Source organism: Triticum aestivum, chromosome 3D (genome assembly GCF_018294505.1).
Source record: "Triticum aestivum cultivar Chinese Spring chromosome 3D, IWGSC CS RefSeq v2.1, whole genome shotgun sequence".
NCBI classification, from domain to species: domain Eukaryota; kingdom Viridiplantae; phylum Streptophyta; class Magnoliopsida; order Poales; family Poaceae; genus Triticum; species Triticum aestivum.
In genome coordinates this window covers 183,680,142-183,824,320 of record NC_057802.1, presented here as the reverse complement: position 1 = coordinate 183,824,320, position 144,179 = coordinate 183,680,142, and the positions used below count along the sequence as shown (strand labels likewise).

The window sequence follows — 144,179 nt, the reverse complement described above, 5'->3', positions numbered from 1 at the left end:
CTTGATGCCCAAATCTATGGTGCAAGAGTGCTAATTGCTGTTGCCTGCTGTTACTTATCAGAACATGAGGATTTGTTATTTTTGTTGCATTTGATGTGTGCATCTTATGGGCATGAGCTCTACATGTGTTTTGATGCATGCCGTGCCATCTTTATAGAGGTGTATGCCATGTATTTTTGTGATCTCTGTGGTGACTAGCACAAGCATGCAAACTAGGCTTCGTGATGTTTCTGATCTCAGGGACTTGGTAATTTTGCTGTCTGTGACTGCTGTTATTTAGTTGCTATGTATCCATGTGGCTACAGAGAGATCCATGCTCCTTTTGGTGATGTTCAGTAAGGATGTTTGGTAGATATAGTTGTGCTCTATCCATCCGTGCCTCTGTTTGCAATTATGGAGTGCCCTAGTATGTCTTAAAGTTGCTCTACTTTTGCTATAAAATATTTCTGGCAGCTTGTTAACATGATATTCAATTTTGCCAAGGTTGTTGTAGTTGTTTCATACATGCTATGAACTTGCTATTGCCATGGATAACTTCATAAACATGCCATCTTGCTGTAGGTATGCTTTTTTTGTCATGCATTTCTTTGTGGTGCGTGAATCAAGCTCACCAAGATGCCCTCATAATACTGTTTCTGCCATGCTCTGTTTTCTGCTAAGTCTGAAACCTGTTAACGGAACTTGCTATGTTTACATGGGTGCCATCATATCTTCTGGTCCTTTCTGGCTTATGGTCAGTAAGGGACTTCTGTTCTATTCATTTAGTAGATTCATGTCATTCCTTGTTTTGTTATGTTAAGTTCCTGTAGCATGTGTTTTACTTGCTCTGAACATTGCTACCTGATGCTGTTTCAGCCATGTTCAGTAATTTCACCAAGTCTGTGAACCTGATATTTTTTTTGCACTTTTGCCATGCTTGTTTGAACCTGTTATGTTGTGATCTAGCTGTAGCTCAGTGTTCATCTTTTGCCAAGCATCTTCTGTAGATTACTGCCCTATGCTTTGTTGCTATGTTGGAGTGCTGTAGCATAGTCTCTTGATGTATTCTAAGTGCTATCATGCTGTTAATCGCAGAATAGTGTCATTCTTGTTTTGCTTGCCATTTGCAAACCGTGCATCCGTTTCCGGTGATCTTTATATCGATTTCGACCGAAATCATCTCATCTTTCCAGTGGCATGCTTGGTTTGCCAAGTTACTGCCTTTTTCATCATTTTTCCTCCGGAGCACGCATATGCATCGCATATCACATCTCGCATATCATACATGTTTTGCATCATGTTGCTTGTGCATTTCCCGTGATTGATTGTGGTTCCGTTGCTTGTGTTCTTGTTGTGGGTAGAGCCGGGAGACGAGTTCATGAACGAGGAACCTGTTGAGTACGCTTACGAGGATCAAGCTTTCGACAACTCTGAGAACCTTGCAGGCAAGATGACCATACCCTCGAAATCACTTCTATCTTTGCTTTGCTAGTTGTTCGTCCTATTGCCATGCTGCGCTACCTACCACTTGCTATATCATGCCTCCCATATTGCCATGTCAAGCCTCTAACCATCCTTTCCTAGCAAACCGTTGTTTGGCTAAGTTACCGCTTTTGCTCAGCCCTTCTTATAGCGTTGCTAGTTGCAGGTGAAGTTGAAGTTTGTTCCATGTTGGAATATGGATATTTTGGATATCACAATATCTCTTATTTAATTAATGCATCTATATATTTGGTAAAGGGTGGAAGGCTCGGTCTTATGCCTGGTGTTTTGTTTCACTCTTGCCGCCCTAGTTTCCGTCATACCGGTATTATGTTCCTTGAGTTTGCGTTCCTTACGCGGTTGGGTGATTTATGGGACCCCCTTGACAGTTCGCCTTGAATAAAACTCCTCCAACAAGGCCCAACCTTGGTTTTACCATTTGCCACCTAAGCCTTTTTCCCTTGGGTTTTCGCGAGCCCGAGGGTCATCTTTATTTAAACCACCGGGCCAGTGTTCCTCTGAGTGCTGGTCCAAACTAGAGCCCTTTGCAGCGCCACCTCAGGGAAACTTGAGGCCTGGTTTTAGTTGTACGGACTACTCATCCGGTGTGCCCTGAGAACGAGATATGTGCAGCTCCTATCGGGATTTGTCGGCACATTCGGGCAGCTTTGCTGGTCTTGTTTTACCATTGACGAAATGTCTTGTAGACCGGGATTCCGAGACTGATCGGGTCTTCCTGGGAGAAGGTTTATCCTTCGTTGACCGTGAGAGCTTATAATGGGCTAAGTTGGGACACCCCTACAGGGTATTATCTTTTGAAAGTCGTGCCCGCGGTTATGAGGCAGATGGGAATTTGTTAATGTCCGGTTGTAGAGAACTTGTCACTTGACTTAACATCAACTGTGTGTGTAGCCGTGATGGTCTCTTCTCGGCGGAGTCCGGGAAGTGAACACGGTTTGAGTTATGCATGAATGTAAGTAGTTTCAGGATCACTTCTTGATCATTTCTAGCTTCGCGACCGTTGCGTTGCTTCTCTTCTCGCTCTCTTTTGCGTATGTTATCCACCATATATGCTTAGTGCCTGCTGCAGCTCCACCTCATTACACCATCCTTTCCTATAAGCTTAAATAGTCTTGATCTCGCGGGTGTGAGATTGCTGAGTCCTCGTGACTCACAGATTCTACCAAAACAGTTGCAGGTGCCGATGATGCTAGTGCAGATGACGCAACCGAGCTCAAGTGGGAGTTCGATGAGGAACGTGGTCGTTACTATGTGTCTTTTCCTGATGATCAGTAGTGGAGCCCAGTTGGGACGATCGGGGATCTAGCATTTGGGGTTATCTTATTTTCATTTGGATTTGACCGTAGTCGGTCTATGTGTGGATTTTGGATGATGTATGAAATATTTATGTATTGTGTGAAGTGGCGATTGTAAGCCAACTCTCGTTATCCCATTCTTGTTCATTACATGGGATTGTGTGAAGATGACCCTTCTTGCGACAAAACCACAATGCGGTTATGCCTCTAAGTCGTGCCTCAACACGTGGGAGATATAGCCGCATCGTGGGCGTTACACAACAGTACCAAAAGTGGTGATTTTATTTCCTTATACTAACGGAGCTTACGAGTTTTTTTGTTGAGTTTTGTGTTGTGAAGTTTTCAAGTTTTGGGTAAAGATTCGATGGACTATGTAATAAGGAGTGGCAAGAGCCTAAGATTGGGGATGCCCAAGGCACCCCAAGGTAATATGCAAGGACAACCAAGAGCCTAAGCTTGGGGATTCCCCGGAAGGCATCCCCTCTTTCGTCTTCGTTCATCGGTAACCTTACTTGGAGCTATATTTTTATTCACCACATGATATGTGTTTTGCTTGGAGCGTCATTTTATTTTATTTTGTTTTGATTGTTGTTTGAATAATATTCCAAGATCTGAAATTCTTAAATGTTAGAGAGTCTTCACATAGTTGCATAATTATTCGACTACTCATTGATCTTCACTTATATCTTTCGGAGTAGTTTGTCATTTGCTCTAGTGCTTCACTTACATCTTTTTAGAACAGCATGGTAATTTGCTTTGGCTATAAAACTAGTCCTAGTATGATAGGCATCCAAGAGGGATATAATAAAAACTTTCATATAAAGTGCATTGAATACTATGAGAAGTTTGATTCTTTATGATTGTTTTGAGATATGAAGATGGTGATATTAGAGTCATGCTAATAGAGTAGTTGTGAATTTGAGAGATACTTGTGTTAAAGTTTGTGACTCCCGTATCATGCACGTATGGTGAACCGTTATGTGACGAAGTCGGAACATGATTTATTTTTTGATTGTCTTCCTTATGCGTGGCGGTCGGGGACGAGCGATGGTCTTTTCCTACCAATCTATCCCCCAAGGAGCATGCACGTAGTACTTTGTTTCGATGACTAATAGATTTTTGCAATAAGTATGCGAGTTCTTTATGACTAATGTTGAGTCCATGGATTACACGCACTCTCACCCTTCCAACATTGCTAGCCTCTCTAGTACCGCGCAACTTTCGCCGGTACCATAAACCCACTATTTAGGTTCCTCAAAACAGCCACCATACCTACCTATTATGGCATTTCCATAGCCATTCCGAGATATATTTCCATGCAACTTTCCACCATCCCATTTATTATGACACGCTCCATCATTGTCATATTGCCTTGCATGATCATGTAGTTGACATTGTATTTGTGGCAAAGCCACCATCCATAATTCTTTCATACATGTTACTCTTGATTCATTGCATATCCCAGTACACCGCTAGAGGCATTCACATAGAGTCATATTTTGTTCTAAGTATCGAGTTGTAATTCTTGAGTTGTAAGTAAATAAAAGTGTGATGATCATCATTATTAGAGCATTGTCCCAGTGAGGAAAGGATGTTGGAGACTATGATTCCACCACAAGTCGGGATGAGACTCCAGACGCAAAATAAAAAAATAAAAAAAGAGGCCATAAAAAAAGAGAAAAGGCCAAAATAAAAAAAAATAAAAATAAAAATGAGAGAAAAAGAGAGAACGGGCAATGCTACTATCCTTTTACCACACTTGTGCTTCAAAGTAGCACCATGATCTTCATGATAGAGAGTCTCCTATGTTGTCACTTTCATATACTAGTGGGAATTTTTCATTATAGAACTTGGCTTGTATATTCCAATGATGGGCTTCCTCAAATTGCCCTAGGTCTTCGTGAGCAAGCGAGTTAGATGCACACCCACTTAGTTTCTTTTTGAGCTTTCATACACTTATAGCTCTAGTGCATCCGTTGCATGGCTATCCCTACTCACTCACATTGATATCTATTGATGAGCATCTCCATAGCCCATTGATATGCCTAGTTGATGTGAGACTATGTTCTCTATTTTGTCTTCTCCACAACCACCCCTCTATTCCACCTATAGTGCTATATCCATGGCTCACGCTCATGTATTGCGTGAAGATTGAAAAAGTTTGAGAACATCAAAAGTATGAAACAATTGCTTGGCTTGTCATCGGGGTTGTGCATGATTAAATACTTTGTGTGATGAAGATAGAGCATAGCCAGACTATATGATTTCGTAGGGATAGCTTTCTTTGGGCATGTTATTTTGAGAAGACATGATTGCTTTGTTAGTATGCTTGAAGTAATACTGTTTTTATGTCAATATTAAACTTTTGTCTTGAATCTTATGGATCTGAATATTCTTGCCACAATAAAGAAGATTACATTGATAAATATGTTAGGTAGCATTCCACATCAAAAATTCTATTTTTATCATTTACCTACTCGAGGATGAGCAGGAATTAAGCTTGGGGATGCTTGATACATCTCCAAGGTATCTATAATTTTTGATTATTCCATGCTATTATATTATCCATCTAGGATTTTTTATATGCATTTATATGCTATTTTATATGATTTCTGGGACTAACCTGTTAACCTAGAGCCCAGTGCCAGTTTTTGTTTTTTCCTTGTTTTTGACTTATACAGAAAAGGAATACCAAACAGTGTCCAATTGATGTGCCAATTTTTGATGATTTTTTATGGACCAAAAGAAGCCCCCGGAGTAAAAGAGTTGGGCCAGAAGAGTCCTGAGCCATCCACGAGGGTGGAGGGCGCGCCCCCCTGCCTCATGGATGACTCAGAGACCTAGTTCCGCCGCCGCAAGCCTCTGTAGCCACCCAAAACCAATTGGGACCCTGTTCCGGCACCCTACCGGAGGGGGGAATCGTCACCGGTGGCCATCTTCATCATCCCGGCGCTCTCCATGACGAGGAGGGAGTAGTTCACCCTCGGGGCTGAGGGTATGTACCAGTAGCTATGTGTTTGATCTCTCTCTCTCTCTCGTGTTCTTGATATGGCACGATCTTGATGTATCGCGAGCTTTGCTATTATAGTTGGATCTTATGATGTTTCTCCCCCTCTATCTTCTTGTAATGGATTGAGTTTTCCCTTTGAAGTTATCTTATCGGATTGAGTCTTTAAGGATTTGAGAACACTTGATGTATGTCTTGCGTGGGATACCCGTGGTGACAATGGGGTATTCTATTGATTCACTTGATGTATGTTTTGGTGATCAACTTGCGGGTTCCGTGACCTTGGGGATCTATGCATAGGGCACTACAAAAAAAATACACTTCCGTGATGATACGTGTTTGTCACAGTAGGTCGCGTTTTTTGTCATGCATGTACATCCATGACAAATTTATGACAGAATTAACATAGTCATACCTGTGCTGTCGTAGAAGTGTTCCACGACATTACCAAAATTATCATCAAGGAAGTGTCCACTTCCATGACGATAAATCGCGTGTCACAGAAGTGCTTTCGCCAAGGGTGACCGACACATGGCATCCACCGTAACGGAACGCTGTTAAGCTATCGGGTCGGGTTTTGGAACCGATAACCCGTTAACAGTCCCGACCAATGGGGATTTTCCATGTGTAAAATCATCATTGGCTGGAGGAAACACGTGTTGGCTCACCGTTGGGACAGATGTCATCTGCTCATTGGACCGAAGGCGCCTATGATACGGCGACACATGGCACGGCCCAACAGAGGCCCATTCCTGTGAAAAGGCCGGCCCGTTTGACTTGGTCAAAAGGTGGCGGGCCGGCCCACGGAAAGCCTGTTAACGGCCTGTTCGCATATAGCCCATTTACAGCTCGCTAACCCAGGGCCCGTTACGCCCTATCCGAATTAGGCCCAGTAGCGTCATCTGGGCCGTCCAATATGATTCAACCCATTTTAACTTCCGGCCCATGTGTGGCCCATGACTTCTTTCGGCCCATATGAGGACCTTTGTAACTCTTGGCCCATTAACGGCCCGTTATTCCATTGGGCCGTTTCCAGCCCAAGTTATCTTTCGGCCTTCTCAGGGCCCATTGATTCTTGGGCTCATTTGCAGCATTCGGTTACATACGGCCCGTTACTGTCATTTTCTGTTTGTGGGCCAAATTCAGCCCGTCGTTACAGTCGGCCCGTTTGCGGACCGTTAATACGTTGGGCCGTTTTCATGTCAAAAAAACCCGTTGGGCTGTTTTCATAGAGTTATCAAATATGGCCTATTAACGGCCCATTATGGTCCACGAATAGTATGGCCCATGATTGGCGAAATGATGATACGCCCCGTAGAAGGCCCATGGATCCTACGGCCCGTATGAGGCCCATGGATAGTACGGCCCGTAGAAGGCCCATGGATCGTACGGCCCGTAGAAGGCCCATGGACCCTAAGGCCCGTATAGAAGGCCGATGGATCCTACGGCCGGACGAAGGCCCATGGATCATACGGCCTGCAGGAGGCCCATGGTTACAACAGTCCGTGTGTTGCCACGATTATTTTGGTCTAGTTACCAAAAATAGGCTATTGTGGCCACTAGAAAAAAACAGAAAAAGAACTGCAGTGACTACAAGCAAACAACTAAACAATACAATAAGGAAATAAATAAGCAAGCAATTAACGCTAGCCTATTACCGCTATTACACATATTACATCCACTGGGCATCAAAGTTCGCCACCAGTGCAAATATAGGGAACAAAGCAGCACATTACATACACTGGCCGTCAAAATTGGCCACCAGTGCAAATAAACGCGGCAGCAAAACAAGAGCATAACTGAAACAACTTCAGAAGAGCTCAAGAAACGTTATCCTGGGTATCCACCATGCTGGCAATAAGCTTAGCAAGCTGATTAGCTTTGTCCTATTTGGCGCTAAAATCCTCCAACGCTTGCTGTTGCACCAGAAAGTATGCATCTGAATGCTCCAGGGACTTCCGCAGTCCTTCCGCTTCTTGTCGCAGCACCGCTGATCAATGTCTTTCAGCTTGTAGTTGAGACTCAAGAAACCGAACTGATTCAGACAGTGAGTTTGAATAGCTTGTGCAAGCGGTAGTGGCCAGTAACTCGAACACTAAACCAAGACAGGACTTTGGGGTTGTATCGCTGTCTTCAAGATAGTCTTCCTTAGCTGTTTTATCAGCTTTGTTGGAGACCAACAAGGATGTGTCACTATCCGGAACCTTATCTGCATTACTTCTTTTACCATTTCTTAATAAGGCACTCTTCCCCAATATTCTGTCAGCATTCTAAAAGAAGAAACAAGGAGACACATAACAATTTTAGCATGTACTAGTATATGAAACTCATTTCGGTGAACCAGTTCATTAGTAAGGTGGACAGGATTAAACTACCAAGTCTTCTATTGCCAAGTACTAGTACATAATAAAAGCATCAAACAAACATATATCTATGTCCTATGGTCACTGCATTGTCCTGCCAAATCAAAATAGAGACACGGTTCAAATCATATCAGTTCAAGACAAAGCAGCAGTGAAAGAATACAAAGCGTGGGAAACTACACGGCACAACAAGATTTCAGATGGGTACCACGGGTCTACATGTACAACAACACTATTGGCTCTGTTGTGATGCTAGTAATGTGCATGATATGAAAGTCAACTATATACACAATTGAAATTGAAACCAACAGAGTTATTGGTAAGAGCAAACCTGTTAAAGAAACATGCATGAACATACCTGCTGTGCCATTGGAGTTTCGATTGGATCCTTCAATTTAAAAATAAGTTTGTATGAGTAAATACAGTGATACAAGAGCAAAGCAATCATAGTTAAAAAAGGCGCGCCTAAGCGAGCGCTTAAGTGCGCCTAGGCTCTAGCCGTTGGCAAAACGCATTGCGCATAACTACGCATAATCTGTGCATAACTGCGCATAAGCATGCGCTTTGGTCAGTAAAGCGCAAGGCGGTGGCAAAACGCACAATTAATGCCTAGCGCTTTTTTTGAACTATGATAGCAATGGAATCTTAAATTAGAACAGTTGTTCTTCAGGTTTAGGCACTTGTTCTACATGAATAGAGTACAGTAAGACGCAAGAATATAATACTTAAAAATAGAAAATGAGCTCATAGACCTTACCACATTCTTGGTTCGGGACCAGTACAGAACAAGGCGTTCCCAGTCATCGTCCAGTATATGTGTCTCAGGAGAACGTAAGGGAATTTGATGAGTTTCTTTGCCGGTGAAGTACGTTTTCTTCACGTAATTCCGATACTGCCACCAAGCATTCTTGAAGATAGCAGAGGTATTAGCACAGGTTACCTCATCCTGAGTTTCCAAATCGGTCCTTCTCTATAGAGAAAAATGGGAAAATTTGCTGTATTATAACCATCATGGGGGTAGGATGTATGGGACGAAGCAAAGTAATTGCCATGAATAACATTACTTACACATAACTCCTGGACAAACACCTGCAACTGTCATTTTCCTTCATCTTCAGTATAATATTTCCAAGATGGGAAGATACGCACATACGATTTAACAACATCAAATGCGATAGATGCTAAACTACGACTAGCTGGTTGTGCTTCCTCCAAAGGAATAGGCGTACTAACTGGTGGAGTTGGGGTTCGCCATGATAGTACTGGCCCTTTGGGCACTGGAGTTGCCTTACTAAGTGCTCTTGTTTGGGAGCTCTGTGGTGGAGATGGTGCTGTGTCAACAGGAACTGGGTTACTATCGGCTGGGGTTGGGGTTAGATTGGGTGAAGCTGGTTCTCTGTCCATCGCAGTAGGGGTACAATCTGCGAGAGTTTGGGTTATGTGTGGTAGGGCTGGTTCTTGTGCATGTACAACCGGGGTGCTATCTCCACCAAGAGGTAGCACTGTTTTATTTGAAGAGCGTGTTTTTAGTCCGCTAGATACTTGCATCACCCGCTCCAATTCAAATGGCTGATAAACAGGAAACATAGTTGAATGTACAGACATTGTATGAGAGACAGATGCAATAGATAGTGTGGAAAAAACAGGGCATGAAATAGTTGACATGTATATTGTTTAACTAAAACGGATAGCATGACATAATTTCACATATATGATGTCTATCTAAACTGGATAGCATAGCATAACATAATTCAAAGATATGATGAATAACTAAACAGGATCGCATGACATAATTCACCTACATGTTATCTAAGTAATCAGGATCGCATCATTTAATTCACATATGTGATTTATATGCTAAACAGAGGGCATTCGATATGATGTCTGAACTAAGAACATGGTGTTGAATATTGTGTATATGATGTCTAAACTATGCAATGCAAGACACCGTATGCATGATATGAGCAGTATAACCGTGCCAAGTTAGAGCATACACCTCAGTGGGGGAATAGGACTGTTCATCTGTCTCTGAATCCATCTGTGAGGAGCTATCGGGACACAACAAGAGATCTGTTTCGACAGGTAGCACTGTCTGCTCTGAAGGCCTTGTTTTCACTCCAGATTTTTCCATCTCCCACCCAAATGGCTGATTCACAGGAAGAGTAGTTTAATGTACAAACATTGTCGACAAATGGAAATGTAATGAAGAAAAGGATAGGCAAGATATCATTCAAATATATGATGCCTGGTTAAACAGGATGGCATTGCACATTTCACATATATTATGGCTGGCTAAAAGACATGAGACTGCATAATTCCCATATATGATATAGAAACTAAACAGGTGGCATTACAGAACATGTCTAAACTAAGCAGATGACATATATGATGTCAAAAGTAGGCACTGCAAGGCAACATATGCATGATATGACTAACATCATCATGCCAAGGTAGAGCAAACACCTTGGGGGTAAATAGGAGTGGTCAGCGGCGTCTGAATCCGCCTCAGAACAGATATCTTCCTCTGGATTACAATCTAGAGAGGGGTGGGGAGGGTTTGCCATTGAACCCACCATGGAGCGATGTCTGCATGACATTGTATTGCCGCGCAAAACTCTTCTCTTTTTCTCTACATGCTCAGCATGACTGTGTACAATATCTGACATGCATACGAAAAAAATATGGTGAGATTATGTAAGGAGAGCATGCAGATATTTAGAGTGATGGTAACAACCAGTGGATCGACGTTTTTCCATTGAACCAAAATAGCCCCAATGGATCGACGTGAATGTATAGTAATAAGTGATGCAACAAGTGTACAACCTCTTTGCCGTAGCCGTGTCACCCTCAGCATCATTGGGTTGGTCGCTGAAGCAGTTGAGGCAGAGGTGGCTGTCGGAGGTGTAGAGGAAGATCTGAGGAATCTGTAGACGGCATCCAAGGCACTGCTCCGTTGTGATGGATCGTTCTATCGTTGGAGCAGCTCCCGTGAGCCATAAGACATCAAGGCTGAAGTAGCACAAGACAGACATCATCAATCTCAAGTGGGATTCTAATAGCATCTCCAATAGATGATGTAAAATGGATGTAAAATTAACATCACCAAAAACCACCTGACTACAACAGATGAGGTAAAAACTGTTGACTCTGAACTTAACTGTCGAAACTGAAATTTACTGTGGAATCTGAATGCTACTATCGAAACTGAATGCAATGGTAGCAGAGAGGCACTTGACATGTAGTTTAGGGAGGGCCTGCAGTTCATCTTCAACCTGCACCCCCCTGAGCCGCCAGCCACCACCGGCCGAACCGCCGTCCCCAGCTGCCTCGCCGCCCCGAAACAACTCGCCACCGCCGCCCCGGCCAGCCCTCTAGGTCCCCCGCCCCCCACCCTGAACCCTAAGATAGATAGTGGGGTACCTCTCCGGCGAGCACCCGTCCCCGCTGCGGGTGGTTCTTCCTTAACTCCGGTGAGCCCCCCAACCCCTGAAAATTGACTGACCCAAAAGTCGATTTAGTCAAGTCGACTGAAGTGTGGCTTAATCGGAGCAGAGCAGCAGCATGAGCGAGGGGGAGAGCAGCAGCAGCAGCTGGGCGAGCGAGCGATCGAGCAAGAGCCGGAGCAGCAGCAGCAGCGCGAGCGAGTGAGAGCCGGAGCAGCAGCAGCAGATCCGGCTGGTATGGACGCCGCCGCCGAAGGGGCCTCGCACTGGGGGAGAGCCGCCGTGGAGATGTCGCCCGTGGTGCCGGCTTCAAGGTAGCCGCTCCATGGGGGTGCGGGATGGAGCACCGTCGGCGCCGGGAGGTCGAGTTAAGGAGAAGGTGCGATACGATGAGTGTACAACCTCTATGGTGGCGCCGAGTAGGCCTCGGCTTCGTCCGAGGAGTCGGTGAGGATGCTGCAGTTTCGGTGGAGCAGGTTAAGGCGGCGCTATGGTGATGGAGCAGCTGCGATAGACGAGGCGATCGTCGGAGCAGCTCCTTGGAGGTGGAGGACGGGGCGGTTGAACCGGCGGGATGGCGAGATGGACGACGGATCCTCATCCGGGGAGGTGGACGAGGGACGTCGAGCTGTTGCGGTGGACGACATCGTCAGGGAAGAGGCTCCGGCTGGGCAGCGGTGACGTGGCGGACGAAGGAGGGTGGGGTTTCGCGGCTGGAGCAGAGAGGTTATGGCGGCCTGGGATTTCGAATGGCGAAAAGGGGGCGATGGGAGGGGGTGAAGCATGACTTAGGGACGCGCTTGTCCAAATTGTAGGGTGTGTTACAAAAGTACCCCCCACCAATTTGAACTAGCGGCCCTTTCGGCTCAGCGTTAGAAGGGGGATTTCGCGTGTCGGGATTTGGCAGCTGGAGGGAGTTTTCGTGCGCGTTGTAATTTCGGGATAGTAAGGCGCGGGTTCTAAAGGCGCCAGTTTTGGGAGCACGATATCTGAATTTTCGGGATATACCAAGACGCGGTTGAATTTTAGGGACAAGCCTAACGTGTAGTAATATTGTACTTGTATGTACCAAATCAATTCGCACTTCCCTCAACCAAAAAGAAAGCAAAAAAAATAAAACTATTCACACCACACAAAGAGAGAGTCTTGCCCCGTTTTACTATACAAATGCTATTCAAAGCTACTCCCTCCTTCCATCTATATAGGGCCTAATGCGTTTTTCGATGCTAACTTTGACCAAATATTAGAGCAATTATATATGACATGCAACTTACACAAAGCACACCGTTAAATTCGTCTGTGAAAGGTTCTTTCAATGATATAATTTTCACATTGTGCATGTCATGTACTATTAATCTTGTCAATAGTCAAAGGCGGTCTTAAAAATCTCATTACGCCCTATATAGATGGAAGGAGGGAGTATGAATCCATGTTATGTCCCATTAAAAATTTTCGCTTGCTGTATAATGCATGTAACCTACTCATACCAACATTTTAGTGCATTCCAAATGTCTATACTACCGCTGCAATTCGAACTAAATTTGAATTCGTTTCTCTATTTCAATAAGAATCTACAATCATGATTGTTGCCAACTTCAACCATCATAGTTTCCTTGCTATCCGCCAGATATAAATCGGACGGCCCATAATGCAGGATGGCAGACACACCATCATCAACAACTCCGTTTTTTATAAGAGTAGAGATAAAATATATTAAATGTAGTATAACATGTTCATAACCACACCATGTGTATCACCGTTATATATATTCACACATGCGTCGGTTTGAAACACTATGATAAATTCTTCAAATATCCGAATTCGCTTTTTATAATGAAGTATATATGATCTCTATTCGTCTTTTACACCCACACAACCTTCTTACCTTTGTAGCTAGCGCTAACTTTCTCTTGTGCATGCACACGCCCGCATCCCTCTCACCCTCCCTCAGCATTCTCTAGCTCCACCGCGCAAATTCGTCTTTTCACTTTAGGTCGTTCACCCACGGTGTGTGTAGGCCCCCAGCTCCTTCTTTACGGCACACATCGATCGATATGCCTCTCTAGTCAGGTGTGCCTAGCACAAACACAAGCTTCCCCTCTTCTCTTGTCACCGTCCATGCCTCACTCCCACCACTCTTTTCATCGTTCTCGTACTCGCACACTCCTCCCCCCTCGATATAGTATGCCTCTCGTACCACCTCCTACATGCATCCCTCTCTCTATCCTTCTCCTCGTGCCGCATTTGCTTCTAACACACACATGCAGGTATACCGATCGATCTCCCAACATATACCTAGATCGACTTTAACTACCCCCCCCATCGATCGACGTACCTCACAAGTTATGTCTCTCCTTTCTCTAACAAAGGGCGATTGATCTTCCTATGTAGTTACGGCTGCTTACCACATCCACATCGTCCCCCCTCATCATTCGTGCATGCCTCCTGACCCGTCTCTCACACGCACGTGCACAGACAACAAGCAGCCATCTCCTCTCTTATTGATATGGCGGGCGTGCCCTCCGTTTGTCTAGCAAGCCTATCCCACCATTTGTTAGAAGCAACTCCACTACCACCCCCTTCAACACTCTAGCTCTGTCTCTCTCCCAACCTTATTCCTCTCCTGCACATATGCATGGATGCCGATCGATCTCCCTTAATACATGAGGCAGATCGATCTACTTAATACATGAGGTAGGCCTCTCTCCTCCTCCACATATACCAGCCATTGTACCTCTATAGTTAATTGGGCCTCCCTCTTGCCACACCACACACCGATAGTCGAGCGCTGCAGGTAGGTATCCATGCCAGAGAGACAAACTGCACATGTCCCATCTCACGTTCCAGTAGGCCAGCCACTCTATATCTTTGACGTGGGCACACACAAATTCGATGGCACTCTTTATCGATCGCACGCGCACACACACATCATCATCATCCCTCTCTTCGATTCTATGGACACCTCAAGCCGATGATACCTCCACTCTCTTCTCGTGGATCGCCCCCTCTATATATATGTTATATCCAGGACTCTATTTCACACACATTGCATATGTTACATTTTTTGATTGACCCCCCCCCCCAAAAAAACTCTCAAGAACCCACACACTATACCTCTCTAGGTTTGTATCTCTCTCACACAACCCCACGTAGGTGGTGTACGTATACAAGAAGAGAATAGGTGCACCGTGCACGTACTCACGCTTCGTGCCCAGCCACACCCGCGCGGGTACACGGTGGAGCTCATTTCTTCACGAAATGGCAGCCCACGTGCTAATTTGAACACCTGTAGCGGTTGTTTACCTAGGGAGGTCGTTTACCACGCGTGCACGAAACAAAGTTTGACTTGACGCGTTGCCGCGTTATTATTAAATAAAGTTATAGCGCTCAATGGCACGTACACAGAATATAAAACGATTTTTATGGAGAAAAAGGTAGTCCGCTCACTATATACAATGGAGCCTGCCTGCCTGGTTTGTTGCTCTTCAGAGTATCTCACACAAGGCTACGGTGGCCTCTCTCTCTCTCTCACCATTGGTCACTGATCCGGCCGCATCCCATCCACCGGGGGAAAGGGAGTGCGGTGGCCTCTCTCTATCTCTCTCACCGTTGGTCACTGATCCGGCTGCATCCCGTCCGCCGGGGGAAAGGGAGTGCGGTGGCCTCTCTCTCTCTCTCACCGTTGGTCACTGATCCGGACGCATCCCGTCCGCCGGGGGAAAGGGAGGAAGTGCATCATTTCTCCGTTTGACGGCGCCGAGGCAGCACGTCCCGATCTGCGGTACACGCCGTTCTCTCTGACCAAGCTCCGGCGCGGCAGGGCCTACGCCACCTGCTCGCAGATTCCGCCCGCCGCCGCTCACCTAGTTACATCCCAACGACCTCCAGGTATCCCCTCCGGCCTTGCTCCATTGCCCGTCTTCCCACGTCGCTGCATGTGGATCTTCCATAGTTCTTTGCCCAAAACGTAGCTCGTCCGGCGTACTTTCCATATTGCATTCTCGTCCTCACACCGTTTTAGACAAACACAACCGTGTTGTTATCTTCCCTTAGGACAAGGAATATGCTTCTTTTTTGTCGTCGCATGTGTCATCAACTGTTATTGGCCAGTAATTGTTTCCTTTCTACTCGTTGCTATTGCGACCTTTTGGTGAACTGCACAAATCACTTTTTTCTTAAGAGTGTTTTGTGCAGTTGTACTAAAATGTCACACGGGCAACGTCTCTACATTTCAGTGCGACTGCACAAAGGGAGATTGGTTTTGCTCTATCCTCCTCATCCAACTTCGAGCCTAATCTTCTCCAACTAGTTAGTCTTAAGAGAGACTGCAAAGGTGACCGGCTTCTATTTGTGTGTTTATTGTTTCATCAGCAGTCCTCTATTATCGTCATCACACTTAATATCTCTGGAACAGGGACGCTCAGCTCTATCTTAGTGGAACTGCACAAAATGATCGGAATGTTGCATGCTCTAGACAGCTACTTTTTTTCCCAACAAGCCTTGTTGATTTAGACAGAGCTGGGGGGACGTTGCTGCCAATGAAAGCATGGATCAATTTTAATTTAACACCTTCTCACAACTCTGTCTTCAGTTGTGATGTAATTATTAGCTCTGATCTGCTAATAATTGACATGCATTAGCAAGGAAGTTAGTTTTTTATTGTTTCCGAAAGAGCATCGATGGCAAGACACGCGAAACAAAAGCTGAAAGCTCACACCATTGTACAATTTCATGTCGCTGGAAAATTATTTGTATAGTACATCAATTATGTAAACAAATGATGGAAGCTTGATAGCATTGCCAGAAGCCTCTTCATGATCCGGGTCCATGTGCCATGCACAAAAATATACTCCTTCGTTCCTAAATATTTGTCTTTTTACAAATTTCAAACGGGCATATTTTAGAGTGTAGATTCACTCATTTTGCTTCGTATGTGTACTCCCTCCGTTCCTAAATATTCTATTCGTCTTTCTAGAGATTTCAACAAGTGACTACATACGGAGCAAAATGAGTGAATCTACACTCTAAAATATGTCTATATACATCCGTATGTGCCAGTCCATTTGAAATCTCTAAAAAGACAAATATTTGAGTAGTCACTCGTTGAAATCTCTAGAAAGACAAATACTCCGGAGTATATTTAGGAACCGAGGGGGTAGTGCACAACCGCATGGGAGACTCATCCCGGTCGTTGCGCCGCATTAATAGTGAGTAATGGGCAGTCAAATCATAAGCCCCACCTTTCCCACTATAAGTTGCTCTGAAGAAGCAACCATCAATACGCTCTTCTTTGAATCCGCTCATACTACTCCATCCGTCACTGTTTATACAGCGCGCTTCAGAAAAAAGAAAAAAAAATCTGTGGGACCAAGGCGACTAGCGGTCGGCCTGAAAAATAGCATTGGTAGTTATAGCATGACGTCTATTACTAGAAGGAATAATGCGTACACACATGCATGCAGTGCTTCCACCCCGGGTACACACATGCATGCACTTACTCCACTCCGTAGTAGTACAGTACATGGAGAGAAAATTGTGGACTTGATTGCGGTTACCACGCCCTAATTAATTGAGCATTAAACCAAACGCGTCTAAAGTCTCTCTGGTGGTGGAAATGCATTGAGAGAAATGCATCATAATGAAGCGTGCCCTGTAAACTGTAACGGAGGGAGGAGTAGTATGAAGGTGCAAAACCAAGTACGCATATGGCCAGTTGGTCAACGCACCTCCTCTTGGCATATCACTGACATGTGGGACATGAGTGTGAGGAAACCGATCTCAATTGACGGCAAAGAGCCAACCCGTCGTTCCTTGAGAGAGACGAGGAGCGAGAACACACAGACGGGCTCGCACGGAGGCCAAGATATATTCGACCATGGTTGGTTGATCGATATCATTCATTACATGTTGGGCTGCCGTTTTCCGCCCTTCTCCGGAATAAACGTGTACTTTATCAGAGATAAAAAATAAGAGTACAGACGCTCCACCATGCGGTTCTAGTAGTAGTACTACTTGTACTACTGCGCTTGGCTCTTCGCCTCTTCGTGAAGTCGAACAATGATGGTACTCCGCATGTTGGGTACTACAGTGTATGCCTCTGACAATCTGACACCGAATGGACTGATGCATGTCCACCGAGGGTAGGTTGCATTAGTCAAAAGGCGTAAGCGAGCTTCACCTTGTCCTGCAAGCTTCTCCTCATTCTGCGAGTTGACGGGACACACCAAAAAGTAGTGCTAGTCCAGACTCCCTCCTTTCCGGTTAATATGGCTTAATCTTTTTTGCGGGTAAATGAGAGAGCTTTATTCATATATAAGCATACTTAGGACGATCAGCCAAGACACTGGTCACTAGGAAGCGTGGTACGCCGCAAAAAAAGAAGTAGGAAGCGAGGTGTTTCATCAAGCCAGCTCTCGGCCACATTCAAAGTGCAGCAAGCACGGTTCGCACGAAGATGCGCCGCAAGGTTTGCTGACCTGTTTACATGCTGAATAACAAAAAAAGAGGAAATATTACCGAGCGCTACTATTTGTAACAGGATATGAGCCAGAATTAAGCGAGAATTGTGGCGAGTGTTCCATGCAATCAACTTCCATTATCACATGCGAGAACCCTCTAAGAGAACCAAATGTGTTGAAGATTGCTTTATCACATTTTAAAATTATAATAAGAGTGCAGACGCTCCTCCATCCGGTTCCTAGTACTAGTATAGTACGTACCTTTATATACTATAGTAGTAGTACTAGTAAACTTTGCGCTTGGCTGTTCGCCTATTCGGGAAGTCGAACAATAATAGCACTAGTAGTATAGTGTATGCTTTTGGCAATCTGACACCGAATTAACTGTTGCACGTCCACCGCCTGAGCGAGGGAGAGCTTGCATTAGTCAAAAATTTCTCCTTGTCCTGCGAGCCACTGCGCGCAAGCTTCTCCCGTCCTGCAACCTTCTCCTCGTTCGGCAAGTTGACGGGACACAGCAAAGTAATGCTAGTCCATACTGCCTCCTCTCCGGTTAATATGGCTTAATTTCAAACGAGATAAATACACTGTCTGTCACTGTATATTTGTAAAAATACGGTCAGTGGACTTCATAATACACTCATTGCGCTCAATATATATATTTTCCGGTGTTTATACGGTCACTAGCTCACCCTGACTGAGTATGTATGTGCATGCACGTGTAGGTTGAGCACTTGAGCGTGATCGTGTGTGTTCCGTCGTGTGCTCAGACATGCATGCATTAGGGCGTCGCGCGCGTTTTTGCGTCCATGTGTACGTGTGACTGTTGCATACACGTAGGGGGACTACGTGTAGGGGCCACTAAGGAGCAGTCAAATCACACAGTAAGTTAGTCGGAAGAAGCAACCATCATTTCACTCTTGAATGACATGTACGCAATATAAAATGGTTGATATGGAGAGAAAAAGAAAACCACTATATATACACTAGCAGGAGCCTAAGCTACAATCCTGCTTGCTTAGGTTGCTCTCTTCATAAGCATAGAACGACGGGCCTGATCCCGCAGCTGGGGGAAGGGAACAATGTTCTGCATAGACGCGGTCGACATCGGCGAGGGAGAAAACCCACAGTCGGTGCGTCCCAATCGGGGGTCACCGCGGTATGGGCCGATGCCGCGTCCCAACCGCCCTTCTAGCTACAGCCCGACGTCCCAGGTAGTCCATCTTCCTTTTGGAGCCGGCTTGATCCACTGCCGTAGCTCCATCTCCATGTCGATCTTTCTCTACTTCTACCGGCTTCTAATTGTGATGAGTTTATGTCTCATGAACTAGTGTCAGTACTATTATTCTAATCACACTTCTTCAATATCTTTGCCATCAGGGATGCTCAGGTCGATTTTAGTGGAACTGCACAAAAGCATCGTATGATCCGAGGGTGCCAGCCGTCTTTCCTTCGACAGGTTCTACCCGGCCAGGAAATTAAATCATGTTTAGGGTTTAGGGTTTAAGTCGTAGTGACCCCATCAGTAGTTTTTCTTTCGTACACGCTCTCACAACTTTTTTCTTTATTTGTGAAGTAAATATTGGCTATGATCTGTGAATCATTGAGATGCATCAGCATGCGTGTTAGTTTTCCTTTGTATTTGATGGAATGTTGTAACGGGGCAACCTTGGAATAGGAATGAAAATGGAGTGGAAAGTTTCGGTTTTTCCGGAGAAAAAAATGGAAACGGAGAGAAACCAACGTTTCGTTTCGTTGGATCGCGCCATCGAGCAAAACCAACGTTTAAATCACGTCTGTCGTGTTCGTGTCTCACCCTCCTCCACGGCTCGACCCCACACGGTCGCTCGGCATGCCACTCACCGCAAACCGAGTATACGATAACTTTCCCGCCTGCTTGTCGATGGATCGCGCCATGGAGTACTAGCACTACTGGAAGAGATTGACGAGTTGGTGGAGGACAGCTAGCTATAGCACGGACTCCCAAGAACTTTTTACATGCATGTTCTAGCCAGCTATTGCGACCTTTGAACGCGGAGCAGCCGCGTGCACCCGGAAGCGGCGCAGGCGACGCTCTCTCGGCCGGCGCGCCGCTTCAATGCCGGCGCCAGTGAGAGGTCGCGTCCGCTCTGGCCGGGCATGAATGCGGCACTGACCGTTTCGGGCGGGAAGCACGCGCGGGTGATGAAGAGGGTTCGGGTTGGTCAGGACCGGCCGTGGCAGCGGTCCGGACGTGCGCAAACAAGAGATGTTGTACGTTAATATTGCTGCGTATATAATTAACAACGTAAATAATGTGCCAGTTGGACAAATATGATTGGAGATGGAGATGGAAATGGAATTTTACGTAAACACGGATATGCATGTCTATGTCTATGTGTGTGTGCGCGACGACTCTCGCGACCTGGAATCGGGGGCGTGTTTTTGGTCGAGTTTTCTTTCTTGGTACGTAGAAAAATTGTCCGCCAGTTTTCGTTTCTTTTTTCCGGGAACGCGCGTATTCTATTTAAAACCACTGTTATGGAGAGATTTTTTTACTCCATTATAGCCTCTTGTTTGATAGAGTTTCTCGCGTCTCGCTCTCTCACCCTCTCCATATCAAAACAAGATGACAGTGTCCACTCTATCTCTCTCCTCACCGGTGGTCACAGATCTGGCCGAATCACGTCCGCCGCGGGAGGTGAGGAGGTGCAGCGTTGATGTTGTCGCCGTCGGCGACGAAGGAAGCCGATGCGCACCGTCCTCTCGGGGCCGGCGCTAGCGCGGACGAAGATCCTCCGCGCTCTTGTTCGCTGCCGTCGTGTGGGCAGATCCCGCTCGCCTAAACGACATCTCGCCCACCTGAGGTATAACTTCTTGTACTGGTCCAGCTCCCCAGGTCGCTGCGTGCGGGTTTTCTTCTATGCGACTACTCCCCAGCTCCCCATGCATAGTAGCTAGGGTTCGTCGGCTGGTCCAACATCACCTACTAGTACTATTATAGAGGAAATGCCACTTGAAAAGTTGTCCTGATTTATGCCTCGGTGGAGGTATACATGTTGTTTCGACAAAAAATACATGGTGGTTGTGCGGTCATTGTCCATATGGTGGTAGTACTATCATTGGTTAAATGAAGAAATGCTTTTTTTCTCGGGTATCCTGGTTTAGTTCCCATCAAGATAATTATGATGAAACTGTTTGTTGGTGTACTTTTCATTAATTCTTATTGACAATTGAGATGTCGTTGCTAACCCTTTTTTATATTTTTGGAAACAGCGATGTGTGTCTCCATACCCGGGCATGTCTTCCTCAATTTTAGTGGAACTGCACAAAATTGGATAGCCATTGTTGTTCCGCTTCACTGTCCTCTGCCACGTGGTTCTTCCTTCCTCGAGCTTGATTACTGAGAAGAAACAGACCACAGTGAGGATTTGTCGAACTTCATAGGTGCCTCACCCAAACTTGATGCCAAATGGATGATGCATCACCACGATGACCTATCGATGCTCATGGTTGCGCCTCATGGTTGCGTCGGCTGGTGAAGCTGATCGATTTTCAATGAAAAACAACCTGTCTTCCATCAGTGCTCTTTGCTTGTTACGCACAAGATGATATCCTTCGTCAGTTCATCTTGGTTGCGTTGGAGACGCAGTCGTCTTTCACGTTGGTGCAATTTTATCACACAATTGGCTATGAACCAAATGTTTCCTCAAAGAAGGATCGACGTTGGTACTAAGAGCATAAGTTTTGTATTGATTTCTAAGCCTTCTCACAACTTTGTATCCAGCTCCCCTGTAATTTTATTTGTCCAGCTATTAACTTTGATTTAAAAAATGGTGTGGACTAAAAACCCGGATGGACGTAGTAGCCCTCCATTTTTATTTACTCTGCATATTAGATTTGACTAAAGTCAAACTTTGTAATACTCTCAAACCTTTCCGATAATTGAAATTAAAATTCTTTACTTGTACACTCTCACACGTTTCCGATAATTTGGCGCATGTGTGGTTGTTCACTTAAGGGAGGGTAGTGTACCACACGTGAAGGACAGGAAGTGCGACCAGGACGCGTGGGCGTGGATCGTTAGTTCATCGGAAGTAGTACTAGTTTTCTTCACTGTACATTAAATAAAGAGTTTTGTTTCGTACTTACACAATTTAAAACGATTATTATGGAGAGAATAAGAAAACCACTCCACTATATATTAGTCGTATACACGAGAGTACTATATGGACGCAACTTCATTGACTTAGTGCACCTGCCTTTGGATTTATGACAGGTGGGCCCAAAATGTGGCTGGCTCACCTGTCATATAGCCAAAAGCAGGTGTAGTGAAGGCACCGGAGCTCAGTCCGTTCTACAGTAGTATATATATAAGCGGGAGCATCAGCGCTTGTTCGCTATGGTTTGCACTCTCCACACGCTCGCCGCACTACATATATGTTACACGCTGGAGGCTCAGCGTTCACTTGCTAGGGTTTGCTATATTCACAGTCTCTCACCCTCTCTTCACCAGATCTAAACAAGACTGCATTGGCCTCTTGTCTCTCTCTCCCCCCTCACAGCTGGTGAAGGAGGCGTCCGTATCCCTTCGCACCGGGAAGGGGAGGAGGTGCAGCGTTCACTCTATCGCCTTCGGCGAGGGAGGCAATCCACCGCCGGCTGCGCTGTTCTCTTTCACCCAACGCATGTGCGGGAGGGCCACCGACCCCTTCTTCCTCGCTGCCGTACGTAGTGTGGGCAGATCCGGCCTCCCGCCACACGCCTTGCCACATCCCGACGACCCTAAGGTATAAGTTTCTTTGAAACCGTCGTTGCTCTAGCTGCATGTGGATCTTTTTCGATCTGTAGTCGAATCTAGGTCTTGGTTCAAAGAGGAAAGAAGGGTGCCGTGGGCTGGAGCAAGAATCTAGGACGTGGTTCAATGAGGAAAGGAGGGGCGGAAAGTAGTATAGACTGGCTATCCAGCCGCTTTGTAGGTCGAAAAGGGAAAAAGGGGGTAACCCAGTACACACATCTGTAAGGAACCAATCTCTTTGTTGAAAAGGGAAAGAAACTGGGGTGTCGGGTAGTTTGTGCAGCACTAGATTTGCTGCCCTCACATAGGAAGAAGGTTCAAAGAGAACAAATATGGGACCAGCGCATATATGCTGCTTGGCTACATACTCTGCATCACCCATTTATACGTGTGGACGCACATGGTGCTGGCATGTCCCATACAGCTATTTTGCTGTTGTTAATCTAAGAATGCCGCCGAAAAATTAAAGCAATGCCACTGTTAAAAGTAAATTACATTTTTTAACGATTGTTGTTTCAAGAGAATGTCTCTGTTAATATGAATCAATGCAACCGTTTTAGAAATGCTACTGTCCTACTTTGTTTTCCATCCAAGATAAGTTAGATACTTCTTTCTGTCACCATTTGTTTCATCCTCCTTTATCGGCAAGTAATTGTTTCCTTTTTGCCTCTGTTAAAACAGGGCTATCGATTCAACTTGTTGCTATTGCGACATTTTGCTTCGCTGCTCGAAACACTTATGTTTTAAGAGTGTTTTGTGTAGTTCAACTTGAATGTCACACCGGTGACTTTGCTTAATTTTGGTGGAACTGCACAAAAGGAGATCGAGATCGTATTTTATCGTTGTCGTCTCATGAAAGGTCAGTACAGGCCTTCATCCACATGATTGTGCAGTGTGCTTTGAGATGTTGTGCTACTTGTATTGGTACTGTTTTAAATAAATGTTGAATTGAAGCTATTGTATTGCTGTCTTTTCCCATTAAGTAGTGAACAAAAATGGGACCAACCCATACATGATGCTTGTTGCTTTGTTACAACAAACTCTGTGTCACCCCTTTATAAGTAGATGGAAGCACATACTGTTGTTGCACCCACTCTCCCCTGGAACTGTTTATGCTTTTCGTTAATCTAATGCCGCTGGTAAAATTAAGCAATGCCACTCTCAGAATTAATTAACTACTAAATCTTAGTTCAAAACTGCAACACTTGTTAGGAATGGTACTATCCTACTTTGTAGTTCTTTCTACATGTTTAACCAAGGTATTGTTAAGATAATGTCTCTGTTAAAATGAATCAGCCGCATTATTTTAGGAATGGTACTTTTCTGCTTTGTCGTTCTTTATAGATGTTGAAACAAGGCATTGTTAAGATAATGTCTCAGTCAATATGAATGAATCACACTGATGGAGAATTGCTACTCTCCCGCTTTGTTTCCCATTAAGATAAAGTAGATCAGTAGATGCTTTTCTTCTGCGAGTACAAGTCATCAACCGTTATTTCTCAGTAATTGTTTCCCTTATACCTATTGTTGCTTACAGGGATATCAAAATTAAAGCTCGGTTTTATTCCGACTTCGATTTTAGTTGAACTGCACAAAAGGAGCCAATGTGTCCAAGGAAAACTGCTGCATTACTGGGTCCAGTTGGTCCTTCCACTTTGCAGAAAGAAGTAGTCACTGTTTGCGCTACATTATAGAAGGAATGACCGAGAAGCTTTACAGAGTATTATTAGACACCGGTGATATGACTAGTCTGCAGAGACCATTGGCAATTTAACAACACGTGGAGTGCCCTGGGCAAAAAGTGCCCAAACAAGTACAAGAAGCTACGACAGGACTCCACGATCATAGGCATTACATATTTTGAATGGGAAAAGCTTGTCAAAGTTTAATCATTGATGTTAGCAAGAAGACATTAGTTTAATATATTGGAATTGGAAAACCTTGTCAAAATTTGCTCATTGATGTTAGCCAGAAGACATGCATTTGATATTTTTGAGTGGGACGCCCTTGCTGTGAGCAGCGTCGAGTGTTTTTTCCTATTCTTGTGTTCAGTTTAGAAGTAAATAGTTACTCTGCTGAGATATTCCTGTGTTAACAGTTTGTTATGAATATTGTCTATGTAATGCCAGGCCTTGTGTTTGATTGCAAAGTTGAGCTTGGAATGTTGTGGCATGCGGCATCACGAGCTGTTCACCGTGCCTCCTGAGAATAATGCTTCGTATTGTTTTGCATGTCGATCTAATGCCAGTGATTTGCTTGTTAAGAAGATCATCCTCTTCTGTTGTTTCCGTGCTTAAGAAGTTCATCGTCTGATGTTTCATTCATAGCCTATACGACAAGTCGGGTAGGTTAGACGTGAAACCATATGATCTTCCGACCAACTCATGATATTAGGCCGTGATTGGATCGTCGTTTTCCAACCAAAACCGGTTGTAAAACTGACGCTTGTAAATTAAAGCAGATGGTCTCAGGCGAAGGCGCTTGGTTGGTCGATTTCGACTAGTAAAATATCGGAAGTACTTCACACACGATAAAAATGTTGAACGACACTCGAACGATTGCTAATCCAGCCATTAGCTGTTGTTTCAGCCTTGCCCATGGATGGCATGATACACACGTCATGGATGTATCGTCTGGTAATGTCGTCCATATAGCAGTGCTCGTAAAATATACACTAGTCTCTCAAATTACACGCGTAACCCGCCGGTTTTACTTACAGACCTCGGGCCCTCAGTTTCATTATGCCTGTATTTTACGCGTTGTTTCCGATGACGAGTAAATTACACTTGTATGTTAATACAGGTTTGAAATAAACCAGAGCTCCCAAGCGCGGCCTTACCGTTTCATGCCGTCTCAGTTTCTCGAAGGTGCTCATAGGTGTCCGATGATCCTGGCTTCCTGAATGAGCAGCGGGCGCTGTATCAGACCATCCGTCGGGCCCGCGAGGCCCTCTCCGTTGTCCTTCGAGTTGTTGTGCTCGCCGTGGCGCCGAGCATTGTTAACATCGTCAACGAACATGAGGATTCAGGAGATGACTTTATTTTGACTGGATGTCACTAGGGACCAACTAGGGCCATAGTCGTACGTGCGCAAGTGCCTCCTTATTATGTACAACTATATTTTTTTTGCTTTCTCCTGGTTTCCTGACATCACGGTCCCACACCATTGTCAACCTATGTAGTCAATATAAACGAGAGAATTGCACAAGGTGCGGCCGACAGCTGGGACCAAGCAGCTCGAGCAGTATTTGTGTTTTTGAGGCGTGAGCACTGCAGAGTTTTTCTTGCTGATGATTTCGTTGTTGTTCAGAGGAGAGCAGGGTATTAACTGGGCGGGCTGTGGCCCGTCTAGCCCAGGCCAGATATCCAGCCCAGACACTAATTTTTTCAAGATGAAAATGGCTAGCCCAGCTATACGTCTTTTTGAGGAATACCCAGGCAAGGTCAACTTGTTATTCTCCGCCCTGCTGGGCTGCAAATCTTTCCTAGGAGGGATGCATTAGGCTTAACAGGAAAATGGGCTTTAAAAAATAATAAATGGGATGTAATTATAAAAACTGGTCAGTAACTACAAAAATGCACCAAACACGAAATTAGTTTATCAAGTATTATTTATGGATTTTGAAAATCTTAAATTTTCATTGTTGCGCGCGCAATGTTTTGTTGAATTTTTACGTAATACAAATTCATATTTAATATAACTAGAAATTTTGGGATAAAAATATTTCGGATCCCATCAAAATGTGGGAAATTTTATTGAATTCTGTCTTCAATGGTTGGTTGAAATTATTAATCGTTGTCCTAGCTAGAAAAGGGGCTGTACTTTGAACAAACTGTAAATTGGCTATTGTAAATTCCATTAGAATTCAAAAATGGGCAGTACATTCTTACAAAACGCAAATGGGCAATATGTTCTCTGCCACACACTTGTGGGCCTACTAAGTGATGCGTCCCCTAAAAAAAATAAGTTGACGCGTATGCAAGGCTTTGTCAACTTATTATAGTCAACACACGGTTCTAGCAGCAGTGGCCGTTGGATGTCTATCCAACGGATGTCGTGCTTCTTCTTCAATCTCGGATATTCTTAGCTTCGGCCGCCCAAAAAATGATTCCTCCCCCTGACATCTGGGGCGCACCGTTTCGGAAGCTGACCTGTGGGCCTACTAAGTTGGAGCGTACCAAGGGCTTTGTAAACTTAGTCAATATAAACGATTCTAGCTTCAGTGACCGTACGATGTCCATCCAACGGCCGTAGTGCTTCTTCAACCTCTGGTCTTCTTGGTCTAGCCGCCGAAAGCAGCGCCAGTCGTGCCGCCTGCTCCTGCCTCCCGTGGCCGGCTGTGCTGCCGCGGAGGCCTCACTACCCCCATACTACTCCCACCGCTGGCCAGGCCATCCCTCCACTCACCCACACCCCCTATTATTCTGCGGCGACGGCAGCCTCACACCGCAGCCGAACCACTGAACCCTCGTACTCCTCTCCGCGCGGGCTTCCACTGCTGCGTCTTCCCCGGCTCCGCGTCGTCCCCTTCCTAGGCCTCACCGTCGTCCACCGCCCTGGTGCTCTCAGCGCGGCGTGGTCAACGTGGTCAATGACCGACTTCCATCGGAAGAGTACTGTACGTGGAGAGGCTGACAGCTAGGTCCACGGCGGCCGCAAGGAAGTGCCTCCGTATTACGCGCAAAATAATTATTCCTCCACCTGACAGCGGGGACCCACCGGACGGGCCACCAGTATTTTGCGAAAAAATCGTTTCCCCCTGACTGCTGGGACCCACCGGACGGGCCACCATATTTCGTGAAAAAACGTTCCCCCCGCTATCAGCTTGGACCCACCGGAAGTGCCTCCTTATTACGCACAAAAAAATGAATACTCCCCCGGCTAGCTGGGACCCACCTTGGTGGGAGGCTGACTTGTGGGCCTACTAAGTTGACGGGGACGAAGGGCTTTGTCAACTTAGTCAATGTGAACGATTCTAGCTCCAGTGACCGTACGATGTTCATCCAACGGCCGTAGTGCTTCTTCAACCTCTGGTCTTCTTGCTCCAGCCGCCCAAAGCAGTGCCGGTCGTGCCGCATGCTCCTGCCTCCCGAGGCCGGCTGTGCTACCGCAGAGCCTCACCGCCCCTACTATTCCCACCGCTGGCCAGGCCCTGCGGCGATGGCAGACTCACATCGCAGCCGAACCAGTGAACCCTCGTACTCCTCTCCACGCGGGCTTCCACGGCCGCGTCTTCCCTGGCTCCACGTCGTCCCCTTCCTAGGCCTCGCCGTCGTCCACCGCCGTGGTGCTCTCCGCGCGGCGTGGTCAACGTGGTCAAGGAAAGACTTCCATCGGAAGAGTACTGTACGTGGAGAGGCTGACAGCTGGGTCCACGGCCACAGCCCAGTTTTTTTGTGATTTGCCAAGTAAGTCGCTTTGTCAGGCCTGTTGGGCTGCAAATCTTTCAAGACGAGGAGAGCTTTCATTCGGCTGGGCGAGAAAATGGCCCATCAGTAATGAGAAATGGGTTGTACATTTTTAAAACACATCAAACCGGAAATTAGTTTCAAATATCTTTTTTTCATTTCGAGATTTTAAATTACATTAATTTTTATGCGTGGAGAATTTGTTGAATTTTATATTGATATACATTTATTTTTAAAATCAGTTTGAATGTGAGTCGAAATTTTGGGATTAAAAACAGTTCGGACCGCACCGAAATATGCAAAATTTCGTATAATTTTTTAACCATGGCCACAATATGGGCTGTAATGCTAACAAAAAGAATATGGGCTCCAAAAAAACCTTAATAATTAGCAAATGGGCTGTAAATTATTAGAAATAATGGCAAATGGGCTGTACGCTGCTTTCCACAGATTTGAGGCTTTCCTAAAAAAAGGTTGACGCACAAGCAGTGACTGTTGGATGGCCATCCAACGGCCGTCGTGCTTCTTCAATCTCTACTCTTCCTACTCCAGCCACTCAAACAAGCGCCGGCGGGACTGCCTGCTCCCTCCTCCCCGCGGCCGGATCTGCTGCCGCGCAGGCCTCACCGCCCCACCGTACTCCCATCGCTGGCCTAGCCATCCCTCTACTCACCCACACCTGCTGTTATTCTCCGGCGACGGCAGACGAACCAGTAAACCCTCGTACAGTGGTACTCCCCTATGCGTGGGAAACAACTGCCGAGTCTTCCCTGCCTCCGTGTCGCTCCCTTCCTAGGCCTCGCCGTCGTCCACCGCCCTGGTGCTCTCGGCGCGGCCTGGTCAACGTGGTCAACGACCGACATGCATCTGAAGTGGACTATACGTGGAGAGGCCGACAGCTGGGTCCACGGCCGCACGCAAGGAAATGCCTCCTTATTACGCGCAAAATAATGATTCCTCCACCTGACATCAGGGACCCATCGAAAGGGCCTCTGTATTTCACGAAAAAAACATTACCGCCGTTGACAGCTCGGACCCACCAGCTATATCTTTGCACGCAAGGAAGTGCCTCCTTATTACGCACAAAAAAAATGAATACTCCCCCTGCTAGCTGGGACCCACCATGGTGGGAGGCTGACTTGTGGGCCTACTAAGTTGACTGGGACGGGGGCCTTTGTCAACTTTAGTCAATATGAACGATTCTAGCTCCAGTGATCGTACGATGTCCATCCAACGGCCGTAGTGCTTCTTCAACCTCTGCTCTTCTTGCTCCAGCCGCCCAAAGCAGCGCCGGTCGTGCCGCATGCTCCTGCCTCCCGTGGCCGGCTGTGCTGCCGCGGAGGCCTCACCGCCCCCTACTATTCCCACCGCTGGCCAGGCCCTGCGGTGACGGCAGCCTCACACCGCAGCCGAACCAGTGAACCCTTGTACTCCTCTCCGCGCGGGCTTCCACTTCCGCGTCTTCCCCGGCTCCCCGTCGTCCCCTTCCTAGGCCTCGCCGCCGTCCACCGCCCTGGTGCTCTCGGCGCGGCGTGGTCAACGTGGTCAAGGAACGACTTCCATCGGACGTGGACTATACGTGGAGAGGCTGACAGCTAGGTCCAAGGCCGCAGCAAGGAAGTGCCTCCTTATTACGCGGAAAATAATGATTCCTCCACCTGACAGCTGGGACCCACCGGACGGGCCACTGTATTTCGCGAAAAAAACATTTCCCCCTCACTGTTGGGACCCACCAGCTACATCTTCGCACGCAAGGAAGTGCGTCCGGGCAAAAAAAAAACGATTCGCCTCCTGACTGCTGGGACCCACCAGCTACATCTTCGCAGACAAGGAAGTGCCTGACAGTCGGGACCCACCTAGTCGAAGCGTACGTAGCATGGTCATTCTGGTCGCGAACGTGTAGGTACATACTAGTCGATGTGGAGGCGTGCACGTGTCATAGTAGAGGTGCGCACGTAGCATGTACACGTACGTACAGCGGCCAGTGTGCAAGAAAGAAAATATGGTCACGTACGTACATACGAGCAGGGTCTCGAACGCCTACTCGCGCATACGTACGGCCAGGGCTCGTGTACATGGCTGGGTCGGAATGGAGAAACAGCGTCGTCGTCGTGTTCATGGGGAGCCAACCGGCAGGGTCGGAACGGAATGCGTCATCGTGTTCATCGGGAGGGCTTGGACGGAACAGCTAATGGAAACGAGGCCTGGCGTACTGCAGAACAGAGGAAACAGCCTTGTGTTCGACCGGCCACGTTTGAAACGGGATCCTGTTCATCGGGAGGGGTCTGGCGTACCGCAAAACGGAGGAAACGGACCTCCTACGATCGAAACGGGGGTCCTGTTTATCGGGAGGGGTGTGGCGTACCGCAAAACGGAGGAAACGGACTTGTGTTGGAGCGCTACGGTCGAAACGGGGGTCCTGTTCATCGGGAGGGGTGTGGCGTACCGCAAAACGGGACTCCACGGGACACTGTTCATCTCCACCGTCGACCCCCTCCCGCCTCCACGGGGTACTGTTCATCCACCGTCGACCTCCTCCAGCCTCCACCTGCGACTGTTCATCCACAGGCTCCTGTTCATCCAGCCTCCACCACGCGCTACTCCACCGGCTACTGTTCAACCAGCCCTCTCCACGGGCTCCTGTTCAACCACCCCTCCACGGGCTACTGTTCATCTAGCCCTCCACGGGGTGGTCCTGTTCATCCTGCCCTCCACGAGGTGGTCCTGTTCATCCTGCCCTCCACGGGGTCCTGTTCATCCAGCCCCAACCGGCTCGATCGATCGGGGTCCTGTTCATCCAGAGGCAACACCACGGGGTCCTGTTCATCCACCCCCACCGGGAACTGTTCATCCAAACCCCCTAGCAACGCTCACTGTTCATCCAGAGGCAGCATCGATCGGCTTCAGTTAGCAGCAGTAGCAAAGGAATCGCTCGATCGGGTTCAGTTAACAGCCATCGATCGATCGCTCGGGTTCAGTAACGCATAGCCTGCAGTGCAATCGCTCGGGTTCAGTTAGCGCCCAACGCCTCGCTCGGGTTCAGTTAGAGCCAACGCCTCGCACACACGCGCGTACGTGTACGAGAGAAACGTGCATCGCTCGGCCCCCGACCTCCCACCGTAACCGGGAACTCCCCGAAATTTTCCTCGCCCTCGCTTCTACCATGGTTTTTTCCGTCATGGACGGCCCAAAGAATGTCATGGAGCTGCGTCTCCGGCCCGCCCAGGACGAAAAGCCCATTTTCTGTCATGATTTTTTGTCATAGAAGTAGGAGCCCAGCACATCTATGATGATACCGGGTATTGTCACAATTATCGTCATAGAAGTGTCATATGTATGACAGAAAAAAAATTCGTTCGGCCCAAAATGTCACGGATGTGTCTTTTTTTTGTAGTGGGGGTTGGCACACGTTTTCGTCTTGACTCTCCGGTAGAAACTTTGGGGCACTCTTTGGAGTGACTCTTTGTTGCATGTTGAGGGATTTTTATATGATCTAATTATGGTATCCTTGTTGAGAGAACTTGCACTAGTGAAAGTATGAACCCTAGGCCTTGTTTCGAAGCATTGCAATACCGTTTACGCTCACTTTTGTTACAAGTTACCTTGCTGTTTTTATATTTTCAGATTACAAAAACCTTTATCTACCATCCATATTGCACTCGTATCACCATCTCTTTGCCGAACTAGTGCACCTATACAATTTACCATTGTATTGGGTGTGTTGGGGACACAAGAGACTCTTTGTTATTTGGTTGCAGGGTTGTTTGAGAGAGACCATCTTCATCCTACGCCTCCCACGGATTGATAAACCTTAGGTTGTCCACTTGAGGGAAATTTGCTACTGTCCTACAAACCTCTGCACTTGGAGGCCCAACAACGTCTACAAGAAGAAGGTTGTGTAGTAGACATCATCATGCCATCTTTTAACTTTTTCTTTAAATAACTTTGCATTTTCATATGCTTGGGTTCTCCATTCATCTAATGAGCTTATATCAAATACCCTCTTTTTACCAGCAAGTTTGAAATCATAGTTGAGTTCTTTAACTACCCAATATGCTTTATGTTCTAACTCAAGAGGCAAATGACAAGCTTTTCCATAAACCATTTTATAAGGAGACATACCCATGGGATTTTTATATGCTGTTCTATAAGCCCAAAGTGCATCGTCTAATTTCTTAGAACAATTCTTCCTAGACCTATTGACAGTCTTTTGCAAAATTAATTTTATTTCTCTATTGCTAAGTTCAACTTGATCACTCGACTGAGGATGACAGGGAGATGCAATTCTACGGTTAACATCATACTTAGCAAGCATTTTACGGAAAGCACCATGAATAAAGTGTGAACCACCATCAGTCATTAAATATCTAGGGACTCCAAACCTTGGGAAAATAACTTCCTTAAGCATTTTAATAGAGGTGTTGTGATCAGCACTACTAGTTGGAATAGCTTCTACCCATTTAGTAACATAATCAATAGAAACCAAAATATGTGTATACCCATTAGAGGAAGGAAAAGGTCCCATGTAATCAAATTCCAAACATCAAATGGTTCAACAGCAAGAGAATAGTTCGTAGGCATTTCTTGAAGCTTACCAATATTACCTATTCTTTGGCATTCATCACAAGATGAGACAAACTTACGAGCATCCTTGAAGAGAGTAGGCCAATAAAATCCAGATTGCAATACCTTGTGAGCAGTTCTATCTCCAGTATGATGCCCTCCATATGGTTCGGAGTGACATTTACCTAGGCTTTGTCCCTGTTCATGCTTAGGTACACAACATCTAATAATACCATCTACTCCTTCTTTATAAAGATGTGGGTCATCCCAAAAGTAATGTCTTAAATCATAGAAGAAATTTTTCTTTTGCTGGTATGTAAAGCTAGGTGGTAAATATTTAGCAACAATGTAATTAGCATAGTCAGCATACCAAGGAGTACCATTAGCAACATTTATTGCAGCTAACTGCTCATCAGGAAAACTATCATCAATAGGAAGTGGGTCATCAAGCATATTTTCAAGGCTAGACAAATTATCAGCAAAAGGGTTCTCATCTCCTTTTCTATCAATAATATGCAAATCAAATTCTTGTAACAAGAGAACCCAACGAATAAGTCTAGGTTTAGCATCTTTCTTTTCCATAAGATATTTAATAGCAGCATGATCTGTGTGAACAGTTACTTTGGAATAACAAATATAAGGTCTAAACATATCACAAGCAAACACTATTGCTAAGAATTCTTTTTCAGTAGTAGCATAATTTCTCTAAGCATTGTCTAGAGTTTTACTAGCATAATGAATAACATTCAATTTCTTATCAATTCTTTGTCCTAGAATAGCACCAATAGCATAATCACTAGCATCACACATAATTTCAAAAGGCAAATTCCAATCAGGTGGTTGAACTATAGGTGCAGTAATTAAATCTTTCTTGAGTGTTTCAAAGGCTTCAAGATAATCATCATCAAAGACAAAAGGAATATCCTTTTGCGAAAGATTAGTAAGAGGCCTAGAAATTTTAGAAAAGTCTTTGATAAATCTCCTATAGAAACCAGCATGACCTAGGAAACTACGTATACCTAAGATGTCCTTGGGACACGACATTTTCTCAATAGCATCAACCTTAGCTTGGTCCACTTCAATACCTCTTTCAGAAATTTTATGACCCAAGACAATGCCTTCATTAACCATAAAGTGGCACTTCTCCCAATTCAAAACAAGATTTGTTTGTTCACATCTCTGCAAAACTCGATCAAGATTGCTTAAACAATCATCAAAAGACTTCCCATAAATAGAGAAGTCATCCATGAAAACCTCAACAATCTTTTCACAAAAGTCAGAGAATATAGCCATCGTGCATCTTTGAAAGGTAGCAGGTGCATTACATAAACTGAAAGGCATACATCTATAAGCATAAGTTCCAAAGGCACAAGTAAAAGTGGTCTTCCTCGGCATGGCGCTCGAAACCATAAACCCTAAACCCTAAACCGTATGTGGGAGTTCAACCCAGAAGGACCGCGAGCTATTCAGCACTTCCTCGGCATGACGCTCGAAGAGATGTACAGATTGTTCTTCGGATCACAAATAAAGTGTCAGGACACCACCGAGGATGCGGGTCTGAGTTGCAATCGTCCACATACCCAAGTAAGTAGTCCTTCGGCCGAACACGTTGTCTCTTTATTTATCCCAACATCATTTTGAAAAGTCGCTATGTGACCAGGACTGGGTAAAAAAGGCGAAGATGATCAGGTGTTAGGCCCTCCTTCCTGAAGGCTCAGCAGATCCGGTACTGGCCAGAATGCTTGAGCTTGCGCCTTTTCAAGCTCCCTCAGGGGAAGATAAAGGGGGGAATAAAGAGGCTGAACGCAGGACTCACTCATTGTTCATCCAAACCGGGGAATTAGCGCCTCCTCGAAGGAGGATAACCGGGGAGAAGAATCTGAAATTCCCTCTCCTCAGGGAAGGAAGAGGATCGCCTCTGAAGACTTGGAAACAATGGTTTCCAAACAAGGGAAGAAATCTTTGCCGGAGGGTCCTCCCCCGGAGGGTATCCTTACCGCACAGTGCCCGCAAGGGGATCAGCCCTCCACCGAGCTGTAAGTAGAAAAAAGTACTTCATAGTAAAAATATCCTGCTTTATTTCTGAGGACAATAACCGAAGCATATGTCTTGTAGTACGGATCGTAGCCCTTCTCGACGGAGTTTGTCTTCGGGGGATCTTCTTCCGGAGATGATGGAGAGCGAAACACCTCCCCATGCCTCCCCGCCTCATGAGGCGGGCGACCCTGAGGTGTCGTCATGGAGGGTTTCTCCTGATCCGCCAAGGCCAGAGGGTAACCCTTCGGCCACCCGAAGTCTGGAGTATTCGGCTCCTAAGGAGAGCAACAGAAAGAAGCCGGGACTGTCCGGTGCGTGACCCGACGCACTGATGAATCTTCTGGAGCAAGCGGCTATCTCAGAAGCGCATCGTACGCTAATGGGTATGGTGGTTGAGAGGATTTCATCCGCCGAAAGCGGGTTGCATGAAGCTTTTATGAGCGTGCTGAGAGGCTTTGAGGTACACAAAGTAGTATATATTTTTGACGGTACCGCACACGCTAGGTGTGCCGTATGCAGATAGTAGCCCCTGAGACTCTGGTTGCTGTCGAAAATGGCGGCAAACAAAGGATCATAGTCCCAGGTAATAATCATGCCACCTTTATGTGCAGGTGGCTGAAGGTCCGGTGGCTAGCCAGACTGGTGAGTTTGCTGAGCTGAAGTGGCAACTTGATGCGGCAGATGCCGACATCGTGCTTGTAAACAAGCGGCTTGACGAGGCACAGGTTATGTGTTTTCTCCGGTGATCAACACATATTAAGAGGAGCATGATGCTAGTGTCTTTAATATGTTTGTGACTGCAGATGGAGCTGCCGCCGTGGATCTTGGTGATGCGTAGGAAATTTTAAAATTCTGCTACGATCCCCAACATCCTCCTCCAAGTACTCCAAAGCAGTTGAGCAAAAGAACTATATCCAGATCCGCATAACAGTTACAACCTTGAACCACAAGGGTAAAATATTTAAACAAAATAAGTCATGTCCACTGACAGCTTTTTTGGCGAGACGCCACGGCTATCCTTATTATTATCTTGTTGCCTCCCGCCTCACGCTTCGAGGCGTGGCCTCTATTGACACGTCTTGTCAAAGCAGAGATCGTGTCCCCTTATTGCGGGATTCTCATCAATACGGGTTTGGGTAATCTAACCGCGTTGTTCGCATGACCCCTTGGGAATAAGCAAGTTTTAAGGCTTGTGAGGGAGCGCTTGATATTCACTGCCTTTATAAGAGGATAAGGACCCATCTTTTTACCCCCACGCCTTCTTCTTCCTCAGCCTTCCCATCCTTCGAGCTCCAGCGCCCAAGCTTCAGTCTTTTCCCTCACCACCAAACATTCTAGCCATGTCCGGATCCGGCTCTCAAGGCAAGTGGCTGGCCTCCTCCGTGACAGATAAGGACATCAAGGAGCTCCGGGAGGCGAGGTACTTGACAGCGGAAATCAAACAAAGGATCCCTGCCAAAGAGCAAGTTATCCCCACTCCAGAGCCCGGTGAGAGGGTTGTGTCCATCCCTCACTTCCTCCGCAGACTAGGGTTTCCCCTCCACCCCTTTGTTCGAGGTCTCATGTTCTATTACAGGCTAGATTTTCACGATCTAGCCCCAAACTCCTTCCTCCACATCTCGGCATTCATCGTCGTGTGTGAGGCATTCCTCCGCATCCCCCCACACTTCGGCTTGTGGCTCAAGGCTTTCAACGTGAAGCCGAAGGTGGTCGACGGAGAGCACGCGGATTGCAGCGGCGCCATGGTGAGCAAACTCTCCAACGTTACCAGGCCCAGAGGGGCCTTCGTGGAGACCGTCAAGACATGGCAGCGGGAGTGGTTCTACATCACTGAACCTCGCGGCACCAAGTGGGCGGCCGCTCCTGCTTTTAGATCCGGACACCCGCTGCAGCTTGCGTCGTGGACCAACAAGGGTCTAGACTAGGGATCATCCGACGAGGTGTCGAAGCTGCAAAAGTGCATCAAAAGTATTATATAGAAGGACACCAGCCTCACTGACGTGATCCAGGTGATGCTCATCCGCCGAACCCTTCCCTGCAAACGCCGGCCTCTCCGCAAGTGGGAGTTCAATCCGGAAGGGCCGCGGACCCTGCAGCGATTCTTCGGTATGATGCACGAAGCAATCTGGAAGCTGCTCTTCAAGACTCAAAAGTCGTGGCCACAGACGTCCGAGGACATCGGCCTCGACTGCAATCATCTGGCTTCCCCGGTAAGTGCTACATTTCCGAACATAACTTAGTTCATCAATCAAAAGGGGTGTACTGAGAATTCCGTCCTATAATAGGGCTGGACAAAGAAGGCGGAGTGGATCATGTGTCCGGCTCCACTCCCCGAAAACCCAGCTGATCCTCTGTTAATGAGGATGCTGGTCCCGACACCCTATGAGGCGCAAGATAAAAAGGCCAAGAAGAAGAGCAAGGAGGCCAAAGGTGGTTTCCACCGTAAAGGTACTTCGGACGCAGTGTATGGAGAAACCGAAAGTCATTCCTCCCACGAGGAAGATGAAGAGAAGGAGGAGGCAGAAAGCAATTCTCCCCCGAAGGGGAGGAAGAAGAAAAGGTCATCCCCCGAAGACCCAGAGGCGGAGGCGCCCAAAAGGGGGGAAATATCCCTCCCAGACGGCTCGGACTCGGACGCCGAAGCCATACCCGAGTGGCGTCCCAGGTCGAAGCCCCTCGCCGCATCGTAAGTATCCGAGGACACCTTACATAAGTCCGGTCTTTATGATTCTGATCTAACGCATTGCATGATGTAGTTCGGCCCGCGATCTCCCCCAACAATTGTCCGAGGGGAATTCTTTGGATCCAGGGATGATGGAGAGCGAGTCGTCTCTCATGACCCACAAGTATAGGGGATCAATTGTATCTCTTTTCGATAAGTAAGAGTGACGAACCCAATGAGGAGCAGAAAGAAATGACAAGTAGTTTTCAGTAAGGTAATGTCTGCAAGTGCTGAAAATGTAAGTAACAGAGTAGTTTGATAGCAAGATAATTTGTAACGAGCAAGTAACGATAGTAGTAACAAAAGTGCAGCAAGGTAGCCCAATCCTTTTGAGGCAAAGGACAAGCCAAAATGGTCTCTTATGATAAGCAAAGCGTTCTTGAGGGTACACGGGAATTTCATCTAGTCACTTTCATCATGTTGGTTCGATTTGTGTTCGCTACTTTGATAATTTGATATGTGGGTGGACCGGTGCTTAGGTGCTGTTCTTACTTGAACAAACCTCCTACTTATGATTAACCCTCCCGCAAGCATCCGCAACTACGAGAAAAGTATTAAGAATAAATTCTAACCATAACATTAAACTTTGGGGTCCAATTGGTCCCTTACGGGATAGCGCACAAACTGGGGTTTAAGTTTCTGTCACTCTCGCTACCCACCATCTAATTGCTACTCCACAATGCATTCCCTTAGGCCCAAATATGGTGAAGTGTCATGTAGTCGACGTTCACATGACACCACTAAAGGAATCACAACATACATACTATCAAAATATCAAACAGATATCAAGTTCACATGATTACTTGCAACATGATTTCTCCCGTGACCTCAAGAACAAAAGTAACTACTCACAAATGATAAACATGCTCATGATCACAGGAGTATTAAATAGCATATTGGATCTGAACATATAATCTTCCACCAAATAAACCATATAGTAATCAACTACAAGATATAATCAACACTACTAGCCACCCACAAGCACCAATCTATAGTTCCGGTAACAAGATTGAACACAAGGGATGAACTAGGGTTTGAGATGAGATGGTGCTGTTGAAGATGTTGACGGAGATTGCCCTCCCCAAGATGGGAGAGTTGTTGGTGATGATGATGACGATGATTTCCCCCTCTGGGAGGGAAGTTCCCCCGGCGGAATCGCTCCACCGGAGGGCAAAAGTGCTCCCAAGTTCCGCCTCGAGGCGGCGGCGCTTCGTACCAAAAGTCCTCCTCTTAATTTTTCTAGGTCAAAACGACCTATATACCAGAAGATGCGCACCGGAGGTGGGCCGATGAGGCCACAACCCCCAGGGCGCGCCAGGGGGCCTGGCGCGCCCAGGTGGGTTGTGCCCCCCTGGTGGCCCCCCTCTGGTAGTTATTTGTTCCAGTATTTCTTATTTATTCCATAAAAAATCCCCGTGAAGTTTCAACTTGTTTGGAGTTGTGCAGAATAGGTAGCCTGACGTAGCTTTTTCAGGTCCAAATTTCCAGTTGCCGGAATTCTCCCTCTTGTTGTGTACCTTGCAAATTATGAGAGAAAAGGCATTAGTCTTACTCCAAAAAGCATTATTATGGATAAAAACATTATAAATAACAGTAACATGACATGATGCAAAATGCACATATCAACTCCCCCAAGCTTAGACTCGCTTGTCCTTAAGCAAAAACCGAAATCGAAAAACATGTCCACATGCTTTGAGAGAGAGGTGTCGATAAAAACAAAATACGGACATAGAAGCATCATGTTGATTATTATAACAGCAACAATGTTAAACATAGGACTATTATCATAGAACTTTTATCATATACTTCTCATGAATAAGTAATAGTTCATCCCACAATCGAAGTATAAAGCAAAAACTCTATTAGAAACCAACAAACTATGTTCTCAGTCAACTTTGCAACTGCAATTCATCATCTTTTCAGGAAGGGTCACGTATCGGAGCCTTTAGGCAAGTCCACATACTCAACCATCATATAGTCTTCTATGATTGCTAACACTCACCTCGTACCCATGAGCAAAACGTTTCAACCGGACACATAGAAAGATAGGGGCTTATAGTTTCGCCTCCTAACATACTGACCTCAAGGGTGATGTCAACAATAATAACTCATGCTATGTATATTCAACTGGACATGTGTGCCTAGATCTTTCCTCACCACATGATGCTTGCCAAAGGAGAAAAATAAAAGGGATAGAACGAAAACTTTGACTCTTTGCATAAAAGTAAATACATAAAAGTAAAAGATAGGCCCTTCGCAGAGGGAAGCAGAGGTTGCCATGCCCTTATTTGTTTGTATGCTCAACCCCTTAGTGCAAAAGAACGTCACATTAAATTGCCCCTTGTGATAGCGACCTTCATTATGCAGTCTATCGCTTTTATTCTTCACCATCACAAGTTCATGCAACGCTCAATTTTCTCTTACACTAAATGATCTGACACTTTTAGAAGCAATTTTTATTGCCGTTTTGCACCAATGACAACTTACTTGAGGGATCTTGCTCAATACCTAGGTAGGTATGGTGGACACTTGAAAGTAAGATTTGGGTTTAAGGGTTTTTGGATGCACAAGTAGTATCTCTACTTAGTGCGGAATTTTTGGCTAGCAAAGATAGGGGGCAAGCACCACATGTTGAAGGATCTATGACAATATGACTTCTATGTGAATATGAACAAAATAAACCATTAAGTTGTCTTCCTTGTCCAACGTCAACAATTTTGGCATATAATATTTTGATGAGGGCTCACAATCACAAAAGATTTCTAGGATAATATATTCATATGTGAATCTTCTATTCCCTTATTAATTCTTTCATGAGTTGCATCATTGACTAATGCTATGTTTGTCAACCTCAAATAAAATTTTCTACTTATACTTTTCCTTTTGCGGTGGCATCACCTACCATAGGACCAGTATATAACCTTTTCTTCATCTATTTCTTTCCTTTATTTGTTTCCTTTCTCTTTTTCTTTCTTTATTTCTTTTCTTTTATTTGCAACATGAAAGTAAAGAAAGCAAAAACTCAAACTAAACTTTATTATATAACTTGCACACGATTACAAGGATAGATCACTAAGCAAACTCTCAAAGAAGAAAGGATCGAACTAAACTTTTATTCATCTAATGCAAAAGATCGAACTAAAATAAGTAAAAGCAATAAAATAGTGGGATGATACGATACCGGGGCACCTCCCCCAAGCTTGGCGGAAGCCAAGGGGAGTTCCCATACCCGATACTCAGTTCTCCTTTGGTGGTGAAGAAGATGATGGTGATGAAGGAGAGATCTTGTCCTCGGATTTCCATGGCAGTGGTCCACCATCATAAGAGGAGGAGTGAGTCTCACGTGTCATGCGACTAGCAGCCAAACTCATACCTTTGAACCTTGCCTCATATTCAAAGACTTGGTTTTGGAGGTCATAGATCTGGCTTTGGAGGAAGTTGATTTGATCGTTGAGGGTGAAGATGATGTCCTTCATGGGCTTGCCATCCACCTTGAGATCACGGGAAAGGTCCGCGATCATAAGGTGATTAACATTGAGCCCACGCTCCACCATCCCCTTGCACCGGAAGACTTCCCGCTCCATGGCTTCAAGCCTGGCCTCCACGATTCCCGGTCCCTTGGGACCTTGCTCATCGCGGATGTACAGTACCCCCTCATGCATCTGGATGGTTTGAGGGTGCTGCACCACCTCCCGCAGATAAGGGTTGATGACGTTCTTAAGGAACTTGTCCTTGGAGGAGCTTGAAGAGGCCATGGTAGATGGGATCTGACAGAAAACGGCAAGGAAAAAGAGAACAGAGGATTTCTCCGCAATACGGTGATTAACAGGTTCGAGAAGTATATATAATTTTTTGTATCTTGGAGGACAAGTATAAGGTAGAAAAACGGAGTACGGAAGGTGTCCCAGGTGGGCACAACCCACCTGGGCGCGCCAGGCTGCCTGGCGCACCCTGATGTATTGTGCCCACCAAGTTACGCTTCCTGGAAGTTTCTTTATTCCTAAAATTCATAAATATTCCAAAACTGATAAAAAATATTTTTGCGGATTTTTCGGAGCCCGTTTACTTACCGTATCACGTACCTCCTTATTTTCACGATTCTCGAGTGTTCCGGAAGGACTCTTTTATGTGCTCTTCCGGTGTCAAAGTTTGGATAATATTACTTTCAACATTAACAGGTGTACCTGAGATATAATGCTTTATTCGTTGCCCATTGACAACCTTCGGGTTAGTACCTTCGGAATTATTTATTTTGATGGCTCCAGATAGGTAAACTTCCTCGATGACATATGGGCCTTCCCATTTTGAGAGGAGTTTTCCTGCAAAGAATCTAAAACAAGAGTTGTACAAAAGAACATATTCTCCAACTTTAAACTCACGCTTTTGAATTCTTTTGTCATGCCACCTCTTAACTTTTTCTTTAACTAATTTTGCATTTTCATAAGCATGGGTTCTCCATTCATCTAGAGAGCTAATATCAAATAACCTCGTTTCACCAGCAAGTTTGAAATCATAGTTGAGCTCTTTAACTGCCCAATATGCTTTATGTTCTAACCCAAGAGGCAAATGAAAAGATTTTTCATTAACCATTTTATATGGAGACATACCCATAGGATTTTTATATGCTGTTCTATAAGCCCAAAGTGCATCATCTAATTTCTTAGACCAATTCTTCCTAGACCTATTGACAGTCTTTTGCAAAATTAATTTTATTTCTCTATTGACCACTAGACTGAGGATGATAGGGTGATGCAATTCTATGGTTAACATCATACTTAGCAAGCATCTTACGGAAACCACCATGAATAAAGTGTGAACCACCATCAGTCATTAAATATCTAGGGACTCCAAACCTTGAGAAAATAACTTCCTTAAGCATTTTAATAGAGGTGTTGTGATCAACACTACTAGTTGGAATAGCTTCTACCCACCTAGTAACATAATCAGCAATAACCAAAATATGTGTATACCCATTAGACGAAGGGAAAGGTCCCATGTAATCAAATCCCCAAACATCAAATGGGTCAACAACAAGTGAATAATTCATAGGCATTTCTTGACGCTTACCGATATTACCTATTCTTTGACATTCATCACAAGATGAGACAAACTTACATGCATCCTTGAAGAGAGTAGGCCAATAAAATCCAGACTGCAATACCTTGTGAGCAGTTCTATCTCCAGCATGATGCCCTCCATAAGCCTCGGAGTGACATTTCCATAGGATTTGTCCCTGTTCATGCTCAGGTACACAACGTCTAATAATACCATCTACTCCTTCTTTATAAAGATGTGGGTCATCCCAAAAGTAATGTCTTAAATCATAGAAGAATTTTTTTCTTTTGTTGGTATGTAAAGCTAGATGGTAAATATTTGGCAACAATGTAATTAGCATAATCAGCATACCAAGGAGTACTATGAGAAACATTTTTGAAGCTAACTGCTCATCAGTAAAACTATCATCAATAGGTAGTGGGTCATCAAGCACATTTTCAAGCCTAGACAAGTTACCAGCTACTGGGTTCTCAGCTCCTTTTCTATCAATGATATGTAAATCAAATTCTTGCAACAAGAGAACCCATCAAATAAGTCTAGGTTTAGCATCTTTCTTTTCCACAAGATATTTAATAGCAGTATGGTCTGTGTGAACAGTTACTTTTGAATCAACAATATAAGGTCTAAATTTATCACAAGCAAATGCCACTGCTAGGAATTCTTTTTCAGTTGTAGCATAATTTCTTTGGGCACTGTCTAGAGTTTTACTAGCATAATGAATAACATTCAATTTCTTATCAACTCTTTGTCCTAGAACAACACCAACAACATAATCACTAGCATCACACATAATTTCAAAAGGCAAGTTCCAATCAGGTGGTTGAACAATAGGTGCATAAATTAAGGCTTTCTTGAGTGTTTCAAAGGCTTCTAAACAATGATCATAAAAAAGGAACATCCTTCTGCAAGAGACTAGTAAGAGGCCTAGAAATTTTAGAAAAGTCTTTGATAAATCTCCTATAGAAACCAGCATCACCTAGGAAACTACGAATACCTTTTATATCTTTAGGACATGGCATTTTCTCAATTGCATCAACCTTAGCTTGGTCCACTTCAATACCTCTTTCAGAAATTTTATGACCCAAGACAATGCCTTCATTAACCATAAAGTGGCACTTCTCCCAATTCAAAACAAGATTTGTTTGTTCACATCTCTGCAAAACTCGATCAAGATTTCTTAAACAATCATCAAAAGACTTCCCATAAACAGAGAAGTCATCCATGAAAACCTCAACAATCTTTTCACAAAAGTCAGAGAATATAGCCATCGTGCATCTTTGAAAGGTAGCAGGTGCATTACATAAACTGAAAGGCATACGTCTATAAGCATAAGTTCCAAAGGGACAAGTAAAAGTGGTCTTCCTCGGCATGGCGCTCGAAACCATAAACCCTAAACCCTAAACCGTATGTGGGAGTTCAACCCAGAAGGACCGCGAGCTATTCAGCACTTCCTCGGCATGACGCTCGAAGAGATGTACAGATTGTTCTTCGGATCACAAATAAAGTGTCAGGACACCACCGAGGATGCGGGTCTGAGTTGCAATCGTCCACATACCCAAGTAAGTAGTCCTTCGGCCGAACACGTTGTCTCTTTATTTATCCCAACATCATTTTGAAAAGTCGCTCTGTGACCAGGACTGGGTAAAAAAAGCGAAGATGATCAGGTGTTAGGCCCCCCTCCTGAAGGCTCAGCAGATCCGGTACTGGCCAGAATGCTTGAGCTTGCGCCTTTTCAAGCTCCCTCAGGGGAAGATAAAGGGGGGAATAAAGAGGCTGAACGCAGGCCTCACTCATTGTTCATCCAAACCGGGGAATTAGCGCCTCCTCGAAGGAGGATAACCGGGGAGAAGAATCTGAAATTCCCTCTCCTCAGGGAAGGAAGAGGATCGCCTCTGAAGACTTGGAAACAATGGTTTCCAAACGAGGGAAGAAATCTTCGCCAGAGGGTCCTCCCCCGGAGGGTATCCTTACCGCACAGTGCCCGCAAGGGGATCAGCCCTCCACCGAGCTGTATGTAGAAAAAAGTACTTCATAGTAAAAATATCCTGCTTTATTTCTGAGGACAATAACCGAAGCATATGTCTTGTAGTACGGATCGTAGCCCTTCTCGATGGAGTTCGTCTTCGGGGGATCTTCTTCCGGAGATGATGGAGAGCGAAACACATCCCCATGCCTCCCCGCCTCATGAGGCGGGCGACCCTGAGGTGTCGTCATGGAGGGTTTCTCCTAATCCGCCAAGGCCAGAGGGTAACCCTTCGGCCACCCGAAGTCCGGAGTATTCGGCTCCTAAGGAGAGCAACAGAAAGAAGCCGGGACTGTCCGGTGCGTGACCCGACGCACTGATGAATCTTCTGGAGCAAGCGGCTATCTCAGAAGCGCATCGTACGCTAATGGGTACGGTGGTTGAGAGGATTTCATTCGCTGAAAGCGGGTTGCATGAAGCTTTTATGAGCGTGCTGAGAGGCTTTGAGGTACGCAAAGTAGTATATATTTTTGACGGTACCGCACACGCTAGGTGTGCCATATGCAGATAGTAGCCCCTGAGACTCTGGTTGCTGTCGAAAATGGCGGCAAACAGAGGATCATAGTCCCAGGTAATAATCATGCCACCTTTATGTGCAGGTGGCTGAAGGTCCGGTGGCTAGCCAGACTGGTGAGTTTGCCGAGCTGAAGCGGCAACTTGATGCGGCAGATGCCGACATCGTGCTTGTAAACAAACGGCTTGACGAGGCACAGGGTATGTGTTTTCTCCGGTGATCAACACATATTAAGAGGAGCATGATGCTAGTGTCTTTAATATGTTTGTGACTGCAGATGGAGCTGCCGCCATGGAGACCCTTCGGGCAGAACTTGCCCGAGCCAAGGAACAAGGCAGGAAGAGTGATGTGGCCGCTCTAAAGGCGGTCGAAGAGCTGAGAGCAGAATAGGCTGCGCATTGCCAAAGCAAGGATAAAATAGCCAAGATGGCCGTTGAGTTGAAAGATGTCGCCGACCATTACGAGCTTCTTGAAAACGAAAGCCGAACGAAGACGACAGACCTGGGAAGCCCTTTTTGTAACCAAGGAAGCCCGCTCTAAAATCAGAGCGGCGAAGGAGGAGCTACGTCAAGCCGGAGATACCGCGGCTGGGAAGCCCTTTTTGTTGCGGATGAAGTTCGGAGATCCTAAGTATGACCCTCTTGAGCAATTATGGAGTTCTGCAGACGCATACGTGGATTTGGCAGCAAGTGTTGCTGATGCGGCCGAGTTTTTCAAAGATCAAAAAGATCGTGAAGTGGAAAAGCTATTCTGGTCACAGTTCAATGTTTCGGTGCGGCCGCTGCTGTTAAATGAGTGAATGACCGAGTGGGCCGAGCTCCATAGGTTGTCCGGGCTTGCCATGAGGTCCGTTGTGGATCATCTTTGGCCGGAAGGACCAAGGCCAAATAGTTATTTTGGCTTAGTGCAACGATTCCTTGGTGTTGTGCCGCATATCGACACTATGAAGAGGTCGGCGTGCATAGAGGGTGCGCGGATGGCTCTTGCCCGTGTCAAGACATACTGGGCAGAGATGGAGGCCACCGCTATTGCAACCCAGAGTTCGGCCATAGGCCGAGTATCGGCCGAGCACTACTTTGAGGAAGTTCTTGAAGGCGCTCGTTTAATAGAGGCTCAGTGCTCGAAGAACATTATGTTCTAGTGACATGTATCCCCATTGTAAGAACAATGTTATTTGAATTATAAAGGCTGTGTTTATACTTTTGCCTGAAAGTATTATGCCTCCTTTGCGGTCGTTTATGTATATGTATATATATATATATATATATTCTGAAAGTTTGCAGTCGTCGGCTTCAGCCCCACGCATATAATGCAGGAGTGTTCGCAAAAGCGCGTCTTCACACTTGATCCAACGTCTTGGTCCATTAAGGAGGTGGTAGCACGGTGAACGAGGCAATCGGACTATATTGCTTTAACACTTTCACTTAACCATAGGAGTTTGACAGTGGGGCTACTATATAGCCCCTGGTATTTCCACGCTCATTCGATTTCGGGGCGCGTACGTACATGACCGGGAAAACCGGTCCTTCGTTAATGCGGAGGAATCCCGAAGATTCCGATGAGTCTTCGAGTGGTTGACCAGTCTCACGCTTTATCATGACAGTCAGTTTTCGGCTTTCTCTACTGAGGTGCTCATCCGGATGAACCAGGCCACAATCGCAGTAGTTCTCCCGGAGCCACCTTAGCCTATAGAGCGGAACGTAAGGTAGCAAAACAAGGGAGCCAGGCAAACCCAACATTTGACCAAAGACATGATTCGGAGCTGATGCATATAAGGCCAAAGTCGCGACGCGGAACACTCCCTAAGGTATTCGGTCTTTATAACATATACCGGGCTGAGCAATGCCCTTGATAATGAACCCCGAGTGTCCAGGTACGTGCAATATTCTGACTTGGCGAAATGCCAATAACGTCAGCATCCTTCTCGGTTATACTGAGTATCCGGAGGATGTGAAGCAACAAAAGATAGTAAAAATGTTTACACAGGGTCTTAATCTAAAAAGAAACCTTTGAGCGGGTCCCTGCTGCACGTCTGCGCCTGTGTCTCCATTGTGCCGTATCCTGGAAGGGTGTAGCACGATTGTCAACTGTAAAAGAGGAGAACTTAGGTGAAAGTTGTCGTGCGAAAAATTGGTTATTCGCAATAAACCATTAAAATTCAAGATAAGTAAAGTTGAGCTGAACTAGTCCTTTTTACACGCGGGAAGCCCCTGGTACCGCCTATGCGGGTATAATCATCAAACCAATCTCAGGTTTATCTAAGCTATTACAGCTAGTAATGCGCCGGACTCGTCTAGCCGTGTCCGCGGTCTTGACGACCGATCATTTATTCTGGTTGGAGAGGTCGTTTAGTGTTCGGCTGTTAAAGCCGCCGCACGTTCTTCCACGCGTAAGGAACGCTCAATATTTCCACTAACTGTGATGATGCCATGTGGACCGGGCATCTTAAGCTTAAGAGAAGCATAATGCGGTACTGCATTAAAACGAGCGAAAGTTGTTCTTCCGAGTAGTGCTTGATAGCCGCTTAGGAATGGAGTGATGTCGAAGGTTAACTTTTCACTTCGGAAGTTGTCGGGAGAACCGAATACAACCTCTAGTACTAGAGAGCCCGTACAGCGGGCCTCTGGGCCTGGTATTACCCCTTTAAAGGTAGTAGTACTTTGGCAGATTCTTGTCGAGTCTATCCCCATTTTGCGGACTGTGTCCTGATATATCAGATTAAGACTACTGTCGTCGTCCATGAGGACTTGGGTGAGATGGTATCCGTCGATAATTAGGTCGAGCACCAAGGCAGCCAATCCTCCGTGCCGGATACTTGTCAGGTGATCCCTGTGATCAAAGGTGATTGGCCGGGCCGACCAAGGGTTGAACTTGGGGGTGACGGGCTCTACGGCGCATGTGTCTTGGAGTGCATGTTTGCCCTTTTTTTGTTACGTGAATCATGTTCACTGTTTTGACCTCTGGTGGGAATTTTTTCTGTCCCCCAGTGCTTTGCTGACGAGGCTCATCCTCGTCTTCACTTGGTGTCTCCCTTCCCTTGTGTTCGGCGTTTAGCTTGCCGGCCTGCTTGAAGACCCAGCATTCTCTATGGGTGTGATTCGCAGGTTTGTCGGAGGTGCCGTGAATCTGACATAATTTGTCTAGAATCTTGTTGAGGCTGGACGGTCCATCTCTGTTGCCTTTGAAAGGCTTCTTCCGCTGACCGGGTCGAGAGCCCCTGAATCCGGCGTTTACCGCCGTGTTGGCTGGGCTGTCTTCGTTATTTTGACGCTTGCTTTTACTGCATCATGGTTTTCCATTACCATCCCTGATTTCAGATGTGCATGGGTCGCTGGTGCTACTACGAGCCAGCCACCTATCTTCGCCCGCGCAAAAGCGGGTCATGAGGCTTGTTAGGGCTGCCATTGTCCTTGGTTTTTCTTGGCCGAGGTGTCTGGCGAGCCATTCGTCGCGAACGCTGTGTTTGAAAGCTGCTAAGGCTTCGGCGTCCGGGCAGTCGATAATTTGGTTCATCTTAGTGAGAAATCTGTTCCAAAGCTTTCGGGCTGACTCTCCGGGCTGTTGAATTATATGACTTAAATCGTCTACGTCCGGAGGCCGGACATAAGTCCCTTGAAAATTGGCCCTAAAAGCATCCTCAAGCTCCTCCCAACTTCCTATTGAATTTTCAGGGAGGCTCTTGAGCCAGTGCCGAGCTGGTCCTTTCAGCTTGAGGGGCAGGTATTTAATGGCATGGAGATCGTCTCCGCGAGCCATATGGATATGGAGGATGAAGTCCTCAATCCAGACCCCAGGGTCTGCCGTTCCGTCGTACGCCTCTATGTTCACGGGCTTGAATCCCTCTGGAAATTCATGATCCAGTACCTCATCGGTGAAGCATAGGGGGTGTGCGGCACCCCTGTATTTAGATGTATCGTGGCGTTCGGACGGTTGTAGTATTCGGTTTTGATTTTGTGCCGGAGCACGCTTCCTAGATCCATAGATGGACCTGGCCGTACTGGATTTTTGGCGCAAGTCCTCACGTAAATCGTGTGTCGACTTATGTGCGGCCCCGTTAGCCGCCCTATCGCGGCCACAAGCTGGTCGATCCGGCTGATCGGTCGTTTTATTCTTCGGCTGTGTGGGCTCTACGGCCTCATCATCAAACTCAGGCAATAGCTTGCGCTTTGCATAGCTCTTTGTGTGGCAACTACCACCATACTTTTCTTCAGTGTCAAGCACTTTGTTCCATCTACTTTTGAGCATATTTTGCGCGACCTTAAGCCTTTGCTTCTGCTTCTTCAGACTCCTCGCGGTGGCAATAAGCCTTCTACGGAGGTTCTCTTGTTCCAAGTGCCTTTCCGGGATGACGTGTGCGTTGTCGTCCGGACTGTTTTCCTCTCCGGAGAGAAGTTGATGAGCTTTATCCTCGGCGTCGACGTGTTCGGACAACTGCTCTATACTATGTTCGCCATTCGCTGGTTCGTCCTGCTCTATCGTTGGGTCAATGTTGTCGTCTCCTCTGGAGTTGACCGGGGTGTTATTTTCTCTTGCGCTGTTATCACTATTTTTGCCGAGGCGGGATTTGGAGCGGCGCCTACGCCGTCGCTTTGGTTGCTTCTCAAGGGAGCTATCCTTCGCTGTATCCTTCCGTTCCTCGTCATTGTTTTCTTTGGGTGTATCCACCATGTATATATCGTGTGATGAGGTGGCTGTCCAGCGCCCTGTAGGCGGTGGTTCCTGCTCGTCTCCTGCATCGTCGTCCATACCGTCGATGTCTTCGGAGTTGAAATCAAGCATGTCGGTTAAATCGTGGACAGTGGCTACTAAGTGGGTGGTGGGTGGGGAGCGAATTTCTTCGTCGTCCGCCTCCCATTCTAGCCGGACATAGTTCGGCCAAGGTTCTCCTGACAAGGAGAGAGACCTTAATGAATTTAGCACATCGCCGAAAGGCGAGTGCTGAAAGATATCCACGAAGGTAAACTCCATGATCGGTGCCCGATCGGATTCGATAGGCACGGACGTAAGCGGCTCGGAGCCCGTGGCCGGAGACGAACCCAACGGTTTGGCAACACGGCTCTCGTGGGAGGTGAATTCAGTATTCGGCTCTATCGCCACTAAGAGTGCGGCCTCCGTGGCGGGGTCTATCCACCCGTCCTCAGATGGCGCAATTTGTTCCGGATTGAGGGCAGGAGTAGTTGCAGGTGTGATCTCCTGAACACTGTCCAACGACAGAGTTAATTCATGCTCGTCGTGATTGTGCGGCGCACCTGACATGGGCTCGAATCCGTCGAAGATCAAGTCTCCGCGGATGTCGGCAGTATAGTTCAAGTTTCCGAACCTGACCTGATGGCCAGGGGCGTAGCTCTCGATCTGCTCCAGATTGCCAAGCGAGTTGGCCCGCAGTACGAAGATCTGTCCGGGGAGGAAAACCTCACCCTGGATCGCATCGTTGCCGATGATCGAAGGAGCCATCAAGCCTTACGGTGATGGCACAGTGGAACTCTCAATGAAAGCACCAATGTCGGTGTCAAAACCGGCGGATCTCGGGTAGGAGGTCCCGAACGGTGCGTCTAAGGCGGATGGTAACAGGAGGCGGGGGACACGATGTTTACCCAGGTTCGGGCCCTCTCGATGGAGGTAATACCCTACTTCCTGCTTGATTGATCTTGATGATATGAGTATTACAAGAGTTGATCTACCACGAGATCGTAGAGGCTAAACCCTAGAAGCTAGCCTATGGTATTATTGTTGTTGTCCTACGGACTAAACCCTCCGGTTTATATAGACACCGGAGGGGGCTAGGACTACGTAGAGTCGGTTACAAGGGAGGAGATCTACATATCCGTATTGCCAAGCTTGCCTTCCACGCCAAGGAGAGTCCCCTCCGGACACGGGATGAAGTCTTCAATCTTGTATCTTCATAGTCCAACAGTGCGGCTAAAGTATATAGTCTGTCCGTCCGAGGATCCCCTAATCCGGGACGCCCTCAGTTCACATTTTATTCATGGTGCTTTCCGTAAAATGCTTGCCAAGTATGATGTTAATCATAGAATTGCATCTCCATATCACCCACAGTCTAGTGGTCAAGTAGAATTGAGTAATAGAGAGCTCAAATTAATTTTGCAAAAGACTGTTAATAGATCTAGAAAGAATTGGTCCAAGAAACTTGATGATGCCTTATGGGCCTATAGAACTGCATATAAAAATCCTATGGGTATGTCTCCGTATAAAATGGTTTATGGAAAAGCATGTCACTTACCTCTCGAACTAGAACATAAGGCATATTGGGCAATTAAAGAACTCAATTATGATTTCAAACTTGCCGGTGAGAAGAGGTTATTTGACATTAGCTCACTTGATGAATGGAGAACCCAAGCCTATGAGAATGCCAAGTTGTTTAAAGAAAAAGCTAAAAGATGGCATGACAAAAGAATACAAAAGCATGAGTTTAATGTAGGTGATTATGTATTGCTATACAACTCTCGTTTAAGATTTTTTGCAGGAAAACTTCTCTCTAAATGGGAAGGTCCTTACGTTATCGAGGAGGTCTACCGTTCCGGTGCCATAAAAATCAACAACTTCAAAGGCACAAATCCGAAGGTGGTGAACGGTCAAAGAATCAAACATTATATTCCAGGTAATCCTATAAATGTTGAAACCAATGTTATTGAAACCGTAACCCCGGAGGAATACATAAGGGACACTTTCCGGAACGTTTCAGACTCCAAAAAGGAATAGGTATGTGGTACAGTAAGTAAACCGACTCCAAAACAGTTCTAATGGCAATTTTTCTTCGTTTTGGAATATTTAGAAAAATAGAAAGATAAGAAGCAGTCCGGGAAGGACACGAGGCCTCCATGAGGGTGGAGGGCGCGCCCTACCCCCCTGGGCGTGCCCCCTGCCTCGTGGGCACCTCGTGCGCTCTCCGGACTCTGTTTTCTTGCACGACACATATTTTGGTTGGTAAAAATTCATTATATAATCTCCCGAAGGTTTTAACTCCTGTATCACGCAATTGTCCTCTGTTCTTGTTTCGAGTTGTTTTTCTGACAGATCTAGATCATCATGACATCTCCAAGTGCCCCCAAGGAAAAGTTCTTCGAGAAGGTCATCAACCCCTACCTCGCGGAGGTGCTGCAACACCCTCAAACCATTGAGATGCATGAGGGGGTGCTGCACATCCGCGACGTTGAGGGAGCAAGGAGGACCGGGAGCGTGGAGACAAGGCTCGAGGCAATGGAGCAACAAGTTTTCAAATGCCAGGAGATGGTGGAGCGTGGACTTGACTCCAATCACATGATGATCGCGGAATTCACCAACAACCACAAGCTGGAGGCCAAGGACATTGGGGAGGCCATCTTCAAGCTCCATGAGAAAATCGAGCACCTCCAAGCCCAAATCTATGACCTACAAAACCAAAACTGTGAGTATTAATATAGATTCAAGAGAATGAGTTTGGCTGCAGATTTGAGGATCCCGGAGACTTGATCATGCTTCTATGATGGTGAGCCCATGCCTTGGAAGATGGACGACAAGCCTACTTCATCAACAACCCCATCATCACCACTTCTGAGAAAGGAGATATAATCATATGGGTATGGGCACTCCCCTTGGCAACTGCCAAGCTTGGGGGAGGTGCCCCGGTATCGTATCACCAACACACTCCTATCTTTACCGTTTTTCTTAGTTCGGTCCTTTAAGTAATATCTCGATCTAGTAGAATAAAAGTTTTAGTATGATCTAGTTTTGAGTTTTGCTTTATGATCAGTTTATGTAATCGAGTCCGTGAGCTATATAATAAAGATTAGTGTTGAGTCAAGGGCTTGATTATTTTGCTATGATCTTGAGTGAATAAAAGAAAAGAGAAAAGAATAAATAGAAACAAAGAGATCATATTGATCTTATGGAGAGTAATGACTTCACATAGAAAGAGTATGATGATTAAAAATTGTTGAGAGTTGACAAACATAGCTTTGGTCATCGTTGCAATTAATAGGAAGTAATAAAGAAAGAGAGGTTTAACATATAAATATACTATCTTGGACATCTTTTATGATTGTGAGCACTCATTAAAATATGACATGCTAAAGAGTTGATGTTGGACAAGGAAGACAACGTAATGAGTTATGTTTACTTATATCTAAAATAAAGTATATTGACATGGATCATCCAACATGTTGAGCTTGCCTTTCCCCCTCATGCTAGCCAAATTCTTTGCACCAAGTAGAGATACTACTTGTGCCTCCAAATACCCTTAAACCCAGTTTTGCCATGAGAGTCCACCATATCTACCTATGGATTGAGTAAGATCCTTCAAGTAAGTTGTCATCGGTGCAAGCAATAAAAATTGCTCTCTAAATATGTATGATTGATTGGTGTGGAGGAAATAAGCTTTATACGATCTTGTGATGTGGAAGAAAGAAAAGCAACGGACTGCATAATAAAGGTCTATATCACAAGTGGCAATATAAAGTGACATTCTTTCGCATTAAGATTTTGTGCATCCAACCCTAAAAGCGCATGACAACCTCTGCTTCCCTCTGCGAAGGGCCTATCTTTTAATTTTATCTCCTACCTTATGCAAGAGTCATGGTGATCTTCACCTTTCCTTTTTACATTTTATCCTTTGGCAAGCTCAGTGTGTTGGAAAGATCCTGATATATAGATATATAATTGGATGTAAGTTAGCATGAGCTATTATTGTTGACATTACCCTAGAGGTAAAAGGTTGGGGGGCGAAACTATAAGCCCTATCTTTCTCTGTGTCCGATTACAACTCCGTAACCACAAGTATTGCGTGAGTGTTAGCAATTGTGAAAGACTAAATGATAGTTGAGTATGTGGACTTGCTGAAAAGCTCTGACATAGACTCTTTCTAGTGTTATGATAAATTGCAATTGCTTCAATGACTGAGATTATAGTTTGTTAGTTCTCAACAAAGTTTCTGATTCATACTTTGCATTGTGAATAGATTATTACTTGAGCATAAGAATTCATATGACAGTATCCATATATGTTGCTATTTTAAGAATGATCATGATGCCCTCATGTCCGTATTTTATTTTATCAACACCTCTACCGCTAAACATGTGGACATATTTATCGTTATCAGCTTCCGCTTGAGGACAAGCGAGGTCTAAGCTTGGGGAGTTGATACGTCCATTTTGCATCATGCTTTTATATCGATATTTATTGCATTATGGGCTGTTATTACACATTATGTCACAATACTTATGCCTATTCTCTCTTATTTTACAAGGTTTACATAAGCAGGGAGAATGCCGGCAACTGGAATTCTGGGCTGGAAAAGGAGCAAATATTAGAGACCTATTCTGCACAACTCCAAAAGTCCTGAAACTCCACGGAAGTTATTTTTGGGAATAATAAAAAATATTGAGCAGAAGAAATACCAGAGGGGGCCCACACCCTGGCCACGAGGGTGGGGGCGCGCCCTACCCCTGGGCGCGCCCCCTGCCTCATGGGCCCCCTGTTGGTCCTCCGGTGCCCATCTTATGCTATATGAAGTCTTTCATCCGAAGAAAAATCATAAGCAAGCTTTCGGGACGAGACTCCACCGCCACGAGGCGGAACCAATCTAGGGCTCTGGCGGAGCTGTTCTGCCGGGGACACTACCCTCCGGGAGGGGGAAATCATCGCCATCGTCATCACCAACGCTCCTCTCATCGGGAGGGGGCCAATCTCCATCAACATCTTCACCAGCACCATCTCTTCTCAAACCCTAGTTCATCTCTTGTATCCAATTCTTGTCTCTAAGTCCAGGATTGGTACCTGTAGGTTGCTAGTAGTGTTGATTACTCCTTGTAGTTGATGCTAGTTGGTTTACTTGGTGGAAGATCATATGTTCAGATCCTATATGCATATTAATACTCCTCTGATTATGAACATGAATATGCTTTGTGAGTAGTTACGTTTGTTCCTGAGGACATGGGAGAAGTCTTGCTACTAGTAGTCATGTGAATTTGGTATTCGTTCGATATTTTGATGAGATGTATGTTGTCTCTCCTCTAGTGGTTTTATGTGAACGTCGACTACATGACACTTCACCATTATTTGGTCCTAGAGGAAGGCATTGGGAAGTAATAAGTATATGATGGGTTGCTAGAGTGACAGAAGCTTAAACCCTAGTTTATGCGTTGCTTAGTAAGGGGCTGATTTGGATCCATATGTTTCATGCTATGGTTAGGTTTACCTTAATACTTTTTTTATAGTTGCGGATGCTTGCAATAGGGGTTAATCATAAGTGGGATGCTTGTCCAAGGAAGGACAGCACCCAAGCACCGGTCCACCCACATATCAAATTATCAAAGTACCGAACGCGAATCATATGAACGTGATGAAAACTAGCTTGAGGATAATTCCCATGTGTCCTCGGGAGCGCTTTTCTCTATATAAGAGTTTGTCCAGGCTTGTCCTTTGCTACAAAAAGGATTGGGCCACCTTGCTGCACTTTATTTACTTTTGTTACTTGTTGCTCGTTACAAATTATATTATCACAAAGCTATCTGTTACCTATAATTCCAGTGCTTGCAGAGAATACCTGGCTGAAAACCGCTTATCATTTCCTTCTGCTCCTCGTTGGGTTCGACACTCTTACTTATCGAAAGGACTACGATAGATCCCCTATACTTGTGGGTCATCACCTGCCCCCCCTGGGCGCGCTCCCCACCCTCGTGGGCCCCTCGTGGCTCCCCTGACCGACTTCTTTCGCCTATATATATCCATATACCCTAAAAACATCGGGGAGAAGAATAGATCGGGAGTTCCGCCGCCGCAAGCCTGTGTAGCCACCAAAAACCAATCAGGACCCTGTTCCGGCACCCTGTCGGAGGGGGGAACCCTCACCGGTTGCCATCTTCATCATCCCGGCACTCTCCATGACGAGGAGGGAGTAGTTCACCCTCGGGGCTGAGGGTATGTACCAGTAGCTATGTGTTCGATCTCTCTCTCTCTCTCTCGTGTTCTTGAGGTGGTACGATCTTGATGTATCGCGAGCTTTGCTATTATAGTTGGATCTTATTATGTTTCTCCCCCTCTACTCTCTTGTAATGGATTGAGTTTTCCCTTTGAAGTTATCTTATCGGATTGAGTCTTTAAGGATTTGAGAACACTTGATGTATGTCTTGCATGTGCTTATCTGTGGTGACAATGGGATATCACGTGATCTACTTGATGTATGTTTTGGTGATCAACTTGTGGGTTCCGTGACCTCGTGAACTTATGCATAGGGGTTGGCACACGTTTTTGTCTTGAATCTCCGGTAGAAACTTTGGGGCACTCTTTGAAGTACTTTGTGTTGGTTTGAATAGATTAATCTTAGATTGTGTGATGCATATCGTATAATCATACCCACAGATGCTTGAGGTGACATTGGAGTATCTAGGTGACATTAGGGTTTTGGTTGATTTGTGTCTTAAGGTGTTATTCTAGTACGAACTCTATGATAGATCGAACGGCAAGAATAGCTTCATGTTATTTTACTACGGACTCTTGAATAGATCGATCAGAAAGGATAACTTTGAGGTGGTTTCGTACCCTACAATAATCTCTTCATTTGTTCTCCGCAATTAGTGGCTTTGGAGTGACTCTTTGTTGCATGTTGAGGGATAGTTATATGATCCAATTATGTTATTATTGTTGAGAGAACTTTCACTAGTGAAAGTATGAACCCTAGGCCTTGTTTCCTAGCATTGCAATACCGTTTATGCTCACTTTTATCATTAGTTACCTTGCTGTTTTTATATTTTCAGATTACAAATACTCATATCTATCATCCATATTGCACTTGTATCACCATCTCTTCGCCGAACTAGTGCACCTATACAATTTACCATTGTATTGGTTGTGTTGGGGACACAAGAGACTATTTGTTATTTGGTTGCAGGGTTGTTTGAGAGAGACCATCTTCATCCTACGCCTCCCACGGATTGATAAACCTTAGGTCATCCACTTGAGGGAAATTTGCTACTGTCCTACAAACCTCTGCACTTGGAGGCCCAACAACGTCTACAAGAAGAAGGTTGCATAGTAGACATCAGTGAGCAACCTATATGATGCAACAACAACAAGCACACAAGCAAGCAAGGGATATAACACAAATAATCTTGCACAAGTAAAGGCACGAGATAACCAAGAGTGGAGCCGGTGAAGACGAGGATGTGTTACCGAAGTTCCTTCCTTTTGAGGGGAAGTACGTCTCCGTTGGAGCGGTGTGGAGGCACAATGCTCCCCAAGAAGCCACTAGGGCCACCGTATTCTCCTCACGCCCTCACACAATTCGAGATGTCGTGATTCCACTATTGGTGCCCTTGGAGGCGGCGACCGGACCTTTACAAACAAGGTTGGGGCAATCTCCACAACTTAATTGGAGGCTCCCAACGACACCACGAAGCTTCACCACAATGGAATATGGCTCTGCGGTGACCTCAACCGTCTAGGGTGCTCAAACACCCAAGAGTAACAAGATCCGCAAGTGATTAGTGGGGGAATCAAATTTCTCTTGGTGGAAGTGTAGATCGGGGTCTTCTCAACCAATCCCTAGAAAATCAACAAGTTTGATTAGCTAGGGAAAGAGATCAGGAGAAAATGGAGCTTGGAGCAACAATGGAGCTTGGGGACGGAAGAGATAGTCAACTCGGAGAAGAAGACACCCCTTATATAGTGGAAGAACAAATCCAATCGTTATCCACCAACTCAGCCTGCGTAGCACGGTACTACCACGCAAGGGATGCGGTACTACTGCAAGGGCACGTGGTACTACCGCAGGGCCCCGTGGTACTACCGCCCGTGCAGCAGAAATCAGAACCGCCCAGATGCAGTGAAGCAGAGGGCGGTAGAACCGCTGGCGCGGTACTACCGCTCCCCCTTGCGGTACTACTGCAAGGCAGGGATAGTCCAGATTCTGAGAAGGCGCGAACATATAAAAATACATCCGTGGCAACTTCCGCTGAGTTGGGATATATGCAAAAATCCGACACGGTAGTACTGCAAGCTAGGAGCGGTACTACCACGTGGGGTGAGGGAGTCCTGGACTAGGGGGTCCTCGGGCGTCCGGCCTGTTATCTATTGGGCCGGACTGATGGGCTATGAAGACATGAAGGCCAAAGACTGTACCCATGTCCGGATTGGACTCTACTTGGCGTGGAAGGCAAGCTTAGCGACCAACTATGAAGATTCCTTCTTATGTAACTGACTCTATGTAAACCCTAGATCCCCTCGGTGTCTATATAAACCGGAGGGGTTAGTCCGGAAAGGATACACACATTACCATAGTCATATAGGCTAGACTTCTAGGGTTTAGCCATTACGATCTCATGGTAGATCAACTCTTGTAACACTCATATTCATCAAGATCAATCAAGCAGGAAGTAGGGTATTACCTCCATAGAGAGGGCCCGAACCTGGGTAAACATCGTGTCCCCCATCTCCTGTTACCATCGATCCTAGACGCACAGTTCGGGACCCCCTACACGAGATCCGCCGGTTTTGACACCGACATTGGTGCTTTCATTGAGAGTTCCACTATGCCGTCGACGAAAGGTTCGATGGCCCCTTCAATCTTCGATAGTGATGCTGTCGAAGGAGAAACCTTCCTCCCCGGACAGGTTTTCGTATTCGGCAGCTTCGTACTGTGGGCCAACTCGCTCGGCCATCTGGAGCAGATCGATAGCTACGCCCCTGGCCACCAGGCCAGATTTGGAAGCTTGAACTACGTCACAGATATCCGTGGAGACTTGATCTTCAATGGATTCGAGACCGCGGCGATCACTCCCCGTCGCCCCGATGAACATGACTTAAATCTGTCATCCGATCACATCCAGGAGATGGTTCCTGTTGCTGCAACGACCTTAGAACTAGAGTAGATCGTGCCATCCAAAGCCATAGAGTCCGCGGCGTTGGAGCCGCACACAGACTCAACACCCTGCAATATATGCATCAACGGAACTTCGGACTCGTCTCCGGCTATAAGTTCCGGACCATGTACACCTACGGACACCGAGCTAGATCAGTTATCGATCTTCGAATTCAGTGCCGCAGACGTTTTCCAGCACTCACCTTTGGGCGATGTGCTGAACTCTTTAAAGAATTTGTCCTTGGAGAAGGACTCGCAGCCGAACTACGTTCGGTTCGAGTTAGAGGCTGATGATGGGGAATTTTGCTTCCCACCCGCCACCCACTTCATAGCTACCGTCGAAGACTTAATCGACAAGCTCGATTATGACTCCGAAGACATCGACGGTATGGACGACGATGCGGACAAGGAGCAAGGCCAAGACCCGCCATTCATTGGACATTGGACGGCCACCTCTTCGTACGACGTGTACATGGTTGATACACTTAAAGGATCCGGCGATGACAAAGAAAAGCCAGATGCGAATAAACCCTCTGAGACACAGTCCAAGCACTGGCGCCCAAAACGCCGTTCTAAGCCTCGTCGCTCAAAAGATGGCAACACTGGCACCGGAGAAAAAAGTACTCCGGGCGACGCCGAAAATAATGAAGACCCTGTTGGAGCTGCATCCGAACAGGAGCAGCCAGACAACGAGCAAGTCAACCCTGATAAACAGGCCACGCCCAATGACCCGGATGATGATAGCTATCGTCCACCCTCCGAGGATGATGAGAGCCTTGGCAATGAGGACTTCATCGTGCCTGAAGCACCCCTCGAACAGGAGCACTTTAAGCGCCAGCTCATAGCTACTGCAAGAAGCCTAAAGAAAAAGCAGCAGCTCCAAGCAGATCAAGACCTACTTATCGATAGATGGACCAATGTCCTGGCAGCCGAAGAATACGGCTCAAGCGCCCAGCCAAGAGTTATCCAAAACGTAGACTGCTACCTCAGTTCGATGAGGAGGCACCATATCCCATACCTCCCTCGCGCAATGCAGACCGACCACCACACGGTTGGGATAGTGCGGCAGACCGACCACCCCGCGGTCGGGATAAAACAGCAACTCAGGCCGAACAACAGCCCGCCCCACCGCCTCGCAAACACAGGGACAGACCAGCTCGGGACCATACATACGACCTTCGGCAGGAATTGGACGGTAGAGTAGGACTCACCAGATCAATCTATGGATCGCGAGGACGCTTCCCTACTCGGGATGACAGCTACCTATTCGGACGTGACAAACTTAATCACACCCGGGCCGATAACCACAGACGGACTTCATCGGACGTGCGCCGTGACGCGGCCCGCTATAAAGGCGCCGCACACCCTCTCTGCTTCACAGATGAGGTGCTGGATCACGAATTCCCCGAGGGGTTCAAGCCCGTCAATATTGAATCGTATGACGGAACAACCGATCCCGCAGTATGGATCGAAGATTTTATCCTCCACATCCACATGGCCCGAGGAGATGACCTCTATGCCATCAAATACCTCCCATTAAAGCTCAAAGGACCAGCTCGACACTAGCTAAATACTCTGCCTGAGAATTCCATCGGCAGCTGGGAGGACTTGGAAGAGGCCATCCTTGATAACTTCCAAGGAACTTATGTCCGGCCACCAGATGCCGATGACTTAAGCCACATAGTTCAACAACCTGGAGAATCAGCTAGAAAATTCTGGACTAGGTTCCTAACCAAAAAGAACCAGATCGTTGACTGTCCGGATGCCGAGGCCCTAGCGGCCTTCAAACACAGCACCCGTGACGAATGGTTAGCGTGCCACCTCGGCCAAGAAAAGCCGAAGTCTATGGCAGCCCTTACGGCACTCATGACCCACTTTTGCGCGGGTGAGGACAGCTGGCTGGCTCGTAGCAACAACACAGCCAGTGAGGCAGGCCCCTCCGAGGCCAAGAACAGCACCGGCAAGCTCCGGCGCAATAGACACAAACGTCGAAGCAATGGCGCCAACGTCGATGACACCACAGTTAACGCCGGATTTAGTGGCTCCAAGTCCGGCCAACGGAAGAAGCCCTATGTCGGAGGAAATGGCCACGGGTAGCCTAACCGACTCCCCCTGGCTCTTTAAAAAATTATCGGGCCGATCGAGCCTTCAAGCACCCAAAGCACAGGGCCACCTTCCCCTGGCCGGCTATCTCACGGACCGACTACTGGAAGACGGCCCGGCCCTAAAAACCCTCCCAAAGAGAGCCACAAGATGGCCGACTCCAAGAAGCCGGCCACAAGAGGACCGACACCAAGAAGCCGGCCACAGGAGGACCGACTCCCAAAAGCCGGCCACAAGAAGACCGGCTCCCGGCAAGCGGCCAAGATTGCACCCTCAAGGGCTGCACCCACATAACGGTGACGAGACGGGGCGTGGCTATAGTATAGCCTGACACCCCCGAATCCCGGAGCACGCGTGGCCACAGTGCGCCGTACGGGTCGGCCATCCCCCGTCCGGCGCGGCACTATTGCCATGTTGACCATGACGCCACCCACGACAGGCTGTCAGTACGGCCCGCGGGCGGCGGGCCCCTTCAGCCAGAGAGATGCTCAAAGACGGCCAAGCCTCCCCCAGTCGGCCTGGGGTGTAGCCGGCTCCCAATGGCCGGCTACCTCACTCCCTCGAAGTATGTGTATCATTAAGGAGACAAGACGAGGTAAGGCTACAGTGAGAGCCCGCCAGACGGCGGCACTGTAGCCATGCCAACCTCGGCAAAGCCCTCGTCATCAGGGGCGAGGCTACAGTAACCAGCCGCCGGCAAGACCCCCAGGCGGTGGGGCCGGCCTGTCGGCCAAGAGGCCGGTAGCCGACGGGACCCACCTGTCGGCGGGCCCCAGCGGCCGGCGGAGAAGCCGGCGAATGCAGACACGGACGGCTAGGACCCGCGTCTAGCTGGATTACCATTGTACCGCTGGGGGTAGGCCTATATAAACCCCCCGGGGCACCCATGCAAAGGGTTGATCTCTTAGAGTTTTAGATACCACCTAGAGAGAAGAGGAGAGCTAGCCTTGCCATTCTTCTTCCTCTAGCCAAACATCTCAAGGAGCCACTTGTAGCCACTTGTGTTGATCTAGTGATCATGCGGAGACCCCGCAGAGCAGGACTAGGGGTGTTATCTCCACGGAGAGCCCCGAACCTGGGTAAGATTTGCCGCGTGCATGTCTTCGCCTTATCCCGTTTCCAGGCACCGGCGATGTCTTACTGGCTCCCACAATGATAAGCCACCCGTTGGCATATGTCGCACCTACCACCCGACATTTGGCGCCCACCGTGGGGCCAGGTGCACTGTCGTCCGGAGACCTGTTCTGGACGGGAACCCTTTTCCTTCCTAGCGAGCGTAGCCAGCCCGGCACGCCCGATGGCGCTTGCCCCGATGCGCTGCAAGGCGTCAACGATGCCTGCGCGGCGAGTTGCCTCGCCGATCTTCTTGGCGAGGCTCGCATCTCCGACGAGCCTGCGTCCGATGCGGGCACAGACTGCCCCGAGAGCCACCTCGTCAGCCTCCTCGACCAGCTTCACGTCTCCAGCGAGCTTGCTGTGGACTTGGAGTCGGTCGGCTCCACCGACCCGATGATTGTCGACTCCGACACGGCATCGCATGACGGCTTCCCCACCAACGTGGTGATCATCGACGACCCTCTTCCTCGAGCCGACAGTGGCAGCAACGCTGTCACTGAGGTGCTGGTCATCAGCCACGGCGCCCCCTTAGGCGAGAACGCCCACGACGCCCTACAAGCGGCGCTACACGACTTGTCCGCCCCCATCCCGGCCGACGCCGACGCCGAGACACTGGAGGCACGCCGCGTCGCCCTCATCGCGGAGGGCCAGAAGATAGCATCCATGAGACGCCTCTCTAAGGCTCATCAGCGCAAAGTCGACCGCGCCGCCTTTGGTACGCCACCTCCTGGCGGGCCGAGCCGAGCCAGCATCATCAAGAAGCGCGGCGCGGCCATCGCCAGCATGCTGGGAGCAGACCGTCCAGTGTACGCCACGCCACTCGAGAACCTGCATGCCGCTCAGGCGGCCGTAGACGAGCTGAACGGGCTGGGGGCCGACAAGCTCCCCTACATGACTAGACGCATCCAGCAGTTGATCGACGCGGCCGCGGAGCGGCATGAAGCCAGCGCCCGCGCTGAAAGTCCTCCCCCATGCCGAGAGCACGGCGCGACATCCCGAATGCCGACTGCAGACGGCGCCCGCGCGAGAAAAGACAAGGAGCCGGCTGCTAGCCACAGTCTGACTCGGCTCACCATCGAGCGCGACGCAGAAGGCCGCCCCCGAGCTGTGGAACGACGAGGCGATCCACCTCCTCCCCCGCCTCGTGGGAGAGATATCCCACCCCACTGCCTATTACGCATCCGACTCTCGGCGGCCGACTAGGCCACCGTGAAGGAGTCGGCGAGAATGACGCCCGCCACCGGATCGACCGCCTAGCGCGATCCCTGGCGCCAGAAGAAGAAGATGATGTCGGCCCGCCTTGCTTTGGCCCCCGCATCCGCGACAAGCCCTTCCCCAAAGGGTTCTCACTCCCAAGAGACACGCCAAAATACAACGGCTCCGTGAAGCCGAAAGACTGGTTGATCGATTACTCCACCACAGTCCGCATAGCGAACGGCAACAGGCGCGTTGCCGTGAAGTAAGTCCCGCTCATGCTTCAAGGCACGGCACGCACTTTGTTGAATAGCCTCAAGCCCTACAGCATCAACAGCTGGCTAGACTTCACGGAAGTCTTCATCCGCAATTTCACCAGCACATACAAGTGGCCTCCCAAGCCCCGCCAGCTCTCCTTGTGCCTCCAAGGGCCCGGCGAATCAACTCGCGACTACCTCACGCGTTGGGCCGAGCTCCGGAACTCTTGCGAAGGGGTGCACGAGGTTCAAGCCATATAGTACTTCACCGCCGGGTGCCGAGAGGGCACCCTCCTCAAGCACCGGCTCCTCTATGATGAGCCGACCACCCTCGACGAGCTGCTGATCATAGCGGACAAGTACGCCACGGCCGACTATTCAATGAAGACCGAGCTTCAAGTGGATGCCTCTGGAAAGGTGCTCGCTCCGGCTCCCAAGACGCCGGCTGGTGACTCCAGTCGACGCCCTTACCAGAATGACAACAAGCGCAAGGCCCCTATGCCGCCTTCCACCAGTCGGCAAGTAGCCACAGTCGAAGACGAACAACCTGAAGGGCGGCCCATGCACAAGAAGCAGAAGGGCGGCAGGCCGGCTTGGCAGCCGGCTTTCTCCTACGAGCAAACCCTTGATGCTCCCTGCAAGTTCCACAGCGGCGTGAAGCCGTCCAACCACACGACTCGGAAGTGTCATTGGCTCACGCGGATCTCCAAAGGCGAGGGGCTGGTGCCGCCTCCACCTGCTGGCCAGCCACCTCCAGCCCCTCAGCAGCCGGCTGCTCGACCAGCAGTCGGAGCCATTCAAGACGAGTTCCCGGATGAGCACGCCGCCTACGTCATCTTTACAAGCCAAACTGAAGACAGGCGTAGTCGGCGCCGACAGCACCAAGAAGTCAACGCGGTCGCCTCTAACAACCCAGAGTTTATGCATTGGTGTGAGAAGCCTATCAGCTGGAGCCGGGCCGATCACCCAGAGGTGATGCCGTCTCCCGGCTCTTATGCATTGGTATTGGACGCCACCCTCGCGACAGAAAGGCGAGCTGCCCGTTTCTCCCGTGTACTGATTGACGGTGGGAGCAGCATCAACATACTGTACCGTGACACCATGGAGAAGCTGAACATCAAGACGAAGCAACTCATGCCAAGCCGGACTATGTTCCATGGCATCGTACCCGGCCTGTCCTGCTCACCAATCGGCAAGATCAAGATGGATGTTCTCTTCGGAGACAAGGATCACTTTCGCCGAGAAGCAGTCTGGTTTGAAGTTGTGGATCTAGAGAGCCCTTACCACGTGTTGCTTGGCCGACCTGCCCAGGCCAAGTTCATGGCTGTGCCCCACTACGCCTACCTCAAGATGAAGATGCCAAGTTCAAAGGGGATCATCACCATAGCCGGAGACTACAAGAAATCCTCTGAGTGTGCTGCAGCCAGCAGCCGGCTGGCCGAGTCCCTCGTGATTGCCGAATAAAATAGGATGCTGGACCAAGTCGTGGCCATGGCCGGCAAGCAGCCGGCCCTGTCCCCTGACCCCAAGGAACATGATGCTCAAGGCTCCTTCCAGCCGGCCAAGGAAACATAGAAGATACCTCTGGACCCGGAGAACCCGGAGAGGTTTGCCGTCATTGGAGCAAACCTGGACAGCAAATAGGAAGGCGAGCTCGTCGATTTCTTCCATGAGAATCGGGACATCTTTGCATGGTCCCCAAAGGACATGCCGGGTGTTCCGAAGGATTTCGCCGAGCACAAGCTACACGTCGGAGCAGACGCAAAACCAGTCAAACAACCTCTCCGCCGACTGTCGGAGGAAAAGAGAAGGATTGTAGGAGAAGAGATAGCCCAGCTTCTGGCAGCCGGCTTCATTATGGAGGTGTTTTTTCCAGAATGGCTTGCCAACCCGGTCCTGGTGTTGAAGAAAAACAATAAATGGCGCATGTGTATAGATTATACCAGCCTCAACAAAGCCAGCCCCAAAGATCAGTTCGCCTTACCTCGAATCGATCAAGTGATAGACTCCACAGCCGGATGCGAGCTGTTGAGCTTCTTGGATGCTTACTCAGGCTACCATCAGATCAAGTTGGATCCAGCCGACCGCCTGAAGACCGCCTTCATCACACCATTCGGAGCTTTCTGCTACCTGACTATGACATTCGGCTTGAGAAATGTCGGTGCCACTTTTCAGCGTTGCATGCAGAAATGCCTCCTCAAGCAACTCGGCAGAAATGCTCACGTCTATTTAGACGATATTGTGGTGAAGACGGAGAAACATTTGACAACTTGCGCCGGTTTCAGATCCAGCTCAACCCTGAGAAATGCGTGTTCGGAGTACCAGCTGGCCAGCTTCTAGGCTTCTTGGTCTCCGAACGCGGCATCGAGTGCAACCCAGTGAAGATCAAGGCCATAGAGAGAATGGAGATTCCTACCAAGCTGCGAGACGTCCAAAAATTTACCGGGTGCCTGGCCTCCCTGAACTGCTTCATCAGCCGGCTAGGAGAGAAGGCTCTCCCCCTGTACCGACTCATGAAAAAGTCCACCCACTTCGAGTGGAACGGCCAAGCAGACCAAGCTTTTCATGAGTTGAAGAAGATGCTGACCACGCCACCTGTCTTGGCAGCGCCGACTGAGAAAGAGCCCATGCTCCTTTACATTGCCGCGACTAGCCGAGTGGTCAGCACAGTTATTGTGTTCCAACGCCCAGAAGAAGGCCGGGCTCAGTTAGTCCAGAGGCCGGTGTATTATTTGAGCGAAGTACTGTCCACCTCGAAGCAAAACTACCCGCACTACCAGAAGATGTGCTATGGACTATACTTCGCCGCCAAGAAGCTGAAGCCCTACTTTCAAGAGCATCCCATCACGGTCGTATGTACAGCCCCGCTTGCCGAGATCATAGGCAGCCGGGATGAATCCGGCCGGGTGGCTAAGTGGGCCATTGCGCTGGCTCCTTACACGATCTTCTATCAGCCTCGCACCGCCATCAAGTCGCAAGCATTGGCCGACTTCCTTGTCGACTGGGCCGAGACCCAGTACCTACCGCCAGCTCCCGACTCCACTCATTGGCGGATGCACTTCGATGGATCCAAGATGCGCACCGGCTTGGGAGCCGGCATCGTCCTCACCTCTCCCAAAGGCGACAAACTCAGATACACATTACAAATTCATTTTGCCGCCTCCAACAACGTGGCCGAGTACGAGACGCTCATACATGGGCTCCGGCTAGCCAAAGAGCTCGGCATCCGCCGGATCCTGTGCTATGGTGACTCGGATTTGGTAGTCCAACAATCATCCGGCGACTGGGACGCCAAGGACGCAAACATGGCGAGCTACCGATTCCTCGTTCAGCAAATCAGCGGATACTTTGAAGGATGCGAGTTCCTCCACGTGCCACGGGCCGACAACGAGCAAGAAGATGCCCTGGCACGAATCGGCTCCACCCGACAAGCTATACCAACCGGCGTCTCTCTCCAACGCCTCCTCAAACTGTCTGTCAAGCCGTCTCCAGAATCAGACTCCATCTTCGTACCGCCTGACCCTGATGCAGTCGGATCCGACTTGGGGAACCCAGCAGGCGGCTCGGGGACTTCGACAGGCGGCCCGGGGACTGCCGTAGTCGCACCCGGCTCGAGGACTTCAGAACCCGGCCCGGGGACTGCAACGACACAACAGGCGGTGGCCGACTCCAACTCTTCACCACCCAACCCACCCACTATGGTCGCAGTAGCCATATTGGCAATAGAAGAAGTCACAGCTCCATCATGGGCCCAACCCATCCTTAACTTCCTGGTAAACAAAGAGCTACCGACTGACGAGATCTCGGCAAGACAAGTTCAACGCCGAGCTAGAGCATACACAATAGTAAACAGAGAACTTGTTAGGCGCAGCGTCAATAGAGTCTTCCAACGCTGCGTCGAGCCAGAGAAGGGCATAGCAATCCTCAAGGACATCCACCAGGGTGAATGCGGCCACCACGCGGCCTCAAGATCACTTGTCGCCAAAGCTTTCCGCCATGGTTTCTTCTGGCCGACTGCTTTGGAAGACGCCAAGGAATTAGTCAAATACTGCAAAGGGTGCCAAGTCTTTAGCTCCAAGCAACACCTGCCGGCTTCTGCACTCAAGACCAACCCCCTCACCTGGCCCTTTGCCGTCTGGGGATTGGACATGGTGGGCCCATTCAAGACGGCGCGCGGCGGCATGACACATCTGCTTGTCACCGTGGACCAATTCACCAAGTGGATTGAAGCGAAGCCAATCAAGAAGCTGAACGGGCCGACTGCCGTGACATTCATCGCAGATATCACCACCCGGTATGGCGTACCACACAGCATCATCCCCGACAATGGCACGAATTTTGCCAAAGGAGCACTGGCACGTTTCTGTGCAACACAGGGCATCCGACTGGACTTAGCGTCCGTTGCCCACCCGCAGTCAAACGGCCAAGTCGAGCGAGCAAACGGCCTCATCCTCTCCGGCATCAAGCCCCGACTGGTCGTACCACTGGAGCGTTCGGCCGGCTGCTGGCTGGACGAGCTGCCGGCCGTCCTCTGGAGTCTGCGTACTACCCCGAACAAGTAAACCGGCTTCACCCCTTTCTTCCTTGTATATGGTGCCGAGGCTGTCATCCCAATTGACATTGAGTTCGACTCACCTCGGGTCACCATGTACACGGAGGCGGAGGCCAAGGAAGCGCGAGAAGACGGTGTTGACCTGCTGGAAGAGGGCCGGCTGTTAGCACTCAGCCGGTCCGCCATCTACCAGCAGGTTTTGCACCGTTACCACAACCGGAAGGTTAAGCCAAGATCCTTCCAAGAAGGCGATCTTGTGCTCCGGCTGATCCAGCGAACAGCTGGCCAGCACAAGCTCTCGGCCCCTTGGGAAGGCCCCTTTGTCATCAGCAAGGCCCTAGGCAACGACTCCTACTACGTGATCGAAGCATAGAAGCCGAAGGCACGCAAGAGAGATGATTCCGGCAAGGAGTCGGAACGACCATGGAACGCCAATCTCCTCCGAAGATTTTACAGTTAAAAGCAGTATGTACCACGCTACCTTTTGTATTAAGTACAAGACAACGGGCCCCCCGAGGAGCACTCAGGGACTACCCTCTTTTTATCTATGTATGACGAGTGTCATACCTATGAATGTATTACTACATTTGTTTTCCTGTCCGGCACCGGGTTCAGTCAGTCGGCCCGGGGACTTGCCGCCTTGAGTTATATTAAAGTTCTACCTTCAGTCAGACAAGTAGTGTGCCGGCACCCAAGCCCTCTCTTGTTGAAAGTCGCAGCTCGAAGAATCGATTGTCCGACTGGCAAGAGTCAAAGGCAGGAAAGGATGCCCACACGAAAAATGGCTAAGGACTAACGAAGTTATATAACACAAGCCGGCCCACACCCCGCCAACCGGCTGTCAGAACAGCCGGCTGGCCGGCTTCCCATTCACCTTGCTACAATCCAAGAAAGCTAGAGTACTCGCCCTCCCAAACGACCAAGCCCTTCCCCATCCACAGACTGCAGAGCAGCTGTCCAGCTAGGAAGGCAGCGACCAAGGGAGGGCGGCAAAGGAAACAGCCCAAAGGATGAAAAGCAAATACAATCGGAAGCCAAGCACATGCATGATTATATTTACACAAAAGGCCTTCGACAGGCTGGCATTCAACATAGTTTGAATACACCCCCAGTGGGTGGAACTGCGCAAACTTAACAAAATATTGTTCAAAGAGTAATAAACAGGAAAGCAAAGGTGGCGGATCAGGCTAAAGGTGCAACAGGCGAGCCAGGCGGGTCAGTGGAGACGGCAGTGCTGGTTGGAGGAGTGGCCGGCTGGCGAGTCTCGGCTTGATCATCGCCGGCTGCAGGTGGCGCGCTCGCACGCACCTCGTTGCTGGAGGCACGATCAAGCTGAGGTTGGCCGGTTGCTCCACCGTCTGGCAAGGCGTCTTCACCATCCTCTCCCTCCTCCTCTTCGCCCTCGTCACTGGAGTCGATCTCCTCCGCCGAGTCCTCACCATCCGTTGGGTTCAGCCCAAACCACTCCTCCGGCTGAGCAACACCGTCATCATCCACCTCAGGGGCAAAGGCACTGGTATCGGTGTAGTCGGCGATCGCCGAGGCGTGCTGGATGATAGCCGACCGCACCGCCTCCAGCTCCTCGTCGGCCTCCTGCCGCCAGGTAGCCAGCTGGTCCAAATCCAGCCCAGGATACCAAGCTCGAACGAACTCCAGCGCCCGCCTGGCGCCTGACCGAGCTGCAGAAGCCTTCCAGGCCTCAAAGCGGCCAACCGCTACCTCCAGCCAGTCGGCAGTCCGACTGGGGGTATGGGGAACCACCTCGCCGGGCCAGAGGCCGGCCAGCACTTGCGCCCCAACGCGCTGAAGACGGCGGAGCATGCGGTGAGCCGGCTGGAGGCGGGCTTGGATCGCCAGAAGCTGCTCCCCAAGCGACCGGCGAGCATCCGGCGCGATCTCTGCTCCAGCCTGCCTTTGTGCCTCGCAGTGGGCCTCGATGACTTGGCTGGCGGCAACGGAGTAACCAGGGAAGTACTCTGCACAACTAAGAAAGGAAGAGAAAAAACACAAAGTTAGAAAATGGACCAAATGGCAGGCGGCAAGCAAAGGAACGAACAAGAAGGCGGCCTACCGTCAACCAAATCTTCGATCTGGTCGTAGTCGTTGATCAGCGATTGCCTTGCCTCAGCCCAGCTCACCGCCTCGGTCTCGTATTCGGCTTGGAGGGCGGCCTCGCTGTCCTGCGCCGCCTTCAGGGCCGCCTTATGGCTCTCCTCCTGGTCGGCCAGCTTCTTGGCCAAGCGGTCACGCTCCTGAGCCAAGGCGTTGTACTCGGCTTCCTTGGCGCGAAGGGTGGTCTGGGCCCCACCCAACTGCTCCCTCAGGTCGGCATTGGCCTCTGCAGATATGGTAAAGAATAAAAAAGCAATAAGAAAGAAGTCGCCACGAAAGATCCGGCCCGACTGCTCAACAGTCGGCCCGAATCTCGGGGACTACACCCAGTGGACGTGAGATAAAAGATGACGCACTTACTCCGCCTCTCAGTTAGATCAATGATCTTCTGGTTCAGCTCCCGAGCCTGGGAGTTGAAGGTAGCTGCGCGGAGGTTGTGATAATCCTGCAAATAGGACAGAGGAGCGAATAAGAACAAGATAGCAATCGAAGTCTACTAAGAAGTTCCAAGCCGCCTGCTCAGCAGCCGACTCGGAACTCGGGGACTACACCAGTGGGTGCGTTGACGCGCCCCCACGGAAGAAATCAAGAACAAAAAACAAAAAAGTGGAAAGACTCACCCGAATGGCCATCCGCGTCACGAGGAACTCTTGAGTATACTGCTTCAGCACGGTGGCCTGGGATTGAAGCCGGTTCCGGACTTCTTGAGCCGCCACGTTCAGCACGGCCGTTCCACCACCCGGCGTCCACCCCGAGTTGGCACTGGCCGTCTCCAGATCCTGGGCCAACGAGGTAGAGCCCGCGGCCTTCTGCGGATCCGGCGCCGAAGTCACCTTCCCTCCGCGCTGGCGCGATGGCGACCGGACCACAAGGTCTGCCCTCGCAGCTGGCTCGCCTCCAGCCGGTTGCCCGAGCGGCGCGCTAGGCTGGCTGCCTTGGTCCGCCCCAGTCGGCGATGGCGGTGCCGCCTCCCTCTCCCGGACGACGACGTCGTCCTCCTCCCTCTCCATCCCCGGCTGGTCGCCACCAGCTTCCTCCGGCGGGGGCTTCGGGATCTCGGGCGCCACAGTGCGCAGGGGGACGACAAGCTGCGGAGGCCGGTTATGCAAGGCCTCCGCCGCCCTCTCTGCGGCTGCAGCCTCCGCCCAAGCCTTGGCCACTGCGTCGGCTCGTGCCTCCGCCGACTCCTCCGCCGTCTCCTGTGCCGCCTTGGCAGCTGCCGCCCTCAGCTCCTCCGCCTCCCGCTCCTCCCGCACCTCCCGCTCCGTCGCCGCTTGAAGCTCGGCACGGGGGTCCACGCGGCGGGCGCTTGCAGATCCTCCCGCAGCTCCAACCACGGAGGCGGCAGCGGTCCGCTCAAGAGAAAGCGGAGCCCTGTTTTTGAAGTCAAGACAAGGACTCAGAAGAATATCGACAAAAAATAAGAAGGAGTACGTGAGAGAATTGACACTTACGCCGAAACCATTTGTGGCTGCTTCACCACCTTGCGGAAGCGGACAGCCTTCGCGGCTGCCTCGTCCCGCTTGGTCGCCGCCGCCGCACTCTTGGGCTTCGTCGGCCAACTGCCGAATAGGCTCGGCGCGGCCCGGCGCTTCTGCGCGCCGCCTCGGACAGCCGGCGCGGCAGATGAGCCCGCGCCATGATCGGACGCCGGCTGGCGGCGCGGGACGACTTCCGCCTCGTCATCATCCGGCCAGTCGTCGAAGCTGGCTCCAAGCCCGGAGCCGCCTGCCTCGCCGCCTCTCCCCACGGTGTCGTCATCGAGAGTGGCCGCCCCCAAGTCGGGGTCGTCCAAATCGTGCGTCGTCCGGTCGGGAAGATATTGGCGCTCCACCCCCGTTGCCCTGGCTGCCGGTCGAAGGAGGGGGCTCTGTCAAGACAAACCGACTGGTCAGAGTCGGCCAAGAGAAACTCGGTGACGAAAGTAAAGAAGAGAAGTAAAAGAAAGCTTACCATAGGCGGGGGATTGGCACGGGAGTACGACTCCTTGCCAAACTGCCACTCGTCGGTGAGCTTGCAGTTCACAAGGTAGTTCACCATGAGAGCTGGAGGCATCTCCTTGGTGCAAAGCCGACTCAGATCGAGTTGGCCGCTCATTTGACAAATCATATGAGGGCGGCCTTGGAGCGGGAGCACCCGGCGCGCCACGAAGGCGGCCAGCAGGTCGGGGCCGGTCAGGCCCTCCGACTGAACCATTACCCAGAGTCGCGCGACGGCGGGGGCTCCAGCAGGAGAAAGCGTTCTGGCCCGATAGGACCATTGGGGCCGCCTCCTAGCCGGCGGGCCAGAGCAAGTTGACGAAGTCGCCCTGCGGGGCGACGTTCTTCACGTAGAAGTACGATTTCTGCCAGAGCTTCACCGACTGGATCAGCGTGATGGCAGGGAAGGGGTTGTCGACCACCGGCCTCCGCACCGTGATGAAGGCGCCGCTCTGAGCCGGCATGCCCTGCATGCGGGTGCTGAGCTTGGACTGGAAGAATTCCCCCAGAGCTCGAGGGTGGGAAGAACGCCAAGGAAGCCCTCGCACAGAGTGGCGAAGGCGGACAGCAGCACCACCGTGTTTGGAGTGAGGTGGTGCGGCTGGAGCTGGTAGAATTCAAGTAAGGAGCGAAAGAAGGCGCTCGCAGGAAGGCCAAGGCCACGCATGAAGTGCGAGCGGAAGATTACACGCTCGCCCTTCCTCCGGCGCCGGCGAAATCTCCTTCTTCGGCGCAAGACGGACCCGCACCTGGTCCTCGCCGGGCAACCGCCGCGTCTTGCGGAGGAAGTCGATGTGGTCCGTGTGGACGTTGGAGCCGTCCCAGTCTCCGCCGCGCACATGAGGGCAAGAAGCCAGTGAGAAAGGCGCAGCGACGGCGAAAGCACGACCCCGCGGCGGCGAAGCTGCGGCTAGTGCGATGACTGGAGGGGCGGCACGGTGCCGAGGGGCTACGGCGATGGAGAGGAAGAAGAAGAAGATGGCGGAGCGAGGGCGAGTGTGCGAGCGTCTGCCGCCCCTCCTCCTCCCCCTATTTATAGCTCGTGCGGCGAAGCCGAGGAGGCGAGGCATAGGAGGGGACGTGGGATTAACTGCGCCCACTCCCCCACGTCCCGCGATTATTGTGCCCTAACGGCGTGCGGAAACTGCCGTTGGAAGGCGAATGGCCCGTTTTGGGCCAGAGAAGATCCACACCTAGGCCTAGGCGTGGAAGTGGTGGGCCCCGGCCTGCGGCGGCGTCCCATCACGCACGTGGGCTGGCAGGCGGTCGACTTCGGGGACTACTGTCGGAGGAAATGGCCACGGGTAGCCTAACCGACTCCCCCTGGCTCTTCAAAAATTATCAGGCCGATCGAGCCTTCAAGCATCCAAGGCATCAGGCCGCCTTCCCCTGGCCGGCTATCTCATAGGCTGACTACCGGAAGGCGGCCCGGGCCTCAAAAACCCTCCCGAAGAGAGCCACAAGATGGCCGACTCCCGGAAGCCGGCCCCGAGGAGACCGACTCCCAGAAGCCGGCCACAAGAAGACCGACTCTCAGAAGCCGGCCAAGACTGCACCCTCAAGGGCTGCACCCACATAACGGTGATGAGACGGGGCGTGGTTACAGTACAGCCTGCCACCCCCAAATCCCGGAGCACGCGTGGCCACAGTGCGCCGTACGGGTCGGCCATCCCCCGGGGCACTGTTGCCATGTTGACCATGACGCCACCCACAATAGGCTGCCAGTACGGCCCGCGGGCGGTGGGCCCCTTCAGCCAGAGAGATGCTCGAAGGCGGCCAAGCCTCCCCCAGTCGGACTGCGGTGTAGCCGGCTCCCAATGGCCGGCTACCTCACTCCCTCGAAGTATGTGTATCATTAAGGAGACAAGACGAGGTAAGGCTACAGTGAGAGCCTGCCAGACAGCGGCACTATGGCCATGCTAACCTCAGCAAAGCCCTCGTCATCAGGGGCGAGGCTACAATAACCAGCCGCCGGCAAGACCCCCAGGCGGTGGGGCCGGCCTGTCGGCCAAGAGGCCGGCAGCCGGCAGGACCCACCTGTCGGCGGGCCCCAGCGGCCGGCAGAGAAGCCGGCGAATACAGACACTGACGGCTAGGACCCGCGTCCAGCCAGATTACCATTGTACCCCTGGGGGGTAGGCCTATATAAACCTCCCGGGGCACCCATGCAAAGGGTTGATCTCTTAGAGTTTTAGACACCACATAGAGAGAAGAGGAGAGCTAGCCTTGCCCTTCTTCTTCCTCTAGCCAAACAGCTCAAGGAGCCACTTGTAGCCACTTGTGTTGATCTAGTGATCATGCGGAGACCCCACAGAGCAGGACTAGGGGTGTTATCTCCACGGAGAGCCCCGAACCTGGGTAAGATTCGCCGGCGTGCATGTCTTCGCCTTATCCCGTTTCCAGGCACCGGCGATGTCTTACTGGCTCCCACAATGATAAGCCACCCGTTGGCATATGTCGCACCTACCACCCGACACCCTACAAAAGAAACAATGAAGGACCTTCCAGCCTGGATCGCATACTCGACCGTCCATGGCAGATACACGGCACCCCAGACAAACAAGCCAATCACACCAACAGAGATTGTTGGGTTTTCAAACAGGCTCGCAAGTTAAATGCCGAAAACAAAGAAAAGGGATCACAAAGTGAGGACGAGGACGAAGAGCCCCGGCAGCCGAACACTGGGGGGCAGAAGAAATTTCCCCCTCAAGTCAAAACGGTGAACATGATATACGCTACACACATCCCCAAAAGGGAGCGCAAGCGAGCACTTAGAGACGTCTACGCGGTAGAGCCAGTCGCCCCAAAATTCAATCCGTGCTCGTCATTCCCGATCACCTTCGATCGACGAGATCACCCAACTAGTATCCGGCATGGCGGTTCAGCCGCACTGGTCCTCGACCCAATCATTGACGGATTTCACCTAACACGAGTCCTAATGGACGGTGGTAGCAGCCTCAACCTGCTCTATCAGGATACAGTGCGGAAGATGGGCATTAATCCCTCACGAATCAAACCAACAAAGACTACCTTTAAAGGAGTCATACCAGCCATAGAGGCCCACTGTACGGGCTCAATCACCCTGGAGGTGGTCTTCGGTTCTCCGGACAAGTTTCGAAGTGAAGAGTTAATCTTCGATATCGTCACCTTCCGCAGCGGCTACCACGCACTGCTCGGACGAACCGCATTTGCTAGATTCAATGCAGTGCCACTCTATGCTTATCTCAAGCTCAAGATGCCCTGTCCACACGGCGTCATAACAGTCAATGGCAATACTGAACGCTCCCTCCGAACAGAGGAGCACACCACCGCTCTAGCAGCAGAAGTACAGAGCGGCCTTCTCAAGCAGCACCATAGTACGGCTGTCGAGCCCTCAGACATCATTAAGAGGTCCGGACTACACTGCAACAGGACGGCGCGGCTCGTCAAGAGCTCGACTAGCAATTCGGCCTCCGTCCCAGTCCCAATGAGGTAGTGGCATTCGTACCACGCGTGCAAAATTACGCCACTCAAAATTCCATGGACATCGACGGAGGCACAAGATAACCCGGGGTCTACTGTTCGGCCAGACCGATCCCGGACACACATACTTTAACCTTTTTCTTGTTTTAGGTTCCTTTTTACGCGGGCCTGATCGCAAGTCCTTTAGAAGGATTGGCATACAACGGAGGCAAGCAGCACAGGTGTGTAGGGTACCTCTATACGTTTTCTCGACGGTATTCATACTTATTTCTCAGGACCCGCACGCTGCGCCCCATTGATTCCGGCATGTCAAATAGCCGGTTGCTTATGGCATTACTTTGTACCGATGCGCTTTGACGCATTAATCCAACTATAATGGAAACAGTTCATGGTCCAAGTTCAAGGGCCCCAGATACCATCTCTGGTCTCCTTCTGTTTTCCTTTCAATTACTTATTTCCTAGCAACCGTACACTCTGGTACGTTTCATATTTGCCAGGGGCTCCTCATTGCCCCATAACACGGCAACAAAGTCCGAACACTTCTTATAGAGAAGTTCGGCACCCGGAATTTAGCAGTATATGCATTGGCTCCGAATCATGTCTTTGGTCAATAGTTGGGTTGCCCGGCTCCTCTGCTTGCTACCCTACGTTCCGCTAAATCGGCTAGGGTAGTAAAGGGAGAACTACTGCGATTGTGCCCTGGCCTTGACTGGATGAGCACCTCAGTAGAGAAAGCCGAAAACTGACTGTCATGATACGGCGAGAGCCGGTCAGCTGTTCGAGGGTTACAAATCGTTGGAGATTTTTTCCGCGTTACGCGAAGGATCGGTAATTCCCGATCAGATGCTGACAGCACTCTGGTTTGAACCAGGGGCTGCGCCCATGCTTTATTATAAAACTGCTATGGCTAAGTGAGGGCGTTTAAGCCGCATAGTCTGATTGCCTTGTTCGTTGCGCTAAACAACTCCTTCAAGGACCATACAATTGTATCAAGATTGTTTAGATTCCATCCCGAACACCTCCGTATTACCTACGTGAGGGCATAAGCCGACGACTGGCCAACCCTCAGATTACATACAACACGGCCGCACAGGAGGAAACAATTAAAAGCATAAACAAATTTACATTACAAAACAGGCATTGTTTTCATAATACAATGCAAAGGCAACACATATGTTTTCATTCGAAAATAATGTCCTACCCGCACTCAGCTGCTGCAAGTCGAGACCCTTCTATGACATCCGCAAAATATCGCTCGGGTGTGCGGTGCTCCTTGCCCTCCGGCGGCCCTCGGTCCACTTCAACGGCGTTCATCTTCGCCCACCACATCTTGCAACTGGCAAAGGCCATGCGGGCACCTTCAATACAGGCAGAGCGCTCGACGACATCCAGTCGAGGACAGGCGTTCACCATCCGCCTTACGAGTCCGAAGTAGCTGCCAGGCATAGCTTCGGCTGGCCATAGCCGGATTATCAAGTCCTTGATGGCTAGTTCGGCCACCCTATGCAGCTCCACCAGCTGTTTCAGCTGATCGGTGAAGGACACAGGAGGTTCTGGCGCCGCATATTGTGACTAGAATAGCTTCTCCGTCGAACCCCCTCCTTCGGCTCGATAGAACTCCACGGCGTCCGATACACTGCGTGGTAAATCCGCAAAAGCCCCTGGGGAACTCCGAACCCGGGTTAGTAAAAGGTACTACTTCTCCGCATACTTGCTCTGCATCATAAATGCCTTACCCGCCTAGATCTTCTTGGCCTCCTGGATCTCCCGGAGGGCGGCCTGGGCCTCATTCCGTGCGGCCTCCACGCTCTGACGAGCCTTGGCGAGTTCGGTCCCTTGAACTGATGCATCATGCTCCAAGGCCTCTCATTTCTTCACCGCATCCTGGAGCTCCCGCTGGACTTCTTTGACCCGGGCCTTGAGCTTCTTACGAGCGGCTTGCTGCTGGACAGCCTTCTCCTCTGCCTCGCCCAGGGCCTTCCTCAGGGCCTCGACCTCGGTCGCGGCTCCCGCACATATTACGACACTACAGTCAATATACAGCGCCTATTCTTTCCGAACACACAGCAAATCGTTACTCACCTTGCTTCTCCTGGAGCCGAACCTTAACCTCGCCGAGCTCGTTCTCGGTCCGCTCCAGCCTCTGCCTCAGTTCAGAGACTTCGGCAGCATGCGAGGTTGCGGCCAACAGCGACGCCTGCTTATTCATACATATTATGTTAGTCTCCTACAATAAAAGATTGATCTCTGTCCGGTTCTTCTCGCCGAACACCGGACAGTGTCTCATGGGGTTTTTCTTTCTATGTCACTTACCTCGAAACCTGTCAACAGGTTGCTGCAGGCTTCGTTCAATCCACTCTTGGCAGACTGAACCTTCTCGATCACCGCACCCATAAGGACACGGTGCTCGTCTCGTCCATAACGGGGGTGCCTCGTAGCGCCTCCATCAGGTTATCCAGCGCCCCTGGATGGACAGGGGCCATCGGTGGAAGCGGCGCACCCCCCTCCTTCAAAGGGGGCTGCTCGCCCGACTTTGAAGCCATATGAGTCTCTGGAATCATATTCGGCTGAGGGCCGAACTGGATGCGGTCCTCTTTGCCAGTCTTCATGGGGCTCGGCTCCCCCATGTGTCCGGTAGTGGAGGTCTCGCCTCGTGGCGCCTCCCGGACAGCGTCCTGGGCTCCTCCCCGGTTCGGAGCAATCCTCCGGGACAACACCTCCGTGTCATCCCTGGCCCCGGGGGAATAAGCAGGCGGTGGCGACATGCTCGCCATCTCCGACGGAGCCAACGAACCTCCAGATGAGGATCGCTGGATAAGGTCGCGGGCCGGACTGCAATAGTATAGTTAACTATGTCAAAATAAGGAAGAGAAAGGGCCGAATGTGCGCATGAGCAAGCCATGTCACTTACGATGCGGCCTGGGGCTTAGTGCGGGGGCGTCGTTCCGGACTACTGTCAACGTCCCATGTAGTATTGACCACTGGGACGCCCTTCCCCTTCTTGGGCGTTTCCGCCTCCAGATGCGCCGAAGCCGCCCTCTTCTTCCTCCTCTCCTCAGGGGGAGGGTTGTTTTCCTCTTCCTTCTCCTCTTCCTCATCATTGTCCTCAGGGACAGAGGAATGAGCTTCGTCGTCTTCGGACGTCATGTCCGAAGTGCCCTTGCGACGGGGGCCATTCTTGGCCCCCTTGGCCTTCTTCTTGGCCTTCTTCACCGGCGCCTTATATGGCGCCGGCACCAGCATCTTCGCTAGACGTGGGATGACCGGTTCTTCACGCAGCGGAGCCGGACACTGGATCCGCTTCGCCCTCTCCATCCAGTCCTGGAAAAGCAATAATAAAAGCTCAGACACTATCCCCGAAACAATTAAGTTGGGGATACATCAAAAATAACATACCTCGCTGGCGGGGTGTTTACAATCGTGACCACAGTCCGAATCCGTGGCCGGCGGTTTCTCGTTGCCCTTAAAGAGCAACTTCCAGGCATCTTCGTGGGTGTTCTCGAAGAGCCTCACCAGGGTCTGATGCTTCTTCGGATTGAAATCCCACAGAGGGCGACTTCTGCGCTGGCATGGGAGAATCCGGCGAACTAGCATCACCTGGATCACATCGACGAGCTTGACGTCCTTGGCTATCATGCTCTGGACGCGCGTCTGCAATGCTATCAGCTCATCGAACGAACACCAGTCCGGACTCTTCTCGACCCAAGAGGTGAGTCGCATGGGAGCACCGGAGCGGAATTCGGCAGCCGCAGCCCAGGTAGTGCCGCGGGGTTCTGTGATGTAGAACCATTGTCTCTGCCACTCCTTTACTGTCTCCACAAAAGTACCTTTCGGCCAGGAGACGTTGGGAAGTTTGCTCACCATGGCTCCTCCACACTCCGCGTGTTGGCCATCCACCACCTTTGGCTTCACGTTGAAGACTTTGAGCCACAGCCCGAACTGGGGTAGGATGCGGAGGAAGGCCTCACACATGACGATAAACACCGAGATGTTGAGGAAGGAATTCGGCGACAGATCATGGAAATCTATCCCGTAATAATACATCAGCCCGCGGACGAAATGGTGGAGTGGAAACCCTAGCCCGCGGAAGAAATGGGGGATGAATACTACCCTCTCGGTGGGCTTCGGCGTGGGGACGACTTGTCCCTCGGTCGGCAGGCGATGAGTGATCTCCTTCGCCAAATATCCGGCCACCCGGAGCTAAGTAATGTCCTCCTCCTTGACGGAGGAGACCATCCACTTGCCCTGACCTCCGGATCCGGACATGGTTGCTTGAGTGGAAAGGAGACGAGAACTTGGGCGCTGGAGCTCGAGATTGGAAAGGCGGAGACAGAGAGAAGGCGTGAGACAGGAAGAGGGAATCCTTATCCCCTTATAGAGGCAGCGAATATTAAACGCCTCCTCACCCGCCTTAAGATCCGCCTATTCCCAAGGGCTGTATAAACGACACGGTGGGTTACCCATGCCCGCATTGATGAGGATCCCTCAATAAGGGGACACGATCTCTGCTTTGACAAGACGTGCCAATGGCAACCGTGTCTCGGGACGTGGGGCGTCGAACACATAAACGATTTGGAATTATGACTGGTCGAACTTACTATCGTGCTACGAAAAGTTGTCAGTGGATGGAACTCATGTAAAAATATATTCTCTCTGCGGTTGTGTATGGTGTGTGTAACAGGACCGGATACTATTATCGCATCCGAAGACTATCTTGGAGTACGGAAAAAAGGGGAACCCGCCTTGCAATGTCGAAGACAATCTGCGCGCCAGACTCCTCGTCATTGAAGCCAGGTTTAGGGGCTACTGAGGGAGTCCTGGACTAAGGGGTCCTCGGGCGTCCGGCCTATTATCTATTGGGCCGGACTGATGGGCTGTGAACACATGAAGGCTGAAGACTGTACCCATGTCCGGATTGGACTCTACTTGGCGTGGAAGGCAAGCTTGGCGACCAACTATGAAGATTCCTTCTTATGTAACCGACTCTATGTAAACCCTAGATCCCCTCGGTGTGTATATAAACCGGAGGGGTTAGTCCGGAAAGGATACACACATTACCATAGTCATATAGGCTAGACATCTAGGGTTTAGCCATTACGATCTCATGGTAGATCAACTCTTGTAACACTCATATTCATCAAGAACAATCAAGCAGAAAGTAGGGTATTACCTCCATAGAGAGGGCCCGAACCTGGGTAAACATCGTGTCCCCCGTCTCCTATTACCATCGATCCTAGACGCACAGTTCGGGACCCCCTACCCGAGATCCGCCGGTTTTGACACCGACACGAGGCGTGGATGTAAAAAATTACATCTGCTCCTACTGCCGCGCATGCAGCTGAGCCTGGCCAGAGCACACGGTACTACCGCCCCGGGGGCGCGGTACTACCGCATAGGGCGCAGATGTACAAAATTACATCCGCCCCTACTACCCCAAGAGCAGCAGCGCCTGGCCTGAGGCCACAGTACTACCGCTCAGAGGAAGCGGTACTACCGTGGGCACTTGTGGTACTACTGCGCCAGAGACCGGTACTACTGCAAGGGCCTGCGGTACTACCGCTCCTAGGAGCAGTACTACCGCATGCCTCAATTCAGCAATCACGACCTTTTGCATAGACAAGAAAAGACGGTGGATGCTCCAAAGTGCCAAAGGAAAGGCGGTGCAAAGGAGTAGACGTGTACGTGATGATTCCACCCAAACCTTTCCATAGCGGACCCCCTCTTAATAGTACGGCTATCCTACGACTCAAATCCACCGAAAAGAAACATAGAGAAAACGCCGTCCTCAATAGTCTTCAAGGGGAACCAAATCGTCTTGTGCCTAGTCATGATATATCTGAAATACTCAAAGCACGCGATTAGTCCGCAAAAGCATTGTCATCAATCACCAAAACAACTAAGGGATAAATATGCCCTTACAATATCCCCCTTTTTGGTGGATTGATGACAATACAGGATTTGCACAAAGGAAGAAAACATAGAACATGAGCAAACCCCACATCTCTAAAATATAGACGAGCTCCCCCTAGATGTGTGCTATCTAGATAAGTGCTTCGGACTATATGGCACACATACTAGGATCAACACTCCCCCTATATTTTATAGACAAGGCATATCTTGCAACAATAAGGCTAATACTAAGCAAGATAGTAAATATGAGCATAATGTAAATAGCACAAGATAGATAAGCTCAATACGGTACGATAGAGTGCATATGTCTTACACCATATGATAGAGAAGTCTCACACGCGCAAACCAAACCAAAGCAAACGAGGTTCAACAGAACGAAAGCAAGCAAAACAAACACGACACGACACAAGACTCACAAATCCTACACTCTCTCCCCTTTTGGCATCGAGACACCAAAAAGGCAGAGAGGACACCTACAACACAAGTGGTGGCTCAAGCGGAGTAGTCACTCGCACGCTCTCCGTCGGAATCGGCAGTGGGGATGGGCTCCTCCTCAGAATCATTCCACTTGTAGCCTTGTTTTGCCATCCACTCAGCCTCTGGAATGATGTGCTTCTCGGAGCCGCTGGAAATGTCCTCTCCAAAAACCTTCATGATCTTCTTGTCACAGTGGCGACTCTCCTTGCAGGCAACGTGAGTCCGGTACTGTCCCTTTGCTTGCATGTAGAACAAGGCCTTCATCTTGGCCTTCAGCTTCTTATCCCATGAGGGCTCAGAAGAGGGAGGAGCATACCCAGTAGAGCTTTGCTCATCTACGTCCTCCTCCTCAATCTCCTCCTCATCAACATCCATCCTAGCAGCCTCAGCCTCAGCACGAGTAGTAGTGTTGGCCCACTGGGTCTTGACACGGAGCTTGATGGGCTCATGACGAGTCCAGTCAGGAGCAAGAAACTCATCACCAGGAAACAGCTTCTCCCAAGTCTTCGAGATCAACAGAAACAGGTAAGGTCCATAGATGGGTACCATGCGGTTGAACACCGCGAACCGAAGCTCGCACCACATTATATGTGAGACATCAAGTGGTTGCGTCTGAGAAATGCGCTCCACAAGATAGGCATGCACCTTGTCCTTGTCACCAATGCGGGGAAAGAGGGAGTTGCGGAAGATGCGATACATGATGTCCAGGAATGAGTTCAGCACCCACGTCTTCTTGCCACTGGGAAGCAACTTCTCAACATAATACTGCTCGAGCTTGTTCTTGTTAGCTGACTCGGAGTTGGCATCAGGGCGAACACCAACGGGCGTGTTGAGCCCCTCATCAGGTACGTGGAGCAAATCCATGAAGTCCTTCCATGTAGCAGTCAACTGACGTCCATTGGTCATCCAGGTCATCCTTCATTCCTCATTAGTGTGAAAGTGAACCGAAGCAAAGAACTGGGCCACAAGCTCGGGATCAAAGTCCAGGTGGAAAGAGATCATATCCTCAATGGCAAACTGATCCACGAGATCCAAGGCCTCACCAAAGTAAGCACGATGCTTATCATCCCTCATGTGATTCATGTCAATCCAGTGCACGTCCACATATATGTTCTGCTTGGCCTTGAACACATCCAGATAAATGAGATTCTGCTGCTTGGTCCAGAACAGATCATTCCCTCTGAAGTTGGCACGAGGATTCACATAAGGGTTGATCCTCCTTCGAGAAACAAACTCAGCCAGTGGGATCTCATCCATGCCCATGGAGGGCTCCTTGTTCTTGGTGGCGGTGGTCTTGGTCCTTCATTGGGGGGCATTGGAGCCCTCTGGAGCTTCATCTTGGTTGCGCAGACGCTTGGAGCCCGTGTCACGGCTAGGATTGGAACAGCGTGCAGGAGCACCGGAGCCACCACCTAAGACACAAAACACACGACCACGCAAGAAAGACAAGAAGGATTAATGCAAAGACCACAGCAAAGCAAATGAAACAAGTAGAACGCGCACATGGTAATTACCATGAGGGAGATTTGACAACAACGGTAGTACCGCTTGGCTACGCGGTACTAAAATTTTAGTGTTTCTCTTAGCCATGGTAGTACCGCGCCAGGGTGGCACGGTAGTACCGTGTCTCGGAGCGGCAGTAAAATTTTAGTGCCGCACCTCGCGTGGTAGTACTGCTCCGGAGGAGCGGTAGTACCGTACGAGCGGTAGTACCGCACAGGATATGTGGTAGTACTGCACGGTTTCAGATCCGAATCCGCCACTGGATCTGAGCACAACCGTGACAACAAAGCGGTACTACGGTCGATCAAATCTACCATGGGGCAATATATCAGGTACCACCTCTACGCATTACTGCTCTCCTACATCCTACTCTTGCAAAGATTTGGCCTAAAATCTCAAGAACACCATGCATCTCCCCAAAAACCTAGAAACGAAAGAACGAACCAAAGAGAGAGGGATTGGGGAGAAACCTTGTTCCATGGCAAGAGGATGTGGTGGGGAACGATCCCACCAGTCGGAATCCGAGGAGAGCGGCCGGAGACGAAGATCCGGTGAGGGTCTCTGGCGCCATTCTTGGGCAGGAGAGAGAGAGACGTCGTGGGGAGAAAGAGTGAATGGGTATGGGGGAGTTGGAACTCCCCTTGCCCACTCTTAACCCCCACGCACTCTCGACTGCACGGCAGTACCGCGTGTCATCGTGGTAGTAGTGCCTGGGCAGAAGTACCGCACCGAGGGCGGTAGTACTGCTCCCCCAGGTGGCAGTAAAAAATTACTGTCGTGCTAGGTGCGGTAGTACCGTGAGCAGCTCCCGTGGTAGTACCGTGGCAAACCGCGGTAGTACCGTGTGCCCAAGACAATGCAAGTTTCAAAACAGAGAAGAACAAGGGGCCTTTGCAAAGCAACCTTCAAGAGACAACACACACACGCTCGGCACGAAGAAAGAGAGACAAGAGACAACAAAGACTAGACACGCAACACAACCTCTCCAAAGAGAGGGCGGTGGCCGGAGCCACCTATGTTTGAGTCAATTGGTATGGCACCGCGAAGAATTATCCTTCGGCCCATGACCAAAACTCGTCTTTGAAGCACAAGTACCATCAACAATGCTTAATTGAAAGAGTTGATCAATTTATGCATAATGGGGGGAGGGAGAGTTCATTGAGAGAACAACACTCCCCCTATGTCCATGCCTACACCTAAACAAGATAACAAGTTGAGTATGGTGGGGTGTGCAAGGGTTCAATAAACATTGCTCGAATCAATCATATTTAGCTCATGCCTTAACTCGCGAAATCTTGCTTCATCCAAGGGCTTCGTGAAAATATCTGCAAGGTTATGATGAGTGTATACGTAGTTGAGCTCGATCCCCCCTCGCCTAATGTGATCCCGGATGAAGTGATACCGAATCTCAATATGCTTCGTCTTGAAGTGTTGCACCGGGTTGAGAGAAATCTTGATGGCACTTTCAATGTCACACCAAAGAGGCACTTTGTCACAAATGACACAGTAATCCTTTAAAGTTTGCCTCATCCATAGAAGTTGTGCACAACAACTACCGGCCGCCATATACTCCACTTCGATGGACGGGAGAGACACACAACTTTGCTTCTTAGAAGACCAACCTACCAAAGAGCAACCAAGGAATTGGCACCCTCCGGAAGTGGACTTCCTATCCACTTTGTCTCCCGCCCAATCCGAGTCCGAATAACCTACAAGCTTGAAGTTTGCTCCTCTTGGGTACCATAAGCCAAAGTTTGGGGTATGATCCAAATATCGAAAGATTCACTTGACCACTACAAAGTGGCTTTCCTTAGGTGCGGCTTGAAACCGTGCACATATTCCCACACTCAACATGATATCCGGTCTAGATGCACAAAGGTAAAGCAAGGAGCCAATCATGGAGCGATATACCTTTTGATCCACCGCTTTACCATTGGGATCAATGTCAAGTTGGCACTTGGTGGGCATTGGAGTGGAAGCCGGCTTGACATCACTTAGCTTGAATCTCTTTAGCATGTCTTGAGTGTATTTGGCTTGGTTGATGAAGGTTCCTTCTCTTCTTCGTTTGACTTCGAATCCAAGGAAGAACTTCAACTCTCCCATTGAAGACATCTTGAACTTAGAGGTCATGAGAGCGGCAAATTCCTCATTTAAAGCTTTGTTAGGGGAACCAAAGATAATATCATCAACATATAGTTGGCACACAAACTACTCCCCTTTGACCTTCTTAGTAAAAAGAGTGGGGTCGATTTTCCCAACTTCAAATCCACGATCTTGCAACAACTCGGTAAGGTGGTCATACCACGCACGTGGGGCTTGTTTAAGGCCATAGAGTGCCTTATCGAGTTGATACACATGATCCGGGAAGTAGGGATCCTCGAACCCGGGGGGTTGTTTGACATATACCAACTCATTAATAGGAACATTAAGAAAAGCACTCTTCACATCCATTTGTTGAACCTTAAAGTTATGATGAGAAGCATAAGCAATCAACAAACGAATGGATTCAAGGCGAGCAACGGGAGCAAAGGTTTCACCGTAGTCGATACCCTCGACTTGGGAGTAGCCTTGTGCTACCAATCTTGCCTTGTTGCGAACTATTGTCCCATGAGCATCTTGCTTGTTCTTGAATATCCACTTGGTTCCAATGACATTGTGGTTCCCCGTTGGCCTTGGCACTCTCCACACCTTGTTGTACTCGAAGTTGTTGAGTTCTTCATGCATGGCATGGAGCCAATCCGGATCTTCGAGCGCCTCATAGACCTTTTGGGGTTCAACACAAGAGACAAACGCATGATGTTCACAATAGTTTGCCAATTTTCTACGAGTGCTTACCCCCTTTTGAATGCTTCCAAGCACATTCTTCATGAGATGACCCTTGGTGGAGAGCTTGGATGCAATCTTGGCGGCACGACGCTCCAATTCCTCCTCGGGGGTGAGTCGAGGAGCGGTCACTTGATCATATTGAGCGCCGTCTTGAGCTTGTTCTTGATCTTGAACTTGCTCGGAAGAGAGAACTTGACCTTGGGCACCACTTGGTGATTCAACACTGTCTTGAGATTGATCTTGCCCTTGGTCTTGTTCATGAGGTTGAGGGCCTTCACTTTGTTCTTCGGAAGCGTTTGGTCCTTGGGTTGGTGATGGCTCCCCTTGAGTGGAGCATTGTCCTTCTCCTTCGGCCACAAGGGGTTCCTCAATGGGTAGGATAAAACCAACTCCCATTCTTCTTATGGCTTGAGGGGGAATTTCATCACCTACATCACAAGTGCCACTTTGCTCCACTTGGGAGCCGTTATTCTCATCAAACTCCATGTTACACGTCTCCTCAATAAGTCCCGTCGACTTATTGAGGACACGCTAAGCATGAGAGTTTGTAGCATAACCAACAAGAATGCCCTCATAAGCTCTAGCCTCAAATTTGGACAAACGAACACCTTTCTTGAGAATGAAACACTTACACCCGAACACCCAAAAGTACTTGAGGTTGGGCTTGTTACCGGTGAGAATCTCATATGGAGTCTTGTTCAAGCCTTTGTGGAGATATAGCCAATTGGATGCATGACACGCGGTGTTGATGGCTTAGGCCCAAAAGTTGTATGGGGACTTGAATTCCGCCATCATGGTCCTTGCCGCATCCATCAACGTCCGGTTCCCTCTCCGCTACACCATTTTGTTGAGGGGTGTATGGTGCGGAATATTGATGCTTGATCCCCTCATCACTAAGAAACTCATCCAAGGTGTAGTTCTTGAACTCGGTGTCGTTGTCACTTCTTATTGTCAAGATCTTTGCATTGTGTTGTCGTTGGGCTTCATTTGCAAAGTCAATGACGGTTTGTTGGGTCTCGCTCTTCCTCTTGAAGAAATATACCCAAGTGTATCTTGAATAATCATCCACAATCACCAAGCAATACTTTCTGCCCCCAAGACTATCAAAGGATGGAGGCCCAAAGAGATCCAAGTGAAGGAGCTCCAAAGGCTTCTTCGAGTAAATGATGGTCGTGGGAGGGTGAGCCTTTTCATGTAGCTTTCCTCCGATACAAGCACTTCAATCACGGTCTTTAGCAAAACTAACATTTGTTAGTCCACGAACATGGTCCCCCTTGAGAAGACTTTGCAAAGATCTCATATTGACATGGGCTAAACGGCGATGCCAAAGCCATCCCACGTCAACTTTAGCCATTAGGCATGTCGCGGTCCTAGTGGGTCTCTCCGAAAAGTTAATCACATAGAGACCATTCTCGACATGCCCAACAAAGGCTACTTTAAGAGTCTTGCTACACAAGAGGGCCACGGTATCAACATCAAAGAAAGTGGCAAAGCCCATGAGTGCAAGTTGACGAACGGAAAGTAAATTGTATGCAAGGGACTCAACAAGCATGACCTTCTCGATCGTGAGATCATGAGAAATGACAACCTTGCCAAGTCCCAATACCTTAGAGGGCGAGGCATCACCCCACTCGACATTGGTGGCCATAGATGGAATCTTGTGCACGTCCACCACCAAGTCCTTGCTTCCGATCATATGATTTGTAGCTCCATTATCGAGCAACCATGATCGTTTTAGGTACCCATTTTGTAATGGGTCCTTTGATGTTAGTGACAAGTGTCTTAGGAACCCAAATAGACCATTCAATGTACTCATAAGGAGAATGAACAAATTTGGCATAAACATGCCCATCACTAGCACGGCACAACATGTAAGAAGGGTTAAAGTTGCCGGCTTTGTTGGAAGGGGTGGCATTGCCCTTCTTGACACCACCACCCTTCACATTGTTCTTCTTCTCCTTGGAAGCACCCTCTCCCTCCTTCACAAAAGTTTGCTTGAGAGGAGGAGGTCGTTTGGTCTTGTCATTCTTCTTCTTGTTCTTGGACACGGGTGTGAACCCAATTCCTTCCTTGGCCACAACTTCCTTTTGATTGCTCAAAAGGTCATTGAGGTTCTTCTCACCTTGTATGCACGACACAAGGCCTTTCTCAAGTTGCTTCTTCAACTTTGCATTCTCCTCAAAAAGATGCACATGCTCACAACATGGGTTAGTAGCATTTGCATTATCAATTAAGACCATATGAGGAAAGGTGGCTTTCTCCTTGGTTAGCTTTACTTGGAGTTGATCATGAGACTCTTTGAGGCTAGCATGAGCACCCTTCAAGACCTTGTGAGCCTTGTCAAGTAAATCAAACTCCTCTTTGAGTCTAGCAAGATCAACCCCAAGCTTGGCCTTCTCGGAGTTTAGCACATGAGATACAACAAGAGCATGATCAAGATCTTTCTTTAATTTAGCGTGGTCATCGTTGTATGAATCCTCAAGAGCCAAACGAAGACCTCGCTCTTCCTCAAGAGCATTGAAAATATCCGAAATCTCATCGGCATAGTCACAACTATGCCCCTCCATCTTAGAGATGGTATCTTCGTGAGCCTCGATCATGTCATTGGCTTCACCAAGTTGTTCCAAGAGAGCAACGAAGTGCTTCTTGGATTTACCCTTGTGCTTACTCATAAAAGACTCAAATTCATTCTCCTCCACATTAGACCCCTGATGTTCATCAATGCAAACCGTCAAAGAAGGATTATTAATGATGGTAGTTTTGATGTTGGGGGTTACCTTGTTGGTGGCTTTAGCCATGAGGCACTTGGCGGTGATGTTCTCATCGGGTGAGTCGAAGAGAGACACCCGTGGAGTTGTCGCAATGGCAATGGAGGCCACGGCAACCGACTCACCGTCATCATCATCATCCTCATTGTACTCTTCTTGTGCCACCAACCCCTTGGGAGGAGTCTTCTTGGTGAAGTTGCTCTTGTTGGGGAAAGACTTGGCCTTGTCCTTTCGGATGAGCTTGCCACCATTGTCTTCCCTCTTCTCATAAGGACATTCCGCAACAAAGTGGCTCACATTGCCACAATTATAGCAAGTCCTCACTCGTTGCTTGACCTTCGCGTCACTTGAGTTGTTCTTGTTGAAGTTGGGCCTTGTGTTCTTCTTGCTCCAAAATTGCCTTGAAGGAAGAGCCATGTGTTCATGATAAGCATACTTAGTATCTTCGGGATTGCTCTCCTCTTCTTCCTCTTCTTCCTCTTCTTCCACACTAACCTTGGCCTTCAAGGCAAGGTTGGGCTTCTTTGCTCTTTGAGAGCGTAACACCGCATTGTCGGCGGTCTTGTCCAAGATGCTCATAGCCACAAACTCATCCAACACTTAACTTGAGGACAAGGTATGGAAGTCCGGCCTTTGACGAATGATGGAGGACATGGCCTTGTGGTAAGGCATCATGGCCTTGAGGAATTTGCGCTTGATCCAATTGTCATCCGTATCCTTGCTCCCATGATCTCGGAGTGAGACCGCGAGAGTAGTTAATCTCCGATAAAGCTCACGAGGTTATTCATCTTATTTCATTGCAAACTCATCGGCTTCATCTTGCACCACTTCATAGTTGGAGCATTGAATGCTTGCGCTTCCCCGGTAGAGGGACACAACATGGCGCCATGCATCCTTGGCCATGGTGGAGGGTCGGAGATGAGCAAGATCTTCCGGTGGAATTGCATCTTGGATGATGAAGAGAGCATTCTCATTGAATTGATTATCCGTGGCTTCTCTAGGGGTGAAGTTGCTTCGGTCATGCGGATAAAAACCTTCTTCAATGATTCTCCAAAGGTTAGTATTAACATGGTTCAAATGACGCTTAAAACGATAAACCCAAGAATCAAAGTCCTCATTTTTCACAATCTTAGGGGGAGGACCGGCATGATTCAAATGAGTGGAGGGAATCGGTCCACCATAGGTAAGTGGAGGTTCCACATGGGCAAAGATGTCGTTGCCGTTTTTACCACTAGTAGAAGGAGCCTTTTCACTAGTAGCTTCCCCCTTGTCGGAGTTAGCATCTGTCACCTTGTTAGTGGGATCACCCACTTTCAACGGTGCGGTGGATAGTTTAAGCCCTTCTAAGAATTTGTTAAACATGCTTTCAACCTCGGTCGTCATGGAGGTTTTCAATGTGTCCAAAGCCACATTGAATTCCTCACGAGAGACTGTGGTTCCCCCATCGGCCGTAGACGATATTGGATTCACACTGGAGTGCTCCTCACCACCGTCTACGGTGTCAACCATCTCTTCGGACAGTAAAGTCCTTAATAAAGAGACGAGGCTCTGATACCAATTGAAAGGATCGATATAGTAGACTATAAGGGGGTGAATAGGCAACTAACAATTTTTAACTTTTCTTTACCAATTTAAACTTTGCATCAAAGTAGGTTGTCTACATATGCAACTAGGTGAGCAACCTATATGATGCAACAACAACAAGCACACAAGCAAGCAAGGGATATAACACAAATAAGCTTGCACAAGTAAAGGCACGAGATAACCAAGAGTGGAGCCGGTGAAGACGAGGATGTGTTACCGAAGTTCCTTCCTTTTGAGGGGAAGTACGTCTCCGTTGGAGCGGTGTGGAGGCACAATGCTCCCCAAGAAGCCACTAGGGCCACCGTATTCTCCTCACGCCCTCACACAATGCGAGATGCCGTGATTCCACTATTGGTGCCCTTGGAGGCGACGACCGGACCTTTACAAACAAGGTTGGGGCAATCTCCACAACTTAATTGGAGGCTCCCAACAACACCACGAAGCTTCACCACAATGGAATATGGCTCCACGGTGACCTCAACCATATAGGGTGCTCAAACACCCAAGAGTAACAAGATCCACAAGGGATTAGTGGGGGGAATCAAATTTCTCTTGGTGGAAGTGTAGATCGGGGCCTTCTCAACCAATCCCTAGAAAATCAACAAGTTTGATTGGCTAGGGAGAGACATCGGGCGAAAATGGAGCTTGGAGCAAAAATGGAGCTTGGGGACGGAAGAGATAGTCAACTCGGAGAAGAAGACACCCCTTATATAGTGGAAGAACAAATCCAATTGTTATCCACCAACTCAGCCTACGTAGCACGGTACTACCACGCAAGGGACGCGGTACTACCGCAGGGCCCCACCGTACTACCGCCCATGCAGCAGAAATTAGAACCGCCCAGATGCAGTGAAGCAGAGGGTGGTAGAACTGATGGCGCGGTACTACCGCTCCCCCTTGCGGTACTACCGCAAGGCAGGGATAGTCCAGATTCTGAGAAGGCGTAGACATATAAAAATACATCCATGGCAACTTCCGCTGAGTTGGGATCTATGCAAAAATCCGACACGGTAGTACTGCAAGCCAGGAGCGGTACTACCGCGCGGGGTGCGGATGTAAAAAATTACATCCACTCCTACTAACGTGCATGCAACTGAGCCTGGCCAGAGCGCATGGTACTACCGCGTAGGGCGCGGATGTAAAAAATTACATCCGCCCCTACTATCCCAAGAGCAGCAGCGCCTGGCGTGAGGCCACAGTACTACCGCTCCGAGGAAGCGGTACTACCGTGGGCACTTGCGGTACTACCGCGCCAGAGGCCGGTACTTCCGCTCCTAGGAGCAGTACTACCGCATGCCTCAGTTCAGCAATCACGACCTTTTGCATAGACAAGAAAAGACGATGGATGCTCGAAAGTGCCAAAGGAAAGGCGGTGCAAAGGAGTAGACGTGTACGTGATGATTCCACCCAAACCTTTCCAAAGCGGACCCCCTCTTAATAGTACGGGTGTCCTACGACTCAACTCCACCGAAAAGAAACATAAAGAAAACATCGTCTTCAATAGTCTTCGAGGGGCACCAAATCGTCTTGTGCCTAGTCATGATATATCTGAAATACTCAAAGCACGCGATTAGTCCACAAAAGCATTGTAATCAATCACCAAAACAACTACGGGATAAATATGCCCTTACATCATGGTCGAAGGAATATGTATTAGACATTAAGAAAGCAGTAGCAATAAACTAGACGATCATATGCTAAGCTAACGGATGGGTCTTGTCCATCACATCATTCTCCTAATGATGTGATCCCGTTATCAAATGACAACTCATGTCTTCGGTTAGGAAACCTAAACCATCTTTGATCAACGAGCTAGTCTAGTAGAGGCTCACTAGGGACACGGTATTTGTTTATGTATCCACACATGTATTTAAGTTTCCGGTCAATACAATTCTAGCATGAATAATAAACCTTTACCATGAATAAGGAAATATAATAATAACCACTTTATTATTGCCTCTAGGGCATATTTCCAACAGTCTCCCACTTGCACTAGAGTCAATAATCTAGTTCACATCGCCATGTCATTAGTACCCAAAGAGTTCACTAGAGCCAATAATCTAGTTCACATCGCCATGTGATTAACACCCAAAGAGTTCACTAGACTCAATAATCTAGTTCAGATTGCCATGTGATTAACACCCAAAGAGTTCTAAGGTGTGATCATGTTTTTCTTGTGAGAGAAATTTAGTCAATGGGTCTACCACATTCAGATCCGTATGTATTTAGCAAATTTCTATGTCCACAATGCTCTGCATGGAGCTACTCTAGCTAATTGCTCCCACTTTCAATATGTATCCAAATTGAGACTCAGAGTCATCTGACATATTTCAAACAAGAACGCAACCCATCAATGTAATCCTTAATAAGAGCAAACTTCTCCGATACAGTGTAGTTGGGAGAATTCAAAAAGATGATAGGACTACCATGTGTGGGTGCAATAGCAGCAATTTCATCCTTAACATAAGGAACTATAGCAGGTTCATCTCCATAAGCATCATTCATATTGGCATCATGGCCACAAGCATAGCAAGCATCAATTTCATCAAAAAGGGATATTTCAAACGAATCCAAGGGATCATAGCAATCATCATAGCACTCATCCTTCGGTAAGCACGGAGGGAAATTAAACAATGTATGAGTTGAAGATTTACTCTCATTAGAAGGTGGGCACGGGTAGCTAATCCCCTCTTCCTCCTTTTGTTCTTCGCTCTCCTCGTCATCTTTTTCATCTAATGAGCTCACAGTGTCATCAATTTCTTCTTCCATAGATTCCTGCAAAATATTAGTTTCTTCTTGGACAACATAGACTTTCTAAATAAACTCACTAATATCGGCATTATATTCAAAATTCTCATAGCAATATTTAAGTATGCCATAATTTTGAGTTCTGTAAATAGCATCATCATAGTCTTCATACTTTTCAAATAAAGTTTCAATTTCATAAGCACCCTTAAAAGCAACACATTCTTCTATTCGTTCCACATCATAATAATCATATATACCATTAGCATAAGAAGCCAAGGTTTCATTATCATTAAATTTACATGAAAAGGGAAGGTGTGGAGCTTTCATCCTAGAGCAACAAGTATAATCATATCTCAAGCATAAATTCCAAGCATACCAATGCAACATTTCAATTTGATCCCATAAGAGTTTCCCTTTTTGAGTCAAGCGATAATCCCTAAAGTATTCACGTTGATCCAACGTTAACGTGTCTCCCATTATCAAGTTGAATGGGGTTTTCTCAGGATTATGAAAGTAGTGTTTAATATTTTTCACATAATGAGCATCGAGGGTTCTAGGAGGTTCCCTGTCTCCATGAGTAGAAAGTACACATATTTTTTGGTATTTCTTCTTCCATATCCATAACTAAAGATAGAGAACAACTTAGAACTGAAAATAAAAACTACTTAGTGATAAAGCAAACAAGCACACATCAGAATATTCACCCCACGCTATTGCTCCCCGGCAACGGCGCCAGAAAAAGATCTTGATAATCCACAAGTATAGGGGATCAATTGTAGCCTTTCTCGATAAGTAAGAGTGTCGAACCTGAAAGTGCAACTTATCCCCGGGTGATTTTGGTAACTCATAACAGCATATAGCTCAATGAACTAATTTCCATTCAAGTAAAATATTTCAGAAAGTTCAATGATTGGTATGGCATAGATTAGAGATGTGGACCCCTCAAAATGCTAAGGACAAAGATTGGCAAAAGCTCAAGACTCTTCACTTTTATTTTAGTGATCCAAGATCACATTGAGACTATAGGAAAAGCCAATGCTATTAAAAGGGGATGAGGTGTTGCTTAATGGTCTACTTGCTCAAAGTGCTTAGTGATATGCTCCAAAGCCCTCAACCACTTTCTCATTTCCAAATATGTCCAAAACCTAAAGTCAAACTCGGCCCCACCAATTTAATCTATCCAGAGCCACCTAGTTCTTTTGACATAGCCACTGCCAGAAACCCTAATCAATTTGGTCTCACCGATCGGGATCTCGGTCTCACCGAGATGGCAATGCAAACTCTCTGTTTTCCTTCATAACGTTTCGGTCTTACCGAAATGAGCAATCCGTCCCACCGAGTTCGCAATGCAAACTCTCTGTTTCCCTTCGTAACGTTTCGATCTAACCGAAATGAGCGATCGGTCCCATCGAGTTTGCCTGACCAACTCTTTGTTAACTCATTGCTGAAATCGGTCTCACCGAGTTCATGCAATCGGTCACACCGAGACAAGGTTTTGCCCTAACCCTAGCACATCGGTCCCACCGAGTTGATCATGTCGGTCCCACCGAGATTTCTAATGTTCACATTTTGAACTGAATCGGTCTCACCGAGTTCTCCTATTCGGTCTGACCGAGTTGGGTCAAATGTGTGTAACGGTTGGATTTTGTGTGGAGGCTATATATACCCCTCCACCCCCTTCTCTATTGAACAGAGAGCCATCAGAACGTGCCTACACTTCCACTACTCATTTTCTGAGAGACAACCACCTACTCATGAGTTGAGACCAAGACATTCCAATCCAACCACAAGAATCTTAATCTCTAGCCTTTCCCAAGTTGCTTTCCACTCAAATCATCTTCCCACCATAGCCAAATCTATGAGAGAGAGTTGAGTGTTGGGGAGACTATCATTTGAAGCACAAGAGCAAGGAGTTGAGCATCATCACACCATCTTTTACCTTTTGGAGAGTGGTGTCTCCTAGATTGGTTAGGTGTCACTTGGGAGCATCCGACAAGATTGTGGAGTTGAACCAAGGAGTTTGTAAGGGCAAGGAGATCGCCTACTTCGTGAAGATCTACCCGAGTGAGGCAAGTCCTTCGTGGCCGATGGCCATGATGGGATAGACAAGGTTGCTTCTTCGTGTACTCTTCGCGGGTGGAGCCCTCCGTGGACTCGCGCGGTCGTTACCCTTCGTGGGTTGAAGTCTCCACCAACATGGACGTACGATAGCTCCACCTATCGGAACCACGCGAAAAATCTCCGTGTCTGCATTGCGTTTGCATTCTCCAAACCCTTCCCTTTACCTTCATATGCAATGTTTTACTTTCTGCTGCTACACTCTTAGAATTGCATGTGTAGGTTGATTGCTTGACTTGTGCTAAGTTGCTAAAATCTACAAAGACTTAAAATTGGGAAAAGGCTAGATTTTTATTTGGTCAAGTAGTCTAATCACCCCCCTCTAGACCTACTTTCGATCCTACAAGTGGTATCAGAGCTCTAGTCTCCATTTGCCTTGATTTCCATAACTTTGGTGATCATAGCCTTGGTTTCACAACCTAGGAGAGTATGGCGTCTAGCGAGGGAAATTGCCACCGTAGAGGTCCTTAATTTGATGGTACTAATTTTCCTAGTTGGAAGCATAAGATGAAAAATGCATATTCTTGGACATAGCCCCGTGCTACCTCTTGAGCACTGCGTTGGTTTTCCCTTGAAGAGGAAAGGGTGATGCAGCAAAGTAGCGTAAGTATTTCCCTTAGTTTTTTAGAACCAAGGTATCAATCCAGTAGGAGGCTACGCGCGAGTCCCTCGTACCTACACAAAACAAATAACTCCTCGCAACCAACGCGATAAGGGGCAGTCAATCCCTTCACGGTCACTTACGAGAGTGAGATCTGATAGATATGATAGGATAATATTTTTGGTATTTTTGTGATAGAGATGCAAAGTAAAATAAAAGCAAAGTAAAAAGCAAAGGAAATAACTAAGTGTTGGAAGATTAATATGATGAAGATAGACCCGGGGGCCATAGATTTCACTAGTGGCTTCTCTCAAGAGCATAAGTATTTTACGGTGGGTGAACGAATTACTGTTGAGCAATTGACAGAATTGAGCATAGTTATGAGACTATCTAGGTATGATCATGTATATAGGCATCACGTCTGAGACAAGTAGACCGACTAATGCCTGCATCTACTACTATTACTCCACTCATCGACCGCTATCCAGCATGCATCTAGAGTATTAAGTTCATGAAAACAGAGTAACACCTTAAGCAAGATGACATGATGTAGAGGGATAAATTCATGCAATATGATAAAAAAACCATCTTGTTATCCTCGATGGCAACAATACAATACGTGCCTTGCTGCCCCTACTGTCACTGGGAAAGGACACCGCAAGATTGAACCCAAAGCTAAGCACTTCTCCCATTGCAAGAAAGATCAATCTAGTAGGCCAAACCAAACTAGTAATTCGAAGAGACTTGCCAAGATAACCAATCATACATAAAAGAATTCAGAGAAGATTCAAATATTGTTCATAGATAATCTTGATCATAAACCCACAATTCATCGGTCTCAACAAACACACCGCAAAAAGAAGATTACATCGAATAGATCTCCACGAGAGAGGGGGAGAACATTGTATTGAGATCCAAAAAGAGAGAAGAAGCCATCTAGCTACTAACTATGGACCCGAAGGTCTGAGGTAAACTACTCACACTTCATCGGAGAGGCTATGGTGATGATGTAGAAGCCCTCCGTGATGGATGCCCCCTCCGGCGGAGCTCCGGAACAGGCCCCAAGATGGGATCTCGTGGGTACAGAAGGTTGCGGCGGTGGAATTAGGTTTTTTGGCTCCGTATCTGATCGTTTGGGGCTACGTAGGTATATATAGGAGGAAGGAGTACGTCGGTGGAGCAACAGGGGGCCCACAAGGGTGGAGGGCGCGCCCCCCTACCTCGTGGCCTCCTCCTTTGTTTCTTGACGTAGGGTCCAAGTCTCCTGGATCATAGTCTTCCTAAAACTCGCGTTCCCGGAGGTTTCATTCTGTTTGGACTCCGTTTGATATTCCTTTTCTGCGAAACTCTGAAATAGGCAAAAAACAGCAATTCTTGGCTGGGCCTCCGGTTAATAGGTTAGTCCCAAAAATAATATAAAAGTGAATAATAAAGCCCAATAATGTCCAAAACAGTAGATAATATAGCATGGAGCAATCAAAAATTATAGATACGTTGGAGACATATCAGGCATCCCCAAGCTTAATTCCTGCTCGTCCTCGAGTAGGTAAATGATAAAAACAGAATTTTTGATGCGGAGTGCTACTTGGCATAATTTCAATGTAATTCTTTTTAATTGTGGTATGAATATTCAGACCCGAAAGATTCAAGACAAAAGTTTAATATTGACATAAAAATAATAATACTTCAAGCATACTGCCAAAGAAAGTTATCCCTACAAAATCATATAGTCTGGCTATGCTCTATCTTCACCACACAAAGTATTTAAATCATGCACAACCCCGATGACAAGCCAAGCAATTGTTCCATACTTTTGACATTCTCAAACTTTTTCAATCTTCACGCAATACATGAGCGTGAGCCATGGATATAGCACTATATGTGGAATAGAATGGTGGTTGTGGAGAAGAAAAAAAGGGAGAAGATAATCTCACATCAACTAGGCGTATCAACGGGCCATGGAGATGCCCATCAATAGATATCAATGTGAGTGAGTAGGGATTGCCATGCAACGGATGCACTAGAGCTATAAGTATATGAAAGCTCAACAAAAGAAACTAAGTGGGTGTGCATCCAACTCGCTTGCTCACGAAGACCTAGGGCATTTTGAGGAAGCCCATCATTGGAATATACAAGCCAAGTTCTATAATGAAAAATTCCCACTAGTATATGAAAGTGACAAAATGAGAGACTCTCTATCATGAAGATCATGGTGCTACTTTGAAGCACAAGTGTGGTAAAAGGATAGTAACATTGTCCCTTCTCTCTTTTTCTCTCATTTGTTTTATTTGGGCCTTTTCTCTTTTTTATGGCCTCTTTTTTTTTCGTCTGGAGTCTCATCCTGACTTGTGGGGGAATCATAGTCTCCATCATCCTTTTCCTCACTTGGGACAATGCTCTAAAAATGAAGATCATCACACTTCTATTTTCTTACAACTCAACAATTACAACTCGATACTTAGAACAAAATATGACTCTATATGAATGCCTCCGGCGGTGTACCGGGATATGCAATGAATCAAGAGTGACATGTATGAAAGAATATGAACAGTGGCTTTGCCACAAATACGATGTCAACTACATGATCATGCTAGGCAATATGACAATGATGGAGCGTGTCATAATAAACGGAATGGTGGAAAGTTGCATGGCAATATATCTCCAAATGGCTATGGAAATGCCATGATAGGTAGGTATGGTGGCTGTTTTGAGGAAGGTATATGGTGGGTGTATGATACCGGTGAAAAGTGCGCGGTATTAGAGAGGCTAGCAATGGTGGGAGGAAGAAAAGTGCGTATAATCCATGGACTCAACATTAGTCATAAAGAACTCATATACTTATTGCAAAAATCTACAAGTTATCAAAGCAAAGTATTACGCGCATGCTCCTAGGGGGATAGATTGGTAGGAAAAGACCATCGCTCGTCCCCGACCGCCACTCATAAGGAAGACAATCAATAAATAAATCGTGCTCCGACTTCATCACATAACGGTTCACCATACGTGCATGCTACGGGAATCACAAACTTTAACACAAGTATTTCTCAAATTCACAACTACTCAACTAGCATGACTCTAATATCACCATCTTTATATCTCAAAACAATTATCAAGCATCAAACTTCTCATAGTATTCAACACACTCATAAGAAAGTTTTACAAATCTTGAATAGCAAGCATATTAGGATTATTTAAGCAAATTACCATGCTATTTAAGACTCTCAAAATAATCTAAGTGAGGCATGAGAGATCAATAGTTTCTATAAAACAAATCCACCACCGTGCTCTAAAAGATATAAGTGAAGTACTAGAGCAAAACTATATAACTCAAAAGATATAAGCGAAGCACATAGAGTATTCTAACAAATTCCAAATCATGTATGGCTCTCTCAAAAGGTGTGTACAGCAAGGATGATTGTGGTAAACTAAAAAGCAAAGACTCAAATCATACAAGACGCTCCAAGCAAAACACATATCATGTGGTGAATAAAAATATAGCTCCAAGTAAAGTTACCGATGGAAGTAGACGAAAGAGGGGATGCCTTCCGGGGCATCCCCAAGCTTTGGCTTTATGGTGTCCTTACATTATCTTGGGGGTGCCATGGGCATCCCCAAGCTTAGGTTCTTGCCACTCCTTGTTCCATAATCCATCAAAATCTTTCACCCAAAACTTGAAAACTTCACAATACAAAACTCAACAGAAATCTCGTGAGCTCCGTTAGCGAAAGAAAACAAAAGACCACTTCAAGGTACTGTAATGAACTCATTATTTATTTATATTGGTGTTAAAACTACTGTATTCCAACTTCTCTATGGTTTATAAACTATTTTACTAGCCATAGATTCATCAAAATAAGCAAACAACACACGAAAAATAGAATCTGTCAAAAACAGAATAGTCTGTAGTAATCTGTAACTAACGCAAACTTCTGGAACTCCAAAATATCAGCCAAAATAGGAAGACCTAGACAATTTGTTTATTGATCAGAAGCAATTGGAATCACTATTTTATCACGTTCTGGTGATTTTTAATAATTGTTTTCGTGAACAGAAAGTTTCTGGAAATTACAGCAAGATCAAATAACTATCATCCAAGAAGATCCTATAGGTTTAACTTGGCACAAACACTAACTAAAACATAAAAACACATCTAACCAGAGGCTAGATCAAAGATTTATTCCTAAACAGAAGCAAAAAGCAAAAAACTAAAAATAAAATTGGGTTGCCTCCCAACAAGCGCTATCGTTTAACGCCCCTAGCTAGGCATAAAAGCAAGGATAGATCTAGGTATTGCCATCTTTGGTTTTAGGGAAAAAGAGAGCAAACTTGCTATCTATGGAATTAATCGTTATATTTTGACAAAGTACATGGCCATTAATGGTAGAAGAAAGATTAAGTATGCTGCGGAAATTGGCATCTAGGCTAGCTTTTATCTCGTTGATAGATTCGTTTTGGTAAGAAAGCAAAAGAGATGTGATTTCAACTTTCTCGTTAATGGGGTGCCCAAATATAGTTTTAATCTTTTCATAGGTATCTATGGGGTCCCCTTCAAGAAAACCCTCTTCAAAAATAGAATCCAAGACTTGTTTGAACGAAGCGGGCAACCCAACATAAAAGCTTTTTAAGTAAACCTCAATTTGGTATTGAGGTACATAGATAGCACGGATCCTTAATAGCCTATCCCAAGCATCTTTCAAAGATTCATCAAGTAAATAACAAAATATTCCGGAATCTTCATCAAAATTGCTAAGGTTTTCATTGATAATTCCGGCAGGTTTTTCCATAGTATTTTTATTTATGAGTTTAGATAAGATAGCAGGATTGTCTAAAGCGCTAAAACTCGGGAGTGAAACCCCAACTATTTTTGGTTCTGACATGGCGAGGGAAAAGCGAACGAACAGAGGCAACCGGAAAAGAGAGGGCGAATAAAACGGCAAGGGTGAAGTGGGGGAGAGGAAAACGAGAGGCAAATGGCAAATAATGTAATGCGGGAGATAAGGGATTTGTGATGGGTACTTGGTATGTTGACTTTTGCGTAGACTCCCCGGCAACGGCGCCAGAAATTCTTCTAGCTACCTCTTGAGCACTGCGTTGGTTTTCCCTTGAAGCGGAAAGGGTGATGCAGCAAAGTAGCGTAAGTATTTCCCTCAGTTTTTGAGAACCAAGGTATCAATCCAGTAGGAGGCTACGCGCGAGTCCCTCGTACCTACACAAAACAAATAACTCCTCACAACCAACGCGATAAGGGGTTGCCAATCCCTTCACGGTCACTTACGGGAGTGAGATCTGATAGATATGATAGGATAATATTTTTGGTATTTTTGTGATAGAGATGCAAAGTAAAGTAAAAAAGCAAAGGAAATAACTAAGTGTTGGAAGATTAATATGATGAAGATAGACCCGGGGGCCATAGATTTCACTAGTGGCTTATCTCAAGAGCATAAGTATTTTATGGTGGGTGAACGATTTACTGTTGAGCAATTGACAGAATTGAGCATAGTTATGAGAATATCTAGGTATGATCATGTATATAGGCATCACGTCCGAGACAAGTAGACCGACTCCTGCCTGCATCTACTACTATTACTCCACTCATCGACCGCTATCCAGCATGCATCTAGAGTATTAAGTTCATGAAAACAGAGTAACACCTTAAGCAAGATGACATGATGTAGAGGGATAAATTCATGCAATATGATAAAAACCCCATCTTGTTATCCTCGATGGAAACAATACAATACGTGCCTTGCTGCCCCTACTGTCACTGGGAAAGGACACCGCAAGATTGAACCCAAAGCTAAGCATTTCTCCTATTGCAAGAAAGATCAATCTAGTAGGCCAAACCAAACTGATAATTCGAAGAGACTTGCAAAGATAACCAATCATACATAAAAGAATTCAGAGAAGATTCAAATATTGTTAATAGATAATCTTGATCATAAACCCACAATTCATCGGTCTCAACAAACACACCGCAAAAACAAGATTACATCGAATAGATCTCCACGAGAGAGGGGGGACATTGTATTGAGATCCAAAAAGAGAGAAGAAGCCATCTAGCTACTAACTATGGACCCGAAGGTCTGAGGTAAACTACTCACACTTCATCGGAGAGGCTATGCTGATGATGTAGAAGCCCTCCGTGATGGATGCCCCCTCCGGCAGAGCTCCGGAACAAGCCCTAAGATGGGATCTCGTGGGTACAGAAGGTTGCGGCGGTGGAATTAGGTTTTTTGGCTCCGTATCTGATCGTTTGGGGGTACGTAGGTATATATAGGAGGAAGGAGTACATCGGTGGAGCAACAGGGGGCCCACGAGGGTGGAGGGCGCGCCCTGGGGGGTGGGCGCGCCCCCTACCTCGTGGCCTCCTCCTTTGTTTCTTGACGTAGGGTCCAAGTCTCCTGGATCATAATCTTCCTAAAAATCACGTTCCCGAAGGTTTCATTCCTTTTGGACTCCGTTTGATATTCCTTTTCTGCGAAACTCTAAAATAGGCAAAAAAACAGCAATTCTGGGTTGGGCCTCCGGTTAATAGGTTAGTCCCAAAATAATATAAAAGTGAATAATAAAGCCCAATAATGTCCAAAACAGTAGATAATATAGCATGGAGCAATCAAAAATTATAGATATGTTGGAGACGTATCACCCCGCCGTTTGGGCTATTCTGTGTATTGGTCTGCAAGGTGAATTCTTCGAGGATGGAAGAGAACCGAATCGTGAAGCGACCGCAAAAGAATTGAAGATGTTGCAATATAATGCTCAAGCTTGTGATGTTCTCTTCAACGGATTGTGCCCCGAAGAATTCAACAAAATCAGCCGCCTTGAGAATGCAAAGGAAATTTGGGATACTTTGGTTGATATGCATGAAGGTACCAAGTCCGTCAAGGAATCCAAATTGGATGCGCTTCAAATTCAACTTGACAAGTTCAAAATGAAGGATGGTGAAGGAGTCGCTGAATTGTACTCTAGGCTTGGTCTCATCTCAAACGAGATTGCCGGCTTAGGAAGTAAAGAGATGACCGATAGATTCATCATCTAGAAAATCCTAAGAGCCTTGGATGGAAAATATGATACCGTGTGCACCTTGATCCAAATGATGCCCAATTACAAAGATCTCAAGCCAACGGAAGTCATTGGTAGAATTGTTGCTCATGAGATGTCACTTAAGGATAAGGAAGAGCTTCACAACAAGTCTAGTGATGCTTACAAAGCTTCATGTGAGGCTCCTACAACATCAAGTGAGAAACAAGTCTTCAATGAAGAATTGAGCTTAATGGTGAAGAACTTCAATAGGTTCTACAAGAGTATAAGCAAAGAGAGAAGTTCCAAGTCAAGGTCCTACAATGAGAAAAGATCTTCTAGTCGTGATCGCAATTGCTATAATTGTGGAAGACCCGGACAATACTCCAATGAGTGTACGGCTCCCTACAAAAGAAGAGAAGACTCACCTAAAAGGATAAGTGAAAGAGAGGAATCACCACCAAGAGAGAGAAGGTGTAGAGATGAGTGTTATGAATGAAGACCCTCTCGCAGAAGCAAGGATTCGGAAAGGAAGGACAAGTCATCAAAGAGCTACACAAGACGAAGACATCAAGCTCATGTTGGTGAATGTGTATCCGGTTCCGACTCCGACAACTACTCTGAGAGAAGTTATCACTCCGACTCCGATTATTCTCAAGATGAAGGTGTTGCCGGTCTTGCACTTGTGTCATCCAACCCCTACGATATATTCGACTCACCAAATGAAGGGATTGGAAGATGCTTCATGGCTAAAGGCCCCAAGGTATCATAGCCCGAGTATGTTGATTTCAATAGTGATGAAGATGATTTTCTAGGTCATGATGATTTACTTGTTGACAACACTAGTGATGAAAACCATGATGAAATTGTTATTAATCATGCTAATCAAGATGAAGCGAATGACAATGATAAGAATGAGATTGATCGTCTAACTAAAGAACTAAACACTCTTAAGTTAGCTCATGAAACTACCTTCGAGGATCATCGAGAGCTTTTAAAGACTCATGAGAAGCTACGCTTTGAAAAGCTCAATTTAGAGCAAGAGCATGAGTTCTTAAAATAAATCAATGATGATCTTCGTAAAAAAGTTCTTCTTACGTTGCCAAGCATTTACTCTTGTCTACTTACATGCCCACAAGTAAAATCTAGCAACAAGAGCAAGAAAGAGTCTTCTTCTAGTAGTAGCAATAATCATGCTAAATCCAATATTGTTGCTTCTAGTAGTTCTCTTGATTCCACTAATGATTCTCTTAGCCAAGTTACACTTGAGCAATAAAATAGCTCATTGAAGGGAATTATAGAGAAATGTGTTTACAAGAGCCTTGCCGGAAGTAAGCAATTTGAGGAAATTGTACGCAAGCAAGGAAGGCACCGGAAGAATCAAGGTGTTGGTTTTGAACGCAAGTTCAATGCCAATGGAGTTGAGTGGGAAGAAGATCAATACCCCAAGACGAAGTTTGTTCCTCAACAAGAGAAGTATGATCCCACTTCTTTCAAGGGGACACAATCTCAAGATGACCACAAGCAAAGAGGCAAGGACAGGCTTCAAGAAGAGATTGATTCATTTGAAGAAGCTCCAAAGGCCTCGGTCAAGTGGGTTCCCAAGACTACATCAAGTTCTACTTCATCAAGTACGACTACAACTCCAAGGATCCCCATCAAGTTGATGTGGGTTCCAAAGAAGAAGAACTAGAGAGTTCTTGAGCGTGACTCCGCCAACATACTTCACCCATATTCATTTTGGCAAGGACAAGTGCAATAAACTTTCATATCTTGCACTAGTTCAAGGAGTCAGAAACCCTCTTGTTGGTAAGACAAGGGACAAGGTAACCTTATGTGTTCATGGACATCATCATATGTGTATTTCACTCTATGTCTATGGATATCCTTGTATGTTCTTTTTGGGACTAACCCATGTAGGTATTGAAAGTGCAACTCACTCCAATGGATTGCTCCAAATGATCAACATCAACATTGAGCATATACATCTTCAACACCTACATCAAGTCATCATCGACAAAACCCAAGGTTAGTTCATTCCTCTTAGGGGAAATATCACATCTAGGAGGAGCTTTGCTCTAAGAATTGAGCTAAAGCAACTCTAATGGTGTGAACACAACAATGCTTTATGTAAAAGTTGTAACCCCACTTGTGCTTAAACGATGAGTATGACCTACGATCAGATGTTCTCATTTGACTCCTCAATCAATATACTCATATATAGATGACCTAGTCATCGCCAATTGTTTGATAGATGCTAGAGTGCTTGTGCATGCTTTGCAACATATTTCATTTGCTATCTTATTGAGTGAGCATGTTTGTTGCATTATTTTCTCCAGTCGAGGACATCCATTTGTTGCTTTGATTGTTTGGTCTTTATTTTTTGCCAAATGGATGGACAAGAATTCCTAAGAACTCCCTCTAGCTATCTATGCTTTTCTCATCTCAAACTCTATTCATGCTACATCAAAAAATTTGAACAAGTCGAATTCGGACCCTCCGGGTCAGGAGCACTCGGAGTCACCGATCCGTCAAGGGCTTAAACTTCCAAAATCTCTTAATGGCTTTCGGTCTGACCGATTCATTCTTTTCGGTCCCACCAAAATCATTGAGTTGATCTAGGTTTTCACCTCGGTGCAACCGATTAGAATAGTTCGGTCTCACCGAGTTGCAGTAACCGCTTGCGATTCTGCATCTCGGTGTCACAGAGTCGTTCCACTCGGTCACACCGACAGTGACTGGGTATATATACGCCAGGTTGAATTTTGGAAATTTCTTTAAAGACCCAACTGCGCCTACCCAGCTCTGCCCTCCTTCTGGTCTCCGGATCGTCTCCGTCGTCGCCAGCGTCCTCCCGCTGCTGGTCTCCGTCGCCGTCAACAGGAATCTCCACCGCCGTTGTCTCCATAGTGAGTTCGTCGCCAAGTTAGGGTACGGACTCAAACTCTTTGTGCTTTCCTTAACTCTGATTCTTGCACAAAGATCAATGCCTAGTTTCTTGCCACGATTGAGATCAATCTATCCACCGAAAACTTCCTCTAGAATAGATTTGATGCAAAAACTTAGGGTTAGGTTTCCGCCGAACTCATCTCGGACTAACCGATCTGAAGATTTCGGTCTCACCGATTTGGCTCAGGCCATTGCACATGTGCTACTCGGTCTGACCGAAGTGTACGAATCCGTGTGACCGAGTTCACTTTCTCTGTGAAACTCTAGCATCTCGGAGTCACCGAACTGCATTTTGGTCTGACCGAAATTGTATGTTTAGACTCTAAAGTTGCTTCGATATCACCGAGTTTGTCATATCGGTAGCTCTGAAATGCTTTATGCAGAAAACTAAAATTAAGTTTTTGTCTCAACTTTTTGCAAAAATAGCTATGCTTTGTGATGCTCATCCACTCTACCTATACCCATCTATTCACAGGGTCAGTTTCAGCCTTGTCAGAAGGAAGTGACAGTCAGAGCAGGTCAGAGGAGCAGGTGAATCTCAGTGAGGGCACTAGTCCCTCCAACAGCAGCTGTGATGAAGGTAGCAGAAGCACCCCAAGCAATTTGCCTAAGGCTGCAACAAGGACAAGGAAGAAGAGAACCTCATATTCTGAAGATGGGGACTTTGTTGTTGATGAGGAGGTGACCTCAAAGAAAAAAGTGCTCAAGAAGGAGCAAGTTGCTGCTGCTGCCATCAAGCCTGGTATGCACAAGAAGGCTCCTGCCTAGAGGAAGCCCATGTCTAAACCCAGAGCCTCCACTCCAGAAACCATGGAGTTCACTCTTGAACCAAGAGAGGAAGAGGTTGATGGAGGAAAGAAAAGGAAAGAGAGAGAGTCAAGAAGACTATGGCTAGAGTCATTGGCAGATCTTCCATGATGGGAGAGTCTGATGAGGAAGAGGAGGAAGAGCCATCTGCACCAGCTCCAAAGTCTCAGAAGCTCATGGGGATGCAATCAAGTCTGGGGCTGCTCCATCTAAGCCCAAGATAGCCCCCAAGCCTCCAACTCAAGCTCATGCCTCCAAGTCAACTGCACCAATGAGATCCACAAGAAACATTTCTGTTTCTGAGAAGAACAAGGCCCCAATGCCTGAAGTTCAAAAGGATGAGGTGTAGCAAGTGCTTAGAAAGTTAAAGCCAAAGATTCCAGATCATGATGACAATCATCCAGTTGCTGAAAATATGAAGTTGAGAAAGGATGCAGGTCTCAGATTGTGGAGACAGACTGATCCATATGCTATGAGGAGAAGAACTGATGTTGATTATCGCTTTCACGCCAAGGAACAACAAGATTTCTATGAGACAGTCTTATTGGACAAGAAACCTATTGTCTATGACATGAAATGGGCTGACTGGAAGTACATTGATGACAATGAGGATTACTTTCCAGGAGTTCATGGAAGTTTCAGAATGAACGGTGTTGACACTTTTGTTGGTCAAAAGTTGACAAAATGGAACGATGAAATGATTATGCAATTCTATTCAACTGCTCATTTCTATCCAGATGGCAAGATTGTCTGGATGACTAAAGGCACAAGATATCAATCAACAATTGCTGAATGGGCCAAGTTGATCAATGCCCCTGAGGAAGCTAAAGAGGAAACAAATGTGTATGCCAAGCCCAGAAAGGATCACAACTCTATGGCTCACATGTATAAGCCAATTCCTGATGCTGCATTGGAAACTCACAAGTTTGAATCCATCTATTATCTGCTATCAGGTCTAACCACGATCAACACTATAATGAGGCACACTCTGTTGCCCAAGTCAGGAGATCATAGGATGATCCGCGGTCACTCCATCAACCTGCTTCATATGTTTGATGTGCCAGAGAAGTTCAAGGTGATGAGTTTGATTGTTGAAACAGTGAAGAGAACTGCAGCTGATCAGAAAAGATCATGTGGATATGCCCCTCACATTCAGATGCTAATCAACTCCAAGATGGGGACAGGGGCATATCTTCTTGACAAAGCATCTTCTCCTGAGGCCAGACTTTGAGGACAACGAGGTTGTCATGGATGCATCACATCCTACTTCAGTAGAAGCCCAGGAGAAGAGAGACAATGCAAAGGCAGCAAAGACTTCAACAATACCAGATGCTTCAGTTGTCAATCTCGAGGCCAAGCAAGATCAACTCAGTTATCTGCTTGAGGCAACCGTGAGAATTGAGAAAGGACTAGCCACCCTGACTCGAAATTAAGAGAGCCTTGAGAGGATCTTTGAGACTAAACTTCATGATCTAGATGTGAAGGTCACAGAGATTTAGACTACTGTGGAGAAGCTCCAGGAAGAGGTTGAGGACAGGAGTGACAGACCAACCACTGATGCTTTTCAGAGAGTTCCAAGGGCGCAAAGGTCTACAACTGTGCCAGTTGTCAGAGACTCCAGAGCTACTACTTCAGCACCTGCAGCAACTACCGCCGTTGTACCTCCAGTTGCAACTCCTCCAGCTCATCAGACATCTTCAGAAGCATTTGCAGATGTTGTCCTCTCCACGCCATCTATGCACACCGGAGCAAGCAGCCAGAAGACCACTTCAGGAGCTCCTGGAGATCATGCCTAGAGTGTCGTATAGCACTATGCATTTTCGAGATTTTTGGTAACTTGTTGCCAAAGGGGGAGAAAGTGTATAGATCATTAGGCTGAGAGAGAGAGAGAGTGTGTGTGTGTGTGTGTGTGTGTGTGTTTCCTTTTGTTTGCCTCTCTTGCTACTTGATTGCTTGCTACTTTGATCGTTTGCTCATTTGCTTGCTACTATTTTTGTGCTTGTGTGAGATACTCTTATGATCATGTGTTTGATCATATTACGCTTTAATGTGTGCTTGAATGATGATATATTAATACTTGTGTATGATCAATCATGTTTCCCTTGGTGATGAGTGCACATTCTTTATATCTTATCATTTTGAGCACTCCACCATGATGTATGTGACATGGAAGAGTGACCCATGATCCTAATCGATTGTGCATTTGCATTCAAAAGCAAATTTTAAATAATACACAAATTTAGGGGGAGCTCTTGCTTATCACATACTTCTCAAAGCGACGATTATTTCATTCATATTATCATTTGTCGAAGCTTTGATCTATATGTTGTCATCAATTACCAAAAAGGGGGAGATTGAAAGTGCAACTAATCCCCGGGTGGTTTTGGTAATTTATAACAACATATAGCTCACTAAACTAATATCCATTCAAGTTAAATATTTCAGAAAGTTCAATGATTGGCATGGCATGGATTAGAGATGTGGACCCCTCAAAATGCTAAGGACAAAGATTGGCAAAAGCTCGAGACTCTTCACTTTTATTTTAGTGATCCAAGATCACATTGAGTCCATAGGAACAGCCAATACTATTAAAAGGGGATGAGGTGTTGCTTAATGGTCTACTTGCTCAAAGTGCTTAGTGATATGCTCCAAAGCCCTCAACCACTTTCTCATTTCCAAATATGTCCAAAACCTAAAGTCAAACTCGGCCCCACCGATTTGATCTATCCGGCGCCACCGAGTTCTTTTGACATAGCCACTGCCAGAAACCCTAATCAATTTGGTCTCACCCATCGGGATCTCGGTCTCACCGAGAAGGCAATGTAAACTCTATGTTTTCCTTCGTAACATTTCCGTCTTACCGAAATGAGCGATCGGTCCCACCGAGTTCGCAATGCAAACTCTCTGTTTCCCTTCGTAACGTTTCGGTCTAACCGAAATGAGCGGTCGGTCCCACCGAGTTTGCCTGGCCAACTCTCTGTTAACTCATTTCTGAAATCGCTCTCAGCGAGTTCATGCAATCTGTCACACCGAGATAAGGTTTTGCCCTAACCCTAGTACATCGGTCCCACCGAATTGATCATGTCGGTCCCACCGAGATTCCTAATGTTCACATTTTGAACTGAATCGGTCTCATCGAGTTCTCCTATTCGGTCTGACCGAGTTGGGTCAAATGTGTGTAACGGTTGGATTTTGTGTGGATGTTATACATACCCCTCCACCCCCTTCTCTATTGAACAGAGAGTCATCAGAACTTTCCTACACTTCCACTACTCATTTTCTGAGAGAGAACCACCTACTGATGTGTTGGGACCAAGACATTCCAATCCAACCACAAAAATCTTGATCTCTAGCCTTCCCCAAGTTGCTTTCCACTCAAATCATCTTTCCACCATAGCCAAATCTGTGAGAGAGAGTTGAGTGTTGGGAGACTATCATTTGAAGCACAAGAGCAAGGATTTCAACATCATCACACCATCTTTTACCTTTTGGAGAGTGGTGTCTCCTAGATTGGTTAGGTGCCACTTGGGAGCCTCCAACAAGATTGTGGAGTTAAACCAAGGAGTTTGTAAGGGTAAGGAGATCGCCTACTTCGTGAAGATCTACCCGAGTGAGGCAAGTCCTTCGTGGGTGATGGCCATGGTGGGATAGACAAGGTTGATTCTTCATGGACCCTTCGTGGGTGGAGACCTCCGTGACTCGCGCAGCCGTTACCCTTCGTGGGTTGAAGTCTCCATCAACGTGGACGTACGATAGCACCACCTATCGGAACCATGCCAAAAATCTCCGTGTCTACATTGTGTTTGCCTTCTCCAAACCCTTCCCTTTATCTTCATATGCAATGTTTTACTTTCCGCTGCTACACTCTTAGAATTGCATGTATAGGTTGATTGCTTGACTTGTGCTAAGTTGCTAAAATCTACAAAGACTTAAAATTGGGAAAATGCTAGATATTTATTTGGTCAAGTAGTCTAATCACCCCCCCTCTAGACCTACTTTCGATCCTATAGAACCCAACGAGGAGCTAAAGGTAGAATTTATATTCTCTCAAGTTCTATCGACCACCAATACAACTCTACGCACGCTTGACATTCGCTTTACCTAGAACAAGTATAAAACTAGAAGTACTTTGTAGGTGTAAAGGGATAAGTTTGCAAGATAATAAAGAACACATAAATAAAAGCTAGGGGCTCTTTAGATAAAGGAACAACTTAGTTAGTTTTAGTAGAGAGCTTTTTGTCACAAGAAAGTTATTTGTCCCTACGCAGTCGATTTACTAGATCGGTAATCATTATTGCAATTTTATATGAGGGAGAGGCATAAGCTAACATACTCTCTCTACTTGGATCATATGTACTTATGATTGGAACTCTAGCAAGCATCCGCAACTACTAAAGATCATTGAGCTAAAACCCAACCATAGCATTATAAGGTATCAAGTCCCCTTTACTCCCATACGCAAACAACCTAGTTACTCGGGTCTGTGCTTCTGTCACTCATGCCATCCACCATAAGCGAATCATGGACATATTGCAAACTCTACAGCGGGGATCCCTCACGCTTGCGCGACACGGAGAGCACCATAGAACAACACCAATAGTAAAACATACAACTCAAAGAATTCATGATCATCAATCAACCCATAGGACAAAACGTATCTACTCAAACATCATAGGATAACCACATATCATTGGATAATAATATATAGCATTGAGCAACATGTTTACTAATTAAGTTAATTAGTTACTAGGGCCCACATGTCATAGCCTAATTAGTTATTAGGGTTATTTTCTAACAGGCTTAGTTAAGGCCGGCAGTGCCCGGTGTCAGTGAGGTTTAGTGGGGGGATTAGAGGCTAACCTCGCGGGGCCCACAGGTTAGTGGCACAGGGCTGGTGTTAGACGTGCGCGCGCCGGCGATGCTCTCCGGCGAGCAGCAGAGCGGGGCGGCGTGCACGGAGCAGCCCACTCCGGCGACCATTTGGTCGGCCGCGAGCGCTAGAAGGACGAGCGCGGCGATGCGCATGTAGTGGTGCATGTGGTGCGTGTAGGGGGTGTTATTTTATTGTGTTCCGAATCCCATACAAGTGTTGTACTACAGACGGAGTCCTACCGGACTACGGCATGCCAACCGTGCTAGACGTAGCATGACTACAACTCTGTTTCGTGTCCACCAAGAAAGAGAGTTGTTTGCCCCTTTATATAGTACCAGCTAGTCATAGAATAGATGGGAGAGAGATCCACCAGATTAGCACGTAGAGGGTTTGTCCTCTCGTGTAATGTAATACTCCTCCCAATTATAATGATACGCCGTCGTGCGTTCCGTGGTTTTTCCCTGCAAGGGTTTTCCACGTAAAAATCCGTGTCTCTCGGTCTCGTTTATTTCTCATTATTATCTAACAAGTGGTATACAGAGCTGATGTTCGAGATACTAGTTTGAGACGAGAGAATTAGGGTTGCGGTCCGCCGCCGCCGCAATCCACCGAGACCGACGAGGATTCAATCTACGCGTCACCGAGCAATCGGGTCGACGAGGTTAACTTTTCTCAAAGGCTGCTGTGCACTGGGGATACGTCAAGTCGCAGGTTCCGTCGAGACCGACGGGAACCGTTCGTACGCGGACAGATCACGCGAGCGGCTTCGCTGCAACTCCATCGTTCTGGCACGGTCCGCCTAGCTGCCGCTGGTGCTTACCAAAGCAACCGGCTTCAAGTCTCGAGATTCAGGCCACGTTGTGCTGGTGTGCTGCTGCTACTTCGCATCAACCAAACAAATAGTACAGTACAATACTATTACTACTCTAGATAAGCCTGCTGCTAGTGCTCCTGTTCATCACTTGAAGGCTACAGTGCACGTTGATTATTGTGCAGTATACCCCGTTGCTCCCGTAAACACTGCCAGGTGCTATTTATCCTATTTTTCGTCTGCTCCGCGTCAAGAATTTTTCTATCGGCTTGTACTACTTTGTGAACACAGATTTAATCTACTCATGGCATCCATGAAGTACGATGTTCCGCTGCTGGATCGTGACACAAGGTTTACCCTATGGCAAGTCGAGATGCGGCGCAAGCCAATTATCAGGATGCACTCAGTTTTTTCTTCAAGGTGGAGTTTTGAGGATTATGGCCCGTCGGGATAATGGATGCAATTTGCTGCAGTCATTTGGAGAACACAATTCAGTTGTCAAGAAAAAAAAGGGTATGGAGGAGGTAATTATTAAGCCTGTTGGTAGCCAGCATATACACTATTCTCTCCATAGTGTTTTGTTGTTATGCATGTGAAGGTTTTGTTTTGATATTCATGTTCGTGATGAGAATCAGTTGAGGTGCAAGAAGGAGATTGTTTTGTTTCTGCTAGATACTACAACATTTAGCGTTGTTAAGTTTCAAGTGCAATTTAGTTGTCTTTGCTCTTTCAAGAGGGGTCTATTGCAGAGTTGAAACTCCGTTGCATGTTAAGATGGTTCCTTCATCCGACAGTTTTTCTACAAGGGCAGTTTATGACCATGTCATGGATTTTTCATTAACCACTACAAGTTGGCAGTTTTTGGGTGCACGCGATGCCGTCCGTACCATATGCTCTTGCATGAGTATTGTTTGCCGAGGTTTGTGCTTTCAGTTTTGAAGCACGTTCAAATTCCATGAGATGAGTTCTTCACAATGCGATGTGCATCAAGATGTTGCACTATGAGCTATGCGCTCGTTCAGGCACCACAGGAGATATGATGACTTATGTCATTTGATGATCGAGCAGTTTCAGTTTTTTAAGATCAGTGGTACAGACTCAGACTTTTATTGGGAGACCAAGTTTTGTTAGTCTGCTCTGTTGATAGCTGTGTTGTTTTCTAGACGACCTACTAATTGATTTGCTCAATATGACTTCATGAGAAGTTTATTAGTCCTAAATGGACGTTTTCAGGCACAAGGTTTACTTGTGATGACTTTAATTGAGGAGTTGATGCTATCTATGATTATTGTAAGGGATTTCGTCTCAAGGTGAAGTGTTATTTTATTGTGTTCCGAATCCCATACAAGTGTTGTACTATAGATGGAGTCCTACCGGACTACGGCATGCCAACCGTGCTAGACGTAGCATGACTACAACTCTGTTTCGTGTCCACCAAGAAAGAGAGTTGTTGCCCCTTTATATAGTACCAGCTAGTCATAGAATAGATGAGAGAGATCCACCAAATTAGCACGTAGAGGGTTTATCCTCTCGTGTAATGTAATACTCCTCCCAATTATAATGATACGCTGTCATGCATTCCGTGGTTTTTCCCCGCAAGGGTTTTCCACGTAAAAATCCGTGTCTCTCTGTCTCGTTTATTTCTCGTTATTATCTAACAGGGGGTGGCCGAAGCAACGGCTACGCGACGGCCGGGCGGCGGTGGCAGCGGAGCTGTGTGGAAGCGGGCGCGGCGGAACGAGGCGATGGCGGCGATGCGGGGCCTCCGCGGTCTAGTTCTTCGCGCACCGAGGTACGGCTCGTCGACGCGGTCCTCCGTGCGCCATTCTAGGCGGCGGCATGGCCACACCGGTGATGAAGACGACGGCGAGCGCGACTACTCCGGGGCATTTTGATGTGGGGGAGGGATAGAGAGCCAGGGCGGTCTTATCCGCTCGGGGTGGCCGGGAATGGTCGCCACGGCGACTGCCTAGCCGGTGGATGGCCGCCTCCTCCCCTACCTCTCTATAGCGAGGTGGAGGACGGTGGAGGGTGGGCTGCCGGCTCGGGCCGTGCACTGTGGCCTAAGGCCCAGGCCCAGGTAAGCCTTTTTGCCTTCTTCCATTTCTTTTTCTTTATAATTTTTCTGTTTCATTTTCCAGCACCCATTTTGCATTTCTTTGAGCTGCCAAAAGAATTTTGAAAAATGTGGGACTTGGCAACATAAATACATTGCAATATTTAGCACTGCCATAAAAAGGTTTTGAGGCGAGATAATTTCATTCAAATTTTATAGAAATGAAAATGGATTAATGGGGCTGTTTTGGGCACTATTTTAAATCCTAGGGGCATTTTGGGAATCTAGGTGATGTTGTTTTACTCAACATAATTACTTAGGAATTATTTTCAAAATTATGAACTATTTTGTTTGCATTTTTGAAGATGTAAATTTTTTACTTCAAATTTAAATTTGAATTTTGAGTTTGGTTTGAAACAAAGTGAGGATTAGCAACTTAATTATGATGAAATGGAATCATTAGGCATGAGATTACTGTAGCATGATACAGGGGGTGTTACATGGGGGATGTGTCCAAATTACGTCTTGACCGGCACGCGTCCTGCATCAAGAGTCGGTTGTCCAAATGAAGGCCCTATCCGTCGCGCGGGGTTGCCCCGGTAATTAAGACTGTAATAATCTAACAAAAGCATTAGGCGTTTAATGACTACGACTCTTGAATCCCAACGATAGGATATGTGTTACTGTACTAAACCTTTCTGTCACCGGTGTTTAGATTAACACTTCATGCTCTCCCTGCCTTAGCCTCTCCGTGACTCGCTCTCCATGATCCTGGGTACCTGCAGGGATGAATAACACAAACAAGACAAGAGACAACTACGGAACAATTTTACGTTACAAATATGAGACGTCAATTCAATGTACTTCCATTTATCCCTCCAACAAATACATCGGGTTGCAAAGCTGTCAGTGTAGTGAATAGTGGGTGTTCATACCCCTGACCACGCACCAGCAAGTTGTAGCCTCTGTGCTGAGAAAGACATGGCAAAGGATGGGTCCACCCCAAAGCACTCAAGAGATAGTAATAAACACTATGAAGAAAACCTCCAGGCAGGTCATCGAGAAGTACTAAAGATTACCTCAAGATCAAGGCTAGATCAAGATCAAGATTATCGGGAAATAGGCCTTCCCGGGAACGAGTCTCCCATGCTGTCGGCAAGCACAAGGATCAGCAAGCCCCAAGCTTCCTGCCACGCAACACACCCACTCGTCACCAATTTGCTGACAGATGGGTAAGCGCGTAGAGATCTCCCGACAAGTGGCAGGCACGCATGTGATTAGGTAGAGGTTGTAAGGCTGCATGGAGAACCACCACTTGAAGATTACCTATATTGACACCCATCCATCCGTGTGTCATGGTAATAAAAGGTAGCTAGGCCGATGGTACAGGTGGAACAGAGCCCCTTCCCGACATCCAGCAGAATAAGACACCTAACAATGCATTAAATGTGTTTATCCTAAACTGTCAGGGTTAGGCATGATAGCGTTGTAGTCATTATCAACATGTAATTACCTTTTTACCATTGTTGGTGACTCCTTAATATATAAAAGGAGGCCCATGGCATCATTTAGAGGGACTCAAACCCTTGTCCACTTTACAGTAGCTAGGAGCATCCTTGTGCTCCTTGCCGGCAAGGGCTACGCTCCCGTGTAAGGCGGGACTTAGACAAATAATCCACCAAAAGCAGGAGTAGGGTTTTACGCACCTTTGCGGCCCGAACCTGGGTTAATTATCTGTGTGCTAATCATGGTTGGCTGCTCTTTGTGTGTTGCGTCCACTTAACCGAACGAAAAGGGGCTGCCATGGCCCCATAGATTGTCGTACACTAACAAAGGCCCTTGCCTAAACCAATGACCTTACTGAACTACTCACACATGGATATCAGATCACACGAAGAACTCATCGAAGAACACATCATGAAGGTTGATTGATTGATAATATGTCTTACAATGCAGGTCGTCTGTGATACATGATTACAAGCATGACTAGATTGCTGAGAACTATGGTGGTGGTGAAGGTTGTGGCTGCGGAGATGGGAAATGTCAGGGGCTAGGGCTGATGGAGATGGCTATGGTGAGGATGACGAAGACTAGCTTGTCATGTGATGTTATATTGCTCATTTGGTGTCGGCCCCTTTATAAAGGTTGTTCAGGTGGATCAGACACCTCGGTTGCCACGCCATATGATCAGCCGTACGAGCGGACGCGGTTGTATGAAAGGCCATGTTTTGCTCTGTTTTCTCTAGATCGCCTCCCACTTGATCTCCTCTATCTCCACTTTACACCTTTTCATGTATTGTCTTGATTTCATCCATAAATAGCCCATTTCATGTGAAAACAAAACAAAGATCGGATATTTTGAATCATTTGCATTCATTAGTCATTAGTAGAAATAGCGAATATCTCATTTTTAATGAAATATTTCAGTTTAAACTCAGGTTAGAGGAGTGTAAAAAATAACACTCATCACCCGACTGTTTCGTTAATGACCCGGGTCGAGCTCAGACGTGTGTCACTTGTGTGCTTTCGCTTAATTTTTTCCTGTCAGGAACTGAGAGTCCTTAACAAACGAGCGACGATCTGAGACATCAGGTCATGGGCTGTTGCCGACTTGAAAGTGGGTCCAACCCATGTTTCTCCACCCGGACATGCCTATATATTTGAGGTGTCGGCCAACCCAGGCCGCCACAAAGAATAGATCGCATCTGCTCTACCTACACGTGCACTGCTCATCGTCGTTCCACTCCCTACTACTGCCGGAGGCGATCCCATCCCGTCCATGCACGGTTGTACGGGATAGCAGGCCTCGGAAACGCCGTCCCTTGAGATCCTGTATGGGAGAGGGGAGATAAGGTTTTGGGGAGCGTCTCCTACGCGACTGCTCACCACCGTTCGTCTACGTCCTCGTCGCCTTCGTCATCAACATGGCCACCAAAACCAAAAGACTTGCTATCAAGAAAGCCGCTGCTGAAAAGAAGGCTGTCGAGGAGATCGATGCTTCCGCCGCCGCCGCGGCTTCGTCCTGGCCGACTGGAGGGTATACCTTGTTTAGGGCATCTCCAAAGTTGACCCGCAAATTTCTTTCTGCATCCGTCCACGGAAAGGAGGGACCAGTCAATGGACATAAATGCGGGAGCTGGCCATCCAGTGCTACCCGCATACAAATGAAACCATATATTAACAAAGCGGACAGAATTCACTACATTTTGGACATATTTTAACTAAATTCAACTCTCAACCTAATCTAAATGATCACCGACATCCGTTCCAGCTCCACCTGCGCAGCCATGAGCCCCGGGGAGTCAAGTTGTCTGCCTCCATGTTGCTGCCAAGCGGCTAATCGGTTGATGACGTTGAGCCCACCAAACTTGGCTTCAATGGGAGAGGAGGAGTGGTGGCCTTCCTGAGACCCGAGCGCTGGTGACCTCCCATCATCTACTCTTCCTCGTTGTAGGCGGCGCTCATGGAGGTGTCGGCTTTTTTGTCGTGGCGGCAGGGCACGGCGTGGCGGAGCTTCTGATGTCCTCCCCATAGTCGCTCTTGTCGAACACCTCATCCGTCGTCTCGTCCATCTCCTTGTATGCGGCCTGGAAATCTACCTAATACTGGATGTACCGCGCTGGTGGTCATGCCGGATTTTGTGGGCGGTGCGGTAAGTGTCGACCAGCGCCTCCTGCTCAACCACGTCCACGTCCGGCACTATGGTCCTGTCGGCGGCAAGTTGCTATTTCGTGTGCCGGTGCTCGTCGAGGAGGTAGAGGTCGTAGGCCTAGTCGGCCTGCGCCTGGAGAAACTTGGCCACCTGCTCCTCCAGCACCATGTCCGTGTAGTAGGCACGGGCCTCACCGATGGTGATGCCATCATGCACCGGCGATGAGGGTGGCGCTGGCTCGTCCTCGGCCGCATCCTCCACTGGGACGTCCTCAGCGCTAACTTCCATCTGCCTGTCGGCCTGCCAACCGGCTGCAATGGCAATGATCTCCTTGTTCTGCTCGAATGAGAGGTTGTCCCAGACGACTTTGCAGCTCGACGAGGCCATGGCGGGCATGGTGTAGAGAGGAGGAAGGGAGCGAAGGATGATGGATGCAGCTATGGCCAGGCCTGCGGTTCACATAGTGGGGGGATGGCAGGGAGACTAGTGACGTGATTAATGGCGGGCGGCAGACGGACGGACAGGTGGTGCTGTCTTGTCGTTCCTTGGAAACCGCGTCCATTTAATGGAGGCAGGCGGACAGACTGGTGCAGTTTGAATGGGGAGAGACGACGCCTACACCGGGAAGCGGCGCGGTTGGCCGACGCACCGCTTCAATGCCGAGTCCAGTGAGAGGACGCGTCTGCTCGGGGCCGGCCTGAATGCGGCGCTGACGCTCTATAGTATCGGTGACCAGCGTCGGATGGGAACACATGCGGGCGAGGGAGGAAGGTTTTTGGTGGGCAAGGGTAGTCAGGATCGGGCGTGGCTGCGGTCCGGATGCTCGCAAAGCCCCCCTCCCACACACACACACACACACACACACACTTAATGTGTCTTCGGTTTGAGGCAAAAAGCGCGTCCGGACCGGCCTGCGGACCGATAATGGACCGAGTTAGATGGCAAAGCACGTCCGGACCACGCGACCGAATGGTTGCGGGCGGTTTGAGGGTCGGCGTTGGAGATGCCTTATCCCTCTTCTATTTATTACTGTTTTTGCCTTGCTTGCTATTTGTGTCGTAAGAGTTTGCATGGTAGAAATCAGTGCGAGATTAATACTATTGATGCCATGTTTATGATTTATTTCTGGGTTAAATTAATTGTGAAATATCCTGAAAAAAGCACTTTGTGGCACGCAAGTGCGGTGGCACCGACTGATGAAGTGACCTATTACAGGTAGGGTCAAGGACCCATCATTTGGGACCCACATGGGGCCATCACCACCATGGGTAGGTCACTGGATCATGCCAGCATTCCGATGCATACATCAGGAAGTCCACTCGGATGGCTCGATGGCACTCGGACGACCACCCGCCACTCGGCTGATGAACCACCACTTGGACCAAGGAGGCAAGCAGGCAGCGTGGGAGCTGCAACGGTCGAGGAATCCTAAGTCATCCATTAAACAAAGTCAAGGCTACCGTTACATGTAACTGCCGTAATAGAGGCTCATCACATCTGTAACTGAAGCATTTCGTGTCATTTAATGCCCCGGCGACGTGGAGGACATGGGGCTGCGGCACACTCTATATAAGCCGCACCCCCCTCCATAGTCGGACACGAGCAACCTTTGTAACCATACCCATCAAATCAAAGCAAGCCTTAGGGCACGAGACGTACGGCTATTACCTCCGCCGAGAGTGGTCTGAACTCGTTAAACACCAAGTGTTACACTTGCGCTGTAGCTAGGCTCTGCCCTTATTCGTACCCCTAGTACTCATTATCAGGATCGTAACCCCAACGCCAACCCATTGTTTTTCTTTTCGCTTTTGAATTTTAATCTTCTTGTGTCTTTTCAACTAAAATTTTAAATTAAGTTGCATTTGCATGTTCGTGTTTCTTGTGACGAGGTGTCTCAAACAAGATTAGTTTTGAGTAGGTTTCGATGAATTTTTTAAAAATCGTAAAATTTCAACTGCTAAAACTTGTACGAGCGAATGACAAAATCGTGAAACTTGGAACAAGCGAACAACAAAATTGTAAGTTTCAGAAACTGAAACTTAAAACTTGACGTGCTCTCGTGCGGGATCTAATGGCTTTGCGGATCGCGAGACAATTAGTCGGCCGGGCATGATTGGGCAGGTGTGTGTCCCTGCACCTGCATATGCCCCTACGAGTTTTGCTTGGCGAGTGGTGATTTTTTTTTCTTTTACTTGTTATAAATCGTAACACCTTTGGGTGCATGCAGTTTGGTTGGATGTGTGGATATGGTAGTGCGGCGGATGATTGTGTGTTGTCAAAGTTGCAACATGCATGTATGGTGGGATTACATTGGACGCAGCCATGCTCGCATGTGGCTAACAGTGCGAGTGATCAGCGCATCCACCATATCGTCCATGCAAAGGAAAAGGGGTTGTCTCACCTTGTCATCTGCCAAAATCTCCAGTACATATAGTAGTGGGCGTGACACCCGCCATGCATCATGCATGCATGCGGTCTTCTTTTCTGTCCAAGTATATCCATCCATGCATGTCACTCTATGCATGGTATGGTGCTTGCGTGTTGCACGCTAGCTGAGTGTGATTTGACTTAACAAAGTACAGTAGTTTAGCTAATTTTAATGCTCTCTTTGGATCTCTCCCCACGTGTTAATTACGTGCCGACTGTGGTTTGGCTAGAACAACCTCTCTCTTGTTGGAATAAGCCACGGCGTCTGGTGCGGTCGGGCTCGTCGGGCGTGTCAGGTGCGCGCGGGACGTGCGGGACGCTGCGCCGTGGCGAGTGTGCGTGCTGCGTGAAGCTGCGGTGCAAGTGCTGAGGCCAACAGGGTGTACTAGTACTAGCCGAGGGAATTGGTGAATCAGTTTAGTCAGCATGCATGCCGTGTGGTTAGTTAGCTGCATAGAGTTCGCTTGGTGGAGGTAGTAACCGAGCTGAGTCAAGTTAGTTAGCTGCATGCAGAGTCATGTGGATCATGGAAAAACTAGTGGAGTAGTGGCTCTAGTGATGCGTGAAGTGCATGGCAGGAGCCTAAAGCTTGTGTATATATACTACTTTGAGTTGAATGGAAATGAGGCCGTGTGGGCTGAGAAAACAATGTAGTGCTTGTGGGTGCCAAGGGAGAGTCTCGGCAAAGCCTGTGTGTTCTTCCCTGGTGTATATGTGTGTGTGTGTAAAGTTCATCACCATGTGTGTGTTTCTGAGAGAAGAGAAGAGAGAAACCTCAGGAGAGTTGTGAGATGCAACGAGAGGGAGGAAGACGACGTGGCGCTGCGAGGAGGCGGCGCCAACATTTGGTATCCAGAGCCAAGTTCGAGGGGCGGCCGTGGCGCGCGGCGGCGTCCGCGGAGCGCGCAGCGTACATGGAGGCTGTGACGCGCGGAGAGCGCGTGGCGACTACGACGGGCGACGAGTCCGCGGTGGTGCGGCGTGATGCCGTGCGCGCGACGAGGAGTGGCGGTCGCGGAGGCGAGGAGGTCGCGGAGGAGCTGCGTGGTTGCGCAGAGGCCGCGGCAGCTCGGCTCGACGGCCGTGGAGGCGCAGTGGCGCGAGTCACGGAGACGCGGCACGGCGGCGCACGGAGCTGCGGGTTTCGGCGGCGGCAGTGACTGGCGCTCGACGGGGCGCAGCGCGGCGGTAGCTGCATCGGCGGCGGTGTGCGACAGCGGCCGGCGAGGTGGCCGCGTTGCATGGCATCTGCGGCGGCTCGTGTTGGAAGAACACGGTGGCGTCGGACGGCAGCAACCATGGCGACGAGCTTGTCACGTCGGGCGCGTGTATGGGCGCGCGCCAGGCGCGCTGGGCGCGTCGGGTCCACGGCGGGTCGTGCGTGCGGTGTGCACGGGCGTGTCCGTGCATGAGTGCAGCTTGTGTGTGTTCTGTTGGCGAGATCGGGGGGAGCGTGGAGTTGGTCCTAGGCGGGCTCGCACGACCCGGACGTGTGCGTGCATGTCGCGGGAGTGGGCAGAGCGGGCCGGACCAGGCACTCGGCGTGGACTGGGGCGTAAGGTACGTGCCCTGGCGCGCCCAAGAGTCTAAGAAACCCCGTATGCATTGTAACAGGTGTGGCTCGAGTTCGTGCTTGAGGAAATCGGCTGTAGTTGCGGTCGGCGGCGTCAGTGCGCGGAGAAGAGAAGCTGCGGCGTGTGTCGCCGGAGGTGAAGAAGGGCGTTCTCCATGGTAGTCGACGAGAGGCCGGAGTCCTGTCAGGATGGACGGCGAGGCCGTGGCTTAGGGTGTGTGTGTTGGAATAAACCACGGCGTCTGCTGCGGTCGGGCTCGTCGGGTGTGTCAGGTGCGCGCGGGACGTGCGGGACGCTGCGCCGTGGCGAGTGTGCGTGCTGCGTGAAGCTGCGGTGCAAGTGCTGAGGCCAACAGGGTGTACTAGTACTAGCCGAGGGAATTGGTGAATCAGTTTAGTCAGCTTGCATGCAGCGTGGTTAGTTAGCTGCATAGAGTTCGCTTGGTGGAGGTAGTAACCGAGCTGAGTCAAGTTAGTTAGCTGCATGCAGAGTCGTGTGGATCATGGAGAAACTAGTCGAGTAGTGGCTCTAGTGATGCGTGAAGTGCATGGCAGGAGCCTAAAGCTTGTGTATATATACTACTTTGAGTTGAATAGAAATGAGGCCGTGTGGGCTGAGAAAACAATGTAGTGCTTGTGGGTGCCAAGGGAGAGTCTCGGCAAAGCCTGTGTGTTCTTCCTTGGTGTATATGCGTGTGTGTAAAGTTCATCACCATGTGTGTGTTTCTGAGAGAAGAGAAGAGAGAAACCTCAGGAGAGTTGTGAGATGCAACGAGAGGGAGGAAGACGACGCGGCGCTGCGAGGAGGCGGCGCCAATATCTCTCTCATGTGTAGATGTGCTTTGTTAGCGGGGGTTCGATGTAGGAAAGTTGACAAGATTTCTGGTCGAGTATGAACGTCTTCCGTGGCCGAAAGAATTAGGTATATACTGGTCAATATGATGTGATATATCATGCACACATGCACCGATGTACTTCCACTTGCGCGTGAGTTGTGAACGAACGGCACTGCCTAATTTCTGCCGTACATAGTGCAAATATTCGTTGTGCCCCACAGGAAGCTAGCGGCACCACTTCTATTTTGTGTTGCACCAAGCCTTTCTCTCTACATTCATGGAAATGCATGCTGAGAAAAGACCTCTCAAGCACAGAATCAAGGATAAAAATGAAGCTCTCCTCTCAAGTTGGATTGATCAAGTTTTAGATTGCAACTAATTTATCATGTTGGGTTTTGCTAGAGCAGGAATTGGGTAGACGTTTCCTTCCCCTTGTTTTCCCTAAGGCTTGTATATAAACTTTTTTTATTAATATATATACCGTAGAACAATTGTTCTACGGGTTTTCGGTTAAATTTTTTTGTGTTGCACCAAAATATATGGATGATTTTTTCCTGTGGTTATAAAATTCCATCATGTAATATCATCATCATCATAATCAGATCTCTTACATGCACATCAAGAGACTAACTAGACAACATTAACATTTAATAGTAATAGCGTGTGTAACAATTAACTTTGGGGGGCGTGTCTCCTGCTTCCCTCAGGTTTACCAGATACCCCTCTTTCTTATGTTAGCCACCCCCCCCCCCCCCCCCCCGGGTATTTCAACCCATCGTGCAAAACTTCCTGAAATACCTATCCGGTTAATTGTGAAATTCACTTTCAAACTTCTCCAACAATGACATTTGGTCAACCAACGCCCTCGCCGTCGTTCAGAAGATTTGAGACTCACAACACTCGTGTGTTCCATAATGAGTCCCACTTAGATACCACTACCCTAAGGAGGATCGTCCCCGACTACACCCTTGAACATTTAGGTTTAAGATCCTTGTAGAAAGGCGACTTGTTAGAATTAAATGGGCTTGGCCCATTAATAATTTTTGAAATCTCGAAGTGGCCCATGTATGAAATAGCAAGTGGTGGTCCTAAAGTTGAGTCCCATTCCGAAAGTTGAGGAAGTGTGAGATATCCTTATAAAGTGGGTTCTCTCCACCACTCTAAGTGGTCTGTTGAGGAGAGATATAGGAGACTACATGCGCGCTCGCTCGCCTCGCTGGTTACGTGCGGTGCGCGCATGCCACATACGCGTGAATGATCCGCCGAAATCCGGTCCTTTGCCTTGTAGGGGTGCGGCTTCCTTTTGCCATTTTATTTTTTTGGTGTCTTGACAAACAAGTTGATTGTTTCCTTCTCCGATAAAACACCTAGGGTTTTGCCTCATCTCGCAACTTTGCCCGCCACCGTAGTCTACTATATCCCGCACGCCAGTGTGCATCATGTGCGGGAGAGCAGGTCTCCCGAACCGTTCATCCTTGCGATCCTGCACTGAGAGAGGACGAATTAGGTTTTTGGGAAGCACTCTGCACAACTGCTCAAGTTCGTCATCACGGGTCATCTTTCATCCGAGTCAGGCAGTGCTACTCATCGTCGTCTTCATCGCTGTCGCGAGCAACAGATCGTCGCCAACATCTTCATCAAAAACGTCGCTCCCGGAGCAGCTAACGAACAGTAGTCCATCGTGATTTGTTCATATCTCTATCTGTAGTTGTTGTTTCGTGTGCGATGCTGTTGTACATGTTTTCTTGTTCATCTAGTATACTAGGTTGTTGCATGCTATCAAGTGCACCGACGACCGGTAACATCCCAAAATTCTAAATTTTAGAATGTTATATTAAATAAATAGTTTTGATTGTTTGCTTGATTGTTGTGTGATTGATTGTGTGAAATTGAGTGAAATTTGAAACTTTTCTTTATGAAAATTAAATGAGAGGGAATAAAAGGACTTTCCCAAACTTTTATTTTGCTTTTATGATCTCCATGAATTCAAATTATTTTCAAGTACAAAACCCTAGAGAGAAGATGACATGACTTCTTCCATTTAAAAAAATGAAAAGGGTGTTTGAAAATATTTGAATTCCATGTGGAAAATATTTCCAATTCAGAAACTTTAAGCAACTCAATGATTTTCATGAGAGAAGATAAAATGACTTTTTCAAAACATATGAAATATGAGTTGGAAGTTTAAAAGTATCAAATTTAAAGTTCCGTCGAAATTATTTTCAATTTGGAGTTATTTTGATTTTTATTCAAATTATTTTCTCAAAAAATAAAATATATGAAAAATAGGGTAAAATGATTCCCTACATCTGAAAATTGGAGATAAATAAATTTGAAATCATTTTGATATTTTTAAAATGATTTTTATTGGATTTTATAAGACCAGTAGCACTCTTGGATTTATTTGAATTTGTGTGGATTTTATTTGACTTTAGAAAAATGTTCACGTTATAAAAAATCTTTTTCTGAAAATTTGATATATTATATGTCTATATAGTATTTTTATTTATTTTGTTTTTATTATTTTTGTTTGTCTGGAAAAATGTTTATAAAAAAAACTTTTTCCCCGACTGGGCTGGCCCAGGCCCAGCCGACAAAACAGGACCAACTGCGCTCCGCCCCGCCACCGACCTCCCGAAGGAGGCCGAGCTCGTCACGCCGCCGGCCGCCGTGTCTAACCGGGACACTGCCCGAGCGCCGCCTCGCCCCCTTTTTAAGGCGCCTAGACCCCTCTCTCTCTTCCTCTCGCGCCGCCGCCGCCGCAGATCACGCCCTCACACCGCCACCTGCCGCCCGCACTTCGCCAACCGCCGCTGCCGCCGACGAGGTCTACAGCCGCTGCCGCTTTGCGTCACCGCCGCCGCTCGCGCTGCTGCCCCGCGCCACCCCGCGTAGCCGCGCCGCCGCCACTCCACTCGCCGCATCGCCCGAGCGCCGCTTGCCGTCGCCTCGCCTCGCCGGAAACCGCCCCCGCCGCCCTGAACCAGTAATAGACCGCCTCCGGTTCACCGGTTTGCTTTTCGTTTTGTTTAAAAAAAAACCTAGATCGGTTTTCTTGAGAAAACCTAGATCTGATTTTTTTGTTTAGTTATATAGTGAACGTTCACCCGGTTGGTTCTATTAATGAACAGTTTCGTTCGTTAGGTTCTGTTAGCGAGCGTTCGCTCGATAGTTTTTTCCTGTTTTAATTTCGGCCAGGGACCTAGATGTAATTATCTTTTTTACAGATTAGTCTCTCTGTTTCAAACGATCACTACTTTTTACTCGTTTGTCCAAATCCAACGAAACCAACGCCCACTTCTTCATTATGATCCCCTCTATCCAGTAAAACAACTTAAACATATTTTCGTAAGTTTTAAAATTTGAATTCAAACAGGTTTGTATTTAAACTTCGTTCGATCGTAACTTGAGTTTTATAACTCCGATTTAGTTGATTATTTTTGAAAATCGAAGCTCTTGACCTAAAATTTCTGATAAGGCCAAATTCACATAATTTTGATATCGTTAGAAATTGTTTTATGTTACAAGATTTATTTGCTTGGTTTTGATGTTTTCCGAATTGTCTTCTTCGTGCTTTTCGATCTTTTGAGTGATTGCTTATGTGTGGTTACTATTGCTTGCCTACGATAGATTGACCGGAGTGTGACGAGTAGAACTATCAGGAGGTATGAGTGCGAATCATCTTCATCAACCGTACAAGGCAAGTTCACACTTTGATCATACTTTTCATTACCCAGTTTTTATGCATTAGTTTCAACCCTCAAACATTGCATGGTTAGGATTTGATAACAGGTGGGTATTGGGAAGTAGATGATGAGGTAGAACCTATTGCCCTGTTTATTATCAAACCTTGGGAGTTACTTCTATGTTATGCTTATACTGCTATGCTATGCTCGTAGACGTGGATTGGTTCGAGAGAAGTCATGAAAGATGTGAGAGTTATTATTATCTAAGGGGAACTTAAGGTGGCTACTTTAATACACATCTGGGTGGATTGGTTGGGGCACCCTGGAGCACCCAGTGGTTTGCCCGGGCACCTGGAGAACCCAATGCTTGCCCAAGGGGATCCCGGAGGACCCGTGTGATCACCCTATGGAATGCCACCCAGGCTCAAAGGGATCATAAGATTATTCATGCTAGAAACTTCCGTGTGCAGCCACAAGCTATTATGGGCTCTAGCATAGTTGAGTATGTTGCATGACCTCTTTCAGTGGTGGGCTAGCAGATGTAGAGGGAAAATAGGTGTAACTGTCCACCCAGAGTAAAGAGTTAGTGCTTCTGAAAGACTGTGTCTCGGTCATCCATTTCTCAAACACCATGTAGTGCGAGAAATCCAACGGAGGTGATCGAGTCTTGTGGGGAAAAGTGCGCAAACCTCTGCAGAGTGTACAAACTAATCATGGTTAGTCGTGTCCCCGATTATGGACATCTTGAGTATCTGGTTCTTGGATTATCGTATGGATCTCATCACTTTATTTAATTAATTTGTTGGGTTGTTAATTCTTAATTGGGATTGAGTTAGAGGAACCTTCTCAATATTTTCAACAAACTTTGTAGTTAAATAAAAATATTCCTTTGATGTAGGAAAAAATTGGCTTTTCGCAAAAACATATTAACCATAGAGCCTCCACCAGCCATATATGCATGTAGTGATAGTTATTATTCATCATTATCCCATGGTGTGAATTTGCCAGTACATTCAATGTACTGACCCTTTATGGCTGCAACGTCTCATGTTGCAGGATATCTTACGACGAGTAAGTGATACGTTTGGGTTACGATTTCTACACTCAACTTTGCCGTTGGTGTTGATGGGAATCCACAACCTTATTGTTACTTCCGCTATTTGGATTGAGGTAATAGTATTTACGTTACTTTATACATGTGATTTACCTTTGTTATAAATCCTCGAGTACTGTGTGTGTCAGCATACCGATCCAGGGATGACACTTAAGCACCGAGACTTGACTGTCTGAGGTCGGGTCGCTACACGACCATCTCGCCACCATCAGAGCTCTCTTGCCCGACGGTGGACTTTCCTATCAAATACCTAGGGCTACCCTTCTCAACCCGCAAGGTGCCAGCCTCCGCCCTCCTTCCGCTCGTCGACGGGCTCACCAAGAAGCTGGCTACTTGGAAGGCCTCCCTGTTGTCCCGTGGCCAGCGACTTGCCCTCGTCCGGCACATCCTCACTGCTATGTCGGTGCACATTCTGCTAGCGCCGGCGTTAAATCCGGCAATCCTCAAGAAGATCAACAAACTCATTCGTGACTTCCTCTGGCATGGCAACAAAGATGCTCAAGCTGGATGCTGCATCGTATCTTGGCAAAAGGTGTACCACCCCATTGCGCTTGGTGGGCTGGGGGTCCGCGACTTGCATCGCACCGGCGTTGCCCTCCGCGCCCGCTGGCTGTGGTTGCAGCGCACCGATCCGGATCACTCCTGGAAACATCTCCATCTCCCGTGAGATCACGAGGCCTCCGAGCTCTTCCGCGCCTCCACAACCTGGACCATTGGCAAATGGCAACACCTGCAAGTTTTGGCAGGATCATTGGCTCAATGGTCGATCCATCCCCGAGATCGCTCCTACCCTGTCCGCCCTCATTCCGAGGCGACGCATGAGTCAACGCCTAGTCAGTGAGGCTCTCGGCAACAGAGGTTGGATCGCCGACATCCACGGCAACTTACACACCCGTGCAGTCATCGAGTACGTTGAGCTATGGAGGCTGCTCCAAGCCGTTGAGCTCTCCGACGAGCCAGACAAGCTCTCCTGGAAGTGGACCGCCGACGGCAACTACTCCGCACGGTCGGCCTACCACGCGTTATTCATTGGAGCCACCACCGCTCCATTCTGACGCCCCATTTGGAAGACTTGGGCTCCCTCCAACGCGAAGATATTCCTCTGGCTCGCCTCCCTAAACAGATGTTGGACCGCTGACCGGCGCGCACGACACAACCTACCACATGACCCTCTATGCAAGCTATGCAGTCAAGACAACGAGACCCTACACCACCTTCTCGTCGGCTGCGTCTTCTCGCGCATCATATGGCACGACATCATGGCGTGGTGCCGCATACCCACCTTACCACCCGACGGCACCACCGGATTCTTCGACTGGTGGACGGCGGCCAAGGCTAGCGTGCCGGCTTGCCTCCGCAAAGGGCTGAACTCCCTAATTATCCTCACCTCTTGGGCAATTTGAAAACACCACAACACAACCCTCTTCGACAATGTTGCACCCTCCTACAACAAACTCATCGAGGACATACAACAGGAGTCGAAACTATGGGCAAGAACCGGCGCCAAAGGGCTCGATAGGATCATTCATGTAACATAAAATGTAACTAGCAAGGCTGAGCATCCTCCCTTCCTCGCTGCTCACCGTAGCGCTTACGTACCGCCATCCTCTGTGTACGACACCTAAGACGCTCACCCATGTATTCCCTCCCAACCTATCAATGGAATGATACGCAACTTGCGTATTCGAGAAAAAAAATCATTAATTATTTACTAAAATTAATCATGAACTTCCCCAATTTTCCAACATGGCCGACATGCCATGCCGCCACTACCACTCCTATCGTTGTACAACTTAATGTAAAATTCCATTCGCAAAAAAAAAGATTTAATGTAAAATTCATGTGCAACACACAATGTGAAAAGTACACGCTCGCAGTCCATAACACACTTCAAATTGAGAAAGATAAAGAACGAATATGCGCACAATCTCTCAAAACTCACATTGAAGTGTAGGTCGGGACCATCCCCACCTGGACTGTATTCATTTTTTATTATAAAGCTTTGCACCCTATTAAAAAGCACACGAGGACTAAAGAGGAGAGGATACAAGAAAAACATACACGACACACCCAAAAACAAACAAGATGGAACAACATGCACACGATGATGCACTACCAAGTCGACAAACCCTCCATCGACCGCCACATATGATCTTAATTAACTTGGGAGGACTCAGCAATGATGCCATCATTGCGAGCCGCTCTGTCATCGCCATTGAAGAATCTCGTGAAATCGAGACAAGGACACAAACATGAACCTTGACAGCGGACTCAGCAATCACGGCACACCCGGGCATTGTGCGAAGTGATGCTACAGCTGAGCCGGCGAAGGGCAATGACCAGCCGAGGCTGCACTGAGAACATGAAGCTCATACTGAAATGAACTCGTTTGTGTGCGCGTGAGAGCACACATATTTTGACTTTGCCGGTACCTTTGCCAATATTAACGAACATGCTTGGTATTTTTGCAAAAGCTCTCTCGACAGGTAATTCAAGCCTAGACCAGGCTGCCGAATCTCACACGCCTATCGGATCTGTATGCCGAATCTCACACGCCACAAAACTAGATGTCAGCTCGATGAAACGTGTAAATCCGCCACAATGATAAGAAAATGTCGTGTAATTCCGGACGATATTTGCGCACTCACTCCCGCAGGACCGATAGACCGATCGAGATCACGGCGCAACACAACAGTGCGACGGTAGTGGATGCCAGTGCACGCACACACACACACATAGCGTGTATGTGGGCGTACGTGCGTGGCCCTAGCTCGTCCCGCACATTTCTGGCGCTCAGTGCAAAGAAAGCCACATGCCTAGCTAGTGTGCTCGTTTGACCTGGGCCGATGTGACCCTCGTCACTTCACACTATATAATGGAGACCCGTCTGTGACAAACTGAGGCCAAGGCCACACACCCGCAATACCAGTGCTTGCCAAAAACCGCTCAGCTGCTTGCTGACAAGTGATAAGCTTCTCGGTCCATTAATTGGTCGACCTGCGTCTGGTGAAGATGGGGAGGGCGAACTGCTCGGTTCCTCTCCTCCTGGTGCTGCTGGCCTTCCTCTCCTGCTCCTTCCTCGCCCACGGTTTGTACGGATTGAACGAGCTTTTCGGCTCGCCGGACCTTCGCCGGAGGCCATCCTCCTCATATTTGCCTTGTCTTTTCTCGTCCTTGCAGCGGCGGTGGCCGGGGCCGGCGGCAACCGCAAGATGTTCCTGCCGAGGGAGGGAGCGGCAGCCGCCGCCGTGTCCGACGATGGTGGGCAGGCGACGCCGACGACGGCGGAGGAGGTGGCGGTCGGAGGAGAGATGCATCTACTGCTGAGGGACGACGAGGAGATGTTGGCCAGGAGGGTGGACCTGCAGACAGAGGACTACCCGGGGTCCGGGGCCAACGGCCGCCATGATCCACGAAACCCGCATTAAGAGTTATTATGTCGTGCTGCATGTACGATAAGTGCATGTAATTAACCGCATGTTTAGTTACCCCCACAATCATGCATAATTAAGCATATCAGCACCATGTAGCTAAGCATCATGATCTTAATGTAATTTGCTAGTTTATGCATCTTTGGTTGATAATAACAAATACTCCCTCTGTAAACTAATATAAGATCGTTTAAATAGGGATCTAAACGATCCTATATTAATTTATAAAGGGAGTAGTTGTATTCCCTGTAGCTTGGGATTAAGTATTGTTCCATCTCTGTCATCGATCACCTGATGTAGGCCGAGTCAATCCAAACGGTTGTAATCTTCAATATGTTTGGTTCAAAACATAACTATTTTCTATACTAAGAAAAAACTATTTCACCGAGATTCACAATTGGCGCACGAGCGCTCATTGGGGTCGTCGCATCTCTTCTCCTTTTATATTCATCCACTAATCTCATCCACCTTTATTTTGACTAGTTGAATGCCAGTGGTTGCCATGGAATAAAGAAACACAGTTACAAAATAATTGTTGTTATTTAGAAGTATATGTCGAACATGACACATGTGGTTTCCATTCATATAACAACAAATTGATTCATTCTTGACAATCATCGTGTCTCTTTAACCAACATCTTTCCTTGTAAGAAGACAAAATAATAACTTTTCAAACCCAAACCATCCCTCTTTTCCTTCTACCTTCATTCTCGCCACTATGAGCCATCTTTTCAAAATCTTTTCTTCTATAGATAACTTTTAGAAGACTTTACTTCCATCCTATCAAAATCTTTACGTCCATAATTTTTTTATCAATGCCAGGATTATCTCCACCATAAAAATGGAATGGCATATATTTTGTTGTGAATTGCCTAGAAAAGAATCATTTACAAAGTGTGATCTTTCTCTTGCTTTTCTTCTTCATGGAAAATAAGTGACTATTTCATTGGGCCTATTAATCAAACGCGGTGCCCAACCATATGTTTCATCAACCATCAACCATCTAAGTCGTGTTTGTTTGGGCTTATGCTTCAACTTTTGCAGTTTTTCCACTTAGGTTTAAAAGCCAAAAGCCCCTAAAGAGAAGCTTTTTTTGGCTTTTTAGCTATTGGAAATATGCCCTAGAGGCAATAACAGAATGGTTATCATTATATTTCCCGTTCATGATAAATGATGGAGGGTCGGGGACCACACGTGAGCGATACAAAGTGAGACCTGGAAGCGGGGGCGAGTTATTGATCGAGTTTTCTTTCTTGGTACGTTAAAAAAAGATTCGTCCGCCAGTTTTCGTTTCTTTGTTCCGGGAACGCGCGTATTCTATTTAAAACCACTGATATAGAGAGATTTTTTTACTCCATTGTATATGTAGCCTCTTGTTTGATAGGGTTTCCCGTGTCTCGCTCTCTCACGCTCTCCATATGTAAACAAGATGAGAGTGTCCACTCTATCTCTCTCTTCACCGGTGCTCACAGATCCGGTCGGATCACGTCCGTTGCGGGAGGTGAGGAGGTGCAGCGTTGACGTTGTCGCTGTCGGCGATGGAGGAAGCCAATGCGCACCGTCCTCTCTGAGCCAACGCCGGCGCGGACGAAGGTCCTCCACGCACTTGTTCGCTGCCGTCATGTGGGTAGATCCTGCCCGCCCGCCTAAGCCACATCTCGCCCACTTAAGGTATAACTTCTTTTGGATTTCATGCTTCATTGTACTGGTCTAGTTCCCCAGGTTGCTGCATGCGGGATTTCTTCTATATCACTACTCCCTAGCTCCTCGTGTACAATAGCTAGGGTTGTCGGCTGGTCCAACATCACCTATTTTTTACTATTATAGAGGAAAGGCCACTCTGAAAGTTGTCCTGGTTTATGCCTCGGTGAAGGTATACATGTCTTTTTGGGACAAAAAGTAGATGGTGGTTGTGCAATCATTGTCCATATGCTCCTATTGTTGTTGCTATTCTAATACTATCACTGGTTAAATGAAGCAATGTCCATGTTAAAGTGACGTCCCTTTTTAAATAATGTTGCTGTCAATCCAGAGGCGTCGATAAATGCTTATGTCATGCCTTAGTTTTTTCTGGGTATCCTGGTTTAGTTCCCATCAAGACAATCATGATGCTTCTATTTGTTGGTGTACATTTTATTAATTCTTATTGACAATTGAGATGCCACTATTAATCTTGTACCACTGCCCAAACAAAGTAACGACACTATATCCCTTTTTTATATTTTTGCAAACAGTGATGCGTATCTCCATATCCGGGCATGCCTTCCTCAATTTTAGTGGAACTACACAAAATTGGATGGCCATTGTTGTTCCGCCTCACTGTCCTCTGCCACGTGGTTCTTCCTTTCTCAAGCTTGATTACCGAGAAGAAACAGACCATAGTGAGGATTTGTCGAACTTCATTGGTGCCTCACCCAAACTTGATGCCAAATGGATGATGCATCACCATGATGACATATCGATGCTCATGGTTGCGTCTCATGGTTGCATCGGCTGATGAAGCTGGTCAATTTTCGACGAAAAACAAGCTGTCTTCCATCAGTGCTCTTTGCTTGTTACCCACAAAAACGACATCCTTCATCAGTTCATCTTGGTTGTGTTGGAGACGTAGTCGTCTTTCATGTTGGTGCAATTTTATCACACAATTGGCTATGAACCAAATGTTTCCTCGAAGAAGCATCGACGTTGGTACTAAGTGCAAAAGTTTTGTATTGATTACTAAGCCTTCTCACAACTTTGTCTTCAACTCCCCTATAATTTTATTTGTCCAGCTATTAATTAAATATGTGGTCAGACTTTGATTAAAAATATGGTGTGGAATAAAACCCGGATGGAGGTAGTACCCCTCCGTTTTTATTTACTCTGCATATTAGATTTGACTGAAGTCAAACTTTGTAAAGTTTGAGCAAGTTAATAGAAAACAATATAAATATTTACCATAATAAATCTATATGATGTGGAAGTACATTCAATAATGAATCTAATGGTATTGATTTGTTATTGTATAGGTTAATATTTTTGTTTAGAAACTTTGTCAAAGTTTACAAAGCTTGACTTTGACCAAAACTAATACGCGGACTAAACAAAAATGGAGGGAGTACGAGATACGGTGGCACACTGGTTAAGGCCGAACACAACAAACCACAATTAGTCAGAGAGGGCAAACTGTACATACAAAATAATTGAAATTAAATTTATTTATTTGTACACACTCTCACACCTTTCCGATAATTTGGCGTGTGTGTGGTTGTTCACTTAACGGAGGGTAGTGTACCGCATGTGAGCGATAGGAAGCGCGACCAGGACGCGTGGATCGTTAGTTGATCGTAGTTTCCTTCGCTGATACGTTAAATAAAGAATTTCATTTCGTACACAATTTAAAATGATTGTTATGGAGAGAAAAAGAAAACCACTCCACTATATTAGTACTATATACGAGTACTATATAAGATGGAGCCTCAACGCTTGTTCGCTAGGGTTTGCACTCTTCACGCTCTCGCTGCACTACATATATATATACACCCTAGAGGCTCGGCGTTCCTTTGCTAGGGTTTGCTCTATTCACAATCTATCCCCCTCTTCATTAGATCTAAACAAGATTGCGCTAGCCTCTCTCTCTCCCCCTCACAGCTGGTGAAGGAGCCGTTCGGATCCCGTCGGACCGAGAAGGGGAGGAGGTGCAACGTTCACTCTGTCACCTTCGACGAGGGAGGCAATCCACTGTCGGCTGCGCTATTCTCTTTCACCCAGCGCCTGTGCGAGAGGGCCTCTGACCCCTTCTTCCTTGCTGTTGTACGTAGTGTGGGCAGATCCGGCCTTCCACCGCACGCCTAGCCACATCCCGACGACCCTAAGGTATAACTTTCTTTGAAACCGTCATTGCTCTAGCTGCATGTGGATCTCTTTCGATTCTATAGTAGAATCTACGTCTTGGTTCAAAGAGGAAAGAAGGGGGTGGGGTTGAGCATGAATTTAGGACGTGGTTCAATGAGGAAAGGAGGGAGGGAAAGTAGTATAGACTGGCTATCTAGCCGCTCTGTTGGTCGAAAAGGGAAAAAGGGGTAACCCATGTACACACATCTGTAAGGAACTGATCTCTTTGTTGAAAAAGGAAAGAAATCGGGGGGTCGGGGAGTTTGTGCAGGACTAGATTTGTTGCCCTCACATAGGAAAAAGGTTCAAATAGAACAAATATGGGACCAACACAGATATGCTGCTTGGCAACATACTCTGCATCACCCATTTTTACATGTGGAGACACATGGTGCTGGCATCTCCCATGTCCCACACAACTATTTTCCTGTTGTTAATCTAAGAATGCCGCTGGAAAATTGAAGCAATACCACTATCAAAAGTAAACTACGTTTAAAAAAAATTGTTTTAAGAGAATGTCTCTGTTGATAAGAATCAATGCAACCATTTTAGAAATGCTACTGTCCTACTTTGTTTTCCATCAAGATAAGGTAGATGCTTCTTTTTGTCGCCATATGTTTCATCCTCCTTTATTGGCCAATAATTGTTTTCTTTTTTACCTCTGTGAAAACAGGGATATCTATTCAACTCGGTGCTATTGCGACCTTTTGCTTCACTACGCAAAACACCTTTGTTTTAAGAGTGTTTTGTGCAGTTCAACCTAAATGTCACACCGTCAACTTTGCTTGATTTAGTTGAACCACACAAAATGAGATTAAATTTCCTATTTTGTGTTGGCAGATTCATATTTGATCTTGTCTGCCTCCTGAAAGGTCGGTACCGGCCTTCATCCACATGATTGTGCAGTGTGCTTTGAGATGTTGTGCTACTTGTATTGGTAGAGTTTTATATAAATGTTGAATTGAAGCTATTGTATTGCTATCTTTTCCCATTAAGTAAACAAAAACGGGCCAACCCAGACATGATGCTTCTTTCTTTGTTACGACAGACTCTGCATCACCCCCTTTATAAGTCGATGGAAGCACATGGTGCTGTTGCACCCACTCTCCCCTGCAACTGTTTATGCTTTTTGTTAATCTAATGCCACTCGTAAAATTAAGCAATGCCACTCTTAGATTTAACTACTAAATCTTAGTTCAAAACTGCAACACTTGTTAGGGATCGGCGGGACCATTTCTGTTAGGGATCGGCGGGAGTACATGTTTAACAAATGTATTGATGAGATAATGCCTCTGTTATTATATATTAGTTAAAGTGTTTTACAAATGGTATTATCCTACTTTGTAGTTCTTTCTACATGTTTAACCAAGGTATTGTTAAGATAATGTCTCTGTTAATATGAATCAGTTACACTGTTTTAGGAATGGTACTTTCCTGCTTTGTCGTTCTTTATACATGTTAAACCAAGGTATTGTTAAGATAATGTCTCAGTTAATATGAATGAATCACACTGTTTGAGAATTGCTACTGTCCTAGTTTGTTTCCCATTAAGATAAGGTAGATGTTTTTTCTTCTGGGCGTATAAGTCATCAACCGTTATTGCTTAGTATTTGTTTCCTTTATACCTACTTGTGCATACAGGGATATCAAAACTTATGCTCAGTTCTATTTCGACTTTGATTTTAGTTGAACTGGACAAAAGGAGCCAATGTGTTTAAGGCGAACTGTTGCATTATTGGGCCCAGTTGATCTTTCCACTTTGCTGAAAGAAGCAGTCGCTGTTTGCGCTACATTACGCAAAGAATGATCAAGAAGCTTTAGAGAGTATTAGTAGATGCTGGTGACATGACTAGTCTGCAGAGTGCGTGGGAAACTCAACAGCACGTGGAGTGCAAAATTCACTCCACAAGGAAAGGTATGACAAAGTCAGTGGCTGATGCAGCTGTAACAAACGAGGTCAGTATCGGCCTTCATCCACATGATCGTGCTTTGTTATGTTGTGCTACTTATATTGTTTTATTGTTTTGAATAAATCTTTAATTGAAGCTATTGTATTGCTATCTATTCATGTTAAGATAATGAAGATGCTTATATTTGTGAGTGTATGTTTAGTCAACTAGTACCACTATTATATTCATCACATTTTTCTCTATTTATGCAGACAGGGATGCTCAGCTTGATTTCAGTGGGACTGCACAAAATGTTCAGATGGTTCGTGTCCTCCATAATACTTCATCATCCACAATACATCGAATGGTTCTCTAATCATTCGTTGTCACCTTGAGGCACCGGACTATCTACATGAAAGGATCTGCCAATGTCTTTAAGGCCTTGCAACATATGAATACGAAATCCACCATGCTACGCAAGACATTGGTTGATTTCAGTGGAACTGAACAAAAAGATAAGCTGGTTAATCCAGCTCCATGTTCCATTGTAATGTGCAAACTGATGACAACCCCCGCCCATTCCACAATCACAGGCATTAGATATTTTGAATGGGAAAAGCTTGTCAAAGTTTAATCATTGATGTTAGCAAGAAGACATTCGTTTGATATTTTGGAATTGGAAAACCTTGTCAAATTTTGCTCATTGATGTTAGCCAAAAGACATGCATTTGATATTTTGGAATGGGACGCCCTTTGCCGTGAGCAGCGTCGATCGTTTTTTCCTATTCGTCTGTTCAGTTCAGAAGTAAATATTGACTCTAATGAGATGCACAATCATGAAGGTTGACTTATGTAAGGTATTTTAAGAGTTTGTTCTGAATGTTGTCTATGAAATGCCAGGCCTTGTGAGTTTGATTGCAAAGTTGAGCTTGGAATGTTGTGGCACGCATCATCACGAGTTGTTCATCGTGCCTCCTGAGAATAATGCTTTGTATTGTTTTGCATGTTGATCAAATACCAGTGACTTGCATGTTATGAAGATCATCCTCTTCTATTGTCTCTATGCTTAAGAAGTTCATCGTCTTATGTATCATTCATAGCCTATGCGACAACTAGTTCGGGTAGGCTAGAGGTGAAACCATATAATCTTCCAACCAACTCATCATCTTACTGTTTCATGCCGTCTCAGTCTCTCGAAGGTGCTCATAGGGATAGGGTGTGCGTGTGTGCGTTCATAGGAATGACTGTATGTGCGTATGTATGAACGCTTGCGTCTGTGCTGTGTTATAAAAATCTGTCCGTTTCATGCATAACCTATGTTATAAAATATAAATGTACGAAATAATTTAAATTCTCTGGCCTTGCAGTCGTAAGAGTATCTACCGCCTCTTTATTTTTATAAACTAGAGCATCTATAGTTGGACGCCCCTAACCCGCCTCAAACAACAGGGCGGACGGCCCGGTCACGAAATTCGACCCACACGAGCTCCTCAAACGGGTGTCAAATGCCCAGGCCGACCAGCACCCCCATATACAGCCCAAATATGGGGCGGATATGGTGCGCCCGGGCGCGTCCACCACATCGGACTGACGTGGGGGTCTCACACAGGATCGCGCAAAAACCCGGCGGTCCGATGGACGCCTCCTCCGAGGGGGGGGGGGGCGGTGTGAATGGTGTGTGGTGTCGGTCTAGTTCGCCGCCCGAGGCCAATAAATCCTCCCGCTCCGGCACCCTTCCCACGCTCTTTGGCTTAATTTTCCATGGCCAAGAAGAAGATAACCACCTATGCTATGTGCATGTCGGAGTATCATACCAGATCAAGTAGGAGATCCTGGCGAGGCGCGCGCCCGCATCGCTGCTGGGCTGCCTCTGGACTCGCCGGAGCCGGAGGAGGAGGGGAATGAGGAGGAGCTGGCGGAGGAGGAGGAGGGAGAGGAGCAGCAACCGGCTCCGAGGGAGGTGGTGGATCTGAAGACGACGAGGAGGCAGAGCAGCCGGAGCTGGCACCAGCTCTGGGCATCAACACGGAGGACGCAAAGGTGGAGTTCGCCGTCGCCTATGCGGACGAGACGATGGAGTAGAAGGCCATCTTGGAGTTCATCCAGGATGAGGCCTATGTGAAAGCCAACCGGCGCTTCATCTAGCAGGAACGGGCGGTGATCGACGCCCTCTTCGATGAGGTCAAAGCAGAGATGGATGTGGAGAAGCCGGAGGAGCCGCAGCTGCAGCTGCCGGCCATCTACCCAGCGCCGGGCACGCAGATAGTGGACATCTCCGACGATGTGTAGGCTACTTGATCTACGTAGTACTTAGGTTTTTTCATTTGCATGCTTTTGTATGTATGGATTTAAGATTTCTAGTATGAGTTATCCGGATGCAGATGAGCAAATTTGAGGCTTCACCGGTCAGTGTCCAGCTGTAGATGCCGTAAGCTGCTACACAGCACAGGTCTTCCGTTCTAATCTTGTATCTTTTTTTCTTTTTTTCGATTAATCCCGTCTTCTTCGCCGGCGACCTCGCTGAGCTCAGCGACCAGGACCATATGATAGACGAGGCTTCCGACCAGGAGCCGGCGCCATCGCCTGCGCCGGTTCTGCCGTGTTCACAATAGAGCAGGTGTGGCCGCAGTTCGATGCCCTAATGGTGGAAGAGCTACCAGCATCGCTGGAATCGGCATTCTGGCAAGCGTAGGAGGACCAGTGCTACAACCTCTATTTCCTCAACAAGCACCGGCTCACGGAGGGACGAATCGCCGGCAGACAAGCGAACGACAATGCCGTCGCCGACATGTGGCCCGATGATCCTGGCTTCCTGAATGAGGAGCGAGCGCTGTATCAGACCATCCGTAGGGCCCGCGAGGCCCTCTCCATCGTCCTTTCAGTTGTTGCGCTCGCCATGGCGCCGCCGTATCGCGTTGTCAACATGGTCAATGAACATGAGGAATCAGGAGATGACTTTACTTGAAGAGGATGACAATAGGGACCCACCAGGGCCATAGCCGTACATACGCATGTGCCTCCTTATCATATATGACTATAAAAAATTGCTTCCTCCTGGTTTTCTGACATCACGGTCCCACACTTGTCAACCTATATAGTCAAAAAATGATAGAATTGCACAAGGAGCAGCCAACAGCTGGGACCCAGCAGCTCGAGCAGTATTTGTTTTTTTAGGTGTGAGCAGAGTTTTTCTTGAGCGATGTTTTTGTTGTTGTTCAGAGGAGAAGGGTATCAACTGGACGGGCTGTGGCCCGTCTAGCCCAGGCTATTATTTTATTTCGACCAAATATCCAGCCTAGATATTAATTTTCCAAGGTGAAAATGGCTAGCCCGGCTATACTTTTTTTGCGGAAGACCCAACCCAATAGGGACCCACATGGCCCATGGCCGCATGCAAGCAAGTGCCTCCTTATTATGCGAAAACAAATGATTTCTCCCCTAACAGGTTTGACCCACCAGCTACATCTTCGCACGCAAGGAAGTGCTTCCTTTATTACGCGAAAAAATGTTACCTCTCCCTAACAGCTGGGACCCACCAACTTTATTATGATCCATTTCGCGAAAATATAGATTGTACCAAAGATGCTAAATTATTTATTTTTATTCTAACTTGAAAAAGAATAAATTAAAAAAAAGAAAACATCTTCGCACGCAAGGAAGTGCCACCTTATTACGAGGAAAAAAAATGATCCCCCCTGCTAGTTGGGACCCATCAGATTTGGAGGCTGACTTGTGGGCCTACTAAGTTGACGTGTACGCAGGGCTTTGTCAAAACGATTCTAACTGCAGTGATTAATCCAACGGCCGTGCTGCGTCTTCAACCTATGGTCTTCTTGCTCCAGTCGCCCAAACCAGCGCCCGCCATACTGCCTGCTCCAGCCTCCCGTGGCCGGCTGTGCTGCCGCGCAGGCCTAACCCCCCGACCATACTACCACTAGTCAGGCCTTCCCTCTACTCACCCACACCCCCTATTATTCTCCGGCGATAGCAGCCTTACACCGCAACCGAACTAGTGAACCCTCGTACTCCCCTCCGCATGGGCATCCACCTGCCTCGTCTTCTCTGGCTCTGCGTCATTCCCTTCCTAGGCCTCACCGTCGTCCACCGCCTTGATGCTCTTGGCGTGTCGTGGTCAACGAATGACAATAATCGGAAGAGGACTTAAGGCGGTGAGGCTGACAGCTGGACCCACCAGCTACATCGAAGGAAGTGCCTCCTTATTACTTGCAAAATAAAAATGATTCCCCCCTGATAGTTGTGACCCACAAGCTATATCTTCGCATGCAAGGAAGTGTGTCCTTATCCTACCTGACACATGGACCCACCCGGTTGAAGCGTACATAGGTTGTCTGTCTGATCGCGAACGTGTACATACATACTGGTCGATCAGTCTCTCTGCAATGATGAACTATGGCTGAGCAAGCAGCGACACGTGTAGTAGTAGAGCCCCCAATGTAGCAGTTCAGGCAGTCCCTTCTAAACCATGTACAAGTACGTACAACCACATGCCAAAAAATACGGCCATGTACATACATACGAGCGAGGTCTCGAACGCCTACTCGCGCATACGTACGGCCAGGGCTCGTGTACATGGAGAGGCAACGGACAACAACAACGGCGTCCTATTCATCGGAAGCCAACCGGCTGGGTCGGAAAGGAGAAACTGCGTCATGTTCATCGGGAGGCAACAAAATGCATCATGTTCATCGGGAGCCAACTGGCTTGGACGGAATAGACGAAACAGGGCCTGGCTGTAACACCCCGGATGTAACTTTCCATATTTGTAACTCCAACTCTTGCCATTTTCGGCTATGTGTTATGATATTCCCTCCGTGGTTGGGTTTTTGCCTTTCCTTTTGCATTTTGTTCATGTCATGCATCTCATATCATGTTATCATGCGCATCTCATTTGCATACGTGTTCGTCTCATGCATCCGAGCATTTTCCCCGTTGTCCGTTTTGCAATCCGACACTCCCACATGCACCGGCGCACCCCTCTTGTTTCTTTTCGTGAGTGGGTGTTAAACGTTCTCGGAATGGACCGAGGTTTGCCAATTGGCCTTGGTATACCACCAATAGACCACCTGTCAAGTTTCGTTCCATTTGGAGGTCGTTTGATGCTCCAACGGTTAACCGGGTAACCGCAAATGCCTTTTGTGTGTTGCAGCCAAACCCCCTCCAAACAGACCAATAACCCGTTTAAGCCCCCTCCATGCTCTCGGTCGTTCGTGTGGGCGAAAACCGCACTCCATTTGGAGTCTCCTAGCTCCCTCTACCTATAAATAAGTCATCCCCGGATTTTTTCGCGCAGACGAAACCCTAACCCCTTCCCCTCTCCGCCGCCGGACGCGTCCGTCCGTGCCGGACGAACCTGCGCCGCCGCTCGCAGCCAACCGGGGCGTGCCACGTCAGCACCCCGGCCACCCTCCGCCGCGCGGCCGGGCGAGCCCAAGTCGGGCCCCCCTCGAGCCCATCTCCGTCCGCCGCCAGGTCCCGCGTGAGCCCGCGCCCCGCGCTGCCGAAGCCCGGCGCCGCCGCGGCTCCGCCCGCGTCCGCCGCTGACCACCTCCGCCGCCGCGCCTTGGTGCCGGCGCCCGTGCCCGCGCTTCGCCGCCTCGCCCCGCGTCAAGCTCCGGCGACCCCGCCGCCGGTGCCGCCTCCCCCGACCTCGCCGGCAACGAGATCCGGCCGCCGTCTACCTCTCCTCTGCTGCCTCGGTTCGTGTGCCACGGAACCCTAGATCGAGGTTGACCCCGAAAATCCTCCAAGTCCCGAGTTATGTCACTTTATGTTGCCCTATTCATCGCATCATATCTCATTGCATACTGCTCCGATTTGCATGCGTGATATATCGAAATGTTCATCACGAGATGCTCTTCATTTTGTTCCATTGTGACATGCTCGTTTGAGTTCATCTTGATGCCCAAATCTCTGGTGCAAAAGTGCTATATGATGTTTACTGCTGTTACTTATCAGAACTTGATGTTTTGTTATTTTTGTTGCTTTTGATGTGTGCATCTTATGGGCATGAACTCTACAGGTGTTTTGATCTATGCCATGCCATCTTTACAGGGGTGTATGCCATATATTTGTGTCATCTATGTGGTGACTAGCACAAGCATGCAAACTAAGCTTCGTGATGTTTCTGGTTCCAGGGACTTAGAATTTTGCAGTCTTTTACCTGCTGTTATTTTGTTGCCATGTATCCATGTGTCTACAGTAAGATCCATGCTTCTTTTGAGTATGTTCACTAAGGATGTTTTGTACATATGATTGTTCTCTATCAATCCATGCCCCTGTTTGCATTTATGGAGTGCCCTAGCATGTCTCAATCTTGCTCTACTTTTGCTATAAAATGTTCCTGGCAGAATGTTAACATGATATTCAATTTTGCCAAGGTTGTTGTAGTTGATCCATACATGCTATGAACTTGCTATTGCCATGGTTAGCTTCACGAACATGCCATCTTGCTGTAGGTTTGCTTGTTTTGTCATGCATTGCTTTGTGATGAGTGAATCGAGCTCACAAAGATGCCTTCATAATTCTGCTAATGCCATGCTCTGTTTTCTGCTGTCTGAAACCTGTTAACGAAACTTGCTATGTTTACATGGGAGCCATCATATCTTCTGTGCCTTTTTGGCTCATGATCATTAAGGCACTTTTGTTCCATGCTTTTAGTAGATTCATGCCATGCCTTGTTTTGCTATGTTAAGTTCCTGTAGCATGTTTATTTCTTGCTCTGAACATTGCTACCTGATGCTGTTTCAGCCATGTTCAGTATTTTCACCAAGTCTGTGAAGCTGATATCTTTTGCACTTTTGCCATGCTTGTTTGAACCTGTTATATTGTGATATAGCCGTAGATCTGTGTTCA

General features: G+C 47.6%; 1 protein-coding gene across 1 annotated transcript; it reads left to right on the top strand.

Moving 5' to 3' along the window:
* Nucleotides 1–131,018: 131,018 nt before the first annotated feature.
* Nucleotides 131,019–131,941, top strand: LOC123074464 (uncharacterized). Its single transcript, XM_044497311.1, has 2 exons — nucleotides 131,019–131,201; nucleotides 131,294–131,941. The coding sequence occupies exons 1-2, from the start codon at nucleotides 131,126–131,128 to the stop codon at nucleotides 131,539–131,541; spliced, it is 324 nt and encodes a 107-aa protein (XP_044353246.1). The 5' UTR covers nucleotides 131,019–131,125; the 3' UTR covers nucleotides 131,542–131,941.
* The last annotated feature ends 12,238 nt before the right edge of the window (nucleotides 131,942–144,179 follow it).

What these genes read in the sequence shown, in the direction of transcription:
- LOC123074464 (XM_044497311.1), top strand. Translation starts at nt 131,126, where the DNA reads ATGGGGAGGGCGAACTGCTCGGTTCCTCTCCTCCTGGTGCTGCTGGCC. An exon ending in CTGCTCCTTCCTCGCCCACG is followed by an intron (nt 131,202 to 131,293) that starts GTTTGTACGGAT and finishes TCGTCCTTGCAG; the next exon opens with CGGCGGTGGCCGGGGCCGGC.